This window comes from Bufo bufo, chromosome 1 (genome assembly GCF_905171765.1).
Source record: "Bufo bufo chromosome 1, aBufBuf1.1, whole genome shotgun sequence".
Lineage (NCBI taxonomy): Eukaryota > Metazoa > Chordata > Amphibia > Anura > Bufonidae > Bufo > Bufo bufo.
In genome coordinates this window covers 178,226,673-178,370,851 of record NC_053389.1, presented here as the reverse complement: position 1 = coordinate 178,370,851, position 144,179 = coordinate 178,226,673, and the positions used below count along the sequence as shown (strand labels likewise).

Sequence of the window (144,179 nt, the reverse complement as noted above, 5' to 3'; positions counted from 1 at the left end):
TGGCGTGCTGACAAAGCTTTTCTACATTTCGGCCGTGCTAACCCTCCCTTCTGAGGTGCTGGCGGTGCCCCAGCTGCGTTGGCGACTTCATCCTCCTCCTCTGCCTTCACCTTGTGCTTCCACTGAGCCCCCACTGTCAGGTGGGAATGCCATCAGCAGCGCGTCTACAAGCGTGCGCTCATACTCGCGCATCTTCCGATTACGCTCCAGTGACGGAATTAAGGATGGCACATTGTCCTTGTAGCGGGGATCCAGCAGGGTGGCCACCCAGTAATCAGCACTGGTTAGAATGTGGACAACCCGGCGGTCATTGCAAAGGCACTGTAGCATGTAGTTGCTCATGTGTGCCAGGCTGCCCAGAGGCAACGACAAGCTGTCCTCTGTGGGAGGTGTATCGTCTGTGTCCTCTGTATCCCCCCAGCCACACTCCAGTGATGCCCATAAGCTGCTTTGGGTGCCATCCTGCTGTGAACACGGTTCCTCCTCATCATCATCCTCATCCTCCAGAACTGTGTCCTGGCTGGACAGTTGTGTACCTGGCCTCTGTTGTTGCAGGAACCCACTCTCCGAGCCACTTGTAAATGACTGGCATGATAACCGTGGAAATGATCCCTCTTCCTCATCCGCTTCCTCCTGTGCCACATCCTCTTCCATCATCGCCCAAAGCGTTTTTTCAAGGAGACATAGAAGTGGGATAGTAACCCTGAGGATGGCGTCATCGGCACTGGCCATGTTGGTGGAGTACTCGAAACAGCGCAATACGGCACACACGTCCCGCATGGAAGCCCACTCGTTGGTGAAGTGTTGTTATTCCACAGAGCGACTCACCCGTGCGTGCTGCAGCTGAAACTCCACTATCGCCTGCTGCTGCTCGCACAGTCTCTCCAAGATGTGCAAGGTGGAGTTCCACCTTGTGGGTACGTCACATATGAGGCGGTGAGCGGGAAGGCCGAAGTTATGCTGCAGCGCAGACAAGCGAGCAGCAGCATAGTGAGAACACAGAAAGCGCGCACAGACGGCCCGCACTTTTTGCAGCAGCTCTGACATATCGGGGGAATTTTTCAGGAACCTCTGCACCACCAAATTCAGCACATGCCCCAGGCAAGGGATGTGCGTCAAACCGGCTAGGCCAAGAGCTGCTACAAGAAATAACCCGTTATCACATACCACCAGGCCGGGCTTGAGGCTCAGTGGCACCAACCACTCATCGGTCTGTTGTTCCATGCCCGTCCACAGCTCCTGTTTCAAAACAGCCTGCTGTCATTTCCCCCTGGCTTTGGTGAAGTTGATGCTGCAGGTGTTACGCTGACCGGATGAGGAGGCGGTAGAGGAGGAAGTGAAGTAGGAGGAGGCGTCAACAGGAGGCAACGAGAAACGTCCTGCAATCCTCAGTGGTGGAAGGACATGCGCCAAACTGCTATCTGCCTCAGGCCCAGCCGCCACTGCATTTACCCAGTGTGCTGTTAGGGAGATATAACGTCCCTGCCCGTGCTTACTGGACCTTGCCACAGATGGCATTGCGCAGTGCACACCTCATTTTGTCTGCCACTTGGTTGTGCAGGGCAGGGATGGCTCGCATGAAAAAGTAGTGAGGGCTGGGAACCATGTACTGTGGGACAGCCACCGCCATAAGGTTTTTAAAAGTCTCCATCGCCACCAGACTGAATGACAGCATTTCAAAGGCCAGGAATTTTTAAATGCTGGCATTCAGGGCCAGGGATCGCTGGTGGGTAGCGGAGTACTTCCTCTTTCTCTCCAGTGTTTGGGGGATGGACAGCTGAACGCTTCCATGGGACAGTGTGGAGATGCTTGGTGACGGGGGGTGGAGGTGGTGGTTTTGCTGCCACATCCTCTGTTTGCGGGGTGGCAGGTACCACTGTCACTTCAGAGGGGGGGAAGAGGCAAAGACTGCAGCAGAAGAGAGAGCAGGAGGAGCCTGAGATCTTTCGTGGTTTTTGAGGGGTGTACTCCACTGCAGCTCGTGCTTTGCATTTAGATGCCTGGTCATGCAGGTGGTGCTCAGGTTTAGAACATTTATGCCTCGCTTCAGGCCCTGATTGCACAGCGTGCAAACCACTCGCGTCTTGTCGTCAGCACATTGTCTGAAGAACTGCCACGCCAGGGAACTCCTTGGAGCTGGCTTTGGTGTGCTCAGTCCCTGGGTGCGGTGGGCAGTAGCAGGCATACTGGCTAGGGGATGGCCACTCTGCTTTTGCACCCTGCTCACTATTTTGCTGTGTGGCTGGCACTGTGTGACCACCACCTCTTCCTCCGAACTGCACATGTCACTCGCATAACCTTGATTCCATGTTGGGTCTAGGAACTCATCATCCTCCACATCTTCCACCCACTCCTCATCCCCGCCCTCCTTGCTGGTCTGCACACTGCATAAAGCCGCAGCAGTTGGCACCTGTGTTTCGTCATCTTCAGAGACATGCTGCGGTGGTTCTCCCATGTCCACATCCTGAAACATAAGTAGTTGGGCATCAGTGCATTCAATCTCTTCCACTTCTGGGGCAGGGCTAGGTGGATGGGCCACGGAAACCCTGCCAGCAGAGTCATCAAAAAGCATAAGAGACTGCTGCATGACTTGGGGCTCAGCCTGCTTTCCTGATTCGCAAGGGGGTGAGGTGAAAGACTGATGCCCATGGGCTGCAGGTGCAAACTCTGCGCTTTCAGCAGGGGACCGGGTGGGAGACAATGTGAAGGAAGTGGAGGCACTGTCAGCCACCCAATCTACTACCGCTTCTACTTGTTCTGGCCTCACCATTTGTACACCAGTATTCGGGCCTACAAAATAACGCTGAACGTTCTGTCGCCTAAGTGCACCTAATGAAGGTGTTTCACTTGTGCGTGTAGCTGGCACAGATTGACCACATCCTCTCCCTGCAACAGGAGCTCCACCAACAGCAGCAGCAACACGACCAGGGCCACGTCCCTTATTTGATGCTCTCCTTATTCTTTGAGGTCACCCACAGAACTAACAGACGATTAACTATATTAATTTCCCTGTCATGGATGCAGTGCAGGTGTACCTCACACAAACAATTGGTATATGTCACCCACCAATGTAACAGACAGATTAACTATATTACTTTCCCTGTCACATATGCAGTGCAGAGAAGTACTTGTAACGACCGGACACCCCAGTGGTGATGTGCGTGAGCGTACTAGTGATAAGGTGCCGAGGATAGTAGTATTCACGGTTAAGTTGTCCCTTGGGGCCGGCGTGCAGTGGATGGGAAGACAGCACGAAATCCTCTGGGGCACTCTCTTTTGCAGGGAACACCAGCCAGATGTTGGTTGAGGTGCCCATGATGGTAATTGGTGTTTAAGGTGCTGTGGTGGCTGGGCCCCTGGTTCATGACGCCAGGACCGCTAGGTGCAAATGTTGAGAATAGTTGTAATGATGATATAGAATAAGGAGACTAGAGCTTTTTAACGAACTCCCAGTACTTTACTGAAGCAGGTCCACAGGTCATCAATGTATGCAAAAGTCATTTACATCAAGGCAGCTTTTACAGGGATTCACATTAGTTCCCAGAAGTTGCATAAGGCATAGTCCTCTATGACAATCAGTCATTCTCTCTCTTATTTCTCCAGGTTGGAGGGATGAACTATCTCTGCTGTACTGTATAATCCTATACTTCTCTATCCTCTTCTAGGAATACTATATTCTGACAAATGGCCTTTTTGTCTTTAATTATGGTGGGTAACTTGTAGCTTAGAATCTCTCTACCTGATGCAAAGGAGGCTGGAGGCTGATAAACGACAGTTACCTTCCTTTGTCAATAGTCTCATTCCCTCTCTGAGTTGCTTGGTTCTTCTGTAATCTTTTCCCTTCTATGGCCTGGTACATGGAACTAAGTATGGAGTTTGGATGACTCTCCTAAATGGCTGCGGAGGTCAGACATTGCACACACTGACCTTCTTGCTCCTTCTGCTCTGTGCTGTGTAAAGGGCGGAGTTAACCCTTGGAGGCTTGTTAGAACCTCCCCCTTCCTATGCAACGTTATGAGAACACATTTACAAGCACAGTTTACATGAAACACAATCACAACATTAAGCAGTGTGTTTCAGGACACTGCATACTTCACACAAACAATTGGTATATGTCACGCACCGATGTAACAGACGGATTAACTTTTAGTGATGAGCGAGCATGCTTGGCCGAGTACCGGTTCGGCTCGAGCATCGCTATGCTCGGCACGTGGCGGTACTCGGCCGAATACCACGTGTGCTCGTCGCATTGCTCGAGTCTCCTTCCCGCTTGGCGCCTCCTAAACAGCCAATCAACATTCAGGTAAGTAATTCCCTTCAGTGTAATGCCATAGCCATGTTAGCTATTAGCCTTACACTGATTGGCTGGCCGGAACACGTGATACCAGTTTATATAGGAGCCGATGTCCCGCGCTCGGATCATTCAGCGTCAGGGAGAGCAGACAGTACGGAGGGACAGATAGCGTTTTGCGGGAAATTCACAGATTTATCTCCAAAAAAACTATTGAAAGACCAAACAGTCCTCTTAAGGACTACAGTGTGTGTTTGACAGCAGTGCAGCACCATTTTTCTTTTTACCAGGGGTTAAATTCAGCAGTATCAGGGACAGGCGTCTTCAGGAAGGGACAGATAGTGCAGGGCTGGAAAATAGCTTTTTTAAGAACCCAAAAGCTTTTAAAAGACAGAAATATTTGATATTAGTGAGATCTACAGTACGCCATCAGAAAGCAGTGTGTTTAGCAGACATTATTAAAAGGGGCTTATTCACTAGAGTGTGTCTGCAAGTGAGATCTACAGTATGCCATCAGAAAGCAGTTTTTTTTGGGTAGTTTGCAACCTGTGCCGTGCCAAAATGAGCCGGGGCATGAACACCAGCAACCTCACCACCACTAGCATGATCCGCCACATGGCATCCAAGCACCCTAATCAGTGGGTCGAACGCCTGGGCCCACAATCTGGGTCTGCAGGCCACCCCACTGCCTCCTCTTCCCCTGTGTTACGCTCTGCTGGCCAATCCCCTGTCGAAGGCACAGGGCTGGATGCCCCTTGCCCTGCACCTGGGCCTTCGCATGCACCATCAGCAACTACATCCACTTCCCTGTCCCAGCGCAGCGTCCAATTGATCCTTTCCCCAGGCATTTGAACGCAAGCGGAAATACCCCCCCACCCACTGTCCATAGCACTAAATGCGCAACTTTCAAAATTACTGGCCCTTGAAATGTTGCCATATAGGCTTGTGGAGACTGAGGCCTTCCGCAGCCTGATGTCGGCGGCCGTCCCTCGGTACGCAGTCCCCAGCTGCCACTATTTTTCACGGTGTGCCGTCCCCGCCTTACACCAGCATGTGTCCCAGAACATCACCCGTGCTCTGACCAACGCAGTTACTGGGAAGGTCCACTTGACCACGGACACATGGACAAGTGCTGGTGGCCAGGGACGCTACATTTCCCTCACCGCACACTGGGTGAATGTTGTGGAGGCCGGGATTGAGTCGTACCCTGGGATGGCACAGGTGCTACCCACGCCCAGGATTGCGGGCCCTATGTCCATCAGGGTCTCCGCCAGCAGCTATGTTACTGGCTCCAACCCCAACTTCTCCTCCTCCTCTTCCGCCGCTACCTCCACCACTTCTACCTCCACCATCAGTCGGTAGCTGGAAGCAGTGTAGCACTGCTGTGGGGAAATGTCAACAGGCCGTGCTGAAGCTGATCTGCCTAGGGGACAAACAGAGCTGTGGCAGGGTATAAGGGACCAGATCGATCTGTGGCTGTCACCACTCAACCTACAACCAGGTATGGTTGTGTCGGACAATGGCCGTAACTTGGTGGCGGCTTTGGAGCTCGGCAACCTGATGCACGTGCCATGCCTAGCGCACGTATTAAACTTAGTGGTTAAAACATACCCAAATTTGACAGAGCTACTAGTAAAGGCGTGCCGCGTGTGTGCCCATTTCCGCAGGTTGTCCACAGCTTCAACTGGTCTGTCAACGCTGCAGCAGCGCTTGGGGCTTCCAGCTCACCGACTGTTGTGCGACATGGGCATGAGCTGGAACTCTACGTTCTACATGTTGTCCAGGCTTTGTGAGCACCAGAGGGCAGTTGTGGAATACCAGCTGCAACATGGTCATCGCCTTTCGAGTCAACTTCCACTATTCACAAGCGAGGAGTGGGCATTAATAGCAGACCTCTGTGAGGTTTTAAGAAACTTTGATGAATCCACACAGATGTTTGGGATACAAAAAAAAAAAACAACAACCGGACGACAAGTCCGTAATCCAGTACTTATACAAGGATATAGGGATCCACGGGAAATACATCAAAATAACACAGCGGCAATATGTTACAAACAAGAAGGCAGTCCCGCGATACGTCATGTCATGTTTACTAGTACAGGAACAGGCAACCATTCACACACACACTCATTCAACCTGGAGTCCCAGTTCCCTAAACAGAAAATCAGGTAGTGCCCAGCGCACATAACCATAGGCCCCAAATCTGATCGAATCTATCAGGCGTTTCCCTCGCTGCATAAGTGAGTTTGTACATCTGTAGATCAGCATTTATCAGTTGGATCCAGGAACCAAGAGTAGGGTTCTTTGGTGGTTTCCAATTCAAAAGGATTATTTTCCTCCCATAGAACATGAGTAAACAGAGCAAATTCCTTCCATATTTAGTAGGACTATATAGTACTAAGTACTATTTCTGCCACCAAACCCAACAGACAAACTATAGGAGAATGTATCCCCGAAAGCCCCAACTTTGAGGAGATAAAATCGCAAATCTCACTCCAGTACCCCCGCACAACAGGACACGTCCATACCATGTGATATAAAGATCCTCTCGGCTCACCACATCTGGAACAAGAAGGGTCTGGGAGCTTACGCATATGATGCAGATGCACTGGAGTGAGATAAACCTTGTGTACCCACTTAAGTTGAATGAGCTGGTCACGAGCACTTATTACCGTGTTCTTCCAGACAGACGCCTCTAGATCTGGGATATCAACCTTCCAACGTTCAAAGGAGCGACAGAGCTGCGATTCTTGCATTCTCATAATTTCAACATAGAATGATGAGATAGGTTTATAAGGTTGTTTTAACCTAGCCACAGATTCAATGGGGCCACATTTCAAACACAAGGATAGGGATTTGAATTGGGCCTCACAGGCGTGTCTCAGCTGGAGGTACCGATAGAAACATGTATGGGGCAAATTGTATTCCCTACGAAGGCTCTCAAATGAACAGAAGACCCCATCCACATATAATTGAGTAAGGTACTTCACACCCTTTTGGGGCCAAAATTCATAATCAGAAAGATAGAACAATTCTTGCAACTGTCTGTTGCGCCACAAAGGTATATACGGGGACCAAGTATCACCTCCCACACTCTCAGTGTGCGTCACCACAAACTGCTTCCAAGCCATCACCACTGCAGCCATCGCTTCAGTGTAATGCAAGGCTGAGGCCACTCCCTCCCGATACACCAGATTGGCAAATGCCTCATAGGAACCCACCAGAGCCACCTCTAAGGCTAAGTTCACATGAACGTGTGTGATCTGTGGCCGTATTGCGGCCCGTAAATTGCGGGCCGCAATACACGGCCACAGTTCCATGTGAATTCCGCATCACGGATGCGGACCAATTCACTTCAATGGGTCCGCTAATCCGGAATCGCGGAACGGCCGCACGGGACGGGACCCCTCGGAAGCACTACGGAGTGCCTCCGTGGAGTTACGTCCCGTACTTCCGTTCCGCTAAAAGATAGAACAAGTCCTATCTTTTAGCGGAACGGGCGGATCGCGGACCCATTAAAGTGAATGGGTCCGCGATCCGATGCGGCTGACCTACGGCCGGCGATCGTGCATTACACGTTCGTGTGAACCCGGCCTAACACCACTGCAGGATTATTGGCATCCGCCCTAATCCACCAAGAGGCATACACGAATTGGGCCGCGATGTAGTATAAATACATATCTGGTAATCTCAAACCCCTTTGATTATATAAGGCTTTCAAAGATTTTCTAGCAATGCGAGGGGCCTGGTGCTTCCACAAAAACGGGGAAAGAATCTTATCTAGGGAATCAAAGTGGATATGAGGGATCTTCGTAGGAGCTGCTCTGTAAAGATATAGACGTTTCGGTAACAGCGCCATTTTTATCATATTTGCTCTACCTATTTATGTCAGTGGCAGATTTTCCCAACCTTCCAGTTTACGCGTAATATACTCCATGGTGGGCACTATATTAAGCCGATAAAACTGCCTGTGATCCCTGTGTATCCTAATCCCCAAATAGACAAAACATTCAACTACTCTCAAACATGACAAGGGTGTTATATCTTGGGGGTCCATTTCATCTATTAAGCAGAGACTAGATTTACTCCAATTAACCCTAAGGCCTGAGTATTTCCCAAAGCCATCTATGGTATCTAATAGAGCTTCCAAGGAAGGCCCAGTATCAGCTAGATATACCAGTAGGTCGTCGGCGTAAAGCGAGATCTTTTCCTGTATTCCCGCTATAGACCATCCCTCAATTAGACCCGATCCATTAACTAATTGGAGGCTCCATAACAAGGGCGAATAACATCGATGATAAGGGACACCCCTGTCTAGTACCTCTATGAAGGCCAAAGGGGCGCGACAGATACCCAATAACTCTAACCCGTGCCGTAGGGGCCCGGTATAGTAATTGTACCCACTTTATGAAGGATTGGGTGAAGCCCAGATAGCGCACATAAAGTTCCATTTAACCGAGTCAAATGCCTTTTCATTATCGAGGGAAGCAATCGCCCGGGAACCCGCGTTATCATGTGAGACCTGTAAATTGGTAAATAATCTTCTAAGATTAATGTCAGTAGTCTTACCCGGCATAAAACCAGATTGATTAGGATCAATCACTGACAAAATTACATCCCTGAGACGTCTAGCGAGGAGTTTAGCTAGGATTTTCGCATCTACATTCAAAAGGGAGATTGGTCTATAGGAGCTGCATTGGTATGGAGGTTTCCCTGGTTTGTAGATTACCACAATAGTCGCCTCCATGAATGATGGGGGCAAACTGTTGGACTCAAAGGCGTAGTTAAGGAGTTTCAACAACCGCTCACTTTGTTTGTCTATATCTGCCTTGTACCATTCTACCGGGAAACCATCCGGACCAGGAGACTTCCCCACCATCATGCTTTCTATCGCCGTCTTGACTTCCCCCACCTCAATGGGAGCGTCCAGAATAGATCTGTCTGAGTGGGAAAGAGGAGTAAGCTGGACCTTCTCCAGAAACTGGATATCACTAGCTGCGTAAAGGCGACTTAGAGGTATATAGGTCAGAATAATAACAGGGAAAACTGAATTCCCTCCGCATTAGTAATAAGAGTAACTACTGTCTGAGGATTTTCTGTCGCTAAATAAGCCAAAGCCCTCCCGTTTTTAACCCCTTCCGGGAACACCACTTGTTTCTGATACAATAGCTTCTTCTGAGTATACTGCTGTCCTCGCTCGGCTTTCCACCTTCCCAGGTTGGGTCAGTGACTTCTTTATCCACCACCTCCTCTTCCACTTCCTCACTCTCCTCATCCTCCTGACTTGTTGACCTAACCACAACCTCAGTAATTGATAACTGTGTCTCATCCTCTTCAACAACCTCTTGAGAAAGTAATTGCTGCTGACTTATTGGCAACTGTGTCTCATCATCATCCACCTCATTAAACAGTAAAAATAGTAAATATAAAAAAAAAAAAAAATAGAACATGTCCTATTCAAAATGGACAAAAATAGGCAATTTTAACTATAGGGCGGGGCATTTGGGATGGGAAAATGCACGCAGACTGCTTTCATATCTGCAGACCGAAAAATGCTTAAGGTCGCGCGCACGAAACCGTATATCTGTATAGTAGTGCTCTCTATGCAGTGCAAGGATTATACAGTTCATTTAGGGAACTAAGGAAATTAGACTGTGAGCTCCATTTGGGACAGGGACTGGTAAGAATAGTCCCAGTGCTGTTGGTGCTATATACAGTAGGTGATGGGAAATGAATACAAACTCTTTACAGCATTGCACTTGCTTTTGTATTTATAGGCAATGATCGCACTGCTACAGAGCCATTGATGTAACGAGTATACTACTACGACGATGATGCAGATGGCATAGTGCTGTTACTGAAGCTCATGCTCCTCTGGCAATGCAGTCTATTTTCAGTTCCATTTGCAAATAACACAGGTTTGATGTCATGAATCAGCTTTCCTATTTTTCTTCTTCTGGGAAGTATGAGTGAGGCTGAGGTATTAAAATAGAAATGGGACTTTATTGTAGCAGCTCAGTGAAGGAAGCCTTTGCAGTTTACCATTCTCTGCCATATGATTCCATCTGATAAATGTATTATTTAAAACTGAATGCAAATTACCATAAACAGGTTATCCAGGTTATGTAAAAAAATGGAAATAGGCATAATGTTAAAACAATAATATAATATACTGTATACTCATTAAATTAAACACCCTCCGCTCCAGCAGGGGTCTGCTCCTCCCAAAAACTGCATCCATGACATCATTTTCTTGGTTGCAGCAGTGACGTGCTCATATACCGCATGCAACCGGTGCAGCCAATCAGTGGGCTCAGTGGTATACGGCATAGGATCTCTCAGGCCAGTGATTGTATGCAGTGGCCATGTGCGGTATATGGGCACATTACTGCTGTAGTCACGTAAACAAAACCCAGCCAGAGCTGCTGAAACAAAAGCGGTTTGAACCAGTGAGAATATGTTATTTTATTGTTTTAACATCTTACTTGCCTTTGTCCATTTTTTTATACTTGGTTCTCAGGGAATGATGGCATTTTCGCAATTGTCAGCTGCCTGCCTCACTAAGCTGAGGATTCATACTTACCTGCTCCCCACCACTCCAGTCCTCTGCAGAGCCTCCGGTGTATCCACGTTCTGGTCCCCGCAGTGTTTACATTTGGTACCGCATGCGCATGGTCATATTCTCCTCTGCAGCCAATGACTGGCTTCAACGGTAACATGCACCATCTCTCTGGTCCCCAACGCTCCAATCCTTAATGGCCTGCAAAGCGCGTGGCTGCTAGCAGGCATCAGAGCGGTGGGGGACCAGCGTGGCGGCACAGGATCGTGTCATGCAGTCACATGAGGTAGTCAGGCATATCGTTAGTCTGCAACGCTAATCTTACCTCAGTGTTCACACAGTGGCAGACAGCAGCAAAACATTACAAGGTAGGTAATTAATTATAGGGGTCCTGAAGTGACTTCAAGAAGGCGGGTGCCTAGTAAACGAGGATACTGGCAGGCCTGCCCTGGTGTCTTGAAGTCAGCTCAGCCATCCAATCCATCTATAATAATAAACTGTTAAATAATCTATTCAGTTTTTTTTATATGGATGTTTAGGCTGGTTGAGATGTTGTATTCTACCTATCTATACCTAGTGCAGTCACTCTACTTTGCCATGTGGCAGGTGTGCAGAGGGTGGGGGACTAGTTGCCCACCTTGCTCGAGGCCCACCAGGGTATTTACCTGTACCCCTGAGGGCATATTTGCATGTATCTGTGTAGTGGGCCCCCAGTCCGGCACTGGAGAGGACTACAACTCCCAGCATGTCCATTCTGTTATTGTGGGATATCAGAAGACAATTCAGAGTGGGAGAATAAAAGGAGAGGACTACAACTTCCAAGGTTTCTCAGGCTCACCACTTCTCCACTGCTGAGACCCAGCCCCTCCTGCACTGATCACATGAAGGTGACGTCATCACAGGTCCTTCAGCTCTTGCACTGTAGCAGGTTATAGTGCCCGTCCTGCTGTGCTGTAGGGGCACCATGGTTGTCACTAGGGATGAGCGAATCGACTGTGGATGCTTTATCTGAAGTCGATTCGCATAAAACGTAATTTTAATACTGTACGGAACGGGCGCGTTCCAAGGTACCACTTGGAACTGAACCCGAGTTCGATAGAAAGGTTTTTTACAGTACAAATTAATTTCCGAAGTTATTACACGTAGTCTCGGGAGACTTTGCGAAATAATAACTTTGGCTCATGAGAGCCAATACATTCTAATACTGTACGGAGCGCCCGCTCCGTACAATATTAAAACAAGGTTTTATGTGATACGAAGTCGATACGCTCATCACCTTTGGTATCAGTGTGGATAGCTCTAATGTTAGCAATATGGAGACAGTGGCAGGCAGTTTGGGGGCACAGTGGCTTTCAATTATGGAGGTACAGTGGCTGGCAGTTATGGGGGCACTGGGGCTATCACCCCTAAAATCACTGTGGATAACACCTGTGGGGGTCAGTACTGCTGGGATTTCTTGGGGAACTATGGCTGCCAGTTACGGAGACAGCAGATGAAACTTATGGGGCATTGGTTCGCACTTGTATGGCATTGTCACTCACTATCTCTAATGGGTACACTGTGCATAGCACAAGGGGCCCACAAATGTGAGATCTGTAGTAGTGGTGTGGCTGGAAGTAATTATGGTTGGCAGTTATGAGGGCAATGCCAGACACTTGACTAAATGTATGGGGGGTCAGTCTGGCACTTATGGTAAAGGGGCACAATGAGGGCACTGGACTGGGACTTTTGTTGTTATTGCTGTACTGTGATGATACAGACATATGAAAGATCTGTTGCAATGTAAATCTTAGGCCTCATTTACCAAGGACTGTCTTTGTTGCCTGTATCAACCAATCAGAGCTCAGCTTCCATTTCTTTAACTGCTCTGGAAAAATAAAAGCTGCTTTCTCATTGGTTGCAATGGGCAATGAAGACAGTCTTACTGATAGATAGCGTTGATGAATAAGAACCCATTCCTGAAGAGGGAGATTCGCCTATGTTATTTATTGTATGTAATCCCCTAATATTACATACTGTATACAGTATAATACGCATTTATATATTTAGGCCAGGCATTGTTCTAATGTAGGTACAAAATGGGACATGTGGCTAAATTTGCAACTTTCTAACGTCATAAAACTTGTGTAGAAGATTGATCCATTCACCCCACAGCGTTCACCCAAATAGTCGTTGACCCTTGGCATCACTAGCGGCTGTTCTCATTCAGTGCAACAGTGCTGGGACTCCTCACACTGCTAAGAGTCCTAGCAATGCTCTGCTAACTTGATTATTTCATAATGAATTTCATTTTAATGGGACATTTATGGCATATACATAGGATGATACCCCTGGGGTGTACAGAGGCATGTGTGGCCACCCTTCACTTACCGTTATGGAACTTCAGAAAACAGCTGAGCACTGGTTTGGCAATTATTAGAGTCCCATAGTTGTAAAAGGAGAGGTGGCTGCACTTGTGCTGCTAGTTCTCCATTCACTGCTATGGGACATCTGAAAACAGGCGAGCACGCTCGGTATTTTTGGAACTATCATAGCAATGAATGGAGAGGACACCACGCATGCTCAATGTGCTCTCCTTTTACTTCGGACCCCTGTTCTGGACATATGAGCAGGTCTCATCGGACATTTATGGCACATTCTATCAATATATACCACATATGTCCCAGATGGGAGTACCCCTTTAACCTCCACCCTGGAAAATCATGCATACACCCCTGAAACCAAAGAACGCAAAATAAAGACACAGAATAAAGACACAGAACACAATAATTGGGTAATAACTGGCCAAATTGTTTATTTAACATTTTTCTAAAATGGCAAACCCCGACTCACGTAGAGTCACCCTCCAGCACTCAGGAGAGGAAAACACCCTGTGGAGGAAACCTCTAGGAAACCATGGCTGGAGGGCTACCCTTCCCTTGGGCTTAGAGGGTAATGCCAATATGTGGCTGCCACATAAATAGTAGGGGGGTGCAGCAGCCGGGCTGACCTGGTGGGCTATACGGATGTCCCTTTCCTCCCATTGGTAGATGGACTTCCTGAAAGAACCTCCAAATTTCGTCAAGTTGCGGTGGGCGGTCAAGGTCCTCAGGCCATCAAGTACGGCACCAAATATGGCCACTTTTTACAAGGGTTCTTCCCTTATGACACGCTTGCTTGTGATTTCACAGGTGTCTATGACTAATGCTGGTGGCAGTGTTCTGAACAGTTAACCCTTTAGTGACTGTCAATGTGCCTTACTGCAGAGGCCCTTAACCCATTCCTGACCGCACTTTGTCAATATACTCGAGTTTGGATAACCGCCATATATTTATAGTCCCCCAATGATCGCAGGGTTTCCTCCTTTGGGGGAGCATGTTTGCTCTGTTACTGACAGCCACTGGTCCAGGTGCTGACACAGAGTACCCGGACCATTGGCTCTTACTTAACCCCTTCCAGACTGCACCATGTAAATTAGCAGACTTACAGCATGGTGTGGTCAGTTTTATATGTGACCCTCTATCCTATGCTGGGACCGCACTTGAGTATGGCGCAGCCATGAAACAGACACTTTCATGCTGACTTTAGCAGGAGGTGCAGTGCTTAGCAGTTACAGTCACCAGGGCCGTCTTTACCGCAGGGCAAAAGGGGCAGCTGCCCTGGGCCCAGTTGCTCCTGGGGGGCCCAAGCAGCATTTTACTTGGATTTTACTTGGGCCCCCTATATTTTGTTGCCGCCGCCGCCCGCCGGCCATGTAACAGCACGGAGGCCATGTAACAGCACGGAGTCACTGTCCGGAGTGAGGAGGGGGCGGGGCCCGGGGCCGCTCTGCGCTCCGCTCTGCTGACTGGCCTGCCTGTCTCTTTAACAGAGCAGACCAGTGGCTGCTGGAGCGTGATGCAGCTGCCGCACAGGCAGAAAGAGGAAGGAGGCGGAGCCACAGCCAGCAGCCACAGCCAAAGCCAAGCAACTAACAGAACTTACAGGTATTTGGTGTGGTGGGGGGGGGGCTCATATAGGACAGGGGGACAGTGTGTGCTTTCCTGCCTGCTACTACATCAACCCCCCCCCCAGGGATTGTGGGGGTCATTAAGGGTTAGACTTGCTGCTGATGTTGAGTGTGCCAGTGTGTGTGTGTCCGTCCCTGTGTGTGTGTGTGTGTCTGTCCCTTTGTGTGTGTGTGTGTCCGTCCCTGTGTGTGTGTGTGTGTGTGTGTCCGTCCCTGTGTGTGTGTGTGTCCGTCCCTGTGTGTGTGTCCGTCCCTGTGTGTGTGTGTCCGTCCCTGTGTGTGTGTGTGTCCGTCCCTGTGTGTGTGTGTGTCCGTCCCTGTGTGTGTGTGTCCGTCCCTGTGTGTGTGTGTGTCCGTCCCTGTGTGTGTGTGTCTGTCCCTTTGTGTGTGTGTGTCCGTCCCTGTGTGTGTGTGTGTGTCCGTCCCTGTGTGTGTGTGTGTGTGTCCGTCCCTGTGTGTGTGTGTCCGTCCCTGTGTGTGTGTGTGTGTGTGTCCGTCCCTGTGTGTGTGTCCGTCCCTGTGTGTGTGTGTGTGTGTCCGTCCCTGTGTGTGTGTGTGTCCGTCCCTGTGTGTGTGTGTGTCCGTCCCTGTGTGTGTGTGTCCGTCCCTGTGTGTGTGTCCGTCCCTGTGTGTGTGTCCATCCCTGTGTGTGTGTGTCTGTCCCTTTGTGTGTGTGTGTGTGTCCGTCCCTGTGTGTGTGTCTGTCCCTTTGTGTGTGTGTGTCCGTCCCTGTGTGTGTGTGTGTCTGTCCCTTTGTGTGTGTGTGTGTCTGTCCCTTTGTGTGTGTGCGTGTGTCCGTCCCTGTGTGTGTGTCCATCCCTGTGTGTGTGTGTCTGTCCCTTTGTGTGTGTGTGTCCGTCCCTGTGTGTGTGTCTGTCCCTTTGTGTGTGTGTGTCTGTCCCTTTGTGTGTGTGTGTCCATCCCTGTGTGTGTGTGTCCGTCCCTGTGTGTGTCCGTCCCTGTGTGTGTCCGTCCGTGTGTGTCTGTCCCTTTGTGTGTGTCTGTCCCTTTGTGTGTGTCTGTCCCTTTGTGTGTGTCCGTCCCTTTGTGTGTGTGTCCGTCCCTTTGTGTGTGTGTCTGTCCCTTTGTGTGTGTCTGTCCCTTTGTGTGTGTCTATCCCTTTGTGAGTGTCTATCCCTTTGTGTGTGTCTGTCCCTGTGTGTATCACCATGCCCACGGTGTTCCTATGTCTTGACGCAGCTGCTTCAGAACGTTCTGTTCGGGGGAAGAGGAAGAAGATGGAAGAGGAGGCAGCGCCAGCATGGAGTCCGTGCGATAGACACAGGGAGGTACACTAAGGACGAAGGTAACACTTCCACATGATCTACACTAGTGTTATCTGTGGTTTTACATAGGACTGCAGGTAACACTACTACATTATTTAGCACTAGTGTTATCTGTGGTTTTACATAGGACTGCAGGTAACACTACCACAAGGTTAGCTCACACAGGGCGCCTGAACACCTAAGGCCGGCCCTGGCTGCGCACCCCAGCGCCAAGGGATGACATCACTGATGTAATATGCCTCTTATATGTGGAGAGCGGTGATGTCACAGATGTAATATATTACTTATAAGTGATATATTACATCAGTGACATCACCACTCTCCACACATAAGTAATATATTACATCAGTGACATCACTGCTGTCCACATATACCGGTAAGTAATACATTACATCAGTGACATCACCGCTCATCACATATATGTGGAGAGCGGTGATGTCACTGATGTAATATATCGCCTATATGTGGACAGCGGTGATGTCACTGATGTAATATAACATTATATGTGGAGAGCGGTGATGTCACTGATGTAAAATATCACTTATATGTGGAGAGCGGTGATGTCACTGATGTAATATATCATTATATGTGGAGAGTGTTCATGTCACTGATGCAATACAGCGCTCCAGATGGCGACCAAAATGGTCGCCAATGCGCCTTAAAATTTGCAGATGGCGACAAGACTTGTCATAGGCTACAGGCCTGAGGTCTATTTGGTAGTGAAATCCCAGCGCAGGCAGGCGTGATGATGTCATCACGCCCGCCTGTGCCAGGACGCGGTGAGGTGTGCGTGTCTGCGTTGCACGATCCCTCGCCGTACCAGCAGCTAGTGAGCGCCAGTGAAAGGAAACAGGTGAGTATAAGATTTTGGCTTTTTTTTAAGGTGTGGGAAGGCGGGATCCAGAGGGCCCAAGTAAATTCTTGCCCAGGGTCCAATCAATATTAAAGACGGCCCTGACAGTCACCTTTGAAAAAAAGACAATGCAGCAGCACCCTGCAAACCAGATAAAGTACAATAATGCCATAGTCACAAAAAATATTATAGTGCTAATGCTACGCCTATTTATAAAGGGAGATGGTTGTCAAATACATTTTGTACAAAACCATTTGAGCCCGTCTACCGCACGTCAAGGCGATGTCTGTAAGACGGGCCCTACTACTAAATAATACCTGTTATGTGCCATGATGGCCGCCATAAAGTTCAGAAAGTGTTGGATTCACAGGCATGCTGGGACCACTCTGCCTTTTACCATTTTTGGTGCCAAAATGGCCTCCATTACTTACAAGGGATGCAGGTTCCAACATGCATGCCGAGCCCACTCCATACCTTTCCTTGTGCCAGACAGCTTCCAATGAATGTAGTGAGAGTAGGCCACAGCTGCTGCATTGTCTTTTTTTTCTCTGTTTTCAGCCATGGCAGCGTGCACCTGCGCATTGGGAGGTGCTGACTAACCCCCTTTTCTTTGCAGATTTACAGTCACCTTTGGGCACAAAGCTTGATGGTTATATTGCTATTATAAGCTTGGTGGTTGCTATGGGCAATTAAACAGTCTATCAGGTAAACAACTTGATGGTGTCAGTATTTCACTGAGGCACACAGCCCTATAGTTACAAATCTCACCCTGAGAGCACTCGGTTGCAGTTTCTGACAACTCACACCAAAACGATATGACGGGGCACGTGGATCAGGGCTGTCTTGTCAGCGCTATACTATGGAGGTCATTAGACAGTCTCTTCCCTATTCCCAACTGTCATCTTTCCCTTTACATACCGCTTGCAGTCTTCTCTCCCTGGCTGAGCCTAGACATCTGACTGATTGTCAGCCACGTCCCGGATTGGTGCTGGGCCCCTTTACACATCAGACACAAGAAGACAAGTAAAGAGGACAGACATCATACATGACTACTGGGCTCCATCTGCACTCTCAGAGACTCCGGCTCAGGGCTCATGCACATGACCGTATGTATTCTGCTGTCCACAAAACACGAACCCGCAAAAAAAAATAGATGAAATCCGTGTGAAGTCCATGTTGCATCCATTATATTTTTGCAGATCCATTGTAACAATGCCTGTCCTTGTCTGCAAAACGGACAAGAATAGGGCATGTTCTATTTTTTTGCAGCAAGGACTTGCAGACATACGGAGACTGAATGCACACAGAGTCATTTCTGTTTATTTTTTGCGGACCCATTGAAGTGAATGATTCCACATATGGGCTGCGAAAAAAAAAAAGGAACGGACACAGAAAGAAAGTAGGGTCGTGTACATGAGCCCTTACACTGAAAGCATGGATGAAATAATTTCCGCTATGGGCCGTATGTCTTCATTTCCTGGGGGGTTGTCCAAGAGAAAATGATACATGCGCAACTATTGAAGTTGCTTATTGAAGTTGGACCCAGCTACTGTCTATACAGGGACCTTACACAATTTGGGGGAAATTCATTAACCCCTTAAGGACACAGCCTTATTACACCTTAGGACCAGGCCATTTTTTGCAAATCTGACCAGTGTCACTTTAAGTGCTGATAACTTTAAAACGCTTTGACTTATCCAGGCCGTTCTGAAATTGTTTTTTCGTCACATATTGTACTTCATGACACTGGTAAAATGAAGTAAAAAAAATTATTTTTTTTGCACCAAAAAATACCTAATTTAACAAAAATTTGGAAAAATTTGCAAATTTCAAAGTTTCAGTTTCTCTACTTCTGTAATACATAGTAATACCCCCAAAAATTGTGATGACTTTACATTCCCCATATGTCTACTTTATGTTTGAATTATTTTGGGAATGATATTTTATTTTTTGGGGATGTTATAAGGCTTAGAAGTGTAGAAGTAAATCTTGAAATTTTTCAGAAATTTACAAAAACTAAATTTTTAGGGACCAGTTCAGGTCTGAAGTCACTTTGCGAGGCTTACATAATAGAAACCACTCAAAAATGACCCCATCTAAGAAACTACACCCCTCAAGGTATTCAAAACTGATTTTACATAAGTTGTTAACCCTTTAGGTGTTGCACAAGAGTTATTGGCAAATGGGGATGAAATTCGAGAATTTCATTTTTTTGTCTAATTTTTCATTTTAACCCATTTTTTCCACTAACAAAGCAAGGGTTAACAGCCAAACAAGACTGTATCTTTATTGCCCTGACTCTGCCGTTTACAGAAACACCCAATATGTGGCCGTAAACTACTGTACGGCCACACAGCGGGGCGTAGAGTGAAAGGTGCGCTGTTTGGTTTTTGGAGGGCTGATTTTTATGGACTGGTTTATTTACACCATGTCCCATTTGAAGCCCCCTGATGCACCTCTAGAGTAGAAACTCCCTAAAAGTGACCCCATCTAAGAAACTACACCCCTCAAGGTATTCAAAACTGATTTTACATACGTCGTTAACCCTTTAGGTGTTGCACAAGAGTTATTGGCAAATGGGGATGAAATTTGAGAATTTCATTTTTTTGCCAAATTTTCCATTTTAACCCATTTTTTCCACTAACAAAGCAAGGGTTAACAGTCAAACAAGACTGTATCTTTATTGCCCTGACTCTGCCGTTTACAGAAACACCCCATATGTGGCCGTACACTACTGTACGGCCACACAGTGGGGCGTAAAGGGAAAGGAGAGCCGTTTGGTTTTTGGAGGGCTGATTTTTATGGACCGGTTTATTTATACCGTGTCCTGTTTCAACCCCCCTGATGCACCCCTGGAGTAGAAACTCCCTAAAAGTGACCCCATTTTGGAAACTACGGGATAAGGTGGCGGTTTTGTTGGGACTATTTTTAGGGTACATATGATCAGGTCATTTATCAATTTTAAGACCCAAGGCAACCTGTAAATGAGGGATGCAGTATGTGGGAAAAACGACCCGAGAATTTCGGAGACGGATCGGTGACCACTTAAATGATATTCGAAAGGGTGCAGATACTCCTATTGCACGTCACGTTGCCTCAGCTTATGACAGTGATTTGAATTCAATTCATTTTCAGGGGATTGAAGTAGTGAGGAGATCTGTGAGAGGTGGTGACTTTGATAAAAGAGTACTACAGAAGGAAGCACAATGGACCTTCCGACTACGGCCAGTGCGTCCCAAGGGGCTCAATGAATTTATTTATTTTGCCTGTTTTATTTGATATGCTCATAATAGACCCACTGTGAAGGGTGCTCTTTATAGATGGATATCTGGGAAGTGCTTCTGTGTAGTTTCGTCTAATCGATCAATTTGAATAAACACCAACCTGTATAGGGTTTATTGATTTATCTGAACATGTCCCCCCCCCTTTTTATTATATATACAATCTCTGACAGCCCTCCCACTGCCGTCTGGTTTGTGGGTGTAGGGGTGTCAGTATAATGTAATATAACATCATTCATTCCATGTATATTCACGTTTAGCAAGTTTGGATTCAGTATATGATGCCTACCTGCTTTGTTATTAATCGCCGATGTATTCCTGTTTATCTTCAGTGTTTTGACACTCAGTATGGTCGTCCCTGGAGTGGGCGGTTGTCATAGGGGCAGTGGTTTGCTATGCAACCGCATATCTAGCCCCTTGATTGGCCGCCTGGGGGATGAGCGCCGCCTTTGATGGGAGTGGCCTAAGTGACTTAATCAGCTGTTCCCGGCGCCCGCGTCACGGACATCCTAGCGCCGACGTTGCCGCCTCCACATGTGAGAGGGGCAGCGCTGTTTGTCTGTCAGTGTTGTCTGTCTAAGCCCCAGCTCCTGATGATTTACCTTAAGAAACGCGTTGAGCAGATAATGGGCGGTATATAGGCATATACAGACTGTAGCTGCTAGGTGTAGGGTGCTGTGCCGTCCCGGGCACTAAATTACCTTTGTGAGGGTGACATTACTGGGGGAGTCAATAGGAGGATTTGGGGGCTATTTAGAGGCTATGCAGTGTGAGCGTGCAATAACGCTTTCATTGAACACTGTACAGAGCATTTTTGCCCACTCCTCTCCCTGCAAAAAGTGGTGTCCCCTCTGTGCTCGGCTCCAAATTGGTGGATGCTCCGCAATTGATAGGGGTTTATCACCTTGCAAGCTTATTTCTGGCAGAGATATTCCCTTTATGTACCCCATACAAAGTGATAGGGGTGGGAGTATTTACTGGCCAGAATTAGTGCTAATTTTTGCATATATTGCTATACAAGGGATAACCCCTATTATCCATTAGTTTACATAGGAATTCACTCTCGTTCCAATTTTTTAAGGTGTACTAATAAAGTTCAACATTTTAAGTATACAAATACACAAACGTTCTGGTGTTCAGTGATAAGTATATATGATTCTTGGTTGCTCTATATTACATTTTTGTGAGGTAAGGTTACCAAAAATTAAAATTCTGAAATTTCATCTCCATTTGCCATTAACTGTTGAGAAACACCTAAAGGGTTAATAAAGTTTGTAACATCAGTTTTGAATACCTTGAGAGGTGTCGTTTCTTAGATGGGGTCACTTTTAGGGAGTTTCTACTCTAGGGGTGTATCAGGGGGGCTTCAAAAGGGACATGGTGTCAATAAAAAAGGCCATCAAAATCGGCCTTCCAGAAACCATGTTGGTCCTTTCCTTTTAGTGATACAGCAGTCTATGACCACAAATGTGGCGTTTCTGTAAACTGCAGTATCGGGGTAATAAATATTACGTTTTGTTTGGTTGTTAACCCTTGCTTTGTTACCGAAAAAAACGGATTGAAATGGAAAAGTGCCAAAAATAGCTGTTTTGGCACAGTTTTCTTGGGGTTTTTTTTTTGACCGTGTTAATCAGGGGGGTTAGGTCATGGGGTATTTTTATAGAGGAGATTCTTACGGACGCGGCAATACCTAATAAGTCAACTTTTTTACAATTATTTAGGTTTTAGACTATATTATCCTTTTTGATACAAAAAAAAAATTTTTGTATCTCTAAAGTCTGTCATTTATTTTTTTTAGCCGATTATCTTATGTAGGGGCTCATTTTTTGCGGGATGAGATGACGGTTTTATTGGCACTATTTTGGGGGCTATATGACTTTTTGATCGCTTGCTATTAAAATTTTTGTTATGAACCATGTTAATCTGGGGGGTTAGGTCATCGGGTATTTTTATAGAGGAGATTATTTCCGACGCGGCAATACCTAATTTGTATACTTTTTGTAAATTATTTTCGTTTTTACAATTTTTTTTGGTGTCTCATGTCTGAGAACCAGTTTTTTTATCCGATAGTCAGTGCTAAATTGGGATATAAATTTAGTACTCCATGGAAGTGTGGTACTCCCTGAAGCAACCGTCAATGCAGAGGCCCGGATGATCGGGGCACGTGTCGCACTGAGTAGTGGTGTCCTTCCGTATCCCCCTCCTGCGACACACTCTGCACTTTTTTTGGGTTCGTCCCTTCTTTCCAGTATGGGGGACCACACCTGGGAAGTGTTGGCCAGGGACGATCCGGGCGCCTCCAGTTCCCGAGGTACTCCGGCCTGCTCTTTCCCGGTCAGAAAAGATCAGGGCCTTGAGGACTGCCTCATAGAACTGAAGGAATGTCCCTGTGTTGCCAGCGCTCCGGGACAGCACAAAAGAGTTGTACAAGGCAACCTGCACCAAGTAGACCACAACTTTTTTGTACCATGCCCGGGTTTTGCGCATGGCGTTATATGGCTTGAGGACTTGATCAGAGAGATCAACTCCTCCCATATACCTATTGTAGTCGACGATACAATCGGGCTTGAGGACCGTTGCCGCGGTACCTCGCACAGGGACAGGGGTGATGCCGTTACCATGAATTGTGGACAGTACAAGGACATCCCTCTTGTCCTTATATCTGACCAGCAACAGGTTTTCACTGGTAAGGGCACGGGTCTCACCCCTGGGGATAGGTCCCTGGAGGGGTGTGCAGGGAGACCGCGGATACTAGTATAAAAGTTATCCACGTGCAAGTGGCAACCCTTATCTAACAGTGGGTGCATAAGGTCCCACACAAGTTTCCCGCTAACACTCAGAGTGGGGGGACATTCTGGGGGTTGAATACGGAAATCTCGCCCCTCGTACACACGAAACTTGTAAGTGTACCCTGAGGTACTCTCACAAAGTTTGTACAGCTTCACGCCATACCTCGCCCGCTTTGAGGGAACATACTGGCGAAAAATTAGTCTCCCCTTGAACGCAATGAGAGACTCATCAACCGCGACCTCCCTTCCAGGTACATAGGCCTGTACAAATTTGGCCCCAAAGTGATCGATGACCGGCCGTATCTTATACAGACGGTCATGGGCAGGATCACCTTGGGGGGGACATGCTGCATTATCTGAATAATGCAGGGATTTCCGGATGGCCTCAAACCGGGTACGTGTCATGGCTGTACTGTAAAGTGGGGTCTGGTAGAGGACGTCCCCACTCCAGTAATGCCTGACACTAGGTTTCTTGACTAGGCCCATGTGCAAAACGAGGCCCCAAAATGTCCTCATCTCGGCTGCACTGACTGGGGTCCAGCCACCGGGCCTAGCTAAAACGGAGCCCGGGTGTTGAGCAACGAACTGTTGGGCGTACAGGTTCGTCTGCTCCACCATTAGATTTACCAGTTGGTCACTGAAAAAAAGATTAAAAAAGTCAAATTCAGTGAAGCCCCCTGTGGAAATCTGGATTCCTGATTGGCCTACAAACTCAGGAATCACGGGCTCAAATCGCTCTGGGGTACACCAGACAGTTCACCGGCAGGGGGCTCCGGTGGATTTAACTGGTGGGCCGGAAAACTAGTACGAGCCCCAGAGCTGCTCGTACTAGGGTGGGCCACAGGGTCCCTAGAATGGCAGTCCCCTTGCTCCGCCTGGCGGCGTCTCCGCCGCCTTGGGGGCTCATCATCATCGCTAGATGATGAGGAGGACGCGGATGACAACAGGAAAGTAGGGTCATCCTCGTCCTCACTAGGACTCTCGGACTCAGAGGCAAGCTGGGCGTATGCCTCCTCATCCGGCGGGCCATAGGGGAGTGTGTGTCTGCGTGTGTGTGTGTGTGTGTGTGTGTGCGTTCGTGTAAATCTTTATTCAGTGTGCGTGTGTGTGGGGGCACGGGTGTTCACATACTTATCCCTAAAACTAACAGAAAAAAAAAAAGACGAAGTAAAAAAAAAGGGGAAAAATGTGAAAAAATAATAAATAAAAAATGTAAAACCGCTGATCAACCATCCGAAGTTGATCAGCGGTGGGGTGTGCGATGCGCTAACAGTGGCCGGACGCTAAGAGTGCCGGCCACAGTCTGCGTACGCACAGCTGGGGGGGGGGCAGGGGGGGGCAAGCGGCAGCACCCCTAGGGGGTCTAGGGTCACACAGCTGTGCTGTGGACCCCAGACAGCCTACTTAGGGTGATGCAAGAAAACTTTTTTTTTACCACTAACTTTCCCTTTATTTTCCCTGCCTAGCCCAACCTTTCCCTAGACTTTCCCTAGACTTTCCCTAATTACCTGCAGATAAGATGGGGGGTCCTGGGACACATATCGGGTCCTGGGGGCAAGTATGGGTGCTGGGGCACAGATGGGGTGATGCTCCACACGTGCAGGCAGCGCTCCTCTCTCCTCGGACTCCGGACACAAAAGGAGGAGGAGAGGAGCGCTGCTATCATTTGAATCTCCCGCCGGCCCGCCCTCCTACCAATCAGAGGCGATCCTGAGAGGTGATGTCACCATCACCTCTCAGGATCTAAGGATGGTGATTGGTGGGGTAAAATCACACCACCGATCACCATCCTGTTCTGGGTTATCGGGTCCTCGGAGACCTGAATAACCCGGAAACGCAACAAACCGCAGGTCTGAATTGACCTGCGGTTTGCTGCGATCGCCTACACGGGGGGGTCACAGGACCCCCTGGCGCATTTTCCCCAGGTGCCTGCTCAATGATTTGAGCAGGCACCGGGTTCCGATCACCGCCCGCCGCGCAGCGGTGATCGAAAATACACAGGGCGTACAGGTACGCCATGTGTCCTTAAGTACCAGGACATAAGGGCGTACCTGTACGCCCTGTGTCCAGAAGAGGTTAACCCCTTAAGAACCCTGCCATTTTTCACCCTAAGGACCAGGCCATTTTTAGCAAATCTGACATGTGTCACTTTATGTGGTAATAACTTTAAAACGCTTTTACTTATCCAGGCCATTCTGAGATTGTTTTCTCGTCACATATTGTACTTCATGACAGTGGTAAATTTGAGTCAAAATATTTCATTTTTGTTTATAAAAAAAGACTAAATTTACCGAACATTTGGAAAAAATTTCAATTTTCACTTTTTTGGCAGATTTTCCATTTTAATAAAAAAAACATTTGCAAACTGAAAACATTTGTTTCCGAAATACCGGATCCGTCTCTCTGGACGGATTTTTACAAACATTCTTAACCCTTTAGGTGTTCCACAAGAATTAAAGGAAAATGTAGATGAAATTTCTGAATTTCACTTTTTTGGCAGATTTTCCATTTTAATAAAAAAAAATCCAGCAACAGAGAAAGCCAAACAAAACTCAATATTTATTGCCCTGATTCTGTAGTTTACAGAAACACCCCATATCTGGTCGTAAACTGCTGTATGGTTACACGGCAGGGTGCAGAGGGAAAGGAACGCCATATGGTTTTTGGAAGGCAGATTTCACTGGGATAATTTTAAGTTAGTATATAGAGGAAACAGGAGGGTTGGAAAGTGGTGGGGTAACACTCAATACAACCTACTCCAATAACCCAAAGAGAGCGCCAGTGCACTAAAAGGTTTTAAGGTTCTAATCGTGGGGTTCGTGGTATTATACCCCAGTCTGAGCAGGATTTTTGACTGTAATAAAGAAAGTTGAAAAAAAGCCCTGACTGACTGGCTGCCTTCATCTTTTGAAACCTGAGAGGCAATCCAGGCTGGGGGGGTTCTTGGTTTACTGGTGTATTAGGCTTATCCGGTTAAACTACCCCCCTCGTGAAGTGAGTACCTGCTCAGAATATTTGTATACAGTTTATACATTTATCTTTTACCAAAACTTTTTATCTTTTACCATAATTTATACTGTTCCATATTGTTTTATAATGTTTATACTGTTTTTTATGGTACTCTAAGTGGCATCCCACCGTTTGCTCCCCACACCTACGGGCACTTATCCCCTAGGCACGAGCAAGCGATATATTCTCTCACAAGACTGGGGTATAATATCACGAACCCCACGATTCAAACCTTAAAACCTTTTAGTGCACTGGTGCTTTCTTTGGGTTATTGGAGTAGGTTGTATTGAGTGTTACCCCACCACTTTCCAACCCTCCTGTCTCCTCTATATACTGTCTTCACATGCAGACTACTCGTCCGCATGGTCAACCCTTGAGCAGCCTTTCCACTATTGTGATTCCACCGATCTTTCCGTCTCTCTCCTAAAAATATTTCTCTTCATCCTCTGGCTCCTCAAGTTTTTTCTGGTCTTCTGGATCTATCTTCTACAAGATCCGATTAACCCTCAACTCTCTTTCTGTTTCTATACATAATTTTAAGTTGCCATGTCACATTTGAATACCCCCTGATGCACCCCTCGAGTAGAAACTCCAAATAAGTGAACCCATTTTGAAACCTACACCCCTCAAGGTATTCAAAACTGATTTTACAAACTTTGGTTGGTTACCCTTTAGGTGTTCCACAAGAAATAAAGGAAAATGTAGATGAAATTTCAGAATTTAACTTTCTTGGCAGATTTTCCATTTTAATACATTTTTAACAGCCAAACAAAACTCAATATTTATTGCCCTGATTCTGTAGTTTACAGAAACACCCCATATGTGGTCATAAACTGCTGTACGGGCACATGCAGGGCGCAGAAGGAAAGGAACGCCATATGGTTTTTGGAGGGCAGATTTCACTGGGATAATTTTAAGTTGCAATGTCACATTTGAAGACCCCCTGATGCAACCCTAGAGTAGAAACTCCAAAAAAAGACCCCATTTTTGAAACTACAGAATAAGGTGGCAGTTTTATTGGTACTATTTTAGGGTACATATGATTTTTGGTTGCTCTATATTACACTTTTTGCGGGGCAAGGTAACAGAAAATAGCTGTTTTGGCACCGTTTTTATTTTTTGTAATTTACAATGTTCATCTGACAGGTTATATCATGTGGTATTTTTATAGAGAAGGTTGTTATAAACGCAACAATACCAAATATGTTTTTTTTGGGTTGTTTGTTTCAGTTTTACATAATAAAGCATTTTTGAAAAAAAAAAATTTTTGTGTCTCCGTATTCTAAAAGCCATAGTTTTGCTTATCTTTTTGGCGACTGTCTTATGTAGGGGCTCATTTTTTTCGGTATGAGATGAGTTTGATTGGTACTATTTTAGGGTACATATGACTTTTTGATCGCTTGGCATTACACTTTTTGGGATGTAAGGTGACAAAAAAAGGCTTTTTTGACACCGTTTTTATTATTTTTTTTCTACGGTGTTGACCTGAGAGATTAGGTCATGTGATATTTTTATACAGGAGGTTCTTACAGACGCGGCGATACCTAATATGTATACTTTTTATTTATTTAAGTTGAGGGTACTTTCACACTTGCATTTGAGGAATTCGGCAGGCAGTTCCGTTGCCGGAGCTGCCTGCCATATCCGGAAAAACATTTGCATACTGAAAACATTTGTTTCCGGATACGGATGCGGATCAGTTTGACAACTGCATTGAAATACCGGATCCGTCTCTCTGGAAAAACAGATCCGGTATTTATTATTTATTATTTTCAAGCATTTATTATTTTCAAGAAAGTACCCTTACACAATAACAGCATTTTTGAAACAAAAAAAAATCATGTTTTAGTGTCTCCATATTCTGAGAGCCATAGTTTTTTATTTTTTGAGCGATTGTCTTAGGTAGGGTCTCATTTTTTGCGGGATGAGATGACGGTTTGATTGGTATGATTTTGTGATATGTGATATTTTTATAGAGCAAGTTGTTGCGGACATGGCAATACCTAATATGTATACTTTGTTACATTTATTTAAGTTTTACACAATAATATCATTTTTGAAACAAAAAAATATAATGTTTTATGCCTCATGCACACAATCGTATGTGTTTTGCGGTCCGTATGGCATCATTTTTTTTGCGGATCCGTTATTTTTGCAGATCCATTGTAATAATGCCTATCCTTGTCCGCAAACTAAAAAAAAATAGGACATGCACAATTTTTTTGGCGGGGCTACAGAACAGACATACTGATGCGGACAGCACATGGTGTTCTGTCCGCATTTTTTGCGGACCCATTGAAATGAATGGGTCCACATCCTATCAGCAAAAAAAAACGGAACGGACAAGGAAACAGAATACAGTCGTGTGCATGAGGCCTTAGTGTCTCCAAAGTCTGAGAGCCATAGTTTTATTATTTTTTGGGCGATTGTCTTAGGTAGGGGCTCATTTTTTGTGGGATGAGGTGACAGTTAGATTGGTACTATTTTGAGGGGCATATGCCCTTTTAATCGCTTGGTGTTGCACTTTTTGTGATGTCAGGTGACAAAATATTATTTTTTTTTAGCACAGTTTTAATTTTTTATTTTTGACGGTGTTCACCTGAGGGGTTAGGTCATGTGATATTTTTATAGAGCCGTTCGATACGGATGCGGCGACACCTGGGGAAAACTTTATTTTTTTCACTTTTTTTTTTGTCCCACTCTGGGACTTCAACTTTTGGGGGTCTGATCATCTTTACAATGCATTGCAATACTTCTGTATTGTAATGCATTGGCTGTAAGTGTATTACCAGTGTAATACACTTACAGCCTGCTTGTCTGTGAGGTCCAGGGGGCTGGGTCTTACAGGCTGTCACGGAAGGCAGCCACGATGCCTAAGGAAGGCATCGGGCTGCCTTCCCTGCCATCGGGTCCCCGTCACAGCAACATGGGGACCCAATGGCCACCCCGCACCCAGCAGGATCCCGCACATGCCGCGGTCAGCGCTGACCACGACCGTGCAAGGGTTAATGCGCCGGCCACCAATGCCGGCGCATACAGCAGGGGTCCAGCTATCAGTGACTGCTTCTGCACCCGCCCAATCAGCCCGCCATACATGTACAGCGCTGGTCCTTAAGTCTCGTCCACCAGCGACGTACATGTACGGTCCTTATGGGGTTAAGAAAAAAAATCACAGAAAACATAAAATAATGCACTAATACAACAGATACAAGCATTATGCATGGATTAAGCCCTCATTCTGGTATGATAAAATCTGAGTTTCTCAGCCAATATATTTTATATAACACATCTGTGCCCGCTTACCAGCACCAAGGTGGTCTCAGTCAGGTGCGGGTAGGCGGGCACAGATGTGTTAGCCCTAATTCTCTTTTATCATACCAGAATGAGGTCTTAGTCCATATACCGTATAATGCTTGCATCTGTTGTGCATTATTTTCTGTTTTCTGTGATTTTTTCATAAATGTAGCCATGGACATCCGCATATTTACTTAGCATATCGTGCAGGATGTTTTTATCTTTGCTTTTTATCTTGTCTCTGTGATTTTTGGAAATAACCTCGGCCCCCCTGGTGTCATATATGCCACAATCATTAAGAGGTGCACATGTAGTGTCCCACTATGTAAATATGGGCACTACTCAAGGGTCAATTGGGTCACATTGTTCTCCACCTCCTGTGGAACATGGTCATTGTATTTTATATGACATTTTAATGTAATTGTCATGTTATTTATGCTATCTCCTGTGTACCAGGCCTGTTAGGGGTGTAGTTCCTCCTCCTAGGCAGTAGAGGGAGCTAGGGAACCCCCTAGTATAAATAGTCAGGTCCAGACCAGAGAGGGTGTGTAGTCAGGAGCCAAGGGTGACTTCAGCCAGAAAAGAGCTGAGAAGCAGTTTCTGACATGCAGCTAGATAGCCCAGGCTCCTAGCTTGCCACCAGGAGAAGAAGCAGCCTCCTGAGAAACTAAGTTCCTATAAAAGTACAGTGCAGAGTCAAGTTTATTCCAGCCAAAGAGAGAGCTGATGGGCAGAAGGATATATTTAAAGCAAGGAGACATATACGAGAGGAAGTTTTCCCTAACCAAGGATAAAGCCAGCAATAGGGCATACGGGCCTTGGAGAAAGACAGACAGGATCCTGAGGAAAAGTGCAGCCTGATCTATAAGTGTTTAACCCTCTGAGTATCTTGCAAAGAACATTGCCTGCCATTTGATGTAAAGCCTGCCTGTCACCACCTTTTACTTGTGGAACTGACCAAAGACTGTAAATAGTTGAATTGTTCAGTAAAAGGAAGTTTTGGTTCACTGCAACTTGTGTTCCTCAATTATTACTACAAGAAATCGGTGTGCCACCGTTACCGGTACTGGCGTCACAAACTTAAAGGGATCTTGCCACCGGCACATTAAACCTGCAACACCCAGGGCACCTCACCTACCACCTGGCCTGGTCCCTATACACAGAGAGTGCCCCAGAGGATCCATGTGCCAGCCTCTCCATCACTGCTGTACGCCTGCCCAGGGTATACAAAAACTGTGAGTACCAAGAGCAACCCTAGGTTTATTAACTACCACTGTGACCTCACATTCGCTCACCCTGCAGGGCTGCGTACTGCACACACCCCTTAATAATTGTGGTGCATATCACGCAATCTGTGAACCAGGACTGAAATCTACAGCGGTTAGGAGCTGGTGTAGATTTTAAGAATAATTTACCCCAATATTCTGGTGGAAATTATAAAAAAATGTGCTGCGCACCATCCAGTTTCTACCTGATATTGTGTTGAGCACAGTGTACCATAATCTGCAACTTTTTGACTCCAGACATTGTGGCCCGATAAGTCGTCTGTGGGATCATTTGTATGAGAGCAATGGCAAATAATTGACCAAATTTGGCAGGTCATGCCATACACATGTAGTTTCAGCTGATCAGGAACACATTTTTAACTTATATAGTGATTAAAGGGGTTGTCTGGACTAGGAGTTTACCAACCCAATCCTTGGAACCTATGTCTAGTTACAAAAAAATAAGAGATTTGTTTACAGGTCTGCTGTTCCTGCAAAGCAGTCCTGCTCCAGGCCACTTTGGGTCCCTGTCAGACTACAGTTAACTTGGTCCCATCTCTGCTGTGGCCAATCACTGGCTTCAGCGGTCATATGTACTCAAATGGCACGTCACTTGCACAAGAATGATGGTTCTGCAGATACTGTAGGTGAGTGGTTTTTTTTTTTTTTTTCCGATTGGGCACAGGTTCCAAGGATTGGATTGGTCATTTCCTAGGTCAGCCAACCCTTTTCAGTGATTTATCAATCTAAAACTAGAAAAGCTCTCTAAGTTTTGCTGTGATCATAATTGTACCCTCCATATTGTAAGAAATATAAAGACTTAAACTATATAGAGAAAAACAGAATATAATGGAGGGACCTATAAATAATATTTTTTGTACGTGTATATATTGGTGAGTTTTACAAGTGGCTCTTTATGTAAAGGGACTTGTCTGTTAATGCTGGTGACAGGAGTAGTTTTGCAGACGTTTTTGTTTCAACCAGTGGTAATAATATCTCTCTCTATTACAGGCCATGCCCTGCCAACAGCGTTCCTTATGGAATGTTGGACTGGAGTTTATAGACATCACACATATAAAATGCTGTCAGATGAAGTGTCTGGTAGGTGGGTGGGCAACGCTTTTACAGCAAGTACAAGTGTGATTTTAAGTGACTTGCTTTACTGGCGCTCATAAAAGCTGTAATGTCTTCTACAGGTGACACTCCTATTTTGATTAATATCAATAAGACATTGTTCTTTGTTTTTTCCACATACATTTTTTTTTACCTGACACTTTACAACTTCTATGTGAAAAAAAAATTTGAAATGTAGATTTTTTTCATACAAAAATTTGTACATAAATATCTCATCAGCGTGTCTGTGTCTGGCCTTACATGTGAGGAACCTGTACGGTCAGCTGCCCATGCTAAAAGATGGGCCTCACAGGGCCTAACTCTCGAGGCTTGTGACCACAATGAATCTTAATATTAACTCCTAACTGACCAACCTATTTTGGGCCTTTGTGACCAAGCAATATTTAAAGGGAGTCTGTCAACTAATCTGAGCATTTTAGACCGCTCAGATCAGATTATAGACTCTTTGACCCTTATTACAATGGTACCTTTCTTTTCTGTGTCCCTCGTTGAGATCATGAAAAAGACACTTTTTAAACGTATGCAAATGAGCTTCTGCAAGTGCCCAGGGGCGGCGTTACTGTCACAAGTGCCCAGGCCCCTCGGCAATGTGCCCAGAAAAACACACCTCTTTCAGCCCTCTTGACCACCCTTCTTTCCTATTATTACCTCCTCCTCTGCCTCCAGCCGGTAGAAGTCATGAGAGCAGTTGGCCCGCACCTGCGCACCACTCTGCCCATTATGGGCAGAAGAACAGCTTTTCATATTGCACATGCACCAGCCAACTTAACACAACTGAGCTGAGACTTGACGGCCCACTGTCCTCGTGACTTCCGCAGGCTGGAGGCAGAGGAGGAGGTAATAATAGGAAAAAGGGCGGGCCAGAGGGCTGAAAGAGGGGTGTTTTTCTGGGCACATCGCCGAGGGGCCTGGGCACTTGTAGCAGTAACGTTGCCCCTGGGCACTTGCAGAAGCTCATTTTCATACATTTAAAAAGTTTATTTTTCATGATCTCGATGAGGGACAAAGAAAAGAAAGGTACCATTGTAATGAGGGTAAAAGGGTCTATAACCTGATCTGAGGGGTCTTAAAATGCTCAGATTAGCTGACAGAATCCCTTTAAGTTTTTTTGTCACATTCCAAAAGCCAGAACATTTTATTTTTCAGCGGCATAGCCATTTCAGATCTTGTTTTTTGTGGGATAAGCTGTATTTTTTAATACCTTAACACATAATCACATACGTTAACCAGTAGTATGGAGCGGCTCACAAGCTGAACTCGCTCCGTACAAAGCAGGTGCTAGCTGTTTAATAAAGCAGACACCTGCCGGCAGAGATCGGGATTGGAGATGACTCAGATCCAGGTCATTTAACCCTCAGATACCGCTGTCAATAGCGACTGAAGCAACTGAGGGGTTACACAGATTAAGGGGGCTCCTTCTGTCGGAGCACCGGTGGCAAAATGGCTGGGCTCCAGTTGGTTACTACGGCAGCTTAGGACCTTGTAAAGCTGCATGGCTTTACAGGAAGACTGTCATTACCCCATAGGTTGCAATAGTAGTTTATTATAATACAAGTGATCAGAAGGTCACATGCCCAACAAAAATTACAGTGGAAAAAAATGTTTTTACAAATATAGAAAAAAGCACAAACAAATTTTAAAAAATCAAACCACCCCCATTCCCAATTTTATACAGTGCCTTGCAAAAGTATAGGACAAAATAACAGGAAAAGTCAATGTGCATAACTATTCACCCTCCTAAAGTCAATACTTGGTAGAGCCACCCACTCACAATCACAGCTCCAAGTCGCTTTGGGCTTGCCACATCTTACCACTGGGATTTTTGCCCATTCCTCCTTGCAAAACTGCTCCAGCTCCTTCAAGTTGGATGGTTTGCGCTTGTGAACAGCAATCTTTAAGTCTGACCACAGATTTTCTATTGGATTGAGAGTTTCCCCTTAAAGCACTCAAGTGTTGCTTAGGCAGTGTGTTTGGGGTCATTGTCCTGCTGGAAGGTGAACCTCCGTCCTAGCCTCAAATCAATCACAGAGTGGTACAGGTTTTGCTCAAGAATATCACTGTATTTAGCACCATCCATCTTTCCCTCAACCATGACCAGTTTCCCAGTCCCGGCTGCTGAAAAACATCCCCACAGCATGATGCTGCCACCACCATGTTTCACTGTGGGGATGGTGTTCTTTGGGTGATGTGATATGTTGGGTTTGCAACGTGCCATTTTGTTTTTAGCTGAAAGTAATGGCTTTCTTCTGGCCACTCTGCCATAAAGCCCAACTCTGTTGTGCCATGTTGTTTCCATTTGGTTATGATAGATTTTAATGGAGCTCTTGGGTGTCATCAAAGATTTGGATATTTTTTTATAACCTAACCCTGACTTGTACTTCTCAACAATATTGTCCCTTACTTGTTTGGAGAGTTCCTTGGTCTTCATGGCAGTGTTTGGTTAGTGATTCCTCTTGCTTAGGTGTTACAGCCTTTGGGGCCTTTCAAAAAAGGTGTGTATATGTAATGACTGAATTAACTAATGCCACCAAGGCAATGAGACCTATCTTGACCCAGGTATTAATTAAAACTTCACTTTTATTTATAGTGTACTAAAACCTACATCACAATAGGTAAATGAAAAAGGAGGGGGTAACTTTATTAGTTTTCTACGATTCAAAAAATCCTAAAGTTAAAATTACAGTCTCAACTTCACAGGACCGGACTTTGTAAATGAGAGGGACCAGGAGAGTGCACTATCTCCCACCCTCACACTGGTAGGTGACAGTGTCGCCGTCTGCAGGACTGATATTGGCTCAATACTGCTGCCCATTTCCCCTGAAGAAGCCAGTTTAACTGGCGAAACATGTCGGGGGGCAGTTTCTTTCTGTTTTAATGTGCGGTCTCTTTCCTCATAGTGTTTGAGCTGTGGCTGTCCGAATGGACTAGCACACTAGCACAGCTATCAATCAATCAAGTAGTTTTGACATATTGTTTACAGTGTAGCCGGAACTGTGGAGCTTTGGCTACTAGTTCAACTCTTAGCTGATTAGCTGTGTGTATGGGAGTCTTTTTTCTCCCGTTATAGAGGGCTGATGTCGCTTTAGTCCCCTCTGCTTCACACTGCCACGGATAGCAGTATTGAGCCAATATCAGTCCTGCAGACGGCGACACTGTCACCTACCAGTGTGAGGGTGGGCACTCTCCTGGTCCCTCTCATTTACAAAGTCCGGTCCTGTGAAGTTGAGACTGTAATTTTAACTTTAGGATTTTTTGAATCGTAGAAAACTAATAAAGTTACCCCCTCCTTTTTCATTTACCTATTGTGATGTAGGTTTTAGTACACTATAAATAAAAGGGAAGTTTTAATTAATACCTGGGTCAAGATAGGTCTCATTGCCTTGGTGGCATTAGTTAATTCAGTTATTAAATACCTTACCCAGATTCTGTCCTAAATTTACTTTTTATATGTAATGACAGATCATGTGACACTTAGATTGCACACAGGTAGACAGCATTTCACTAATTATGTGACTTCTGAAAGTAATTGGTTGCACCAGAGCTTTTTTTGGGCTTCCTAACAAAGGGAGTGAATACATACTGTGACACAGTGAGAGGTTTGGTCTGGGAAAACAGGTATTTTCCTCCCAGCATGTGCTGCTGGGCTGATTTACAGCCAGGTGAGGTCAAATACCGGATCGGATTTTAAATGCTGGTCCGGGTTTTGGCAGCACCTGGTTGTCCTTAAATAGGCAGCTGGGCTCAGAAGCCAAGTCTCTGTGTTTGGATCTGGGAGCCTTGTGTCTGGATGAAGGTTTGCTACCTTTTTGGTGTAAAAACAGGTTGGTGCTGCTATCAGCAAGGACTCTTTGAGGCAGAATTGTCGCATGGTGTGAATTACCACCAACACCGCAAGGTGACTTTTTGTTGAATATGACTGTTTGTTTTGTCACTTGCTTAAAGTGTTAATAAAACACTAAACTGTTTGATCCAAAGAACTTGTTGTTGCCTCTATACTGCGTCCGCTAATCCTGTCTACCAGAGCGAGTCCCCACAATATGCACATGACAATTTTCTGTTTTCTATTTCTAAACAATAGTTTTATTTATATATTTTTCTCATTTCACTTCACCAACTTAGACTATTTTGTTCTGATCCATCACATAAAATTCAGATTAACAAAACATTGAACTTAAGGCTGTAATGTTTCAAAATACGAAAAAAGTCAAGGCACTGTACATAAAAATAAACCAAAAAATTGGTATCACCCCATCCAAAACATTAACATAACAATATACAGAAAACTAATTAAAATAGGAGCTTTGCAGTTTTTTGGCTACTTTGCCCCCCACCCCCCAACTGGAAAAAAAATTAACAAAAAGTAATCAAAAGGTCTTATGTACCCCAAAATGGTACCAAATAAAACTGCAGCTATAATGACCTTATTTATCGCAAACAGTTAGCATCATAAAAAAACTTAAAAGGGATTGTCCCTGTCACTAAGCTATGCCAGAAATGTCAGATAGGTGCAGGTCTCACCTCTGCGTCACCAGCACAGGATATCTTCTCCAGTCACTGCTATGGGAGCATGCTTGTCTAATTTTGGAACTCTTAGGCCTCATGCACACGACCGCTGTTGTGTTCCGTTCTGCAAAATGGGGTTCCGTTGTTCCGTGATCCGTTTTTGTTTCCGTGTGTCTTCCTTTATTTTCGGAGGACCACCAGACATAAAGGAAAGTAAAAAAAAGTCTAAGACAGGTTTGCCATGCAAATGATAGGAAAAAAGCGGACGCGGATGACAATCTTGTGTGCCTCCGCGTTTTTTAGCGGTCCCATTGACTTGAATGGGTCCGCGAACCATTTTCCGCGAAAATAATAGGACAGGTTATATTTTTTTGACGGACTGGTACCACGGATCACCGAGGCGGATAGCAAACGGTGCATTAGCCGAGTTTTCAACGGACCCATTGAAAATCAATGGGTTCGCAGAAAATCGCGAAAAACGGCGCAACGGACACGGAATAAAACAACGGTCGTGTGCATGAGGCCTTATAGCGGTGAACGGGGGGACCCTGTTCTGGACATAGAAGCAGGCCTCAGAGGTGGGACCTGCACCAAGAGCAGGATCAGGTCCCCAACTGTCATTAGACATGCTAGACGGCTATGTGAATGGAAAAATAAAAAGTTATGGTTTCTGGAAGACATGGAGTAAAAAATGAACAGAAAAAAACGGAATATCGCTCTAGTAGGAAGGGGTTAAAGGGGTTTTCTCACTCCAGCAAATAGTATTTATCATATAGAGAACGTTAATACAAGCCACTTACTAATGTAATGTGATTGTTCATATTGCCTGAAATTAGAAAGTGATCCTGGTGTCTTCAGTTTCTCTTACATGGTAGGCTGATTTCAGTGTCTGCATTTTCTACATTGGTTTTGCTTTAAAGGGGTTGTCTCACTTCAGCAAATGGCATTTATTATGTAGCAGAAATTAATACAAGGCACTTACTAATGTATTGCGATTCTCCATATTGCCTCCTTTGCTGTCTGGATTCATTTTTTATCACATTATACACTGCTCGTTTCCATGGTTACGACCACCCTGCAATCCAGCAGCAGTGGCCGTACTTGCACACTATAGGTAAAAAGCATTAACCTATGAGCGGTGCCATGGTCCTGGCCACCAGAGAGGCCGGCGCTTTTTCCTATAGTGTGCAAGCACGACCACTACTGATTGGGTGCAGGGTGGTCGTAACCATGGAAATGAGCAGTGTATAATGTGATGAAAAAATGAATCCAGCCAGCAAAGGAGGCAATATGGAGAATCACAATACATTAGTAAGTGCCTTGTATTCATTTCTGCTACATAATAAATGTCATTTGCTGAAGTGAGACAGCCACTTTAAAGCAAAACTAATGTAGAAAATGCAGACACTGAAATCAGCCTACCATGTAAGAGAAACTGAAGACACCAGGATCACTTTCTAATTTCAGAAACACATAAGGACACGGGCATTGGAGTCAGACTATGACCACACACCATACCAGACACTGCTCATCTGTAGATAGCATTTACAAGGATGGCCAAAAATAGTTTAGCCAGTCAAATCTTATCACTATTGGCTAAAATGCTTATTTTGTGATCCGTATGGCAACGATGCTGGTTCTATTGTCAATATGTACGTAAGGCCTCATGCACACGACCGTTGTGTGTTTTGCGGTCCGCAAATTGCTGATCCGCAAAACACGGATGGCGTCCGTGTGCGTTCCGCAATTTACGGAACGGCACAGACAGCCATTGATATAACTGCCTATTCTTGTCTGCAAAACGGACAAGAATAGGACATGTTATTTTTTATTTGCGGACCGCGGAACAGAGCAACGGATGCGGACAGCACATGGAGTGCTGTCCGCATCTTTTGCGGCCCCATTGAAGTGAAGGGGTCCGCATCCAAGCCGTAAAAACTGCAGTTTGGGGAGTGGTCTGGCTGCCGAAGCTGATGGCCGCTTAGTGCCGGAGCTCCTGGATAGACGCCACTGAAAGCGACGATTCCGCAGCACAGCGCACTCCATCCTCCGCAAATTGAGCGGAAAAACGCTGCTAAAGCTCCAGGATATGACGGGGCGCAGAAAACGGGTGGTTAAACACCCGAAGCTCACAAAATTCTACTTCGGTAGAGAGGCCGGGGACTCACAAGATGGCGCCGGAGGCACAGCTCCCTCCTCACCTCGGCGCGCCGCATCTCCGGACAGCCCACAACGCCTGATCTCCACCGCTCCTATTCTGACCCTGCGCTGCTGAGAGACACAGATCAGAGTGATTTCTCTCCTCGAACAGCAGCAGCAGTGCAATCCTCGGCTCAGACCGACACCCAGGACCCGGTGAGTGGCACTTCTGCCTCCCATCCCCCCTCACCTGCACACTCTGCAGCCCTTTACCTGCCAACTGACGACGCCGAACCCTCAAACACCCGGCGGGCGTCGATAGATTATACTGCATTATACTCCACCCAGCAAGGGTCTCCGGGGGCTCCATCCCTGGTACTGCAAAGCCCTGCGTCATTTAACAAACATCAGGCTTCTGAGGCCTGGAAGGGAACTGCGCCATACAACAGTGCTGTGGGGGAAGGTGCAAGCACTTTAACGGAAGATGGAGAGTCACCTCTTTTACACTTACAAGTCTCTGACACGGCCCTAACGAATACGGTACCGCGAGATGTACTCGCAAGGATCCACTTTTTTTAAGATCATAGAACAGCTAATGTCTGCTGCCAGAAAAAATGGAGGCCTACCTGCTCCGTTCCATAAAGTTCTTCTACGGATCTGTCGGCACCCACTCTACGTATGAGGAGACTCCTATCACCGATCACGTCTGCTCTGCATAAAGCCCAAGTGCCTTACCGCTGGGGATTCCCGGTTCGTTTACTGATCCACTACAAGGGAGAATTCCACGTGGCGAAAACCTTAGAGGAAGGTCGCACACTGCTGAAAGGATGGAACATTCCTATCAGTGTCCCGGGAGATGACCAACGCTCTGCTCCAGCCAAAGTTCTCAAAGACTGGTCAAGAGTGCGCTGAATCTTATAGCTTTTAGTGGGTTCACCCCACTTTCAGGTGTCGTATGTTTTAATGGGTATTTTCCCTAACCTGTTTTGCTTTTAGGTTACAGACAAGACTTTTTTGCCCTACCACTTTATCAGAACGTGTCCTAACGGGCCTGGAACGTTCTGCTTCTGTTATTGTGAGTTACTGTTTTATTGTCTTCTCACCTTTTCGGGAAGATATGTATGTTGATGCCTATTTATTGCCTATACATTCTTATGTTGCCTATGCCTTGGAGATATGGATGCCCTCGCTGGGAGGCGCTCCATATCGTACTCTTACAATTTAACAAGCTAGTTATAGAATGCTTTTTATTCTGATATACAATGGTGATAACATTTGCCAGCTTAAATCCTAACAGATTGAATAGCCCAATGCGGAGGACATATTTGTGGAGAGAGGCTAAAGGATTGAACTGCGATGTGCTAAGTGTGCAGGAGACGCACTTGCGAGATGGTTTCCGGTTGCGACATGTGCATTACCCGCATATTTACCAGTCTCATTTTCAATCCAGGGGGGGTCATGCTTGCTATTAAAAACTCGGTGGCCTTTTCTCACATTGCTGACTATACGGACCCTCAGGGTCGGTTTCTTATGCTAATTTACACTTTGAATACCGAAATGTTCACGATTTTTTTATTAATGAAGCTAGTCCTCAAGAAACAGCAAGGAAAAATAGTGATTTGTGGAGATTTTAATCTGCCAGTTGATCCATCAATAGATACGTCATCTACATCACTGAGAAATGGCCCTTCTCTGGCCTCTGCTCTCTGGAAGGAGGAGCTTTATGATGTATGGCGCATCCACCATGCATCTGATAGAGACTACACCTTTCATTCTGGAGTACACAATATGTATTCTAGAATCGACATATTTCTTGTAGACAGAACGCTTCTCCCTCAGACTAGAGACTCCTCCCTAGAATTGATAAAATGGTCAGACCATGCCGCTATAACATTGGTGATTTCAGAAACCGTCAAATCTCCTCAATTGTACTTATGGAGGAGCAGTCCTACACTGTTAACTAATCCCCAATACGGAGCACGAATTGAATCGGACATAAGGGATTTTTTCAAGTTTAATGAATCTTCCCATACGGATCCGGTTGTTTTATGGAATGCACACAAGGCTTGCATTCGAGGATCATTTATTCAACAGGCTGCGATACGTAAGAAACGGATGGAGGCGGAAATGTCAGCCCTTTTGTCTCAGATACGAAATGCAGAGTCCAGGAATAAGAAGAACCCCACTCCCCCACTAGCGGAAGAACTTAGACGCTTTCGACAGGATTTAAAAAACGATATGCTCTTCTCTTACGAAAAAATGTTGAGGAAGTCCAAAGCTAGGTATTATTCCCAGGATAATAAAGCTGGGAAGCTTTTAGCCGCTAAATTTAAAGCCTGTCACATTAAAAGCCGCCTTCCACACCTTATACATCCTGCCTCTCAGGTGAAGCTGTGTTCCCCTCTAGACATAGCAAATGGGTTCCAAGCGTATTATTATGACCTCTATAATTAAAAAAATTCCCATCCTGCCCCGACAGAGCTAGGTGATATGGTAGACTCCTATTTGAATTCCCTACATCTACCTAAGCTAAACAGTACCCAACTTCAGACTCTCAACTCTTCTGTTTCCACGGAGGAAATAGAGGCGGTGATCGCGTCTCTTCCCGACGACAAGGCCCCTGGACCAGACGGGTACGCGAATCACTACTACAAACATTTTAAGACCTTATTGAGCCTGCACCTGAAAAACTTTTGTCAGGCAGCTATGGACTCTGGAGACTTACCATCCGAGAATCTGCAAGCCCTTATTATCACGCTCCCTAAGCCTGGGAAACCTCCTGACAGACCCCAGAACTTTAGGCCCATTTCCCTCCTAAATCAGGATGTAAAAATATACGCCAAATTATTAGCTATTAGAGTAGCAAAAATCCTCCCCTCTATCATACACGTAGACCAGGCTGGTTTTGTCCTGTCTCGACAGACTTATTTCAATACTAGACGTCTGTTAGGGGTGTTGCATCACGTGAAAGCCAGCGAGACCCCCATGCTGGCTTTGGCCTTGGACGCCGAGAAGGCGCTTGACAGGTTACGCTGGTCGTTCGCCTTCTCGGTGCTCCGGAGGTTGGGATTTAACGGTCCTATTCTTACTGCTATAGGGGCTTTATATAGTAATCCCACTGCAAAAACTTTTGTTAATGGGGCCCTGTCGGATTTATTTGCCCTTACGAACTGAACTAGGCAAGGTTGCCCCCTGTCGCCCCTTATATTTATTATAGCTATGGAACCATTGGCTCAAGCGATCAGACAAGACACAGCTATCTCTGGGGTAGTGAACGGAGGGCGGTTGCATACAATCTCTTTGTACGCAGACAACGTATTTTTATCTCTTACAAACCCAGAACAATCCTTAGCGGCGGTGATGGCCCAAATCTCCCGATATGGGGAACTTTCGTATTACCATCTGAACTCTGCTAAAATGCAAGCATTACTGATTTACATCCCAGAGAGTGTAGTAACGAACCTTCAAAAGGATCGGATGTTCGACTGGCAGCCTCGTAGTATTAAATATCTAGGTACAAATAAGACTGCATCCATGTCTCACCTTTATACCTTAAATTATGAATCGCTCCTCTTATCCACAGAAAAGGAACTTGCAGAATACGCTAAACACGGCGCCTCATGGCTTGGCAGGATAGCCTCAATCAAAATGTTCATCCTCCCAAAGTTTCTTTACTTATATCGCACCCTGCCCACATGCCTTCCGGAAAGCTTCTTTTCCAGAGCGCATGCTTTACTCTCTAGGTACACCTGGGGAAATAAGCACCCGAGGATTGCCCGTGCTATAATTACCGGAGAGCGACTTAAGGGCAGCTTAGCCTTGCCGGATCTGAAACTATATTATATAGCGACGTTGGTTTCTATGCTGAGGGGTTAGGTTGGGCCATCTTTGGACATACCTTGGGTACATTTAACTAATGGATACTCTTTATCAGAGTACTGCACCTTACTTTTTGGAACGTCCCTATGCCACGAGGTCTTAGCCCAACGGTTCAAGCATCTCTTGCTGCTTGGTCTAAGTACCATGCGTTGGTGGATGCAGACGAGCCCCCCACTCTTGCATCTATCCCCTTCTCACTGATTCAATCTCTGTTGCCCCATTCTGACCTGTCAACTTGGAGATCGAACTCCATTCAACGTGTAGGGGACCTAATGGAACAGGGAACACTGCAGCCGTTTCACTCTGTATGTGAAAAATACTCTCTCCCAGCGAGGGACTTTTATAAATACCTTCAGATCCGGCACCTGATCCAGGGTCTACACTTCACAGGGGTTAAAATGGATAGGCTAGCGAGAGTGTATATCATGGGCAATTCAAAGGGACTTAAGCCTTTATACAATGAAATTCTACACCCGTCCCAATTTAATCGATGCCACCCTATGATAGCTTAGGAGATGGATCTGGGTCAACCGTTTTCGGACGCAGAATGGACACGCGCTATCAGCAAGATACACAAACACTTGACATGTATATCGCATGTCGAGTCGGCGCTGAAGACGGTTCTCAGATGGTATTACACCCCTGACAGGCTGGCGAGGATGTATGCATCGACCTCTAACTGTTGTGCTGCAGGGGAACTTTATACCATGTGTTATAGCAGTGTCCTATTATACAAAGTTACTGGTCAGAGTGTCGTGAATTGCTGATTAGGACACTCCCCATTAAGATTAATTGGAATCCACAATTGGTATTGTTATTCATAGGGGTCGATCTCCTGCCATCCTCTTACAGGCAGTTTCTCTGCATATTTTGTACAACGGCAAAATTGGTGTTGCTGAGGAGATGGAAAAATCCAGATGTACCGCCTATTAGTGACTTGACCACCGCTCTCAATAACACATATACATATGAAAAGATTATCTCGATAGGGAAAGGCAGTTTCACCAAATTTCAGTCGCATTGGGCCTCCTGGGAGCGGTCCCCCTTATGCTCCTCCCCGTAACTTACTTTGTCCAGCTAAATAAAACCTGGATAGGCTATACCTTAGATATGGGACGCTAAGTAGTTATACACTGTGGGATCCGTTTATTTTCAGAGCTGGCATAGGCAGGCACCTCTTTGATGTGTAACACAGCTTTTCAGCAGGCAATAGTTCTATGTAAACTGTGTTCCTTTGTTGTTTTCTTTTTGTGCTTCTATGTTCTTTGAAGCACTGTTTGTAATATGTCTTATATTTGAAAATGGAAATAAAAACTATTGAAATGAAAACTGCAGTTCGGATGCGGACCAAAACAACGGTCGTGTGCATGAGGCCTAAGTCTGTGATTCACTTAAAGGAGTTAGTCCAACAGCTGGGACCCCCGTACTAGTAATGAATGCTTCAAGGTACTGCCATGTTGCACATATTTTCCCCTGTGGATTTTGCAGCAGATTTAAACCCAGGTCATTGTAAAAGGCAAAAATGCATTGTGGAGATCCACAGCATAAATTGACATGCTGTGGACATTTTGCACCTCTGGTAGTTTTAGGCCTCTTTCATACGGGCGTTCCGGATTTGCTCTGGATGCGTCACATGTGCATTGCGGGAAAACAGCGCGTGTAGGCACGCAATTGCAGTCAGTTTTGACTGCGATTGCGTTCTGATGTTCAGTTTTTTCCGCGCGAGTGCAATGCGTTTTACACGCGTGTGAATAAAAACTGAATGTGGTACCCAGACCCGAACCCGGACTTCTTCACTGAAGTTCGGGTTTGGGTTAGGTGTTCTATTCATTTTTCTATTTTCCCTTATAGCATGGTAATCAAGGGAAAATAATAGCATTCTTAATACAGAATTCTTACTAAAATGTGGCTTTAGGGGTTAAAAAAAAAAAAATAGCTCACCTTATCCAGTTGATCGCACAGCTGGCATCGTTTTCTTGCTTCTTCTTTTAGAACCTGCAAAAGGACCTTTGATGACGAAATCTTCTATCTTCATTCAGCAGGACCTGCACTGACGTCACCGCGCTCACCACATCAAAGGTCCTTTTGCAGGTCCTGAAAGAAGAAGAAAGAAGACGATGCAGGCTGCGCGAACAAGAGGGTGAGGTGAGTTAATTATTATTATTTTTTTAACCCCTAAAGCCACATTTTAGTAAGCATTCTGTGTTAAGAATGCTATTATTTTCCTTATAACCATGTTATAAGGGAAAATAATACAGTAAATTGACTTTTATCAATTCACTAACATCATCTCCTAGCAACCATGCGTGAAAATTGCATTGCATCCGCACTTGCTTGTGGATGCTTTGTGATTTTCACGCATCCCCATTCATTTCTATGGGGCCTGCGTTGCGTGAAAAATGCAGAATATGGAACATGCTGCGATTTTCACGCAACGCACAAGTGAGGTGTGAAAATCACCGCTCATCTGAACAGCCCCATTGAAGTGAATGGGTCCGGATTCAGTGTGGGTGCAATGCGTTCACCTCACGCATTGCACCCGCGCGGAATTCTCGCCCATGTGAAAGGGGCCTTAACATGCAAAAAAATTTAAATAAATTACAAAATGAAAAAACATACTAACAAACCAAACCCATATATTTTCTAAATGTAGACACCTGGCACATTGTCAAAATGTCACTCACCACTTTATACACACAACTTCATGCAACTTTGTGTAATGTTCCATAAAAATTGCATAGAAGTTGGTAAAAGTAACCCAAGTAGAAAGTTATATGGACCACACCACTCATGAGTTTCATGTGTCAACATTCAATGCTGCATGTGAGAAAAAAATTGAAAAAAAAACACAGAAATGCACCAACCAACTATTGTATGTAAGTACAGGGAATTACACTGAACAAAAATATAAATGCAACACTTTCGGTTTTGCTCCCATTTTGCATGAGCTGAATTCAAAGATCTCAAACATTTTCTACATACACTAAAGACCCATTACTCTCAAACATTGTTCACAAATCTGTCTAAAGCCGTGTTAAATGAGCACTTCTCCTTTGCCAAGATAATCCATCCCACCTCACAGGTGTGGCATATCAAGGTGCTGATTAGACAGCATGAATATTGCACAGGTGCGCCTTAGAGTGCCCACAATAAATATTTGAGAGTAATGGGTCTTTTGTGTATGTAGAAAATGTTTCAGATCTTTGAGATCAGCTCATGAAAAATGGGAGCAAAACCGAAAGTGTTGCGTTTTTTACACTGCCCGTCCAAAAAAAAAGTCGAGACCAAAAATATTTTGTTGGACTGCCTTTAGCTTTGATTACGGCACGCATTCGCTGTGGCATTGTTTCCACAAGCTTCTGCAATGTCACAAGATTTATTTCCATCCAGTGTTGCATTCATTTTTCACCAAGATCTTGCATTGATGATGGTAGAGTCTGACTGCTGTGCAAAGCCTTCTCCAGCACATCCCAAAGATTCTCAATGGGGTTAAGGTCTGGACATTGTGGTGGCCAATCCATGTGTGAAAATGATGTATCATGCTCCCTGAACCACTCTTTCACAATTTGAGCCCAATGAATCCTAGCATTGTCATCTTGGAATATGCCCGTGCCATCAGGGAAGAAAAAATCCATTGATGGAATAACCTGGTCATTCAGTATGTTCAGGTAGTCAGCTGACCTCATTCTTGGAGCACATACTGTTGCTTAACCTAAACCTGACCCACTGCAGCCACCCCAGATCATAGCACTGCCCCATAGGCTTGTACAGTAGGCACTAGGCATGATGGGTGCATCACTTCATCTGCCTTTCTTCTTACCCTGATGCGCCCATCACTCTGGAACAGGGTAAATCTGGACTCATCAGACCACATCACCTTCTTCCATTGCTCCAGAGTCCAATCTTTATGCCCCCTATTGTTCCTCCTAGCAAATTGAAGCCTTTTTTTTCTGGTTTGCCTCATTGATTAGTGGTTTTCTCACGGCTACACAGCTGTTCAGTCCCAATCCCTTGAGTTCCCTTCGCATTGTGCATGTGGAAATGCTCTTACTTTCACTATTAAACATAGCCCTGAGTTCTACTGTTGTTTTTCTTCGATTTGATTTCACCAAACGTTTAAGTGATCGCCGATCACGATCATTCAGGATTTTTTTCCCGCCACATTTCTTCCTCGAATACGATGGGTCCCCACTATCCTTCCAGTTTTTAATAATGCGTTGGACAGTTCTTAACCCAATTTTAGTCGTTTCTGCAATCTCCTTAGATGTTTTCTCTGCTTGATACATGCCAATGATTTGACCCTTCTCAAACAGACTAACATCTTTTCCACGACCACGAGATGTGTCTTTTGACATGGTTGTTTAAGAAATGAGAAGCAACTCATTGCACCAGTTGGGGTTAAATAACTTGTTGCCAACTGAAAAATAATCGCCCATGCAGGATTTATTATGCAATAGGAGGCTCATAACTATTTGCTTAGTTAAATCCAGGTGGCGGCTTTTTTTTTGGACAGGCAGTGTATTTTTGTTCAGTGTATATAGTACTAGAAAAAGTACTCGGTGCTGCCCAAGTATGAAGTGTTGGTCTTTCTGTTTGTGTATTTATTAGATTGTTTCAAGGGTGCCCAGAAGGCCAGTCAATGCCCTCTTTTTTATGGGGAAATTGCTAGTAGCTCTATAAACCCCAGCAGTTACACACTGTTTATTTTATTTTTAACTATACCCCATTACAGTGACCTTCGGAATCGTTTAAAGTGCCCCGCCCCCTTAACTGTGACCTCCACAGTGCCCTGACCCCCTGAACAGTGACCTCCATAGTGCCCCACCACCTTAACAGTGACATCCACAGCACTCCACCCTCTTAACAGTGACCTCCACAGTGCCCCACCCCCTTAACAGTGACCTCAACAGTGCCCCACCCCTTAACAGTGACCACCACAAGGCCCAACTCCCTTAACTGTGACCTCCACAGCTCCTCACCCCCTTAACTCTGACCTCCACAGCACCAAGCCCCCATTAACTGTGACCTATAACACTGAAGAAAAACGGCAGAGTTGTTATGGAAACCAGGTGTAAAACTGAGTGTGTGTGTGTGTATGTCAGTGAGGAGAAGACTGAGGGACCTACGAGATTCTATTGGCTAATAAGGGTCATGTGATTGTGTGTCAGTTAGGATATGTGAAGGACCTGTGAGCTTCTATTGGTTAATATGGGTCATGTGATGGTGCCATATTTGCATTTTTGGGAATGTCTCAAGAACAGTGCGTATTAGAGAGCTGAGACCTTTATGAAAACTTTCCCGACACCCGATGTACCTATATGCCTTTTTTTATTTATTAAAAATTATACATTTTGAAAAATATAATGCGTTAACTAAGGTCCCTTCAGATGGGTATAATATGGGTGCTTTTTTACTCCCATATTAAGGACTGAACACCTGAGCCTCCTGTAGTTCATCAGAAAATGAACTAGAGAGTCATATGTAATGTCAGGGAGTGCCACTACCACTCCTTTTGGTACCTTGCTATGTGCTAATTTATATAGCCTAGTTACCTCATGTCATCTTCTAATAATGTGCATATTTATTCCTGTAACTGTTGCATTGTATGTAATTTGCCTGGTTCACCAGCAGGTGGCAGCAAACGTGGCAGAGCTAGTTTCCTGGAGAGGAACCATCTAGTTCCATTCCAGCCATCTCTAGAGAGGTAGGAGTTTAGTTAGTCAGTGAGTCAGTGTCTAGTCCATCCTCCTTAGGGAGAGGTTGCGTGTTGGCTAGCAGAGCACTGCCTGCTCTGCTAGGCGCAGAGTCCGTGCCTCTGAAGTCTACATAGTTGCCTGTACCCACCTGGGCTGGCATTGCCCTCATCCAAGCTAAAGCTAGAGCTTGAGGTACTCAAAGCCAGGACAAGAAGTTCCTAGGATTAAAGATAAAGTAAGAGACAGACTACAGCTAAACTAAGTTCCAGCAGAAGAGGAAAATTCCTATATTATCCAGCCTAGCATAGCAGAGCCGAGAGAGTTGCCGCATAGCAGTGCTGAGATTGTTGCAGAAGTGTTTGCCTGCCAAAGTAAAACCGATACCTGCTGATGACCAAGATATCGTTTTTAAACTGTTTGAATTACCGTTTATGCCAAGTAAAGCTGTGTTCAATGTTACTACAAGTCTGGACTCCATTTATTCCACCATCTACACCATCCAAGTTCAACTACCCTTTTTGCACTGCTTCGGACTACACCACGTCTGGGATCCACAGATATACAGGTAGGAGCACCATGACAAGTGCATACAACATCTACAGAAACATTGTAGGCCACTCTACACCACTCTGGCAATCCTACCCTGGGTGCCACCAATACCATCTACAAAGGGGACTCCATGTTCACGTTGCTTAACTGCAACTGGTGTCACGTTTACTTGCTCTATAAGAGGGACATATTTCATAGAAACCTCCTAAAAGGCAAGGCCGTTGCAAATACCTCTGGTTCGGATGCACAGTGGGAGGTCCAGTTGCTGCATCTATGCATTCAGAGCTCATTGATTGATGGGTGAAGAGGGTTGATAACATGCAAAGAACATGTACAGTTACACAATGAGAGACAATCCCTGTGAAGGACATAACTGGTTGGGAGTAGAAGTTGCAAGTATACATAGCTAATGATCTTGGTCTTGTTTTAAAGCTGAGATTATCATCTGAAAAAAATCTTGACTAGAGTCTCTAGCTGTTGCACAGCCTGAGATCCAGCCATCAATAGAAAGGATGTACAAGATACATCCTTGGCTATTGAATGGTCATCCTGCAAGGACTAAAATCTGCACCCCAGCTAAATTTACGATGCAAATTTTCAAATATCTCAACCACATTTCTGATAATAACCTTCAGTGGCAAACCTGTGGCATTAATAGCATAGAGCTAGAATTCATGCACACAGTCGTACCCATATGGCACTGCAGGGAGGATGTATGGCACTGAAGGGTGTTGTCTGTATGGAGATAATCTCCCCTAGAAACTATGCCACAAATTTTCTCTGCTTAGTTTGTACTAAAGCTAATACCTTTGCATGTATTTGTATGCAATTAGAGGGATCTGTATGTACAGTAAATTCCCATACACTTGTATGGGCATCAAATTATGTTTTTATACAACTGACGATAGGTCACCAGTATCTTTGCGCTGCACAATCATTTTTAATAAAAGAGTTGTGCCATCAGGACAGCCCTGCTCATATCTCCTGTTATGTCCCTGGCATGTGCCAGTGCGAAGAGCTTGCCCTAAGAACACAGCTACTGCTCTAGCAGTTCTGTCATGTCTATTTAAATGGCCAGCATGGAATGCAATGTAACATAAGACTAGCCACAGCTTCTCATAGCAATAACAGCAGATTGCCGGGGGCGAAATAAGCCAGGTCATTTTTCAAAAGGGATTGTCTTCATGTGACACGACAGTCTCTTTCATATAAATGATATATGGGGACAAATAAGTAGTCATGTGACTTACATCAGGGGCGTACATAGAAATCATTGGGCCCCATAGCAAGAATCTAGATTGGGCCCCCATGATCCATTAATAGCCCCTCCCACTACCCGTTCCTGGCCAGTATATACAGCAGTGTACTGATAAGTGAGGTATGAGATCAGATAAATTACAGCTCGTACCTCACATATAAGTTCACTGCTGTATATACTATACTAGCTGAAGGACCCGGCTTTGCACGAGTATATTTAATCTATTTCATTTTATGTTTGTGTGTGTCGTTAAAATTTATCGACAGTATCCACTATAACAGCGTCACCTTTACTGTGACCTCCACAGCAGCCTGCCCCTAGGGTAGCCAGAGGTTCGGTTTTAGGCCGGACAGTCCAGCTTTCAGACTCCCTGTTCTCCGTCCGGAGCAGGGCCTGGTCGGAAGCAGTGATGTAGTTTTGAATGGCTCACTCTCAGACAGCAGCACTGTGCTGTCTGGGCATGAGCTGCAGGGAGAAAGTCACGCTCCCTCCCACCCCTGCAGCTGACAGAAGTTGATTTTTACCTTCATTTTTTCAATCCTCGTCAGCTGCAGAGTGGAAGGGGCATGGCCTAACCAGATCAGGGCGTGGCTTCGCGGGACCTGGGGGGTGACCTGAATGGCCACCGTACCTGCCCCCTGAACTGTGACCTCCACAGCACTCCGCTTCCTTAACAGTGTCATCCACAGCGCCCTGTACCCTTAAAGCTGACCTGCAGCAGTGAAGAAAAATGGCTGAGTTGTTATGGAAACCTGGTGTAAAACTGTGTGTATGTGGAGACTAAGGACATGCAAGCTTCTATTGGCTGATAAGGGACATGTGACCGTGTGTATGGCAGAAAGACCTGCAGGCTTCCATTGGCTAATGTATGTCATGTGATGTGCCATATTTGCATTTTTTGGGGGAATATCTCAGAAATGGTACGTGCTAGAGAGCTGATACCCGGTCTAAAACCTTCTCGGACACCTGATGTACCTGTGTGCCAAATTTCGCGATTGTAAATGCAAATGCATATTCCTTTAGCGGACATACATACACACACACACATACATACACTCATCTTTATATATTAGACTAGCAGATGGATCCGGCTTCGCACGGGTATATTTTATCTATTTTATTTCATGTTTGTGTGTGTCGTTAAAAGATATCAACAGTATCCACCATAACAGTGACATCTACAGTGCAGTATCTACAGTGACCTCCACAGCGACCTGCCCCCTTAACAGTAACATTCACAGCCCCCTCCCCTTTAACAGTGACCTTAACAGTGGCCTCCTCTTTATTAGTGATCTCCACAGTACCCGTCTCGTTAACAGTGATTTCCACAATAACCTGCCCCCTTAACAGTGACCTCTACAGAGCTCTGTTCCCTTAAAATGTGACCTCCACAACACCCTGCCCTCTTAACAGTGACCTCTACAGCACCCCGCCTCTTAACACTGACCTCCATAGCGGACCGTCCCCTTAACTGTGACCTCCACACTTCCCTGTTCCATTAACAGAGACCTCCACAGTGCTCGGCCCTTTTAACAGTGACCACCACAGCATCCCGCCCCCTTATCAGTGTCCTCCACAGCCCGCCCCTTTAACAGTGACCGCCACAGCATCCCACCCCCTTAACAGTGACCTCCACAGCAGCCTGCCCTTTATTAGTGACCTCCACAGTACCCCATCTCCTTAACAGTGATTTCCACAACACCCAGCTTCTACAGCAATCTGTCCCTTAACACTGACCTCCATAGCGGACCGTCCCCTTAACTGTGACCTCCACAGCAGCCTGCCCCTAGGGTGGCCAGAGGTCCGGTTTTGGGCCGGACAGTCCAGCTTTCAGACTCCCTGCACAGCTCACTCTCAGACAGCAGCACTGTGCAATCTGAGCATGAGCTGCAGGGAGAAAGTCACCCTCCCTCCCACCCTGCCGCTCACAGAAGTTGATTTATACCTTCATTTTTTTTTTTATCCCCGTCGGAAGCGGAGTGGGAGGGGGCGTGGCTTAGTGGGACCTGGGGGCGGGTTTTTAAGTTTGTCTTTTGAGTGTGGCCTGAATGGCCACCCTACCTGCCCCATAAACTGTAAACTCCACAGCACTCCGCTCCCTTAACAGTATCATCCACAGAGCCCTGCCCTTTAAAGCTGACCTGCAGCAGTGAAGAAAAATGGCTGAGTTGTTATGGAAGCCTGGTATAAAACTGTGTGTATTTGGAGGGCCTGCGAGCTTCTATTGGCTGATAAGGGACATGTAATCGTGTGTATGGCAGTTGGGATATGAAGAGAAAGACCTGCAGGATTCTATTGGCTAATGTAGGTCATGTGATGTGCCATATTTGCATTTTTAGGGAATATCTCAGGAATGGTAGGTCTTAGAGAGCTGATGTACCTGTGTGCCAAATTTTATGATTGCAAATGCGACGGTGCGGATTCCTTTAACGGACATACATGCATACATACACTCAGCTTTATATATTAGATATCTGTACACTGTATCTATTATAGCTTGTACCTCACATATCTGTACACTGCTGGGTATACTACATACCTGTGTCCACTGCATCTATTATACTGTATAAGGCTACTCTCACATCTCTGTTGTGCTGTCCGGTTTTGAGACCGCAGCGCAACGTGTACTATTTGTCCCTATTACTTGTCAGTGGGGACAAAACTGAACAAACTAGAACGGAGTGCACCAGAATGCATTCCATTGCAGTTTGTTGCGTTCCCATGCTAGACACAAGATCACTGCAAGCAACGTTTTTGTGAGAGGCATAAGAAACTGAAGAGCAGATGCTCCTATCTTACCTGGGAACTACACCATGCTCTGTGCAGTTACTTTACAAGATGTACAGGACCTGTGATAAAGAAGATGTCATCACAGGTCCTTACAGATGCTCCTATTTAACCTGGGAACTGCTCCATACTCAGTGCAGTTCCTTTACTACATATACAGGACCAATGATGATTATGTCATCACAGGTCCTGGCAGATGCTCCTATCTAACCTGGGAACTAAACATTTTTTTGTGCAGTTCCTTTACTAAATGTACAGGACCTATGGTGATGATGATGTCATCACAGGTCCAAGCAGATGCTCCTATCTAACCTGGGAACTAAACCATTCTTTGTGCAGTTCTTTTACTAGATGTACAGGACCTGTGATGACATCAACACAGGTCCTTTAGCTTTCTCCACTGATGATCACTATACTATACTGGAGCTGGACAGTAATGAGCAGCCCCTTTTCCCCACAGGTCCAATAGCAGTTGCGTGGTCTACCTCTACGCCACTGGCTTACATCAACATTATGTTCAACCAACTGATTTTTGTGTTATTCTTGCCATAAAAAAAATACAGAACATTTTAATACAAACTCTGATAGAGACACTGAACTGTATTTTGAGTCTAATCTGGAACATCCCCATTCATATTATTAATTTTTTGCATTTGTATATCTTGTATGCCTCCCTACCACGCCAGACCCACCTTGTTGGTACGCCATACAGCCTGTGACCACCACTGGCAGTGAGTTGTTGCAGGTGTGATGTAGTGCTGCTAGTCACAGACAGCACAAGCTGGATGAGGCCTGCATTGACTGGTGAGCTCTGTTCTTTGTAGGAATGGGGCTAGGTAAGTATTAAATTCTAACTGTGTGAGGGGCACAAAGAAACACAATTACTGTGTGAGGTTACAAAGGGACTGGGTGGTTTGGGCAAGCAGGCATAGAAATTGGACTGTATTAAAGGCATGGCTTTAAAACGTTCTCTGGGCTATTTATAAAAACAGTTATTTTTAATGCCTTATGGAAGGAAGATTATTAGGTTAATACTTAACCATCCCTTGCTCTGTCAATATCGCCATCCCCAGTGCGCTCACACAGGCATGTTCTAACTAGATGTGTGGACTTCTTTTCCTATACGGCTGTGTTTATTACTAGGTAGCTGAGCAGGAAAAGAAGGGCAGACATCCGGCCAGGACTCGGGCAGAGGAGCCCACAACCTGTATGAAGGCAGCAGATATGGCGGCATTAGAGGAGCAAAGGACTGGTAAGTATTGAAGTAAAGATCCTACATTAGAAATAACCCCTTTAATGTAAAAAAAACAAAAAAAACATTTGTCACCGTATGCACTGCTGCTGTTGTCCCTCTTTGCATTTTGTCAAAGTTGGAAAGTACAGTACAGACCAAAAGTTTGGACACACCTTCTCATTCAAAGAGTTTTCTTTATTTTCATGACTATGAAAATTGTAGATTCACACTGAAGGCATCAAAACTATGAATTAACACATGTGGAATTATATACATAACAAACAAGTGTGAAACAACTGAAAATATGTCATATTCTAGGTTCTTCAAAGTAGCCACCTTTTTATTTTAATTACTGCTTTGCACACTCTTGGCATTCTCTTGATGAGCTTCAAGAGGTAGTCCCCTGAAATGGTTTTCACTTCACAGGTGTGCCCTGTCAGGTTTAATAAGTGGGATTTCTTGCCTTATAAATGGGGTTGGGACCATCAGTTGCGTTGAGGAGAAGTCAGGTGGATACACAGCTGATAGTCCTACTGAATAGACTGTTAGAATTTGTATTATGGCAAGAAAAAAGCAGCTAAGTAAAGAAAAACTAGTGGTCCTCATTACTTTAAGAAATGAAGGTCAGTCAGTCAGCCGAAAAATTGGGAAAACTTTGAGAGTAAGGGCTATTTGACCATGAAGGAGAGTGATGGGGTGCTGACCCAGATGACCTGGCCTCCACAGTCACCGGACCTGAACCCAATCGAGATGGTTTGGGGTGAACTGGACCGCAGAGTGAAGGCAAAAGGGCCAACAAATGCTAAGCATCTCTGGGAACTCCTTCAAGACTGTTGGAAGACCATTTCAGGGGACTACCTCTTGAAGCTCATCAAGAGAATGCCAAGAGTGTGCAAAGCAGTAATCAAAGCAAATGGTGGCTACTTTGAAGAACCTAGAATATGACATATTTTCAGTTGTTTCACAATTGTTTGTTATGTATATAATTCCACATGTGTTAATTCATAGTTTTGATGCCTTCATAGTCATGAAAATAAAGAAAACTCTTTGAATGAGAAGGTGTGTCCAAACTTTTGGTCTGTACTGTATGTATCCTGTTTTTAAAATTGAGCCCATACCAGAGATAATAGTGTAAAGTTCACAGCTGCCAAATTTATAGAATCACTGGCAACCTAGACTTGGAAGTGTTGCAATATTTAAACTACATAATCTATAACAATATAAACTACATAGGTCGTTACCCTTTGAAATTAAATTATTAAATTAAATTATTAAATGATGATTTCATTTGGATGTTTTATTGTTTCCCATAGAATCTTTTCCTTGGTTGAACTTTGAACTTCAGCTTGGTAAACTCTGGATCAGTCATCACATTAGGGTTACATTGCTATGCAGTCATGGTAGATCGCTGTTCCAAGAACCCTAATGTGATGACTGATCCAGAGTTTACCAAGCTGAAGTTCAAACCACATGTGGCCACCTATCCACCATGGCATGAACAAAAGTGAAATTTGTTTATGCAAAATGTAATAGTACATAGAGTACTCATTTTGAAAATTTATACTCATATATCATTTAATTCAATCACTCAAAACAGATTGGTTCAGTAATATAAACACAAAAGTCATCTTCTAAGGCTACTTTCACACTAGCGTTCGGGGCTCCGCTTGTGAGCTCCGTTTGAAGGCTCTCACAAGTGGCCCCGAACTGATCCGTACTGCCCTAATGCATTCTGAGTGGATGCGGATCCGCTCAGAATGCATCAGTCTGGCGGCGTTCAGCCTCCGCTCCGCTCAGCAAGCGGACACCTGAACGCTGCTTGCAGCGTTCGGGTGTCCGCCTGGCCGTGTGAAGGCAAGCGGATCTGTCCAGACTTACAATGTAAGTCAATGGGGACGGATCCGTTTGAAGATGACACAATATGGCTCAATCTTTAAACGGATCCGTCCCCCATTGACTTTCAATGTAAAGTCTGGACGGATCCGTCTGAACTACTTTCACACTTAGAATTTTTTCTAAGCTATAATGCAGACGGATCCGTTCTGAACGGATCCAAACGTCTGCATTATAGGAGCGGATCCGTCTGTGCAGACAGCAGACGGATCTGCTCTGAATGCTAGTGTGAAAGTAGCCTAAAATTGCTTCAAAGTCCCCTATATAGGCAGAGCTAAGAAGCTTACTGCATACTACAACGCTTTATTTGGTTATGTTCACAGATGATGCAAATCCGTCATATATTTACTACAGCACAAATCCAATGCTGACACTAAGATTTCTGCCACGGATGTGCACGGAAGTATAAAGGGTCACTAACTTTTCAAAAAACTTTAATATGCCATATGCCAATATGCCACCCCCACCTGTCCCTAGAACAAGGTAAGAAAAGCATGCTCTGTCTCCTCACTGCATGAGATGCGCCTGTCTTGATTGTGTCCTTAGCAGCAAGAGGGCAATATGCATTTCTCTCTTCTCGTTTTAGGGATCGGTAGGGTCAGAGCGCTCAGACACCCACCAATCCAAACTTTGTATATGTCTCTATGACATATCAAAAGTTTTGTAAAAAAGTAAGTCGCCCATTAAAGGGATTCTGTCACCTCCCCTAACCGAAAATCCGATTTTAAAGCATTCATGTAGCACAGCTTACCTTGAATCGGCTGTGCTCTTTTATCTTCTAATCCGTCCAGTAGTTTTTGATAAAATCGACTTTTATGTTTATGTAAATTAGCCCTGAAGGTGCCCAGAGGGGCGTTATGTTAGCTTTAGTGTGCCCAGTACCGCCCCTCTTACGGTGCACAAAACGCCTTCCATCTGACTGCCCACAGCCTCTCATCCCTCTCCTCCCTCACGGCCGAACGTACTCTCGCGCAGGCGCAGTACCCACTGAGGGCTGCGCCAGTGCGATCTGCAGGAGACTGAGGGCAGGAGCTTCATCTTTGTCACTGGGCATGCGCCGAGCCCAGTGACGTCAGATGCTCGCTCTTCCCTCAGTCAGCCTGGTGAGGAAGCGCAGAGGATTGCCGATCGGCTGCTGCACCCTGCGTTTTTTTGTTCATATAATAATACCTATTTTCTCCAAAAAAAATAAGGATTTCTTTCCAGGAGGGAGGGTGGGGAAGGAAATCGCTGGCAGGCAGACAGGTTGGAGAAAACGCAGGGTGCATCAGCCGATCGGCAATCCTCTGCGCTTCCTCACCAGGCTGACTGAGGGAAGAGCGAGCATCTGATGTCACTGGGCTCGGCGCATGCCCAGTGACAAAGATGAAGCTCCTGCCCTCAGTCTCCTGCAGATCGCACTGGCGCAGCCCTCAGTGGGTACTGCGCCTGCGCGAGAGTACGTTCGGCCGTGAGGGAGGGGGAGGAGAGGGAGGAGAGGGATGAGAGGCTGTGGGCAGTCAGAAGGAAGGCGTTTTGTGCACCTTAAGAGGGGCTGTACTGGGCACACGAAAGCTAACATAACGCCCCTCTGGGCACCTTCAGGGCTAATTTACATAAACATAAAAGTCGATTTTATCAAAAAATACTGGACTGATTAGAAGATAAAAGAGCACAGCCGATTCAAGGTAAGCTGTGCTACATGAATGCTTTAAAATCGGATTTTCGGTAAGGGGAGGTGACAGAATCCCTTTAAAGGGATTGTCTGACTTATGGAAAAATGCCCCCTGAAGTAATCATTAGTGCTAAAATAATAAAAGAATGCATACTGACCCATTTCATCCCTGCCACTTGCCATGCTGCCGATCTGGTCCTCCACACCACTTCAGCTATGACGTCCTCTTCTTGGCTACATTGGTGACGTGTCCATATACCCTGGACACCACTGCAGCCAGTCACTGACCTCTGACGTATATATGGAACGTCTTTGTTGAAGTCAAACCTACACAGCCCATTTTGGGGACATGACATGGTAGAGACGTGGTCACATCATCTGCCTCCTCTGCAGTTCTTAGGTCAGGTGTCCAGAAATAAACGAACAGTTTGCTAACCCTGATCTGTTGTTCATACCAATTTTGGAAGCCAGAGATTCGCGTATGAAAATTACTAGGTGAATTTGAGGTTGGGGTAGGCAATCTGCTGGGAGTTGTAGTTTCAAAGTAGCTTTCTTATGCCAGCTTACAGGCACTTATTGTCACCACCACCCCTCCTATATGTAAACCCGATGTTCAAGCACTTTTACAAGTCCACTAAACTTGGCAACTGAGTAAAGTGTTTACAACTCCGATGGACAGCTGCCAGCGTGTCCCATGGCACTCCATACACATATTAATATTCTCTACAACCATGTGTGTAGTGAGACGCGAACACTAATGTGCTTGACCACAAGATACAGGGATCAAGTGGGGGAAGGGGAGTTATTCACATACCAAGCAGTAGTGGTGAATTGCGAGAAATGGTGTAGGCTGGACCGAGGGGCGGCTCTCATATTACCCATAGAAAAAGAGGCACTTTGGGAGAAATAAGTTACATATGAAGTAGTGTTAGGCAGTGTTGGCACACAGGGGGTTAAGTCCTGAACTGACCTGCTGGGAAGTCAGACAACTGCTGGGAACTCTTGAATTGTTGCCAAACCTTTTGTACTTGATGCTGAAGGGGGTGGAGAAAAGGGCTCGGCCTTCACTGATACAACATCTGTCTTATTTGCGAGGGGCAGAGTTGGGCAGGAAGGCTTCAAAGGGGTTATTTCCTTTGGCTCTTGTAGATATACAATAAATGCACAGGAAACCCTAAAGTTACAAAGTCACTAATACTCACAAATTCCAGCAGTTCATGTGCTGCTGCAAAAAAACATGAAATTATTGAAACATCTGTATAAAGAGCAAAACTGAGGCCAAGTTTGTACTCCAAGTTTTTAATTATAAAATCCCTCCCATACATTACACAGTTTCTGGGAACGATTCCTCTGGGGCCATCAATTAACTTGTGTTTAGAACGTTGAATGCTATCATTGTGGAATAATATAATAAAATGAAAAAAAAAAAAACAGCCTTTCCACTGTATAATCATTCATTTCTCCAGCATATTGCTCTATAGTAAAATTGTAATCAACATTACGAGAATATCCTTAAAAGACTGGTCAGATCTGATATAGTTCAGTGGTCTGTAACCTGTGGACCACCAGCAGTTGTAATGCTACAACTCCCGGAATGCCAGGGTGTTCTCGAAATGTAACAGCTGGAGGGCCACAGGTAGCAGAATATACATGTAGTGTATAGGAACCTAAAGGGAGTGAGAAAATGACTATTGTTTAAATCAGGGTTTTTTTTTTATGTTTGGTAATATTACTTTGTATTTTTTCATGTCCCGGTACAGTCACCTCTGCACAGGTCACACACCATGCCTCGAAAACTCTCCCACAACTCCATGAGGCCCCTGCTGGGTCTATGACCCATTGTAGGTGCTGCAAGGCACCTCTCTAAATGCTGCTAAGGCAAGATGGCCTCCCCCTTAATCATATTCAACAAACAGAATAAAAAATCTACAATCACTAAATAAAAACAGGTTAGAAAAAAAATATGTGTCACTCTGGCTTTAAATAGGTGACAGTTTTTGTTGGCGTTCTTTGCCACATTTTTTAGGCATGGAAGTCTATGGAAATATTATACACAGGACAAATAGGAAAACAAGAAGTACTGACTGTATTCTGCCACAGTCAATGGCCCAATGGTACCAGAATCACAATGCTGTCCTACATCATTCTCAGACACCATGAACCATGCCACCACTGGAAGGATAATGTTAATTAAAACGTAACTTTTATTAGTATCATTAAAAGATAACAAAAATGTGAACTAGTGAAGTAATTACGGTGATAAATCAATAACCAGAGCTGTAAGGCCCCTTGCACACGAACGATACGGATTAGGTCCAGATGCGTTCAGGGTGTGTTCAGAAAAACTCGCACCATTACGCAAGCAATTGCAGTCAGTTTTGTCTGCGATTGCGTTCAATGGTTAATTTTTTATCGCACGGGTGAAATGCGCATTGATGTGTTTTTCACGCACGTGATAAAAAACTAAATGTTTACAAACATCTCTTAGCAACCATCAGTGAAAAACGCATCGCATCCGCACTTGCTTGCGGATGCGATGCATTTTTCACGCAGCCCCATTCACTTCTATGGGGCCAGCGTTGCGTGAAAAACGCAGAATATAGAGCATGCTGAGATTTTCACACAAGACACAAGAGATGCATGAAAAACAACACTCATGTACACAGACCCATTGAAATGAATGGGTCTGGATTCCGTGTAGGCGCAATGCGTTCGCATGAGGTCTCTTTCCCACGGGCGTCGTGTGTGAGGGCCGAATAGGATGCGAGTGCGTCGCGGGAAAATTCGCTATTTTTCAGCGCAAGTGCAAAGCGTTTTAATGCGCTTTGCTCGTGCGTGAGAAAAATCGCCATGTTTGGTACCCAGACCTAAACCCGGACTTCTTCACAGAAATTCGGTTTTGGGTTAGATGTTGTGTAGATTTTATTATTTTTCCCTTATAACATGGTCCATCACCATGGTGATGGACCATGTGATGAGCGCAGTGATGTCACCAAAGGTCCTTTTCCTCCCAGGTTATCAAAGAAGAAGAAAGAAGAGAAGCTGGGCTGCGCAAACAAGTGGATGAGGTAAGTTTAACTATTTATTTTTTAACCCCTCCATCCCTAATTTACTTGTTATAACCATGTTATAAGGGAAAATAATAAAGATCGGGTCCCCATCCCGATCGTCTCCTAGCAACCATGCGTGAAAATCGCACCGCATCTTGCGATTTTCACGCAGCCCCATTCACTTCTATGGGGCCTGCATTGCGTGAAGAACGCACAATATAGAGCTTGCTGCGATTTTCATAGAAATGAATGGGTCTGGATTCAGTGCGGGTGCAATGCGTTCACATCACGCATTGCACCCGCGCAGAAAATTCGCCCGTGTGATCGCCATCCGTGTTTTGCGGATCCACAATTTGCAGACCGAAAAACACACCACGGTCATGTGCATGAGGCCTATAGAACATGCTGCATTTTTTACGCAAAGTAGAACTGTAAAAGTTGCTCATGTGAAAGGCGCCTAAGGCTTCATGCACACATCCATTGTTTGGCCATGCCCGTATTGCAGCCCGCAAACAGCGGGTCTGCAATATGCGGGCACCGGCCGTGTGCACTCCGCATCACGGATGTGTACCCATTCACTTGAATGGGTCCCCAATGCGGAAGGTGTGGAATGGAGGCACAGTTTTTCTCCGTACCTCCGCACCGCAAAAAAATAGAACTGCCACGGTCTTTCCCGTGACAAGGGTCAGAAGATCTAAGAGACTGGCTGCACGTGATGTGATCTGACAGCCTCTTTGGTTTCACTTGTTTCTGTGTTGTTGCTGGTTATGACCACACCTCTTGTCTCAGGTGTAGCTTAAGTGGTCATTCCCACTCCTCTATTTAGTCTGGTCTCACCCATCATGCTATGCGGTTGATAGCTCTTTCTGGTTGTGGATGTGCGGGTTTTTGGTTCTCCTCTGAGTTCCTGCTCATCTGCTTTCTTTGGAGTTAAGTGTCCTTTTCCCTATTTCGTGTTTGTTGTATTCCTCTGTCTTTTGGTATTGGGTCTGAGGGAGTCTTCTGTTCCTTCAACTGGGAAGGAACAGGTCGCCTTTTGTCCTTACACTATTTCCAGGGCCATTTAGGGTCAGATTAGGCTCTAGGTTCCTGCGTATGAGCATTCCTACCCTTGAGGTCTGTTCATACTGTTAGCAGTCAGGACTACCTTTCTCCTTTCCCTAGTTTCCAGGCCTGGTACCTATTCCTTTCCCACCTGTGTTTGGTGTGGAGGTGGCTCGGTGGTTAGCACTGGAGCCTTGCAGTGCTAGGTTTGAATTTGACCAATGACAATATCTGCCTGGAGTTTGTATGTTCTCCCTATGTTTGTGTGAGGTTCCTCCAGGTACTCCAGTTTCCTATATACAAACTACAAAAAATGGAGTGGTGTCCAAAGGCAGGAAGTGCTCAACCTCATATGCAGTTGTGCATCTATGCCCAGGGGAGCATATCCTGCACTTGTGGCCGGTTGCTAATGGCGAACCCCAGCAAAAATGCATACAGTGGAGGAAGCCCGCAGTGGACCACAAGTACCACAAAAAGACATCCTACGGATGCAAACAAACAAGTCTGACTAAACCCTCAAACTGGTGTTAAAATTGAGAATTTAGCCAATATATCCTTATATAAGGACATATCTGAGCCTGAGCACTGCACCAAAGTATCTTTAGTAGCTCGGGAACTAACACTAACCTACCTGTGCCATATGGGCAATACCAGGAGCCAGTGGGCAAATTACAGGAGCGTAAGGTCCGACTCATAGCAAACTCCCAGTTACCTCCAGCATGCAGCCATGCTTGCAATGCGGAGGAGGGAGGAGGCTGTGAGTCCCACCCAAGACTGGCTGATAAGACCCAGGCCTCATAGGTGCACCTAAATGTTGCCTGTGGATGAAAATCAGGCACATTTAAATATGGAGTTTATATACCTCCAAACATATCTATATACAAAGTACAAAAAATGGTGTGTCAAAAGGCATGGTGCTCGGGCTCAGATATGTCCTTCTTATAAGGATATATTGGCTAAATTCTCAATTTTAACACCAGTTTGAGGGTTTAGTCAGACTTGTTGTTTGCATCCACAGTAGTGCACCTTCCTTATTAATGTTTATTTCATATAGCTATTTACATCCACACATTTTTCTATCTTGTGTAGGATATCTTTTTGTGATACTTGTGGTCCGCTGCGGGCATCCTCCACTGTATGCATTTTTGCTGGGATCACCATTAGCAACGGGCCACAAGTGCAGGATCTGCTCCCCTGGGTATAGATGCACAACTGCATATGGGGTTGAGCACTTCCTGCCTTTTGACACCACAACATTTTTTGTAGTTTGTATATAGATATGTATGGAGTTATATAAACTCCATATTTAAATGTGCCTGATTTTCATCCACAGGCAACATTTAGGTGCACCTGTGAGTCCTGGGCCTTATCAGTCAGTCTTGGGTAGGACTCACAGCCTCCTCCCTCCTCCCACTGCAAGCATGGCTGCATGCTGGAGGTAATAGGGAGTTTGCTGTGGGTCGGACCTTGCGCCCCTGTAATTCACCCACTGGCTTCTTGTATTGCCCATACGGCATAGGTAGGTTAGCGTTAGGTCCCGAGCTACTAAAGATACCTTGGCACGGTGTTCGGGCTCGGGCTCAGATATATCCATCATATAAGGATATATTGGCTATTCTCAATTTTAACACCAGTTTGAGGGTTTAGTCAGACTTGTTTTTTTGCATCCACAGTACTGCACCTTCCTTACTGTTTATTACTCCAGTTTCCTCCCACCAGAGATGGACTGGCCATAGACCCTACAGGGAAATTTCCCGGTGGGCCAATGACCAGGGGCCCACCTGAGCCCTCTTCATGGCTGCCAGCAGGGTACATAACGATCTGATCCTCTCAGCATTAATTAATGCTAGAAGCTTCAGGTACTTATGCTCTTAGCCTGTGGCCAGTGGTGCCCTCCTGAATTCGACTGTATTGCCATCCTCAGGGCGTTGAGAGTCGAATAAAAACAGTTGGTGTTAGTGCAGCACTGTGGTATTTGGTTCTACAGGGACTGTATTTTGTGCTGCACTAAGATAATGATGGCCCCAACCTATTTCTGTTGTCCCTGCTTAATGCTATTGTCCCTACCTTCGGGCCCGGGTCCTTCTGATAGTATAAAATAAATAATTACGGAGCATTGCAGTGGTGAGCAGGTCTAATTACAAGTATGGTGTCCCAATTCACTTCTAAGGGACAACTCTGTCTGTTCAATACTACAGAGCCGTCACATAGAGGTGAACGGGGACGCCATACTTGTAATTACACCTGCACACCACTCTTATTGTTGCAATGAGCAGGTTAAACAGAGCAGAGGAGGCATCACTCATACGAGTGTTGCCTTCTCTTCAAACAGTTGATCGTCAGAGGTGCTGGGGGTCGGACCCCTGTCAATCTGATAATGAAAAGTGGACAACCCCTTTAATTACTGGATGTCTTGCTGAAAATAATCTTCAGTTGAGTTCTAAGGCCTCGATATTTATGAGCAGCAACTCCTCCCCTGACAATCCCACCACTGTTTGACAACTTTCTCTATACTGTGCATAGGCAGAAATTTTCCCATCGGCATCAGGTAGCCGCAACTTATATATCAAGGACTCCACCTCAGCTCGTGTATAGCAAGGACTCCACCTCAGCTCGTGTATAACAGGGACTCAACCTCAGCTCATGTACAGTACAGACCAAAAGTTTGGACACACCTTCTCATTCAAAGAGTTTTCTTTATTTTCATGACTATGAAGGCATCAAAACTATGAATTAACACATGTGGAATTATATACATAACAAACAAGTGTGAAACAACTGAAAATATGTCATATTCTAGGTTCTTCAAAGTAGCCACCTTTTGCTTTGATTACTGCTTTGCACACTCTTGGCATTCTCTTGATGAGCTTCAAGAGGTAGTCCCCTGAAATGGTCTTCCAACAGTCTTGAAGGAGTTCCCAGAGATGATTAGCACTTGTTGGCTCTTTTGCCTTCACTCTGCGGTCCAGCTCACCCCAAACCATCTCGATTGGGTTCAGGTCCGGTGACTGTGGAGGCCAGGTCATCTGGCGCAGCACCCCATCACTCTCCTTCATGGTCAAATAGCCCTTACTTTCAAAGTTTTCCCAATTTTTCGGCTGACTGACTGACCTTCATTTCTTAAAGTAATGATGGCCACTCGTTTTTCTTTACTTAGCTGCTTTTTTCTTGCCATAATACAAATTCTAAGTCTATTCAGTAGGACTATCAGCTGTGTATCCACCTGACTTCTCCTCAACGCCACTGATGATCCCAACCCCATTTATAAGGCAAGACATCCCACTTATTAAACCTGACAGGGCACACCTGTGAAGTGAAAACCATTTCAGGGGACTACCTCTTGAAGCTCATCAAGAGAATGCCAAGAGTGTGCAAAGCAGTAATCAAAGCAAAAGGTGGCTACTTTGAAGAACCTAGAATATGACATATTTTCAGTTGTTTCACACTTGTTTGTTATGTATATAATTCCACATATGTTAATTCATAGTTTTGATGCCTTCAGTGGGAATCTACGATTTTTATAGTCATGAAAATAAAGAAAACTCTTTGAATGAGAAGGTGTGTCCAAACTTTTGGTCTGTACTGTATAACAAGGACTTCACCGCATACACACATAATGGAGAGGACTACAGCTTTGGCTCCCATTGCAGCTCATGAACAGATTTTATGAACCATACCGCGGTAAATCCAGTAAGTGACACAGCGCTGCAATCAATTGTCCTTTGATGGCCTTGCCTCACTACTTATGACTGGTTGAGGAATTTCAGTGAGAGGCAAAGTATAGTATTTGTATATAGTAGGGCTGGCCAACCTGCGGCTCTCCAGCTGTTGTAAAACTACAACTCCCACCATGCCCTGCTGTAGGAAGACTGGTCATGCTGGGAGTTGTAGTTTTGCAACATCTGGAGAGCCTCAGGTTGGCCATACCTGGTATATAGCATACACAGATTTTTTACCTCCCAATCAACCAAACAACTGTGCAACCAGTAATTCACCTTGATAAAAGATCTTGTAGATTAAAGGGGTCAGTCATAAAAAATGATGCCTTTTAAGGACATTTCTGTATTCTCTTACAAGAAGCAGACAAGGTAAAGAATTGAAAAACTGATGATCCATTAGAAATAAGCTAAATCTATCTGCTACTGTTGAGTTTAATGAGTTTATTCACTTACGCACATGATGACACTATATGTGGTAATCAGGGACGATGTTCTTCTATACCCACAACGTGCCATACAGGATGAAGCAGCTCTATTGCTGGGAAGAGATGAGTGTCCAAACCACTCACCACGTCTGTTTCCTGAAAAGGCTTTTGTGGAGAAAATTTAGGAAATTGACAATACGCTTGGTAAACAAATTCTTAGGTCTATGTTTATGAACTAGCTATGGAGCAACTGTTTTTTTTTTCCGTATTCTTTTTGTAGAAGTGGACAATTGTAGGAGCATACACCAGAAGATGATATCCAGGTCCTAATTTTTCCTACAAATCTTATTCTGGTAACGTAACAGCGATTGACCACTCCTTGTAACCTTTACACCTTTGAATTATGTAGGGGAAAAAAGGTAAGAAACTATCACAAAAGCTAAATGGCAGTTCTGATGAGACACAGTGCACAGCCTCCACCTTTTATTTCTTCTTTGGCACATGTTCCTAGCAATGATTGCATATTATAATACTACAGTACAAAACTTGGCAGGTAACAAACCAGTACCAAAGTTTATTACTGTAACCCCCTCTGTTAATTCCAGTTATCCTTTAACAGCTGGCCCTATATGAGTCTTTCAGGGTGATATATGAATAGCTGCTCTCTGATATTATCTTTTCTTAGGAATCCCCTTCTTTAAAAATTAAACTTTACAGTACTCCACTGCCCAGCAGAATGGGGTGTAGTAGAGTCTTTGCATCAACACAAATTTATATATAATGGTATACTAAATACAGTAACCCTTCAATTAATGAGGTTATCCAACTGTTTGTAACTGATGGCTTACCCTCTCAATTAATGAGGTTATCCAACTGTTTGTAACTGATGGCTTACCCTCTTCAAGTGACTGGGGCTGACTGATGGTCGTGACTAGGAATGAGCGAATCGACTTCGGATGAGCTCCATAGAATATTAAAATGTATTGGCTCCGATAAGCCGAAGTTATTGCTTTGCGAAGTCTCAAGAGACTTCGCGCAATAACTTCATACGTTTATTTTTACTGTAAAAAACTATTTCCCGAACTCGGGTTCGGTTCCAAGTGGGATTCGCTCATCCCTAGTTGTGACGTCACTGGCCTAAGGTAAGCTGCGAGAAGGTTGTGGTGAGCAAAGGACTGCCGAGGTTCTCTCAAACAGCTGATCAGTGGGGGTCCTGGGTGTTGGACCCTCACCGATCAGATGCAGATAACCTATCCAGAGGACAGGTCATCAGTATCAAAGAGTGAGAAGACCCCTTCCCTTTAAGTTCTAAGGTGACCACTGGAAAAATTGTAACTTTAAACCATAACTCTATGAATCAAATTAGTAGTTGTTTTCCAAAGTCCCAAAATGTCACTCCAAGAAAAATAAATATATATTATAATAATAATAAATAAAAATAACCTATACTTTTAAAGCAAATCCTTATATATACAAGAAAGAGCTTGGGAGGCCTGAGAATCACACAAGCTAAAGACAGGAGCGTCTTCAAGGTTCTGTACCAGAGGTGTAACTACCATAGCGGCAAACCATGCGATTGCTATGGGGCCCAGGGCAAGAGGGGGCCCAGTCTTAGTTGGGATTATCTTCTTTTCTACTGGAGATGAAAACTTGGGCAGGACTCTACCCTCTAAAGGAACAACTTTTAGCAAATGAGGCAGTGGAAAAATGGCCGAAGGGTCACTGAAAAGGGTTTAGACAGAAACCCTTCTGTCCTGTGTGAGGGCCTGGTTTGATTATTGCTATGGGGCCCTTACTTCTCTATGTAATCCACTGTTCTGTACAGTACCCTGTGTACTAGAAAATAACATTGATCCACACTCACCTGGTAGCCCATGAGGCAGCTCCTCCTAGCACAGGTAAAGAGCAGCACAATACATGTAGTATTGCACTGTACGGTAAAGGTGCTACTAGACATGCCCACACAACATATTGTATTATGCACAACTTAAAGGATGTGAGACACACTTCTCTTCCTTATGTCATTTCATGTCCTTTAGGACCTTTTTTTGCGAACTCCAGGAGAATCTTAATGTTTCTTTTACTGAGAGGAGTGTTCTTTCTGGCCACTCTGCCATAAAGCGCAGATTGGTGGAGTGCTGCAGTAATAGTTGACCTTCTGGAAGTTTGTCCCATCTGCACACAGGATCTTTGGAGCTTAGCCAGATGATCATTGGGTTCTTAGTTATTTCTCTTACGAAGGCCCTTCTCCCCTGATTACACAGAGAAGTTTGGTGGGACAGCCAGCTCTAGGTTGTTCCAAAATTCTTCTATTTAAGAATTATGGAGGCCACTGTGCTCTTGGGCACTTTCAGTGCAGCAGATTTTTTTTAACACTTCTCCAGATCTGTGGCTCCACAAAATCCTGTCTCTGAGCTCTACATGCAGTTCTTTTCTCCTTGGCTTTGTTTTTGCTCTGATATGCATTGTTAGCCGTGAGAGCTTATGTAGACAGGAGTGTGCCTTTCCAGACCATGCCCACCACAAGTGATCTCCAATCAAGGTGTAGAAACATCTCAAAGATGATCAAGAGGCTCCCAGGGCTAAATTTCAAGTGTCATACCATTCAAGGGTCTGAATACTTATATCCATGTGGAATTTTAGTTTTTCTTTTTTAATATTTCTAAAATTCTGTTTTGACTTTGCCATTTTGGTGTATTGAGTGCAAATTTATTGTTGGAAAACGTAATTTTTTATTATTTTATCACAAAGCCGCAACATAACAAAATGTGAAAAAAGTGAAAGGGTTTGAAAACTTTCCGAATGCATTTTCCTTATTGAAAATCAATCTGATTTGGCCTGTGGCAAATGAGTGACTTTGGTGAAAACGTTCAGCGTGTGGACACGCCCCTTTATTTTAGGCCCCTACGTTTTTGTGGCACATCACACAACATACAGTTACAGTTCATGGAGGGCTGTATTTTGGGAGAAAGCAGTCCTTATTGAGCTGTGCGGGAGATTTGCCAGCTTTTCTGGGAAAGTTGGCAGGTTTCACTACAATAGTATTCAAAGCTAAGCATCATGTAACCAGAACATTACATATTTAACATATTCTTTCAGTGTGTGACGTAAGGAACAGCAACCTCCAGCACTCTAGACGTTATGGAACTACAGCTCCCAGAATGCACTTTTGCTTGACTGCTCTTAGAACCACCATAAAAGTGAATGGAGCATGCTGGAAGTTGTAGTTTCAGTAGCCGGATTTGTCCCTAAATACACGAGACAAGCTCAATAGAAAGCTTATGATCTCTGTCTTGAACCCGCCTCCTGCAGCAAGGAGAGAGCGCACGTTGTGTCAATCTCCTACTTCTAGTGATAGGCATCCTTTCATATTTTGCTATGACATATCAAAAGTTTTTCTTAACATTCAGGTACACTGTTAAGGGAATGTGTCATCAGAAAATGGCCTGCTGCTGTTTAAATCACTTTTTTATTTTTAACATTTTTACATAATTTTTGATAGTAATTTTTCATTTTCTATGTCACTTTTTATATTTAAACTAAAACCAAAAATCCTGCAGTTTTTTCACTGGCCACCATGTCTAATATTTGGAGTCACTTCTTGGTTGGTACAGATCACTTTACTGCAGTTAACTTATTCTAATCCTGCCTGTAATTATATCACCTCTGTGTACAGATAAGGCAGGATCCACTACTACAGTACTAATACTCCCCCAACAGGCCTTAGACAAAGCTTCCATGATAATAGCAATAGCAGCAGTGACACCTACTGGTTACAGTTAAGACGACGTTCACAGAAAATGCGAATGTAACTAATTCTTAAACCCCTTCAGGAAGCTGCCCCATTTTTCTAATCTGACCAGGGCCAGCTCCAGGTTCATGTGGGCCCTTGGGCGATAAAGTCTCAGTGGGCCCCCTTGTGGCATTTTGCACGGCGCTTACAGCAATGAAACTGCATGTATTATAGATTAAATACCTTACACAGAGCATGTTACAGAGCGGATATATGTGAATCAGTCCTTATGTGCCTACTTTTATTTTTTAGCCAGTGTTTCAGTCCCTCAGGTGAACTCGCAGATATGTGCCCCATCACAGTAGATATGCCAAGATATGCCCCCTTCATAGTAGATATGCCAAGATATGTGCCCCCTCACAGTACATATGCCAAGATATGTGCCCCCTCACAGTACATATGCCAAGATATGCCCCCTTCATATTACATATGCCAAGATATGTGCCCCCTCACAGTACATATGCCAAGATATGTGCCCCCTCACAGTACATATGCCAAGATATGTGCCCCCTTCAAGTAGATATCCCAAAATATGTGCCCCCTCACAGTTAATCTGCCAAGATGTGTGCCCACTTCACAGTAGATATGTCAAGATATGTGTCCTCTTACGGTGGATATGCCAGGATATGTGCCCAGTGCCTCCTTCACAGTGGTTATGCCCAGATGTGCCGCCTTCACAGGAAGTGAAAAAAATAAAAAAATAAAAATACTCCTCGCCTCAATCACCTGGCTTCTCCCATGATCTGCGTTCCCCATCAGCAGCAGCAGGATACTGTGACACATCGTGCTGCTGTGTAGGAGGAGCAGAGGCTGATTCCCAGCCTGCCCCGCTCCTTTTCCTACACAGCTCAGTAGGACAATGTGTGAGGATATCGTGTTGCTGCTGCTGTGGAGCGCTGGTCGCTCAATAGTGGAGCGGGGAGCGAATAGTACCCTGCTTCAGTGGCGTGCCTACGGTTTTTGGCAACCGGGGCAGGTCCTTTCCCTGGCACCCCCCCCCATACTTGTAAATTGTACCCCCTCACAGTAGTATTGCCCTCATTGTACAACCTTTACAGTAGTTTTGTACAGATGTGTGCCCCCCACCGTAGTTATGCCCACATTGTGCCCTCTTACAGTAGTTATGCCCTCTCTGTGCCCCTTTCGCAGTTGTAATGCCCTATCTGTGCCCCTTTCACAGTAATAATCCCCATTGTGCCCCTTCACAGTAATAATGCCCACTGTGCCCCCTTTAAAGTAATAATGCCCACTGTGCCCCCTTCATTGTAATAATGCCCTCTGGCTCGGTGCCCCCTCCATAGTAGAAATGCCCATTGTGCCCCCTTCACATTAGTAATGCCCTCTGTGCCCCTTCATAGTAATAAATTCCTCTGTGCCCCCTCCATAGTAATAAAGTCCTCTGTATTAAAAATAAAAAACACAGTAACTACTCACCTTGTCCCGTTCCTGAAGCTCACATACCTCGCGTCCCTGCAGGCACAGATCGCTCTGCAGCACTGTGGGCGGAGCTTATTTCCGGGCAGCAGGCTCCACCCACACAGGCTGGCAGCGCGATCTGTGCCTGCAAGCTGAATGGTGGAGCGGGGAGAAGTCTTCCTGCTTCACCATTCTGTGAGCCGCCGGCCTGAAGGAGGGGAGGAGCACATAGAGGTGAGTGACAGGACATCAGCTCCCTGCGCTCCAGCGATGATTGCTTCCATCTGTATTGATGGAAGCGCTTATTGCTTCTGGCCTCTGGCAGCTGTGCTGTGGGCCCCCGCAGGAGCTATGGGCCCCGGCACTTGCCTGGGTATGCCGGGTGTTGACGTCGGTCTTGAATCTGACGTTTCACTTTATGTAATAATAACTTTTACATATCAAAGCGGCTGAGATTTTTTTCTTGTCACACATCATACTTTGTGTTAGTGGCTAATTTGGGTGAATACGTTTTGTGCTTTTTGAAATCCTGACATTTTACAGATAATTTGGAAAAATTAGCAATTTTCATAACTTGAATCTTTATTCTTTTAAGGTTGCATTCACACAACCATATTTTTTGTGTGCTTCCGATACACATTTATTTGCGTATCGAATGTAGACCCATTCATTTCTATGGGGCCACAAAAAATGTGCACAGCACATGGATATCATAAGTATGCTGTCCGCATGCATACGGCTGAGCTGCAAATGAACAGTACATGTCCTATTCTTGTCAATTTTGCAGACAATAAGCTTTCTTTCAATGGGGCCCACAGAAAGTGCAGAATGTACATGGACCATATCCATATATTGCAGATTTGCGGACCACAAGGCAGATAAGTTCGTGTAAATCTACCCTCAGACAGACCACTCAAAATAGTCAATAATTAACATTTACCATGTGTCTAGGGCAGTGATGGTGAACCTTTTAGAGACCGAGTGCCCAAACTGCAACCCAAAACCCACTTATTTATCCCAAAACGGCAATTTACCCTGAATACTACAGTCCAATAGTATATCTTCCATGTACTTTATCATTTAGTTATAATAGCCTGCCTACATTCAGTGCGCTACCTGTGCCATTCATAGCTCACCCTGTGCTGATGAATGGCAGGAAAAGTCTAAGGCATATTGGTACACCACAGACTTTTTCCAGGGTGTGGGTGCCCACAGAGAGGGCTCCGAGTGCCGCCTCTGGCACCCGTGCCATAGGTTTGCCACCACTGGTCTAGGGCTTGTAAGTTTAGCAGCAATGTTCTAAATTTAAGAACATTTCAATAACCTATTTTTTTAGGGACCAATGCAGTTCTGAAGTGACTTTGAGGAGCCCATCCAAGACACACACCAAAAATTGTAATATGGGTTCCCCCAAGATCAGAAATAACCCATATGTAGCCATTATCTGTTGTCTGGAAATATGGCAGGACTTAGAAGGGAAGGGACCTCCTTAACAGTATTGAAGCACAGATTTTTCCAGAATATGCATTTGCAGAGTCTCTGACAGGGGTGTAGCTAAAGGCTCATGGGCCCTGGTGCAAGAGTTCAGCTTGGCCTCCCTTCCCTCAGTGCTTTGTGGCCAGGGGTAGGGAAGCACATAGCCTTTGTGCTGCCTGAGGCAAATATTTGAAATGGCAATTCTTGACCTAATCCCTCCCCCTCCAGCCAGAGGTGTAACTTGACCAGCATGCACTTTCTATAATACTGGTGTCTTCTTATGTGGCACAAGGGTCTTTTGGCCTGCTCAGGCTCCTGGGCCCGGTAGCAACTGCACCCCCTATAGCTACGCCCCTGATCCCTGAGGTACCACTGCAGCAGAAACCTTGAAAAGAGAATGCCATTTTGAAAACTACACCACCTAAGGTATTTAGTGCCTAAGGCACAGGAGGGTGTCATTTTTTACTCACTCATGTGCCCCGGCATGGTAACAGTTGGTAACAGTTTAACAGTATCCTGTACCTACTTATGTCTTTTTAAATTACACTTGCGTAAATGTTTTTTGTTCAAGTGCCATTCCTACTCAGTCCTCACCATTTATAAAAAAGAGAAATAGCATGTGCAGGGCCATCGGCCCCGACATGTTATAATTTACTACAGTTTTCTGGTGGAAACATGACTGAAATGTACGCCAGTTACGAGCTGGCGTAATTTCATTCTGGGAGCACAGACCGTCATGTCATAGATTAAGTAAGTCATAAATTAAAGGCTCCTGTTGAGCAAACGATATCAAGACCAAAGTAGTAAACTCCTGATTAAAGGGGTTCTCCAGGAATTAAGAAAATGAAAATACTGAAATGTTACTGTATCATAAATATATTCCAAAATACCTTTCATTAGGTATAATGGCTCGTTTTGTCCACGGAGCAATCATTGGGAGAAATAAAATGGCCGCTGTCCTATTAGTACACACAGAACCTGTCATAATCACACAGGAGTACAAGTTACTTCACAACACTGAGCTAAAGAGCTGCCTCATCCTCCTCTCTGCTCTGCTTTATCAGAGATTATGATTAGTGTTGAGCAAAGTCGCTTCGGTCAAAACTTTGCTTGAATGCTGTAAGGAGATCTTCTGGTGACTGAAGATATTTAACTACTGATCTTCTCACATCCAAGCAATGAAAACGCTCCTCTTTGGTATTTCTAGAAGTACAAAAGGAAGGAAGAATTATTTCCTGCTCTTTATGGAAAGTGGAGACCACTTTTGGTAAGAAAGCTGGGTCTAATTTTAAGATGATTCTGTCATCAAGAAGTTTTAGAAAGGGTTCTTTCATAGAGAGAGCCTGAATCTCCCCTATTCTACGAACTGTAGTAATGGCTACCAGGAAGGCTGTCTTCATGGTCAAATATTTTGGTGAGATATTATCTAAAGGTTCAAAAGGAGGTTCACAAAGGGAGTTTAGGACTATGGTAAGATCCCATGATGGAATCATTTGTCTTATCGTAGGTCTTAATCTGGAAACGGCTTCAAAAAACCTATTAACCCATCTATGTTCTGCTAACGGGAAATCTAGGTCAGCAGAAATGGCCGAAACTTGGACTTTTAAGGTACTAGGCCTCAACCCTAAATCAAACCCTTTTTGAAGGAAATCTAGGCTGTATGAAATGGTAGGTTAGGAACAGTCTGGGTGTCATGCTCTCGTCGAACTTCCTCAATACTGCTGGAATAAGAGGAATTTGTGGGAAGGCATAGGTGATGTCCATGTCCCCATTTGTGACATCGCGTCGACTGTTAGAGGATTGTCCCTTGGATTAAGAGTGTAGAAACAGCTTGTCTGTGTGTTTACTCTAGTCGCAAATAGGTCTATCTGAGGATGACCCCATCTGTAACATAATTCATGGAACACTTCTTTGTTTAGCATCCACTCTCCAGGATCAACTTTGTTCCTGCTTAGGAAATCTGCCATAGTGTTTTCCTTGCCCTTTAGATGTAGGGCTGAATTTGATAATACTTTGGACTGGGCGCAGAGAAAAATCTGATTTGACACCCTCTGCAACAAGGGGTTTCTGGTTTCCCCCTGGTGTTTGAGGTAACACACCGTAGTGATGTTGTCTCAGAATATCCTTAGGTGTTTCCCTTTTTCAATATTTTCGGCCTGTTTCAGAGTCTTCAGAACCGCCGTTAGTTCCTTTAAATTAGAAATATCCCAAATCCTAGCCAACAGTCTTTCTGTTTAGGGATTTCTGACTCTTGTCCCAACGAGATAGGATCAATTTCTGTAATGGTCTTGAATGAAAATGGGCCCAGGGAATCATGGGTATGCAGGATGTCATAATGCCCAGAATTCTCATTGCCTCTCTGATTGTGCAATTTATCTTCTTATTGAAGTGTTGGAACTTTATCACCAAGGTCTTTTGTTTGGGTATAGGCAGAAAGACATTTCTTCCACTGAATCTAGAAGGGTACCCAAGAAGATCTTCCTGGTTTCCAACCGTAGATCTGATTTGTCATCGTTCATAATCCACCCCAACTTTGTTAGCACCTGCAGGGTTATCTGAAGATGATCCTTCAAAGTCTTCTGAGATTGGGCTGTTAATAACAAATTGTCCAGATATGGCATTATAATTATTTTGCAGTGCCTTGGTGACCCATCACTTCTACCATAAGTTTGGTAAAAACCCTCGGAGCTGACGAAATTCCGAATGGCAGACATTGAAATTGGAAATGACGTATGTGGCTGTCCACCTTTATGGCAAATCTCAGATGCTTTTGGTAATGAGGATGAATAGGGATATGATAATATGCATCCTTCAGGTCTATTTGTGCACATGAATACTGCTGGGGCAATGAGTGAAGTGGCCGACCGAATGGATTCCATCTTGAACTTGCGATAGGAGATCCGCCTGTTCAGGAATTTTAAATTTATAACAGTCCTGAAAGACCCATTTGACTTCTTTTTTTTTTACTAGGAATAGTTTTGGAATAGTGACCCTCGAACTGTTGATGAGAGGGTACTGGAACAATGGCCTTCATCCTGCAAAGAGACTGAATATCCTGTAGAAGTTGAATCTGTAATGTCTGAGTGAGGATTGGTTATCTGAAATCTCTGGGGGAGGAGACTTGAATTCTTGTTTGTAACCATCCTCAATGGTTCAGATTACCCAGGGATTTCCTGTAATGGAAATCCATTCCTGACTGAAAAAACTAAGTCTTTCCCCCCCCCCCCCCCCCCCCCCACCCACAGGGATGGCGTCATTGTTTACCGGGAGTATTTGTGTTATTGGGGTTGAGAAGAAACCTTCTACCTCTTCCCCTTTTTGGGTAGCTCCATCTACCAGATTTTCCCTTCCCTCTACTCTTTGAGCATTGGGATTGTCTGTTTATCTTTTGAAAGGGCTGACTTTTCTTTGGCTTCTCTTCCGGAAATCCCTTTTTCTTGTCAGCAGCTCTTTCTAAAATGGTGTCCAGTATTGGTAGAAATACATAGGAACCGGAGAATGGTATTGTACATAACTTGTTCTTAGAAGCTATGTCGCTCGTCCAGGTCTTCAGCCATAAGGCCCTTTTAGCAGTATTTGATAGTGTTCCACTTCTCGCTGCAAAACTGATAGATTCCGCTTAGGCGTCCGCCATGAAAGCTGTAGCCATTTTTAGCAGAGGTAGAGATTCTAGAATTTGTTCTCTAGATGTCTTGAGCTTTAAATGGTTCTAATTGATTGAGCCATAATCCCATTGCTCTGGCAATATTAGTATTAATTGTTGCTGATGAAGATTCCCATACTCTTTTTAGGAGCCCATCAGATTTTTGGTCCATGGGATCTTTTAATTGGGACGAGTCTTCAAATGGGATGGTCGTCTTTTTTGCAACTAGAGCTACCTCAACTTCTATTTTTGGAACCTCTTCCCATAATTTAGTGTAATCAGGATTAAAGGGGAGACGACTTCAGAATTCCCGAGGAATAGAAAGTTTATTTTCTGCATCTTCCCATTCCTCTAGTATCATCTCTCTCAAGTTGGAATTAACCGGAAACAGCTTCTTTTTCTTTGACCTTAATCTGCCAAACATTTCGTCCTGAGTTGTTTAGGTTGCTGAACCTCCTCCACCTCCATGGTTTCCCTGAATTCTAGGTTTTTTGATACTAACAGTGAAACAGGTGGAGGAGGAATCAAACTTAAGACTGAAGCCTGTACTTCTTCTCTTATAATAGACCTCAAATCAGAGAGGAAGAACGGCTGTTCCTCCTTTAGAAGTTTGGCAATACAATCAGGGCATAATTGTTTTTTGTAGGATTCCTGTAGCTTTTTAGTACAGGAAACACATTTCCTTGTTTTTCTTTTAGGTTCTGTCTGGGATCTATGTCCCGGATCCTTTACTCTCTAGAAGCAAACAAGAGGGAACTCTCCCTTAGCACAAGTAAACCAAACAGACCAGGGTATGGGTAATAAACTTACATAACCCTGAGCAGGGGGATCGCCAGCCACCTCAGGCTTCGTAGATAATTGGACCTCCATCTGGAACAGCAGACAAGCTTTACTGCTTGCTGGTTCCTTTATATAGGTCTTACCTTAAGGGTCTGCCCCTCCTGCTGCCGCTGCGCTCCTCCTTCCTCAGGGGGACTCAAATCCCCTAGGGAAGAGTCAACCCCCCATGCGAGGCCCAACACCAGGCCTCCAGCATGGACCCTGGCAACACGATATCACTTCCTGTACACGTAGCCGCACCCAGAAGTGACGTCACCGCTCCCGCCCGCAAAGCCTAGGAGTGTGCGCTGCTGAGCCCAGAGCCCCCGGAGGGGAAGCGGCATCGGCGCCCAGATACTGTGGCCATGGAGGAAAGAAGTATACTGGGCAATGCTAGGGAACCTTGCATAGAGGTACTAGCAGGGCCTTGAGGAACTGGGAGGAATGGCCGGACACCACCCCACCCAGCTCCAGCCCTAGTAACTATGTGGGTACTTCCAATTCTTTTCTATCTTCCACCCTAAAGAGGGCCTCTCTTGCCAACTCCCTGTGGGCACAGGAAGAACACTGGAGAGCGGGGTGGGGAGGGGCCTTTTAAACTCTCTTGCTTCCTGTTCCTACATTGACCTATAAGGACAATGTGCTGTCATGGGGGGACGTCCTGGAAAACAGACAAGAATAGGACATGTTCTATCATTTGGGGAGTAGTCGCATTAACGCAAACAGCAAAAGCATGACATCCACATGCTATCCATATATTTTTTTTAGAACCCATAGAAATGTATAGGTCCGCATGCAGTCCTCAAAAAAATGCAGATTGGATTACTCTTACCGGTAATTGGATTTTCCTGAACCTACGACAGCACCATGAGAGAGAGGATCCACCCCCATAGACAGGAAACCTGAAGTACAAAAAGGCAGAGGCTCTCCTCCCCCTTTATGTCTTTCCAAGGATGAGAGGAACTCTGCCCATAATTATTAGCATCAATACTTCAAGCAAGATATCTTTTTTTTTTTTTTTTTTTATATGCGACACCCGTGAAAAATGTGAACCAACCACCAACACAAACAGGGAAGGGAAATAAGGGTGCTGTTGTGGGTTCAGGAAAATCCAGTTACCGGTAACAGTAATCTTCATTTTTCCCCTCACTCACGACAGCACCACGAGAGTGACTAACCAAGGAGACACTTAGGGTGGGGTGACAGCAGAAAGCACCTTAGTAGCAAAGTTCAAATCAGAAAAAGAGTCTAACTGTAACCGGTAATGTTTGAAGAAAGTAGTCAGAGAAGACCAGACTGCTGCCTTACAGATATCCTCAATAGAGACAGAAGCCCTCTCTGCCCAAGAGGTAGAAATTGCCCTTGTAGAATGGGCCCTAAGGCCTTCTGGAGGAGACTTCCCTGAAGATGAATAAGCCAAAGACACTGCTGACGTAATCCATCTAGCCAAAGTATTCTTAGATGCGGTGTTCTGCCAGATTCCTATACCTTGCTAGAACGCTATACCGGAAGTGACGCAGCCGCACAGGAATCAGCTGGAGGAGGGTGTGTGCGGCGCTGCACAAGCGCACATCCACTGGATTAGCAAAAAATCATTGCAGCGCCGCGGGAGGACTGCATGCGCGAAACCATACACCGCGCGTGCGCACTTAGGGGTAGGTAGATTTTTCAGCGCAAAATGTTCCATCAGATCTCCCTACCCCTGAGTGTGCACGCGCACACAAATCATCAGGAGCAGTTCATCCTTACCGCAGAGCTGAGTGCAGAATATTGAGGTCACCACATAGCAGAGCTGAGTGCGGGATTCCTGTGCGTCCGCGTCACTTCCGGTGCGGCTGCGTCACTTCCGGTATAGCATTCTGGCAAGGTATAGAAATCTGGCAGAACAGCGGCATGACCCTTACTTCTTCCCTGAAAGACAACAAACATCGAGGAAGATTTCCTCCAGTCTTTAGTTTTGGACAAGTACTGTATCAAACATCTCCTAACATCAAGACAATAATAAAAAGACTCTTCCTCTTCTGTAGTTGGTCTCTTATAAAAGGTTGGAAGGATAATCTCCTGAGACCTGTGAAACCTAGAAGCTACCTTAGGAAGGAACACCGGATCAGGTCAGATGATTACCCTATCCTCTAATATACTAGTATAAGGAGGATTGATAGAAATGCACTGGAGTTCACTAATCCTACGGGCAGCAGTTAAAGCTACTAAGAGGCAAACCTAAATGACAAACATCTGATAGAAATCTCTTCAATAGGTTCAAAGGGAGGTTTCGTTAAAGCCTTCAGAACTAAATTTAAATCCCAAGGAGCTACCCTGGGAGAGAAATTCAGGGAAGATCTAAAAAAAAAAGAAAATTGAAACCCATGGATTTCAAGACACATTCTCACCAAACAGGGCCTAGAGCGCCGAAACCTGAACTTTCAAGGTACTAGGTGACAAACCCAACTGCAAACCCTTCTGAAGGAATTCAAAATCTGGCAAACCAGAGCTGGGGAAGAGATGTTCCTGCAAAAGTCAGGAACCTTTTCCAGACCCTGGCATAAATAGTAATTGTAACTTTCTTTATACATTTTAAAAGGGTATTGACTACATCTGAAGAAAACCCCCTATTGGTCAGCAGGACCTTTTCAAATTCCACGTCGTCAGATGGAGGCCTTTTATCTTTGGATGAAAAACTGGCCCCTGAGACAGAAGGTCGCAGACTTCCGGAAGGACCCACGGGTCCATCACAAACAACTTTCTTAACCAGGTGAACCACATCCTTCTGGGCCAAAAGGGAGCTATCAAAATAACGCTCGCATCATCCTCCCTTATCTTTTGAAAAACCCTGGGAATTAAGGGAAATGGAGGGAAGGCAAAAGCCAGAGGGAAATTCCAACTGTGGAGGAAAGTATCCAGTCCACAGGGGAAGCCCACTGGAGACAGGGAAAATAATTTCTTAACTTTCTTGTTCTGACTTGTGGCAAAAAGGTATATTGAAGGGAGCCCCCAACTGTTTCCCTGTCGTCTTAACCAGCAGCACAAGTAGGGATTCCTCCCCTGTGAAGCCGGTCAGGACAGGCAGAATTTTTGTTGAAAGAAAATTACTGCCAATTATCAATAATTAATTAATTAAACCCACCCCTATATAGGGTTCCCCGCCCCGGCAGGAGGTGCTTTTTTTCTGTCCTGTGAGCTTAGGACAGGCGAGACTCCCAAGCTGGAGTCTCTTAAATTTGCTAAGTTACTGCCTTAGATACCTGCTGAGGTGCCCTTGGGCATCCCCCTTGGGTCCAGGCCCTTGTTCGTGTGGTGCCATCGGCATCTGGGATTTTCATTTTTCTCCGTAGCCTCCGTTGCTGGCGCTCCTGCTGCGTCCGGAAGTACGTCATCTGACGACTTACGGGTGGACGTGCGGCGATTGCGGCCATTGTTATTTCTATGGGGAAGCTCCAGAGCTTCTGGGTAGGTCCGCTCCTGTCCTCGATGTCTTAGGACGGGAGATAGAGGCTTCCGCTGCCGACCGCACTGGAGTTCTAATACTTCGGGCAGCCAGCGCTCTAGTGGCGTCCCGGAAGTGCGTCATCTGACGACTTCCGGTCGGGCGTGCAGCGTTTTTTAGCCGCTCAAGTTTTTTTCTCACCTCCTGTCCTCTTATGTGTCTGAGGACAGGAGACAGGGGCCAACTAGAGGTATTATATTAGATTTTTTAATACATTTCTGGAAGGGCCCCAGCTGAGTGAGGCCTTGCAGTCTGACCTCACTTCCGGGTAGGAGGTTAGCTCCGCCCTCTGGCTATTTAAGCCAGTCCGCCTAGCTCAGTGTGGCAGGGGTAAGGATTCTACTCCAGTCACATTCGGAGCTGCTCTCAGGTGGTCAGCCGAAATCCTGCTAGTGTGATACACTTGCGTCATCATGACATCTCCAGGTTCCGGACATGGGAAGTCCACTCAAAAACAGAGGCATCTTGCGTGCTCTAATTGTGGCACTCCATTGCTGGATTTATATGAATTCCACCGTTGCCCTGGGTGCCTCCCAGTACGGAGCCTACAGTCTGCGAGATGTTCTCCTGGATGAACGAGTTTATGGACACTTCAATTTCAGAGATAAAGAATGCGGTCTCTGGTAAGAGACCTAGACAGGCCTCTCCTGGTCCTGTCTCTATGTCCGAAGAGGTTATTTCGGTCGAGGATGTTTCCTCTTCTGAGGATGAAGGTTCGACTTTTATTTTTCCGGCCGAAAAGACTCAACGTCTACTACGCTCCATCAGGTCAAGGGACCAAGATGTTGAGCAAGGGGAAGCTCCAGAGTCCACTTCCAGGGGGCCAATGGCCTTTAAAGTGGATGAGTCTCTAAGGAAACTGATGAAGACAGAGTGGAAACACCCTGAAAAGGGTCCAGTTCTCCCTAAAAGATTCAAATTAATGTTTCCTTTGCAGGAAAGAGTCTGATCTTTGGATACCACCTCCGAAAGTCGATATGGCGATATCTAAACTTTCTAAGAGGACCCTTGTGCCATCCGATGATGGCAGTAATCTCCAGTACACCCTGGACAGACGAGCGGAATGCACCCTTAGGCGCAATTATGCCGCCACAGCTGCCTCAGCATCAGTTTCCATCGCTTCAAGCGAGGTAGCGAATTTTGTACGCGCTCGCTTCCTTCGGATTCAATCCGATTTAGAATCGGGGGTGGCCAGAAATGATGTCCTGGACCAATTCAAGACCCTCCTCCTTGGTGTTGATTTCTTATGTGACGCTGCACCCCAAAATCTTAAGTTAGCAGCCAAGACTATGGCTCTTTCTTCAGCCAGTAGACGCCCTCTTTGGCTCATACTGTGGGTGGCAGACAACACCTCAAAGTTTAATCTGTGTGGTCTCCCGTATGAGCCGGGAAGATTATTTGGGTCAGAGCTTGATCGATGATGATGGAGAGCTTGGCTGACAAGAAGGGGAGGTCCCTTCCACAATAGACCTTTCGAGGCCGAGGAAGAGGTAGAGGAGGGGGATATCAGAGTTTGTCCAGATCCCAGAGACGCCCTGAGAACCGCAGACACGGTAGAGGTCGCGGCCGTGGGAAGGACCGCAAGGCTTACCTATGACTCTCATCAGCCTTCCACAGGTCACCCTCCCCCACCCTCTCCAGTTCTGCTGCACGTGGCACTATCCCCCAACCCTCCTCCAGTCGGAGCACGTTTAAGTTTGTTCAGGAATTTTTGGCTTCAAGAAATTCCGGATCCCTGGGTTTTGGATGTAGTGACATCTGGTTACAAAATCGAGTTTATTTCCCAGCCTCAGGAGAAATTTATCCTGACAAAACCCCTTGCCTACGACAAGCAGCTAGTTTTGGAAGACTCTGTTCTCCAGTATGTCCAAAAGAGAGCTCTAGAGGAGGTCCCCCCCTCGCGAGCAGGGTCGAGGGGTATGTTCCACGTTTTTTCTTGTCCCAAAACCGTCGGGCGAGTGGCGGATGATTATCGCCCTACGCTTGTGCTGCTGGTTAGGACGACAGGGAGACGTTAATTTTTAACATAACTTTTTTTCCCTTAGTCCTAACAGCAGCACACAAATTTCCCACCCCATCTCAGTTATTAGTTCTACTTGCTAAAAAAAAAAAAAGCACCTCCTGCCGGGGCGGGGAACCCTATATAGGGGTGGGTTTAATTAAATAATTATTGATAATTAGCAGTAATTTTCTTTCAACAAAAATTCCACCTGTCCTGACTGGCTTCACAGGGGAGGAACTTGTGCTGCTGTTAGGACTAAGGGAAAACAAATTTACGTTAAAAATTAACGTTTGCAATCTTTTTGAAAATCTTTCGGCTTAGACTCCACTACCCTTGGGAAATCAAATAACGACTTAGAAAATCTGCCTGAACATTTTCTTTCCCCTTGATGTGAACCGCCGAAATGGATCTGCAATTCTGTTCGGCTAAACTGAGAATCTCGCCCGCCATTAGCATCAAACTCCTGTTCCTGGTACCTCCCTATTTGTTTATGTAGGAAACTACAGTCCTGTTGTCTGACATGACTCTGCGATGTCTGTTTGATACTATTGAGAGAACATCTAACTTCGCAAATTTCCCTGCCATTAGTTCATATTTGTGGAGGCTGACTTCAGATTGCCCCTCCATAGACCCTGAATGGACTGGTTCAGAATATGAGCCCCCCCCCCCAACTCCAAAGGCTTGCATCTGTTGTTAAACACAAAAGATCCTTCTTTCTCCAAGGTGCCCACTGAATCAGATTGTCTTTTATCAGCCACCATCTTAGATTTTCCAAAGTCTGATCTGATATTACTATCTTTGTCTCTAAGGATTCCCTTCCCCCCCATGCTGTCAGCAAGTCCCTGGAATGAAACTGCGCCCATACACAACAGTGGGAATACAAGAGGTCAGGCTTCCCAGAATCGACATAGCTCTCCTCAATGACATCTTTGGGTTTTTGGCTAAGTCCTGTATCTTTCCTCTTAATTTCACAATCTTCTCTGTCAAAAAACACTTCTGAATCTAGGAGTCACCCCAAAAAAATGCTGTGTAAAGGTTCTGGTCTTGATTTTTCCATTCAGAATCCATCCCATCTTCTCCACAGAATCTGAGACACCACCTGTACTGCTTTTCTGCAGGACTCTCGTTTTTATCCTACTATCAAAAAATCATCTAGATAAGGGATAAAAAAAATAATGTCACTATGATATGAGCCCCCATTTCTGATATCACCTTCGTGAACACCCTCGGTGCCATTGAAAGTCCAAAAGGAAGGGCCTGAAACTGTAGATGTCTAATGACTCCCCCTAACATTACCGCTACTTGGAGAAACTTTTGATAATCCTGATGAATAGGGAGATGAAAATAGGCATCTTTTAAGTCCAGTACTGCCATGAAGCAATTGGGAAAGAGCAGATTTATAGACGATCTTAGTCTCTATTTTGAATTTTTTTCAGCGCAAGAAACAGTTTAGCTTTTTTACATTTATAATTGTTCTGTAAGAACAGTCGGGTTTTCTCGCCAGAGAGAATAAAACCCTTCTCCCTCCTGTCCACTAGGAACTGGTATCAGAACTTCAACAACTCTAAAACCTCCCATTCTATAGAGTCGCTTCCCCCTCCAGTAGTCTGTCACCACAAACCTTAGGAAGGAAAGTCCATTCATTCTTTTACCTTTCACCTTACTTTGCAGTGGGCACAGACAAGCCAACCTGCATAGCCGCGCGCGCACACACGATGGCAGGGAAAGCAGAACCTTCGATTTCTGTTTGCACATTAGACATTTTGCCTCATCTGGTATATGAACAGTAGTTCTAACTTTGACTTTCTGCCAAAATATCACCTGATTACCTGTCTGGTAAAGTCAAAAAAGTTAGAACTACTGTTCATATACCAGATGAGGCAAAATTCTGGACACCCTTTTAACTGGTGTAATTTGCAGAATATTGACCTCGTTCAATGTGTGAGTATTAAAGGGGTTCTCTGCTTTTGCTATACTGATAATCTAGCCTCAGGATAGGTTATCAATATCAGATCAGTGGGGGCCAACTGCCAGCATCTGTGCCAATCAGCTGTTTCAACCAATGTTTTTCCTGAAATGGCAAATCCTACAGTGCTGTGAAGAATCACTGTCAGGATAGGTCATCAGTATCTGGATTGGTGGAGGTGCGACAACTGGGATCCCCGCCGATTAGCTGTGAGAAGGCAGAGGTGCTCCTGTGGGTGCCAATACTTCTCTCTGCTTTTCCTAGGCCAAGTGACACATCCATCTGTCACATTATATAGGACAGGGAACAGCAACCTTTGGCACTCCAGCTGCTGTGAAACTACAACTCCCAGCATGCAAACATGCTCAGCTGTTCACAACTCCCAAAGAAGTGAATTGAGCATTCTGAATGTTGTAGTTTCAGAACATCTGGAGTGCCAGAGGTTGCCGTTCCCTGGCCTAGGAGCAGCTCAGCCCAATTCAAGTGAATTGGGATGAGCCTGATACCAAGCACAGCTGCTATACAATGTATGGTGCTATACTTGGCAAGCTGCAAGAAGATTGCAGCGCTCACAGGAGCACCACTGCCTTGCCGAAACAGCTGATCAGTGGGTGTTGGATGCCCACCAATCAGGTACTGATGCCCTATGCAAAAGAAAGGGTCATCAGTTAAAAAACAAAATCCTGGAAAACCCTTTTAAGCATGTGCATCTGGAAAGTTTAGGAAACTGAACTTGCTTAAACAGGTCAAAACTTCCAGTGTGTTTGAGTAAATTCCAACAAGGCCCAATAGGTTTGATGGATGCAGTGTACAGACTTTAGTTTGGGTAGTGAGGAGACCGGACTTACAGGGTTCTCCAAAATTTTGATACTGATAATCAATATCAGATCAGATGCCCCACCAACCAGCTGTTTCATTGTACCTCCAGTGCCAAATCTACACATCTGCTCACTACAAAATAGACAGCTGTGTTGTTCCAGAGCTGGACTTAGAGGACCTTTCACCAATCCTGACATTGTGAATTAAGTATCATGACATATACAGCAGCGCCCAGGGATCTCACTGCACTTATCCCTGGGCGCTGCTCCGTTCTCCCGTTATGTCCTCCGGTATGTTTGGGGACTTGGTTATAGTAGGCGGAGTCTGCTGTAGCGCTGGCCAATCGCATGGCAGAGCTCAGCCTGGGAGAAAAACCTCCCAGACTGAGCTCTGATTAGCCAGCGCTACAGCAGACTCCACCTACTATAACAAAGTCCCCTAAGTCTCCGCCTACTATAACCAAGTCCCCGGACATACCGGGAGAACGGAGCGGCGCCCAGGGATAATAAGTGCAGTGAGATCCCTGGGCGCTGCTGTATTGGCAAGGTGTACTGACATTGTGAACTAAGTATGATACTTAGTTCACAATGTCAGGATCGGTGAAAGGTCCACTTTAAAAATGCAATTTTTAGATTCATTGCAGTATATGCGAGAAGCAATTACTGTTGCGATTTATCGGGGACTTGCCATGTGCCTATGGGAGGCCTACCAAACGCCCAAAGCTGCCACAAAGTTAACAGCTCCTCAATCTTAGCACCAAGAAGCCATTCAGTCCCCAGGAGTGCAGCTCTCCTGCGGAAAGACCTCCAGGTGTCTGCTGCATAAAATAGCAGGCACCAGGGGCTTAAAGGGGTATTCTGGTAAAATAACTAAATTTTTTTAAAAACTGCAAAACCCATAGATAACCAGAGTTTCAAGTTACCTTGGTACCACTTAGTACTCAGGTTCAGTTCCAAGTGGTAACTTGGAACCGAACCAGTTTGGGGAAAAAAATAAAAAATAAATTTCTGAAGTTATTGCACGAAGTCTCGCAAGACTTTGCAAAGCAATAACTTCAGCTCATCGGAGCCAATACATTCTAATACTGTACAGTATTAGAACGAAGTTTTATGCAAATAGACTTCGGATGTTTCATCTGAAGTAGATTCGCTCATACCTAGTAATGAGTTATTTATCAGTGCTTAACACAAGGGTAGGTTCAGTTTTGGGTTAAGGCTACCTTCACACCTGCATTAGGTGCGGATCCATCTGGTATCTGCACAGACAGATCCGCACCTATAATGCAAACGCTTGTATCCGTTCAGAACGGATCTGTTTGCATTATACTGAAAGTCAATGGGAGGCGGATCAGTTTTCAATTGCACCATATTGTGTCAGTGAAAACGGATCCGTCCCCATTGACTTATAATTTAAGTCAGGGCGGATCCGTTTGGCTCCTCGTCGTCAGAGCGGAATGGAGATTGAACGGAGGCAAACTGATACATTCTGAACGGATCCTTACCCATTCAGAATGCTTTGGGGCTGAACTGATCCATTTTGGGCTGCTTGTGAGAACCCTGAAACGGATCTCACAAGCGGACCCAGAAACGCCAGTGTGAAAGCAGCCTAAGGCAGATTTTCCAGCCAAAGGCAGAAGTGAATTCAAAAAGAATTACAAATAAATTAAATGTACAATTACACAAACTCAAAGGATTAAAAAAGGTCCCTTTCTCCACTATCAGTGATTTACCAAGAACCTCTGACATTTGAATCATTTATAGTTGGCCCAACTCGGTCACAGATCAGTCAATGAATTAAGAAAAAACAGGTTGTTAAACCAAGTTTATTTTACAACTCTTCACTACACATCCCAGATGGTGTTGGGAAGCCCAATTTACAGTTTAATCTTCCTCTTCATCATCTCCACCTCCGGCACCACCTTGTCCCTTCTTGGCATTCTTTCTCTTAACACGGCCAGGACGTCCACCACCGTATGGTGAGCGCAGAGAGAAGTCAATGTGCTTTTGGGAATCCAAGCGCACAATGAAAGATGGGATGTTGACCACTTGCTTGCGGACACTGTAGGAGAAACAGCATTAATTACTTCACCATATCAATGATCTGCTGACCTGTGAGCAATCTAATCCCTCATTTGCTGTGCAGTAATTGAGCCAGTCAACTTATCAAGGTAGTAGAGGCCAGTAAGGAAATGTGCCAAGCACGTTAAAGTCATCATGTAAAGTGACAAAGCTTTAGCTTCACATCGTCAACCAGCCGCAATTTATGGTTAAAGTTTGATTCATCTGTATCTACTCTGCGTTCAGCAAGTGTAGGGTTTACCATCATTTTGATTTTTGTTCTACTTGTGGTTTTAGCAACTAACCAGTCTCGCTACAAGGACTCTGAAGGCCACACATCTCTTGAATCATACCACTTGAAAATTACCTGTACTATAAGGAATGAAATGCCAGTATAAACTCGGGGCATACAAAAGAACCCTTCACAAGGTGTATGGCCAGGGCCAAAGTGACCTTGCCGAAATCAACGCTTCATGCCCAGAGTGCAGGAACCAGTTGGGTCTCCACCAGTAAGTGCTAGATGACAAGGTGTATGGACAGAGCCAAAGTGACCTTGCTGAGTCAAGTCTCCATTTCAAGGACTGTTCCATGTGCTAAGGCAAGACCAAAAGCATACTTTATGTAACATTCAGATAATAGGTCAACATAAGCGGGGATAAAATACTGGCAGACAATTAACTGCAGTCATTGCAAATCTGGGAACATGCACAAGCCAAGTTTCACTCTCCCATCCCCCTAAGGCTACATTCACACAAACGTGGTGTTTTGTGGATCCACACCTGTTCCGCTAAATTGCAGAACGGATGCGGACTCATTCATACGGTCATGTGAATGTAGCCTAAGGACTCTTACACAAACGTATTTTCTTTCCGTGTCACTTCCTTTTTTTTGCGGACCGTATGCGGAACCATTTACTTGAATGGGTCGACAAATAAAAAATTAAGTTATTCCGTGTGCATTCCATTTCCGTATGTCCATTACCACAAAATAATAGAACATGTCCTATGATTGCCCGCATTACAGACGAGAGTACTGTTCTATGAAGGGCCAGCTGTTTCGTTAGATACGGAATGCACACAGATGTCACTTTTTTGCAGACCGCAAAATACATATGGTCGTATGCAAGAGGCCTAACAGTGATTGATCAGCTATGGAAATGTGAATATTTGTCAGAATCTGATCTTTATAAGGCAAGTGAAGTGGATTCATGCAGATGAGTCTTTGCTGCAACTAAAAAAAAAAGTTAACTAGAATTAAATGCAAAAAAGATGTCTCATCATGGAAACATTAGGGCACAGTGACTTACCGGATGTGCCTCTGTCTGATCAATACACGAGCATGATGGATGGATTTGGCCAAACCCAACTTGAACACTTGGGTCTGAAGACGCCTCTCCAAGAAATCTTCAATTTTCAAGCCCAGAATGTAATCGAGCTTCATCTTCCCCTCATCCAACACACCAATGCGCACCAGACGCCTAAGCAGGGCATTACCTATTGGGGGAAAAATAAAAACCACTTAAAACCAAGTATTGGGGCAGAACCAAATTGTGGATAAACGCAAATGGATATCCCTCAAACAAGTTCTACACAGGTTAGGCTACTGTCACTCAAGTTTTTGTGCGACGGATCCGTTCAGATAATACACCCATCTGCATCCATTCAGAAAAGATCAGTTTGTATCATCTTTAACATAGCCAAGACGGATCCGTCTTGAACACCATTGAAAGTCAATGGAGGACGGATGCGTTTTCTATTAGGCCAGACTGTCATAGAAAACGGATCCGTCTCCATCGACTTACATTGTGTGCCATGACTGATCAGTTTGGCTCAGTTTCATCAGACGGACACCAAAACGCTGCAAGCAGAGTTTTGGTGTCCGTCTCCAAAGCTGGAGACTGAACTGATCCTTTTCCATTCAGAATGCATTAGAATGCAAACTTATCCGTTTTGGACCGCTTGTGAGAGCCCTGAACGGATCTCACAAATGGAAAGCCAAAACGAGAGTGTGAAAGTAGACCTAATCTACAACTTTAGACAGAATACAATGGAGAGGCTGAAGTGCTGTCACAGGGCCAGAGGCAGCAGGTTGTTAGTCACCAGGGTCCCTCCATATCTAACATACCTTCAAACAAACGCTTGGGATCTTTCTCATCCAGAGTCAGCAGTTCTCTGGCAGCTTTGCGAATCTTGGCAAGAGTGAATTTCACCCTCCACACCTCACGTTTGTTACGAAGCCCATATTCACCTAAGGGACAAAGTGCAGTGTATTTTTAAAAAAAGGCTTGACGCACGGCTCTTGAAGAACAAGTGGTTGATCATACTTACCAATGAGCTTTAACTCCTGGTCCAACCGCGACTTCTCAAAAGGACGTCGCGGGGTAACATATGTCTTTCGACACACCCAGCTTCTGGCAACGGGCATCCTGGGCTATTTGCCTGTCAAAGAAACCATACACTGGTCAGAAAATACAATGGACACAGCATGCATTGGCATGGCTCAACATCTATCCCAAACCATCCTTTCCAGCCAGTTCACAAGTGTGCGGTCTGGGAAATAGTCCATATGAAGCCCACATTTCATGGACAGACTGACCTTGATTGACTGAGTGATTTATGATGCTATAACCCAATGATGCTGTGAGGGGAGGATAGTAGACCTACAGTTGGGCTTGAACTCTAAACACCTTAGATCCCTACTGGTCAGCAGAGGCAGAGCCATGAAGGTCCAAGTGTGACAATCACACAAACCATATTTCCTGGACTACATATGCTCATGTGAAACTATCCTGATAGGGAGTCTTATCACGATCTTTGACTATAAACTGCAGAAATACATGAGTAGTCCTACACAAAAGGAGTCCAGATCACCATATTCCAACTGCCTCCTTCGATCTTCCACCATCAGCATTGCCAAGACTGCAGGACACGCTCGCAGGAGTCCAGACTATTTCCGTGCAGGTTTGAGTTCTGACAGTGAGGTAACAGGAGGGGCTATCTGGAGTCCTCATGTTCAGTACTACTGCCCAGAATCAGTGACAGATTCTCTTGATAGGATTATGCAGGTCCAAGATACTGACAGCCTACACTCAGAACATGCCCTCCATAACACTTTGGTGGTAGCCCGCCACCAAGCTTTTAAAGGGGGCCCTCAATCTTAACGATGGAAAGCTTAAACACAGTGGGGGTCACAAAGATTGCTACACCAGTTTTTGGCGTAAAAAGTCACAAGACTATTTAAACGTCCGAGCAACAATATTTTGAAGCTCATGCGCCTTCATGCTGCTCTTGACGCTGGCCAGGAACAAAGGACATCTGACATCTATTCCCATCAGGGAACAGGCTAGACTTCAAACTGGACTCAAGGACTGGTGGAGAATAAGTCTAATTTAAAAAGATGCACATCTGCCCAAATTATGTTCAGCCCCCAGCAGCATAGCAACCATCAAAGCTCCGCTTAAGGCTAGGTCTACATGATGACATTTGTCGCACGACAATTTTTATAATGATAGTCTATGGCGTCGAGATGGATTTTTCAGAGACTGTCACGTCGCAGCACACCATAGATTATAAAAATTGCCGCGCGTCAAGTGTTGCAGTGTAGTTGCAATTTATTGTCGTCGTGTAGACCTAGCCTAAGACACCGGGGTTAGGTAAAAGACCCTGATCAGTTCATATACACGGAGCCAATTACACAATCTGACAGATCTTTCAGATCTCACAAGCTACTCTGACAGCTCTGTTAAGTCCCTGGTCACACAGCCAAGTTCTGGATTGTCACTGAAGCCTACAGGGGAATCTGTATGGATGCATCAGCTCCATTGTAGCTAACAGTAACTTATCCGCAGCTTTCCTGCACAAAACCTGAAATCCAAAGCACCTTTTTCTATAGGCGTTTTTTCCCCCAGTGACTGATCAGATCACCCAGAATTAGGCAGGGAATCCAGTCTACACTGTGGGACTAGAACATCAGCCTGGTCCAAGTTCACACTACTAAGGTCTCATGCTTCTTGTAGGACAAATCGCTAGCAAACCGCCTAAAGCCCAAACTGCGCTGAAGTCCGCCGACATTTCAGATGCCCCTTGTCCACTAATGAGCAGTCACATACAGCACAGCGCACACGCGGCAGCAAGCCCAGCGCAAAGATGGCGGTGTAAGAAGAAAAGCACGCGGCCGGCTGACGATAACCAGAAGAACAACAGGACTACATGGAGAGAGGAGAACAGGGCGCTTGGTTATGTTTGTCGACAAAGATCAGTTGCTCGGGCGGCTCAAAAGAGCGCGTTCTCCCTCCACAGCTCAGCCTCACTCACCGGGCCGCTCGAGGAAAAGGAAGGACACGCCCGCTGCCGCCGCTTATATATAGCCGTGTAAACCACGCCCCATTTGGTCAGTCATCTCCCTGCGTCGGGGCGTAGCTTCAGCTGTTGGTTCTGTCGCCGGGGAAAGGGAACGTCCTCCATTTTTATGGTTAGAAAGAATAGGGATCACTAGTTCTCGTGTAAGGAGATGTAGAAGTCATGGGGGTTATGAATACGTCATCAGGGATAGGTTTTCAGGTGAGGTAAATAGAGATATTCATTTCAGAAACTGTCTGCAACAAGTTGTTAAATTAGTAGTGTAAGGCCTCTTTCACACGGGCGTTGCGGATTAGGTCCGGATGCGTTCAGTGAAACTCGCACCATTTTGCAAGCAAGTTCTGTCAGTTTTGTCTGCAATTGCGTTCAGTTTTTTCTACGCGAGTGCAATGCGTTTTGATGCGTTTTTCACGCGCGTGATAGAAAACTGAATGTTTACAAACAACATCTCTCAGCAACCATCAGTGAAAAACGCATCGCACCCGCACTTGCTTGCGGATGCAATGAGTTTTTCACTGAAGCCCCATTCACTTCTATGGCCTCTTTCACACGGGCGTCGCGTGTGAGGGCCGGATAGGGTGCAGCTTCGTCGTGGCAAAATGTGTGATTTTTCCGCGTGAATGCAGAAACGTTTTAATGCGTTTTTCACGCGCGTGAGAAAAATCGGCATGTTTGGTACCCAGACCCAAACCCGGACTTCTTCACAGAAGTCCAGGCTTGGGATCGATGTTGTGTAGATTTTATTATTTTCCCTTATAACATGGTTATAAGGGAAAATAACAGCATTCTGAATACAGAATGCATAGTACAATAGGGCTGGAGGGGTTAAAAAATAAATAAATAATTAAACTCACCTCATCCACTTGTTCGCGCAGCCCGGCTTCTCTTCTGTCTTCTTCTTTGATGACCTGGGAGGAAAAGGACATTTGGTGATGGACCATGTGATGAGCGCAGTGACATCACCAAAGGTCCTTTTCTCCCAGTTCCTCAAAGAAGAAAGAAGAGAAGCCGGGCTGCGCGAACAAGTGGATGAGGCGAGTTTAATCATTTTATTTTCATTTTTTAACCTCTCCAGCCCTATTTTACTATGCATTCTGTATTCAGAATGCTATTATCTTCCCTTATAACCATGTTATAAGGGGAAATAATAATGATCAGGTCCCCATCCCGATCGTCTCCTAGCAACCATGCGTGAAAATCACACCGCATCCGCAATTGCTTGCGGATGCTTGCAATTTTCACGCAACCCCATTCACTTCTATGGGGCCTGCGTTGCTTTAAAAACGCACAATATAGAGCATGCTGCGATTTTCACGCAACGCACAAGTGATGCGTGAAAATCACCGCTCGTGTGCACAGCCCTATAGAAATGAATGGGTCTGGATTCAGTGCGGGTGCAATGTGTTCACCTCACGCATCGCATCCGCGCGGAATACTCGCCCGTGTGAAAGGGGCCCAAGTGCTTCTGAGTAGTGTTGAGCGAACTTGTGTTTTAAGCTCGAAGTCTAAAGTTCGGGTTATCGAAGAATCACGTTATGAATTTTCGCTACCACGGACCATAATTTAGAATCCATAACGCGATTCTTCGATAACCCGAACTTTAGACGCCGAACTTAAAACACAAGTTCGCTCAACACTAACTTCCGAGCTGTGCCTCCGCTCTGCCAAAAATAGGTGAAGTCCTATCTTTGGTCGTATGTTGTGGATTGCGGAACCATTCAAGTCAACGGGTCCGTGTCCACACCACAACCGTTGACCGGCCGTTTACCTTCCACAATATGGGCACTGAGCCCTGTGTGAATAAGGCCTTAGGGATGTTGGGGTGGTGGACGTAGGTTGTGATCACATGCCTCTGGGAATTCTCCTGGGAGCCCATACATTCTACTCACAGAAGCCATAACCTGCAGCCAGGATCCGCATGTGTTACTAGCATGCTGGAGATTTCAAAATCCGCACGGCAGGTCGATCTCCACATGGAAAACATATGCAAAGTGCACATTCAATGTGTGCATTCATACATCGCTGTTTTAGTACAGACGCATGCTCTATTTTATGTATAGATAGTGAATGGGCACTCTGATAGATGGAGTCACATATAGAATAGAATCAATAACACATTTATTTAAATCACACAATGTTATATCACTATTAGTGTTGGCTATAAAAATCCTGACATAAATAAAAAGCAGAAAATCGACATATGCATATGTATAAAAAATGGAAATAAAATGTTATCAATACAATGTAAGTAGTTGATGTCGGATCCGGAAATAAAAAATGGGCATTATTAGCACATTATAAAATCTGGCAAATGTTAGCGCATTATAATATCAACACAATTGTTATATAAACTCTGTTGAAAAAAGACCTCTGGTATGTTGAGACAATGAATGTTAATGTTCATACAAAAAGGGATCCAAAATTCCTTAAAAAGTGGATATAAGGTGATAGTACTATCGTTGTACAAGCTCACATTTGTTTGTCACAGACAATGATGATAATTCTTTCTTGTTTCACAGTAATATATGTCTGTCGATGATATCACATGAATGATTACACACAGATGGTTTGTAAATAATGATATTTGATATTTCCAAGATAGATCTTAGTTCTTGATAAATAACAGCAGGTAGTTGTTACATAGATTTTGGTAAGCTCTCGGTATGAGCAGCTATTACTCACAGTTAGCAGCCTCGGTTCGTGGCGTCCCACGTGCTGTCCTTATATGGTGAGCTTACCTGCTGTTAAAGATTTTTCTTACGGTTTGTGTACCGAATCTTTAATGTTTCTGCTGGAACATGGCTGTGTAAAGCTATAACACACGCGGTCCCGATATTTCGGCTGATTGTATAGTCAGCGAGATTCCTTTTGGCGTTCCACGTGTCTCCAAGTCTGTGGAGCCTCAGTGTTTGCTGAGATAACGGCTGTATGCCGGTTGTTTTCAGAGTGGCAAACTCGGGATTCCGCCAGTGGATCTCTTTGGTGAAGCGCTTCACTTGTGGACCATCTGATTGATGTTGTCCGACATATGACCAAAGAGATCCACTGGCGGAATCCCGAGTTTGCCACTCTGAAAACAACCGGCATACAGCCGTTATCTCAGCAAACACTGAGGCTCCACAGACTTGGAGACACGTGGAACGCCAAAAGGAATCTCGCTGACTATACAATCAGCCGAAATATCGGGACCGCGTGTGTTATAGCTTTACACAGCCATGTTCCAGCAGAAACATTAAAGATTCGGTACACAAACCGTAAGAAAAATCTTTAACAGCAGGTAAGCTCACCATATAAGGACAGCACGTGGGACGCCACGAACCGAGGCTGCTAACTGTGAGCAATAGCTGCTCATACCGAGAGCTTACCAAAATCTATGTAACAACTACCTGCTGTTATTTATCAAGAACTAAGATCTATCTTGGAAATATCAAATATCATTATTTACAAACCATCTGTGTGTAATCATTCATGTGATATCATCGACAGACATATATTACTGTGAAACAAGAAAGAATTATCATCATTGTCTGTGACAAACAAATGTGAGCTTGTACAACGATAGTACTATCACCTTATATCCACTTTTTAAGGAATTTTGGATCCCTTTTTGTATGAACATTAACATTCATTGTCTCAACATACCAGAGGTCTTTTTTCAACAGAGTTTATATAACAATTGTGTTGATATTATAATGCGCTAACATTTGCCAGATTTTATAATGTGCTAATAATGCCCATTTTTTATTTCTGGATCCGACATCAACTACTTACATTGTATTGATAACATTTTATTTCCATTTTTTATACATATGCATATGTCGATTTTCTGCTTTTTATTTATGTCAGGATTTTTATAGCCAACACTAATAGTGATATAACATTGTGTGATTTAAATAAATGTGTTATTGATTCTATTCTATATGTGACTCCATCTATCAGAGTGCCCATTCACTATCTATACATTTGTTTAACTTGGTGAGTAGGGTGTCGCACTAGTTTGGAGCACCTATACATCACCATCACAGGGGTGAGCCGTCCTATACTTTTGTTCTAATATTTGCATGCTCTATTTTGTCTGTGTTCATGGATCCATCCCACCCATTATAGTCTGTGGGTCCGTAAAAAATACGGATGGTATCCAAGTTTCATCTGTGTTTCACAGACCATTAGGGCTCATGCACACGATCATATTTTTTGTCCTTTTTTTTGCAGCCCACATGCAGAATCGCTCACTCCTTGTGTATTCCGTATCCTATGAAATGTATTTTCTGCTGTGCGGTGTCTGTGAAACATGGATGACACAGGGAGACTTTTTTTCTGCAGTAGATGCGACATTTTACACAAAACACCACCACATAAGCCGGCTTAATTGTCATTTCTGCCGATAAGAGGATGATAATGAGGCGTAATATGAGCCAATTTGATAGCCCCGCCCATTTTGACATTTATAAGCAATTTCTGGCGTGATGCATTCTTTAGGGTGAAAATGGCGCAAATCAAAACACCATTCTTTGTGGCGCATTTTACGCCATCATTCTGGTGCAACATGCTTAGTAAATCTTCCCCCAATGAGATCTTCCAAATCTCATGTACATGGTGCTGATTTTGGAAGAACAGGAATTGACCTGCAGTGCGGCTTTTAAAATCCGCCGCACGTCAATTGTTTGTGTGGCTCCGTGGCTGATGTATTGTGGTTTTTCCCCATGGACTTCAATAGGGTTGTTAGAATATATGCACACGGTGCATATTACATGCAGATTTTCATGTGGAAAATACACAGCATAAGGCTACATGCACACGACCGTATGTGTTTTGTGGTCCGCAAAAAAAAACTGATCACATCCGTTATGCCATCCATTTTTTTTTGCGGATCCATTGTAACAATGCCTACAACGGACAAGAATAGGACATGTTATATTTTTTTTGCGGGGCTACGAAACGGACATGCGGATAGCACACCGCGTGCTGTCCGCATTTTTTGTGGAACCATTAAATTTAATGGGTCCGCATCCTATCCGCAAAAAAACGGAACGAACACGGAAACAAAATACGTTCATGTGCATGAGGCCTAAGGGCGCTGATTTTGGAGCTTCAAAAAAACACCTCAAAACAGTCTCCCGTTCATTTTTTTTTTTACACGTGTACAAAACGAAGCAGCATGAACTATCCTGGGGCAAAATCAGAGCTAAAACTCCCAGTTTTTATCGCACGGGTGAAATGCGATTTAATGCGTTTTGCACGTGCGCAGTAAAAAAAACTGAAGTTATAAAAACAACATCTCTTAGCAACCATCCGTGAAAAACGCATTTTCACGCAGCCCCATTCACTTCTATGGGGCCAGCGTTGCGTAAAAAATGGCAGAATATAGAACATACTGCGATTCTCACGCAACACACAAGTGATGCGTGAAAACGAACGCACATGTACACAGCCCCATTGAAATGAAAGAGTCCGGATTCCGTGCGCATTACACCCGCGCAGGATACTCGCTCGTGTGAAAGGGGCCTAAATCGCATTGAGCGTGCCCGATAAAAACTGAACAACTGAACGCAATCGCAGACAAAACTGAATGACTTTGTTTGCGAAATCGCGCATTTTTCACTGAACGCATTCGCAGCGCATCCGGACCTAATCCACATACGCAGTTTTCTGGCACAGATCCACCTCAAAAACCTCAAGCTGAAAATGCTTTGTAATGAAGTGAACACCTATTGGTTAAAAAAAAAGTTGGCGCCAAAAAAAGCGTCAAATACTGCATGGTTTTTCATGCTGAAAATAAAAAACGCATGGATTCCGCGCTGATTTTTTAACCCCTTAGTGACCAGCCTGTTTTGGGCCTTACTGACCAATTGTTTTTCTTCCTTTTTTCATCGTCACATTCCAAGAGCTATAACTTTTTTATTTTTCCGTCTATATAGCTTTACGAGGGCTTGTTTTTTGTCAGACAAGTTGTAGTTTTTAAAGGCGCCATTTTGGTGCACACATAACTTTCTGATTAACTTTTATTAACTCTTTCTGGGAGAGAGATGGGAAAAACAGCAATATTGCCACTGCCACATTATAAATTTTATGGCATTCATTTTTCGGTATAAATAACATAATATCTTTATTCTCTGGGTCAATACGATTACAATGATACTAAATACATATAGTTTTTTTTACGTTTTACTTGCAATTTGCGGTCCGCAGCACGGGCCCGGCCAGCACACGGTCGTGTACATGAGCTCTAGGTCTGTTTTACATAGTCAATATTTGGTCAGTATTTGTAAGGCTACTTTCACATCTGCGCTTTCCCTTTCCGCTGTTGAGATCCGATAGGTTTTGTCCCCATTCATTGTCAATGGAGACAGAACTGAAGGGAACGGAGTGCACCAGAATGGGTAACGTTCCATTTCATGCGCCGATGCGCTCCCTTGCCCTGCGCTAGATCGCGCAGGGCAAGGGCTCTTTTGTTTATCATAATACACTGCCGGGCGGCAGTGTGTTCGGTGACGTCACCGGCTCTGATGGGCGTGCTTTAGCCGTTTTACTGGCTAGGGCATCGCTAAATCCCGCCCATCAGTGCCGGTGATGTCACCGGGCTTCCTGGCATCCCCATGGAGAGTCCGGTACGTCACCGGATCTCCAAAAAATGCCTTTGCCCTGCGCAATTTAGTGCCAGGCAAAGGAGAGCATCGGAGCATGAACTCCTCCGATGCTCAAGTCAGGGGGGCTGCCTGGGTGAAAATGGGGATATGTCCGGGTTCAGCTCTGAACCGGGACAACCCCTTTAAATCAGAGCAGAAAAAAAACCTCAGATACGGAACAACGGATCCGTGGAAAACGGATTGCAAAACAACAACGGTTGTGTGCATGAGCCCTTATATCTTATCTCTGTGTAGGCTTCACCATGGGTTTTGGCTCACAATAAGGGCTCATTCAGACGGATTGCATTCTGCATTTTTGTGAACCCATAGACTTCAATGGGGCCACATCCTGATCTTCACTGACAAGTTTGTGGAGCCGTAGAACAGAAGAAAAGGGCCCCATAGAAGTGAATATGTCTGCATCTAAACCGCAAAAAAACGGATCCACATCTGAATGAGCCCTAACTGATGGAAATAACTGATCAAAGAACTGAAATGTGAACTCAGCCTTAGGGCTCGTTCACACAAACGTATTTTGCGTTCCGTATACGGGCCATTTTCTGCGTTCCGCATATGGTCTGTATACGGAACCATTCATTTCAATGGGTCCGCAAATGTTGTTCCGTTCCGTGGCAAAAATTATGAGTCCTGTCCTATTCTTGGCCATTTTGCAGACAAGAATAGGCATTTCTATAATGGACCTTCTGTTCCGTTCCGCAAATTGCAGAAGGCACACGGGCGGCATCCGTTTTTTGCGGTTCCGTAATTAGCGGAAGGCAAAAAACAGCACGGTCATGTGAACGAGTTCAGCCTCATGCACACGACCGTATGTAGATTGTGGTCCGCAAAAAACGGATCCACAAAAAATACGGATGACGTCCGTGTGCATTCTGTATTTTGCAGAACTGGCCCCTGATAGAACAGTAATATCCTCTTTCATAATGCGGACAATAATAGGACATTTTTTTGCAGGACGGAAATACGGACATACGGAATGCACATGGAGTAACTTCCATCTTTTTTTTGCGGACCTATTGAAATTAATGGTTTCATATATGGTCCGCAAAAAAAACGGAACGGACACGGAAAAAAAATACGTTCGTGTGGCTGAGGCCTTAGGCATCTTAGGAAATCCGGAAACGGAATGCACACGGAGTAGCTTCTGTTTTTTTTTTGCGGACCCATTGAAATGAATGTTTCCGTATACGGTTCGCAAAAAAAAAACCTGAAGGGTTCGTGTGCAAGAGGCCTTACAGTAAAACCAAGTGCGTTTTTGAACCACGTGGTCACAATCATTTTAGGGAATTACTATGTACCATGAAGTCAATAGCCAAACTAATAGGGGGTGAGCACTAAAGGGGCCTAGGGCAGCATAGAGCCGAAATACAAGCTGCCCAGGCTGCACTACTGAGAAGAGGAAGAGTTAGTGGTGCCATGGGGGCCCCAGACATTGCTTGGCTTGGGGCCTCAGAGACAGGGTTTCCACATGATCCATTCATCCCTGAGGGTAGAGAAACTCCACAAGGGAAGCCCAAATCAAACGCTAACAGAACATATAGTGAGGTCTAATTCTCTGCCAGACTATTCCAATGGTTGGATATTTGATGAGAACCTCCCTGCCCATCTATGAGCTTTACACGGCAAAGTCCTGCGGTGACAGTCAGGGAGCCGTACAAGTCCCAGCCACATGTACTTTGCTCTTCCCACTGTAGTTACTAGTGTAAAATCAGCTGCGGCGCTGAAAGAGTTAAGAGACACACAAAAGAGTTAAGGGACGCACAACCCATGTCTCCCGCCCCTTAGAACTTGAGTGATGGACGGTCAGCCAATCACCACACGGCGTCGCCAAGCATCTTCCAATCGCCGCTGAGGATGTGAGGTGGGGCTGATGAGGTCACCAGGAAGCGGCACATCCCATGCAGAGACGGGGTGGTTGGCGGTGACAGTGTGTCGTTTCCCTGTTGTTCCCTCCGCTGTGTAATGAATGGTTCCTCGTTAAACAATCCGAGCCCACAGCCCTACGCTTTCTAAGGTAAGGTGAGCGCAGCACCGGACACGTTTGTGTAGTGTCACAGGTGAAGGCATGCTACAGCGAGCAGTAATGGGCTCTGCCGCTGGCTATAGGGGGACAGAGCAGCCCTGCTGGAGACCACCGCTCCCCCTCATTACAATATTTCAATCAATGTATTATCATCATTATAAAGTTTAATGATATGTATGATGTGTAGTTATTAACTCTGTATAAAGTATCCTTTATGTATGGGGCAGGTTTACTGGTGCCACAGACACGCCATTTAGTCCACTTTATTGCAAGGCCAGTATCGCGGGGGCGTGCCACTTTTCCAGATCATAGTAAAATGCCTGCAGTTATACGCATGTAAGAACGTGACATTATACGACTTCGTGCGAGGCAGAAAACAAGCGCGGTATTGCGCTATACTGCGCGTCAGCCTATGGGATCGCATATGTACAGGTGATGTCTTATGTTCTGCATGACGTAATTCGGAGGGGGCTACACGACGGTACTGCCTGGGACACCTGGCACACGACTAAAGACGGTTGTGCAGCCATAGAATGTAATGGGGGTCGCGCAGCAGTGTTGGATTTTTTTAAATCCTGGGAGTCCTGATGAGACCCCATACAGTTCGGTGGCTGTGATGCTACACTGTGGTCATGTGACGGGGGCCGTGGCCAAGATCACCGCTTAGCCCCAGCCCAAAGGGATATTCCCCTGCAGATATTTATGGGACCTGCTCCTTTGTCGAGAACTGACTCTGACCACTAATCCATCTGATGAGATGGTCGCTGCCACATCCAGGCGGAGAATTGACGGAGGGGTGGAAGTAGAACGCTTGCTCTGTGTTTCTGGAATAAAGCGGGCAGAGCCGCGCACCGCCCACCTCTCCAATGTGCCTCCATCTTCATGAGGCGGTTGGGATCAGCCATCCCCAGCAGTCCCATCGAATTAAATGGAGACCATTCAAATGGGGGAGCACGGGGCTCCCATTCTCATTATTAGCAGGGGCCCCACCGATTACTTCCCCTATAAGTGTTTACCATGAGACAACGCTTATAACGGAACGGTCCAGGAACATCTGATACTGTGATATGCGGGGCCCGAGGGGGTGGAGCATGACACTGCCGACTAATTGTGGACAAGAATAGGACATGTTCTATTTTTTTTCCTGAGCCGCGGACCGGAAGATCGGGGGCGCGCTCCGGAAATGCAAATGCTGAGAGTACATAGTGTGGTCTCCGCATCCATTCCGTCCCCATAGAGAATGAATGGGTTCGCACCTGCGGACCCATTATTACGGACATGTGAATGGAGGCTTAGCAGAGCAGTGCTGGTACAGGCAGAGGAGTGATGTGCCATGGAGCTCCTACCTGTACGGCTGCAGGAGAATCCGTACTCCAGCCATGAGCTTCCGGTGCCTATTTCGCTTGGGGGGGGGGGGGGGGAACAATTAAAGCATATTAGGCTTTTTTCACACTGCTGTTAGTGGTTTTGGAAGGCTGTTCTGGCAGAGAGCTCTCTGGATCCGGCATTGGTAGATGTTACCGGAATGCCCGCCGGCCTCATTGACTATAATGGGGTATGGGGGAGATTCAGCCTCTATCTGGCAAATATGCTGGGATTTGGCTGGACAAAAACCGCTGTGTGAAGCTGCGATGCCTGGTCCTGAAATCAGCACAGTGAAGATATCAGAGCGGTCGTCTGCAGGGCCTGGCATGGGAGCAGTGTCTGTCAATCTGTCTGGGAAAGGCAGAGGTAAAGCGGTTCTCCAAGGAGCTAGGCCAGCCCCTCAGTGCTCCAAGCACCTCATCTACATGTAATTAAAGGTTCGAATTTCTCTGCATCAGTAATACCAATGCAAAAAGGGCTTATTTTAGTCACAATGATCAACCCTACCAGGCAGTATCCCGGGTTTAATAGGGTTGAACATGATGACAAATGCTCTTTCATTTTCAGTGGTACAGACAAATATTCTAAAAAAAAACAAAAAAAAAAAACAAACCCTTGTTTTCTATTAATATTGGGGTTGAAAAACTCCTTGACAGCACTGTCCCTTTAAATTTAGTGAAAGAAGAGAAGGTAGAGTTGCTCATAGCAACCGATATGCTTCTCTATAATATGTGATTGCTGTGTTGGCGTTGCTGGAAATTTGCATTTATGTTACCATACCAACTGATGAATCAGGCAGGCTGTCAAAATAAATGCATCTGCCAAGGAGACTTATAAAAATACGCTAGATTATGGTAATAGAAAGGTAAAAAAGGTCTAAGTAAAAGTAGGTAAAATATTTTATAAAAAATCAAAGCCAGTATCATCTAATGTGAAAATCAGACATGGTTATCTGGGTCTGCACCGCCTGTGGCCCCCGGCTTCCCTTTTCCATCTGTGTACTGAAATCAATCTTCAAATCCCCGAATGAAAAGTGTTTGATGAACTCTGATCAGATTGATTGGGTCTGACTGCGCAGTGTCGGGTGGCAGCGCCTACACGGGCCTGCGCAGTGTCGGGTGGCAGCGCCTACACGGGCCTGCGCAGTGTCGGGTGGCAGCGCCTACACGGGCCTGCGCAGTGTCGGGTGGCAGCGCCTACACGGGCCTGCGCAGTGTCGGGTGGTAGCGCCTACACGGGCCTGCGCAGTGTCGGGTGGCAGCGCCTACACGGGACTGCGTGAAGGAAGCATTTTCCTTCTGACCAGGCAAGGAGCATCATTGTTGCCTGGTGACTAACATACTGAATTCTATTCTTTCAGTAAAGCTTCCATTACAGGGGTTCTGCTGCTTATCCTCTGGACAGATCATCGGCATCTGATCGTCGGGGGTCTGACACCCAGGACCCCCCACCGATCAGCTGTTTGAGAAGGCAGCCGCGCTGGCAGTAGCACCGCGGCCTTCTCGTTGTTTCCCACAGGACCAGTGACATCACGGCTAATATCACTGGCCTGGGCGCAGCTCAGCCCCATTCACTTCAATAAATAGACCATCGGTAAGAAAAATCTGCAGAACCCCTTTAAGTGCAGTTAGAATGTGCCATCCTTTCGGCCTTATGCAAAGGACCATATCCGTTGTTCAGACCGCAAATCACGGATCTGCAAAGCTCTGATCCCAGCCGCGTTCGGTGCGGCCCAAACATACGGTGGTGTGCATGAGGCCTTACCTTACCATCCTGTGCTCCAGGCCAGTGTCTATGAAGGGGTTTCGTATTAAATGTCTACAAGTCTGGTATGGCGTGATGTTTTTTGTTGCGATGTCCTTGACTTCTCATTCGCACTTCCTTTGCAGGAGGGTGACCATGTCCCCTGACGAGATCACCTACCTTGCCGTGCTGCTGTTTTCTGTAATAATAGGATTTCCCTTCAAGCATGCAAGTAAGTTCACGCGTAATTCTCCGCTAACACAAAGATCTACACTTAATAGGACGTCAAATTTATTGCATACGAAAAGGGAAGAGATCTGTAGAAAACCGCTTTGCTAATGTCTCCCTAGGGGTACGCTTTGTATTACGGAGACGCATTTCCTGGAGTATAAGATACTGACGCTGAGATACTGAAATACAAATCCCTGTTTTATACGGGAAAACTATCTCCGGAGATAATCTGCCATGTAATCTAGAGGAGCCTTCTCTTCCCGTATAATCCCTACAGTGGCAGAGTAAAGCATCTACAATTTATACAACCAAGTCCTTAAAATACTCCTATTTACAGTCGGGTGGCACCTTCACTGCATATTACATTGGGAAATATGTTTGATGCAAGGAGGCTTCAGGATTAGCAGAAATGTTGGGGTGGCTTTCTACATTTTTGGCTTTTTACATTTTCAGGTCCACATGTGAAGCAGTGGGGTGGCGCAGCGGTGGGATTGCTGGTGACGCTGGGGACCTGTAACATCCACATCCTGCATTCCATTATCACTATCCTTGGGACATGGCTTATCACAAAAATATCACCCAGGTACGGCGACTATATTGCCGGCAGTTTGCTCTCATTTTCCTGTAATATTGTAAGTTACAAAAGAGAAAAATGTAGATTGGCTCGCGTCCATGCAGAGACAGTGCTCGGGATCAGGGCTGGCAACCCAACACCGGTACGAGGAAAAAACGTAGGTTATTCCTGTGAGCGCTGCTCACCAAGCGCAGCACTGTACATCGTATAGCGGCTGTGCTTGGGTTCGCGCTCAGCCCATTTACTTGAATGGGGCTCAGCTGCACCTAGGCCACGTGACACATGAACGTATCCTCACTGGCCGAGGGAAAGCTGGGAGACAGCCCCAGCACTACTGCAAGCACCAGTGCCTTCTCAAACAGCTGACCCCCGCCAGTCAGATACTGATCCCCAGAGGATAGGTCATCAGTATTTAAAGGGGTTCTGCAGTTTGTTTAAACCGATGATCTATCCTCTGGCTAGATCATCAGCATCTGATCGGCGGGGATCCGACACCCGGGACCCCCGCTGATCAGCTGTTTGAGAAGGCAGCGGTGCTTCTAGAGCGCCGCAGCCTTCTCACTGTTTACCACAGGCCCAGTGACGTCACGACTAGTATCAACTGGCCTGGGCGGGGCTAAGCTCCATTCAAGTGAACAGAACTTAGCCCCGCCCAGGCCAGTTGATACTAGTCGTGATGTCACTGGGCCTGCGGTAAACAGTGAGAAAGCTGCAGCGCTCCTGTCGGACCCCCACCGATCATCAGTTTAACAAACTGCAGAACCCCTTTAGGTCTCAGAAAACCCCCTTAACTTGTTATTATTATTGTAAGAGAAGATAAAGGGACAGTTTAATCAAAAAGTGACATCCTTTGATAGTTTGGCAGCGTTTAATCTTGATCTTGCTGCAGATATCTGGTGGTGAGAGAGGCCACACGGCAGAGCGTTCCAAATAAAGTATCTTATAGTAAAATTGTATATTATGTAGGCAGAGGATTTAAGGGGGTTGTCCATGATTAGAAAAACATGGCTACTAGAAACAATGCTACTACTGTCCATGGACTGAGCTGCAATACCACACACAACCCTCGGACAGGTGTGGCGCTGTTCTTGGACTAAAAGCAGACCTGTTTTTCTGATTCTGGGTTACCCCTTTAATGGCAGGCCTGCTGCCTGAGATAAGACACAGTAAGAACAATGTGGACAGCATACACAGACCAAAGTGTGTGGGGGATGGGTCCAGTCGATGATGCCCATATTAAATTCAGAACTGTCCTAAAGTTGTTGTTTTTTTAACCCTGATGTGAATGACCCCTTTCTAGTTTGAAGCTCCTGCTTTCCTACTCCCCGGGGATCAGTTGTTGTTGCTGGGTAAGCTGTGCTTAGGGGGGATATAGTATGACATAGGTCTTACTCTTCAGGTGGATGGGCAGCCATGGAATATATGGTCACGGTGAGTCCGCCAGGCTTATAGAGAGGGGTCTCAATGGTGCCCTGATACAGCATATGGGAAGCAGTTAATCAGTTGGGACATACCTTTTTACTGGAATATGGGAAGTTAGTTCTAGATGGAAGTAGAAAATGAAGCATCAGTAGCACTTAGTTCTTTAATAGCACCTCTGTAAGGTACTTTCACACTAGCGTTATTCTTTTCCGGCATTGAGTTTCGTCCTAGGGGCTCTGTACTGGAAAAGAACTGATCAGTTTTATCCTAATGCATTGTGAATGGAGAGGAATCCGTTCAGGATGCATCAGGATGTCTTCAGCTCAGTCTTTTTGCCTTTTCAGGACGGAGATAATACCGCAGCATGCTGCGTTTTTATCTGCGTCCAGAATTCCAGAACACTTGCCGGAATGCTGGAACCGGCATTTATTTTCCCATTGACGTGCATTATTGCTGGATCCGGCCTCGAGTGTTCCGGCAAAACGGATCTGTTTTTGCGGTCTGCGCATTCCGTGAAAAATGTGAAATAAATAAATGCCGGATCTGTTTTTCCGGATGACACCGTAGAGACGGATCCGGCATTTCAATGCATTTGTCAGACGGATCAGGATCCTGATCCGTCTGACAAATGCCATCAGTTTGCATGCATTTTGACGGATCCGGCAGGCAGACGTACCCTTAAAGGGCTTCTGTCAGCCCACTAAACCGTTTTTTTTTTGTTTACTAATAATCCCTACACTGGGAGCTCTGCATACATAAGTTAAATAATCATTTTTGTTCAGTAGAATTTGATAAAAAGCAATTTTTAAAATATGCAAATTACCTTGCTACCAGCAAGTAGGGCGGCTACTTGCTGGTAGCAGCCGCATCCTCCGACCCTAATGACGCCCCCTCCGCATTGTGATTGACAGGGCCAGGGAACGGAATCGTTCTCTGCTGGCCCTGCCTGTTAGCATTCAAAATCTGGCGCCTGCGCTGCGGCCGTACGTATCTTCAATCTGCGCAGGCGCACTGAGAGGCGGCCACTCCATCCTCAATGCGCCTGCGCCGGGTGTAGATGTGACGTCATCGGCGCATTGAGGATGGAGCGGCCGAGCGAGTGGCCGCCTCTCAGTGCGCCTGCGCAGATTGAAGATACGTACGGCCGCAGCGCAGGCGCCAGATTTTGAATGCTAACAGGCAGGGCCAGCAGAGAACGATTCCGTTCCCTGGCCCTGTCAATCACAATGCGGAGGGGGCGTCATTAGGGTCGGAGGATGCGGCTGCCACTAGCAAGTAGCCGCCCTACTTGCTGGTAGCAAGGTAATTTACATATTATAAAAATAGCTTTTTATCAAATTCTACTGAACAAAAATGATTATTTAACTTATGTATGAAGAGATCGCAGTGTAGGGATTATTATTAAACAAAAAAACAATAAACGGTTTAGTGGGCTGACAGAAGCCCTTTAATGTAAGTTGATTGTAGTTCAGGCTAAAGATGAAAACTGAGCTAAAGTGTTTTTTGTTTGTTTTTTAACCTAACCTGATATATTGTATCAAATGATGAAGCTTTTCATCTGTAACTTTTACTCCCTGTCAGATCCTGTCACTTCCTCGCACTGGGCTGGACCTTCAGCTACCTGCTCTTCTTCCGAACAGCGACTTATTTTGACCTTCCAGCACCCACCCCCTTCACTAATGCCGTGCAGTTACTTTTAACACTGAAGGTGAGTTCACACCGCCCCTCCGACTGTGCGCAGCAATCACTTCTGTGACAAAGCATAACGGGTGCACTACCTGTGGCCCAGGGGCCACGTGCAGCCCCCCACGCCATTCTGTGCAGCCCTCAAACATCTTTTTGCGGTCTGTGCTTGTCCGTGTATGCTCATGTGCATTGTCCATGTTAGGCTTAGTTCACACGAACGTTTTTTTTGCGGGTGTACAGGCCGTTTTTTTGTGTTCCGTATACGGAACCATTCATTTCAATGGTTCCGCAAAAAAAACGGAATGTGTTCCGTATGCATTCCGTTTCCGTTTTTCCGTTCCGTTGAAAGATAGAACATGTCCTATATTTGGCCGCAAATCACGTTCCGTGGCTCCATTAAAGTCAATGGGTCCGCAAAAAAACCGGAACACATACGGAAATGCATCCGTATGTTTTCCGTTTCCGTTCCGTTTTTTCTGAACCATCTATTGAAAATGTTATGGCCAGCCCAATTTTTTCGATGTAATTACTGTATACAGTACATGGCATACGGAAAAACGGAAAGGAAACGGAAACACAACGAAACTCAAAAACGGAATAACGGATCCGTGAAAAACGGACTGCAAAAAACTATAAAAGCCATACGTTCGTGTGAACTAGGCCTTAGGGTGGCATGTAAAGGGACAACAGTGTGCCGGTACGTACTAATGGGGAATCTCAGGGATCCCATCTATTGGTCTCCTGACCCCTATCTGGCAGATGAGGTGGGCATCCATGTGCACAATATTTATTGTAGTTTTATGGGAGTAGTGAAATACTTTAATGATCTCCCTAAAAATAAAATAATGTTTTTTTTAAATATATGGACCCGAAAATGACTTAAAAAAATACTTGTTCAACAAAATTCAAGGTCTCATATAGCTAAATTGAAGGGAAAAAAATAATAATAAAAAAGTTTTGACAGCTGGAAAACAAAGGTGGAAAAATAATACTGACCCTTAAATGGAATGTGTTATTAGAAAATGACCTATTGTTTAAATCACATTTTTATGTTGCTTGCAAACTATAGAAAAAAGCACTGTCCTATGCATGCTCCCACTGTCCCGGCCAGCGCCTTTTCCTATGGTGTGCAAGCACGACCACCACTGATGGATTGCAGGGTGGTCTGTAACCATGGAAACGAGCAGTGTATAATGTGATGGAAAAATGAATCCAGCCAGGAAAGGAGGCAATATGGACAATCACAATACATTAGTAAGTGCCTTGTATTAACTTTATCTACATGATAAATGTCACTTGCTGAAGCGACACAACCCCTTTAAGTCACTTTAGTTGTGCGCCAACTATATTTACTTCAGACATCATTTCAAAGTCTACAATAAAAAGGGACATTTTTCAGGATTTTTTTTTCAATTTTAATGTGGCTGTTGGGGGTGGTGGTGGGTTAGGGTACTTTCACACTTGCCTTTTTCTTTGGCCTCATGCACACGACCGTATTTTTTTGCGGTCCGCAAAACGGGGTTCCGTTTTCCCGTGATCCGTGACCGTTTTTTCGTCCGTGGGTCTTCCTTGATTTTTGGAGGATCCACGGACATGAAAAAAAAGTCGTTTTGGTGTCCGCCTGGCCGTGCGGAGCCAAACGGATCCGTCCTGAATTACAATGCAAGTCAATGGGGACGGATCCGTTTGACGTTGACACAATATGGTGCCATTTCAAACGGATCCGTCCCCATTGACTTTCAATGTAAAGTCAGGAGTTAATATACCATAGGATCGGAGTTTTCTCCAATCCGATGGTATATTTTAACTTGAAGCGTCCCCATCACCATGGGAACGCCTCTATGTTAGAATATACTGTCGGATATGAGTTAGATCGTGAAACCTCATTTCCGACAGTATATTCTAACACAGAGGCGTTCCCATGGTGATGGGGACGCTTCTAGTTAGAATATACTACAAACTGTGTATATGACTGCCCCCTGCTGCCTAGCAGCATCCGATCTCTTACAGGGGGCCGTGATCAGCACAATTAACCCCTCAAGTGCCGCACCTGAAGGGGTTAATTGTACTACCATATCCCCCTGTAAGAGATCAGGGCTGACAGGCAGCAGGGGGCAGACCCCCCCCCCCCCATCCCCAGTTTGAATATCATTGGTGGCCAGTGCGGCCCCCCCCCCCTTCCTCCCTCTATTGTAATAAATCGTTGGTGGCACAGTGTGCGCCCCCCCGCCCCCCCCCCTTCCTCCCTCTATTGTAATAAATCGTTGGTGGCACAGTGTGCGCCCCCCCCCCCCTTCCTCCCTCTATTGTAAAAAATCGTTGGTGGCACAGTGTGCGCCCCCCATCGGCCCCCCCCTCCCTCTATAGCATTAACAACATTGGTGGCCAGTGTGCGGCCTCCCATCTCCCCCCCCCCCCGATCATTGGTGGCAGCGGGTTACTAGCAATAGTACAATAGTTAAAGATTCATACTTACCTGTGAGCTCGATGTTCGTGTCCGGCCGGGAGCTCCTCCTACTGGTAAGTGACAGTTCATTTAGCAATGCGCCGCACAGACCCTGTCACTTACCAGTAGGTGGAGCTCCCGGCCGGACACGAACATCGCAGCAGCCACCAGCAGCAGGTAAGTATGAATCTTCTACTATTGTACTATTGCTAAGTAACCATGGCAACCAGGACTGTAGTAGCGTCCCGGTTGCCATGGTTACCGATCGGAGCCCCAGCGATTAAACTGGGACTCCGATCGGAACTCCGCTGCCACCAATGATGGGGGGGGGGGGGAGATGGGAGGCCGCACACTGGCCACCAATGTTGCTAATGCTGTAGAGGGAGGGGGGGCCGATGGGGGGCGCACACTGTGCCACCAACGAATTATTACAATAGAGGGAGGGAGGGGGGGGGGCGCACACTGTGCCACCAACGAATTATTACAATAGAGGGAGGGGGGGGGGAGGCCGCACTGGCCATCAATGATATTCAAACTGGGGAGGGGGGGGGGGAGGTCTGCCCCCTGCTGCCTGGCAGCCCTGATCTTTTACAGGGGGATATGATAGTACAATTAACCCTTTCAGGTGCCGCACCTGAAGGGGTTAATTGTGCTGATCACGGCCCCCTGTAAGAGATCGGGTGCTGCCAGGCAGCAGGGGGCAGTCTTTTACACAGTTTGTAGTGTATTCTAACTAGAAGCGTCCCCATCACCATGGGAACGCTTCTGTGTTAGAATATACTGTCGGTTCTGAGTTTTCACGAAGTGAAAACTCAGCTTTGAAAAAGCTTTTATGCAGACGGATCTTCGGATCCGTCTGTATAAAAACTAACCTACGGCCACGGATCACGGACACGGATGCCAATCTTGTGTGCATCCGTGTTCTTTCACGGACCCATTGACTTGAATGGGTCCGTGAACCGTTGGCCGTGAAAAAAATAGGACAGGTCATATTTTTTTCACGGCCAGGAAACACGGCTCACGGATGCGGCTGCCAAACGGTGCATTTTCCGATTTTTCCACGGACCCATTGAAAGTCAATGGGTCCGCGAAAAAAAACGGAAAACGGCACAACGGCCACGGGTGCACACAACGGTCGTGTGCATGAGGCCTTTTCCGGCATAGAGTTCCGTCCTAGGGGCTCTATACTGGAAAATAGCTGATCAGTTTTTTCCCCATGCATTCTGAATGGAGAGCAATCCGTTCAGGATGTTTTCAGTTCAGTCTTTTTGACTGATCAGGACAAAGATAAAACCGCAGCATGCTACAGTTTTATCTCCGGCCCAAAAAAAACTGAAGACTTGCCTGAATGGCGTTTTTTTTCCATAGGAATGTATTAATGCTGGATCCGGCCTGCGCACGTGCAGACTGAAAAAAAGGTGAAAAAAATAAATGCTGGATCCGTTTTTCCAGATGACACTGGAAAGATGGATCCGGCTTTTTAATGCATTTTTCTGACTGATCAGGATCCTGATCAGTGTTACAAATGCCATCAGTTGGCATACGTTTTGTCGGATCTGGCAGGCAGTTCCGGCGACGGAACTGCTTGCCGGATCACTCTGCCGCAAGTGTGAAAGTAGCCTTAACCCTTAAAGGGGTTATCCAATTTCACAAACAGCCCCCCATGTGCTGGGCCCCTCAGAGGGAATATACTTACCCCGCTCCCTGCGCCTTTCCCGGTCCCCACACCGCTGCTGCTGCTTCTCCCTGTACACCCAATGAAAACATCCGGTGTCAGGGGGGGAGCAGCCAATGGCAAACGGGGACGAGCCTCCCTAGCATCATCCGCTAGGGAGGGAGGCTTGTCCCCGTCCCCGCCTGCCACTTTGTATAGCTGCTTTAGTTGTTTCTGGACTTGCAGAACTAACATGAGTGGAGCAATGTGGTCACCATCTGAGTAAAAGCAGACTTTTTTATGCAGATCTGCTGCATCCTTGTTGAGAAATTCATTTTTTATTGTTAATGCAAGTAAGGGTTTCCGCACACTGATGGGCAGTAACTCCTTGGAGCACCTTAGCTTGTGCAGCAATGGCCACTCCCACCTCCCCTTGATTGAAAGGGTCAAACATCATCAAAAAAATCTTTTAAAAAACCACAGATATTTCATGAGAACTGTGTGATGCTTCATTTCTCTTGTGGTGGTGCTGCAGGAGAACTAAACGTTGTTTGCCACAGTCTTCCTGATTGATGGTAGTCCCAGCAGCAAGCTACTTAGTAATTAGTTTATCCTTGGGGGTTTCTCCTGGTAAAAAGCATGGTCCAATACAGGCAGCCTGTTTAAGAAAAAGATCTATCATTACAGTTCTCTCTGTGTAGCTTATAAGGGTGTGTTCAAAAAGTCCCTGGTGACTGGGTGTCATTTCTAACGCTGATTACACCTACTCATGAATGCTTAGAACTGCCCTGGCTCTGCTCCCGCAATCCCTGATCACGGTTTTGTCTGCAGTATAATAACATTGTTAGACAATGCCGTTATTAAAGACACACTGGCAGATATTGTAAAGAAAACACAGTCTAATATATTTAATAAATGGTTGTTTTGCATAAATCAATAGTACAGGTACTGAATATAAAATGTTTTATAATATATCTTAGCAGAGTCAAATGCTTTGTTCTCCATCTAGCAGCTCATTCTTCCTCCTCTCTCCATAGACCTCTATGGCCGCATGTTTGCCTCTCACCCTTTAAAGGGCTTCTGTCACCCCACTAAACTAATTTTTTTTTTTTGTGTACTTATAATCCCTACCCTGTGATATATCTATACATTATGTATTATTAATCATTTTCGTTCAGTAGATATGTCAAAAAAAGTACTTTTATAATATGCTAATTACCTGTCTACCAGCAAGTAGGGCATCCAAAAAACCGCCCCCTCCTCCTGTTGATTGACAGGGCCAGCCGCGATCCCTCAGTGCGCTTGCGCCGATAATGTCTTCTCTTTCGGTGACGTCATCGGCGCAGGCGCACTGAGGGAGTGCAGAGGAGGCGAGCCTCCTTATCTCAGAGCGCATGCGCCGAATCAACACAGGCGCACGATTTTTGAAATGCTGACAGGGCCAGTCGGAGGAGGAGATCGCGGCTGGCCCTGTCAATCAACAGGACGAGGGGGCGTTTTTTTGCGGCTGCTACCAGCAAGTAGACGGGTAATTAGCATATTATAAAAGTACGTTTTTTTTACATATCTACTGAACGAAAATGATTAATAACATAATGTATAGATATATCGCAGTATAGGAATTATAAGTACACAAAAAAAAATAAAAAATGAGTTTAGTGAGGTGACAGAAGTCCTTTAATTAAGCCTTTTTTTTTGTCTGTCTCTCCCAGTACCGCTCACTCATCCTCCTCTATCCAGTCTTCTACGGGCAGCATGTAATCTGATCCTTCAGTGAGCTGACAGCCATCTTGTCTCTTAAGACGCATTTAGCAGAGAATGTTAGCTTTGGGTGATATAACCATTTTACTCTGCTAGGATATATCCTCGCTTCACCACTTTAATCACATGAAGGAGGCAGGGGGCCATGTTCCTGTGATTGTTGTTTGTTACTTCCCTCTCTGCACCCAGTAAAATAAATTTTGCATCGAATGGTGAGTGCCGCTTATTCATTTCTACTCTTGGGAGTGTCCAGATGAGTGTTTTATCCATTTTTTTATTTTTTTTTGCTAAACACGAAGTGTGGCTTGGAGGAAATGGTTGTGTGTAAAACTTTTGCAGTAAATTAAACCAACAAAAAAGTGGTGAAAACTTAGACAAAAGTGTCTAGCCATGCACCAGATATATCATGCAGCATAAGCCACTGTGATAAATTTGAAGCATCTTTAAATTTTGTGGCCTGAAACTGGCCATACACTTTAGATTGGTTGATGGTTGAACAGTCACCTGGTGAACGATTGTTTCACAGACACAGCCATACACATTTTAGTCCATATTGGCCGTAAAGGCTGCCATACACATTCTATAGCTCTCTCCCGACTTCCCTTCTACACATCCATGTTCAACCTGATGGTGTATTTAAAGGGCAAAGGGTTAAAAGCTGCTGTCGGACACTGGGATCGGGGGAAAAATATTCACTACACCCAATCTTTCCCTTACGCCCATGACAGGACCCTTGAGAGACAGCCTCATTTCAGGACAGGAAACTTTCGTGGAGAGCACTTAAGGAGGACAGTTTCCTGTCCTATGGATAGGACGTTTTGTGGAGAGCTGAATTTGGCTGCAGGAGCCCCGCAGGCACTTTGTTTCAGGGGTTACCTGGAGCGGCGTAAGTCTCTAGGAGCTGCCTGCTAAGTCTGGGGTTCATCCCTCTGGGTCCTGGATTTTCATCGGGCCGGTGTTCCTGGGCAGTCTCAGCATAACCGGGAGGGGATGCTGACACGCCGGATCCTCCTAGAATTGTTCAGGAGGTCCGGGGCCTTTACTCTGCCTTCCTCCCTGTCTCGAAGCTTACAAAGGCAGGGAGGGCAGGGTTTGAGTTATTCGCATGCCCTGCGAGCGAAGAAGTTGTAACACACAACTTCCGGTATTTGGAACGCACGCGGTGTGCGTTCCGGAAGTAAGAAGAGAATCTCCTACTTAGGCCGCATGGGTGCACTGGCAGGGACCCGACCTCTGGGTATTTAAACCCTTCAGCACCGGTCAGAGGGAGCCCATCCAGCCATCGATCCTCAGTGGATTCTTCTTGTGAAACTCTCAATCCTGGTCCACTATCATGGATGATGAGAGTACCCAGCGCTCTGAAGTCCAGGAGAGTCATGATTCTAGACCGAATATCAAAGAGGGCCCCAGGAAAGCTACTACTAAATCCAAAGGGAGGGAATGTGCTGTGTGAAAGAAAAAGCTCGCTCCTTCTTGGTCTGTTACTTTGTCAGCATTGCATGAACAAAGTCGTAGAAGAGGAATCCCCATCTTTACTTCAGAGTATCGAAGATATTGTCAAATCTGAAGTTTCTGATTCAATGAAAATGTTTAAGAAATGTATCCCTTCCTCAGCCTCAGACTACATGCACACAAACGTTGTTTGTTTCCGTGTCCGTTCCGGTTAGGATGCGGACCTATTCATTTCAATGGGTCCGCAAAAAATGCGGACAGCACACCGTGTGCTGTCCACCTCAGTATGTTCTTTTCATAGCTCCGCAAAAAAAATTGTGCATGTCCTATTTTTTTCTAGTTTGCGGGCAAGTATAGGCATTTTTACAATGATCCGCAAAAAAAAGGATGCCATACGGATGTCATCCATTTTTTTTTTTTTTTTTTGCGGACCTCAAAACGCATACGGTCGTGTGCATGTAGCCTCAGGCAAACAAGGTTATGCTAGTATAATATCTGATTCAGATGAGAATGAACAGGGAAAAATCCTGGAAAATTCAAGCTCATCTTCAGGTGAAGACGGCACGAATAGACCTCTATTTTCCCCTGAAGACACGGAATCCCTGCTGAAAGCCATAAGAGCTACTATGAAAGTAGATGTACCTAGAGAGCCAAAGTCTGACCATAATGTTTGGTGACCTGGGGCACAAAAAATCAAGAGTGTTTCCTTTAAATGAAAACATAAAATACTTAATTCAGAGGGAATGGAATAAGCCTAACAAGAATTTTTTTATTCCTAAGATGTCAAAAGAAAATACCCCTTTGAGGGTGAGTCCTCCTGTTTGGATAGGCCTCCTAAACTAGACGCCAAAATGTCCAAAAAGTCGGCCTTACCTTTTGAGGATCTTGGTACTCTAAAGGATCTTATGGACAGGCGTGCAGAGCTATACCTTTAGAAAAGCGTGGGAAGCCTCAACCCAAGCATTTAAACCTAATATTGCTATTACCTCTACTGCCAGATCATTAAAATTATGGCTACAAGAGCTGGAGTCCCATATTCGGGATAAAACCCCTAGGGACCAATTACTAGAAGTGTCTCCTAGCATCATTAAAGCAGTGGACTTCATTTCCGATGCTTTAAAGTTAAGTGCCAGGTCAGCTGCCCTATCCAATTCGGCGATAAGAGCTGTTTGGCTTAAAGGATGGTCAGGTGACACAGGTTCAAAGAATAGACTTTGCTCTATCCTATGTCAAGGAGATTATCTCTTTGGGCCTGTATTGGATGACCTTTTAGAAAAGGCTTCTAATAACAAAAAGCGTTTCCCAGTTTCCAGACCTCCAAAAAGACAGCAGTTTATTCGCGGGAACAAAAAAATCTTACAATACAGACAGAAGGCAGAATTTTCAACAAGAAAATAAAAATAGAAGAAATAAAGGATTCCTCTTTAACCCCTTCAACCCCAGGCCTGTTTTCACCTTCCTGCCCAAGCCATGGGGCGTGTCACTTTATGTGGTAATAACTTTAAAACGCTTTTACTTATCCAGGCCATTCTGAGATTGTTTTCTCGTCACATATCGTACTTTCATGGTAAAAATGAGTAAAAAAGAAATCATTTTTATTTATAAAAAAAATACCAAATTTATAGTAATACCTCCAAAAATAGTTAATACTTTACATTCCCCATATGTCTACTTCATGTTTGGATCATTTTGAATATGACATTTTATTTTTTGGGGACCTTAGAAGTTTGGAAGCAAATCTTGAAATTTTTCGGAAAATTTCCAAAACCCACCTTTTAAGGACCAGTTCGGGTCTGAAGTCACTTTGTGAGGCTTACACAATAGAAACCACCCAAACATGACCCTATTTTAGAAACTACAGCCCTCCAAGGTATACAAAACTGAACTGGTTTTTAGATGCCATGTCCCATTTGAAGCCCCCCTGATGCACCCCTACAGTAGAAACTAAAAAAAGTGACCACATTTTGGAAACTACGGGATAAGGTGCCAGTTTTGTTTGTACTATTTTGGGGTACATATGATTTTTAATTGCTCTATATTAAATTTTTTGTGTGAGGCAAGGTAACCAAAAAATTTATGTTTTGGCACCGTTTTTATTTTTAACAGGTTACATCATGCGCTATTTTTATAGAGCATGTTACGGACGCAATGATATCAAATATGTCTACTTTCTATGATGTTTGTTTTTCATAATAAAGCATTTTTGAAAAAAAAATAGGTTTTTGTATCTCCATTTTCTGAACGCCCTATTTTTTATTTTTTTTTCTGCCGATCGTCTTGTGCAGGAGCTGTTTTTTTGCAGGAAGAGTTGACGTTTTTATTGGTACCAATTACCGGTACATATGATTTTTTTTGATCATTCATTATTACACTTTATGGGGCAAGGTGACCATTGGTTGTTTTGGCGCAATTTTTATTTATTTTTACAGCGTTTAGGTCATGTGACTTTTTTTATAGAGCAGATCGTTACGACATGGCAATACCTAATAGGTCTACTTTTTCTTATTTATTTAGGTTTTACACAATAATAGCATTATTTTAGTGTATCCATAGTCTGAGAGCCATGGCTTTTTTTATTTTTTGACCGATTCTTTTAGGTAGGGTCTAATTTTTTGCGGGATGAGATGACGGTCTGATTGGTACTATTTTGTGGGACATACGCCTTTTTGATCACTTGGGTTTTTTTTTTTTTTTTTTCTTTCACCGTTTTTATATATATTTATTTTTCTATGGTGTTTATCAGACGGTGGATCTTGTGATATACCGTATTTTTCGCTTTATAAGACGCACCTGATGATAAGACGCACCTAGATTTTTGAGGAGGAAAATAAGAAAAAAAAATTTTTAACCAAAAGGTGTGCTTTTGGAGGGGTTTTGAACTAATGGTGTGCTTTTGGAGGGGTTTTGAACTAATGGTGGTCTGTGGGTGACGCACTGTTATGGGGGGACCTGTGGGTGACGCACTGTTATGGGGGGACCTGTGGGTGACGCACTGTTATGGGGGGACCTGTGGGTGACGCACTGTTATGGGGGGACCTGTGGGTGACGCACTGTTATGGGGGGACCTGTGGATGACACACTGTTATGGGGGGACCTGTGGGTGACGCACTACTACGGGGGATGTAGCATCATATATAGCATCTTATGTAATGGGGGTCACTATTCACACAGGGACAATATACTGTGACACATCTGATACTGTGACCAGCATAAGATGATCTTATGCTGGTCACAGTATCATGTGTCACAGTATATTGTCCCTGTGTGAATAGTGACCCCCATTACACCACAGGGCACACAGTAGACTTTATATGTAAAATCTTTTAATGGCTCTGCTTTCTTCTATACCAGTACTCACTATAAAAGCAGCAGTCCGGCCAGCACGTGACGTCACTCACTCAGTCAGTCACGCTCCTGCCAGCTTCATTAATGAAGTGGGAGGAGCATGACCGAGTGAGTGACGTCACGCGCCGGCAGGACCGCTGCTTTCATAGTGAGTACTGGTATAGAAGAAAGCAGAGTGTAATGAAGCCGTTTTCATATGTAAAGTCTATAATCTTCAAGCAGTGTCTCTGCTTTAAACTAGGGCAATCCTCTGTAGTGCAACTCACTATGAAAGCGGCAGGCAGAGCGGCAGCGTAACCTCGCGATTCTCACTCATTAATGCTCCTCCCACTTCCTTCCCATGAATGAGTGAGAATCGCGAGGTTACGCTGCCGCTCTGCCTGCCGCTTTCATAGTGAGTTGCACTACAGAGGATTGCCCTAGTTTAAAGCAGAGACACTGCTTGAAGATTATAGACTTTACATGTGATAATTACCGTGAGCGGGGTCCGATGTATTACAGTACAGTGACTGCATCGGGCCCCGCCGCGAGTGTTGCCAGCCTCCGTCCCCTCCTCCCACCCCTCTGATACATCGCGGCTTGCGATGTATCAGCGTGACCAAAGTAAACATGGCAGTGTTCGCTTTATAAGACGCACTGCCATTTTCCCCCCACTTTTGGGGGGGAAAAAGTGCGTCTTATAAAGCGAAAAATACGGTATTTATAGAGTCGGTCATTACGGACGTGGCGATACCTAATATGTGTGGGGGTTTTTTTCTTTCTATTTTTTATTATAAAATAAGGGGAAAGGGGCGTGTTTTGTTATTATTTTTTTTACTTCATTTTCTTTATTACTTTTATGAATTTTATTAAAAACACTTCTTTTTTATTTTTTTTTTTTTTATTTTATTTTTTTACTTCTGATCACTTTTGGGGGTCTGATCCCCTCTGCAATACATTACAATACATCTTGGATTGTAATGCATTGCCTGTTATTGTATGACGGGTGCCTGAGGCTGGATCTCCTCGGCACCCGTAGAAGACAGTTCCCGATGCTGTGCAAGGCATTGGGCAGCCTCTGCACGGCATCGGGCTGCCTTGTCAAGCATCTGGTCCCCGCCACAGCAGCGCAGGGACTCGTTGCGCTCACTCACCCGACACAAACCCCTTCTATGTCGCGGTCAGCGCGGACTGCGGCATAGGAGGGGTTAATCCGCGGGCATCTGCATTTACAGCGATGCCGGCGGATACAGCAGGGGCCCGGCTACCAGGGACTGCCGGGCCCCTGCAGTGATCGCGCGCACCTCTCCGGTGCCTGCTCGATCACCATGACGTACTATTACGTCAAATTGCGGGAACGCAGTGGTTCCCATGACGTAGTAGTACGTCATGGGTCGGGAAGGGGTTAACTCACAGTCTGCCTCTAGACCCAAGGACAATCAACAATGACTGTTTCTGTCAAGTGGGGGGAAAGACTTTCTCTATTTTTTTTGGGCATGAAAAGAGATCTTGTTATGCCCGTGGATTTTAGGCATCATAAAAAACGGTTTTTTTCTGGAGTTTGCCTCCCCTCCCCTCACTGGAAAGATTGCAAATCTCACTTTCAATTCTGCAAGAAACCTGACTTTAAGACAATAAATCTTTTCTCTAATAGAAAAAAAGTGTCCTGTTTCAGATTCGGAAAGGGGCAGGGGGTTTTATTCTTTTTTTCTGGTACCCAAACCGGACGGGTCATGCAGGATGATCATAAATCTAAGGGATCTAAATCATTTCCTGAAATACAAAAAATTCTGAATGGAGTCTGTCCAGTCCACAATAAAGCATCTCTACAAAGACTGCGTCATGGCCACCTTTAGACATAAAATACGCCTATTATCACATTCCAATTCATGCAGATTTCCAAAAATATCCGTTTGGTATATCTCAGGCCCCCAGACTGTTTGCAAAATTAATGGCCGAGGTTATGGCCCACATAAGAGAAAGAGACATCCTGGTGATCCCTTATTTGGACGACCTCCTGTTAGTGGCAGAATCCGAAGATCTCCTAACCGCTCATATTCTGAAAGTAATAAGAATCTTAACAAAACTAGGATGGCAGATAAACTGGGGGAAATCAAATCTGATACCTTTCCAAAGATGGATGTTTCTGAGTCTAATCCTGGATTCAGTGAACCTTTTGTTTAATTCTTCCTCAACACAAAGTATCACGAATAAGAGAAGACGTGTGGTCCCTTGTAACTTCAAAGAATCGAACCATCAGACACGTCGTTTCTTATTTAAACAGGCAGGGAGGAGCCAAATCAAAAAGCCTTATGTCCTTAACCGCAGACATTTTTTTTTTTTTTTCTTTTTTTTTTTTTAACGTTCCCTTCGTCAACGCTGTATATTTTAAAGGGAGCAGAGAACAAGGTGGCAGACTTTTTAAGCAGAAACCAGTTAGATCAAGGAGAGTGGTGCTTAAACCAAGAAGTCTTCAGCCAGATAATTCAACTTTGGGGTCCTCCTCAAATAGACCTTTTTGCGACCAGACAGAACAAGAAATGCAACCTTTTTCTTTTCTCTAAATTCTGAAGATTCTCCGGCAGGGATAGATGCATTCTCTCTTCCGTGGCCGAATCAGCTCCTGTACGTCTTTCCGCCTCTTAAGGCTCCTTCCGAAGGTACTACAGAAGCTGAGGCAGGAACGGACGAAGCTTATTCTAATCACCCCATTTTGGCCAAGGAGGACCTGGTTCACTTGGTTGAGGAAGCTTTCCCTGACAGATCCCTGGATTCTGCCGGACAGGCAGGATCTGTTGTTTCAAGGCCCTATCCTCCATTCGGGAGTGAGCAGTCTTCATCTAGCAGCATGGTATTAGAGGGGGAAATCTTAGAATGCAGGGAATTGTCTAAAGAAGTTATATCATGCAGAAAAGAAGTAACCTCCACCATTTATTTCAGAATATGGAAGACTTTCCTAAACTTCTGTAAAATCCCGGTTGATCCCTCGAGTTCTCCTCCCATGCCGAAAATTTTAGATCTTTTGCAAAAGGGTCTGGATAAAAACTTAACTTAAGACCGAGTACTCTCAAGGTGCAGGTCTCTGCCTACTTTGATTTCCCTATTGCCAATCATCCATGGATAAGGAGATTCTTTAGAGCCATTAGTAGGATTAAGCCTGCGATTAGATCCTCAGTCCCCCCCCTTGAGACCTTAATCTAGTTTTATCTAGATTATTGAAGCCTCCTTTTGAGCCCTTGCAGGATTTACCTATTAAAATGTTATCTTTCAAAGCTGCCTTTTTGGTAGCGATTTACCTCGGCCATGCGTGTTGGTGAGATTTTGGCCTTCTCTGCCGTTTCTCCTTATACTAACATCCTGGAAGACAGGGTACTTATTAAGCCAGATCCCTCCTTCTTTTTTTTTTTTTTTTTTACCTAAAGTGGTCTCTGTTTCATAGGACCCAAAACATTGTTCTTCCTTCCTTGTGTCAGGACCCAAAGAATGAGAAAGAGAGGAGGCTCCACTGTCTAGACGTCCAAAGATGCCTATCAGAATATTTGAGGGTTACTAGTCAATGGAGAAAATCCTCTAGGCTTTTTATACAGTTTTGTGGTAAAAACAGGGGTGATAAAGTTTTTTCTAGAACACTGTCTAGATGGATAGTAGTGGCCATCTCCTTAGCTTATTCTTCAGCAAGGGAATCCCCTCCTTTCAGATTTGGTGCTCACTCTACCAGATCCATTTCTACTACTTGGGCAGAGAGGGCTGATGCATCTCTAGAGCAAATTTGTAGGGCTGCTACCTGGAAGTCTGTGTACTTTCTTTCTCCACTACAGATTAGATTTAGACTCTATGGAGCAGTTTTTCTTTTGGCAGAAAAGTTTTGCAGGCAGTGGTCCCACCCTAGGGTTCTGTCATGGGCATAAGGGAAATTTAAGATTACGTACCGGTAATCGCTTTTCTATGAGCCCAAAAAAAAAGGATAAGAGTGGATGTGTTTTAGGACAAGTTCTCGCAATTAATTGGTGGTATGGGGGAGGTATCTCTCCTTAAGTATCTCTCCCCTGGAAGGAGGTGGTCTCTCAAGGATGCTGTCATGGGCTCATGGAACAGTGATTACTGGTAAGTAATCTTAAATTTCTCTCCCCAGACATCTCTCAGGGGAAGGTTGGGAGCTCCCTACACACATTAGACTGTCTGCTCAACCTGCCATTTTCTGTGGGTTCAGCTGACAATGCACTAAAGTCTATGGGGCCTTTACAGTTCCTACTCTGCACACATGTTTATTCAAACTGAGTGATGGACAAAAGATCTTTCTGGGAATTAATTCTTTAGGCCGACTATTGGTCAAAAATTTCAAATACGGCCAACTTCTTTTCAGACGACGATGGTCTATATTAAGTCGTCAAAAATGATTTGTTCTTTGTTAAATTTCACCCAATAAACCATCGTTCTGGTTAAAATCTGTTTTCAGCAACTTTAGACCAATGTGAAAGGCCACTATCTGGATATTAGACAGGGTTAGTACATCTGCTCCACTGCAGTAATATTCTGTCAGCCATGTTGCAGAACACATTTCTGAGGAAATGTTTAAATTTAAAGAAAAAGCACCAAAGGGCTGATGGTTAAAGGAACCACATGGTGGTTACACATATCACGGGGTATATTCTTTATGTTTTGCTTAAGAATATCACTTCTCATGAAAGGCACAGGGTTATAAAGTAAAGCATCTTCATGGTGATCAGAGGAGTGAATATTATCGCCTGCGGAAACCTTTAGATCTGAAATGGTTCTTATCACAGAACATTTGCTGCTTTCACATTACCTGCCTCTACTGTACGTACAACCAGAAGGAAAGGGGATACGTAACAACATGTAACTATACTCTGACTGGAAGAGAGCCAGGTCAAAGTCTCTTCTATCGGACAAGGTAACCAGAGATTACAGCAATCATTCGCTACTAATATCTGTGCAGGAATAATGCCTTTGACACGAGTGGTACCTGTCTTCATCAGGCCTGAAACAAGAGATCCCCTGCATAGGAGACCACTAGCTTTATTCTTAAAGAGGACCTGTCACCTCTCCTGACATGTCTGTTTTAATGGCTCCATGCATTCCCCATGTGATAACAATTCTGGAACATCTATTCTTATGGCTCCATGTTGTGCCGTTCCTTTATTATTTCAACTAGAAGTTATGAATGAATTGCCAGCAGTCTGCAATAAGGGTACAGAGGGGTGGTAGCAAGTTGGTGGTGTGTATTATATATCCCATTGGTTGGGGTTCATGATTTAAAGGGATTGTGCAAGAATGGGGTGGTGCCCCCCTCCCCAATTCGTCCGGTCCCGTAAAGAAGCCATGTCCATTGTTTTAATAGGATTATTTTTTATTTGTGAAAAAACACTTTTCTACACCCCGTCTATTTCAGTGGGCTCCACAGCGTAAGATCAGAGAACTGTGGATAGAGGATAATTTGTTATAACCGGAATACCCATTTAATGTTGGCAATATCTTTTCATGTGTGCATATTTCCCAACTATTTTCCCAATCCCAAAACATATCGCGACACTGGATAAGGAGGCAGTCTCTACCTTGTTGTCTAGCTTGGGAAAAATCTGCAGGAAAAGCAATCTAGTAATGATACTGACATCTGTAGAATTGTGGCGGTTTGGGAATCCCTAATATGGTGGCTCAATTGAAGTTTCTTCAGGATTTTTCTGCGAATAATATTGTAGTAAATATGAATAGAGCATTAAATGGGAATAATGTGCTACAATTTTTAGAATCTGGACAATTTGATAAACCTAATTTTAAATTAGTGACTATAACCCCTACTTTTTCTCCCCCATACACTGAATACAGGTGAAACTCGAAAAATTAGAATATCGTGCAAAGTTTATTTATTTCAGTAATGCAACTTAAAAGGTGAAACTAACATTTTTATATATATATATATATATATATATATATATATTAGACTCATTACATGCAAAGCGAGATATTTCAAGCCTTTTATTTGCTATACCGTATTTTTTACCCCATAAGACGCACTCCCCCACCCCCCCCCCCAAAAGTGCGTCTTATGGGGCGAATGCTGCAGCATCGCAGACTGCGATGTATCAGCTGGAGGGAGGAGGGGCCGGTGTCATGCAAATGCGGCGGGGTGGTGCGGTCACTGTACTCCAGCCCCGCCGCTCACTCACTGCTTTATTGCTTAAACACTTTATAATAATAGCTTTAAATGACGTTCCGATCCCCAGCCCCATCTGTACTACCGTACTTACTAAATGTCCTGTAGCAGGCAGAGCACGGCGGGCGGCCGGCCAGAACTCGCTGACGTCACGTGCCTGCGCCGCCTACTTCATTCATAAAGTAGGCGGCACAGGCATGTCACTTGACATCAGTGAGTTCCGCCCGCCCGCCGTGCTCTGCCTGCTACAGGACATTTAGTAAGTACGGTAGTACAGATGGGGCTGGGGATCGGAACGTCAATTAAAGCTATTATTATAAAATGTTTAGGCATTAACCACCTCAGCCCCTATAGCTTAAACACCCTTAAAGACCAGGCCACTTTTTACACTTCTGACCTACCCTACTTTCACCGTTTATTGCTCGGTCATGCAACTTACCACCCAAATGAATTTTACCTCCTTTTCTTCTCACTAATAGAGCTTTCATTTGGTGGTATTTCATTAATCGAAATTGAACGATTTTTTTGCAAAAAAATGTCATTTTTCAGTTGTAAAATTTTGCAAAAAAAACGACATCCATATATAAATTTTGCTCTAAATTTATTGTTCTACATGTCTTTGATAAAAAAAAAATGTTTGGGTAAAAAAAAATGGTTTGGGTAAAAGTTATAGCGTTTACAAACTATGGTACAAAAATGTGAATTTCCGCTTTTTGAAGCAGCTCTGACTTTGTGAGCACCTGTCATGTTTCCTGAGGTTCTACAATGCCCAGACAGTACAAACACCCCACAAATGACCCCATTTTGGAAAGTAGACACCCTAAGGTATTCGCTGATGGGCATAGTGAGTTCATAGAACTTTTTATTTTTTGTCACAAGTTAGTGGAAAATGATGATTTTTTTTTTTTTTTACAAAGTCTCATATTCCACTAACTTGTGACAAAAAATAAAAAGTTCTATGAACTCACTATGCCCATCAGCGAATACCTTTGGGTGTCTTCTTTCCAAAATGGGGTCACTTGTGGGGTAGTTATACTGTCCTGGCATTCTAGAGGCCCAAATGTGTGGTAAGAAGTTTGAAATCAAAATGTGTAAAAAAAAATGCCCTGTGAAATCCGAAAGGTGCTCTTTGGAATGTGGGCCCCTTTGCCCACCTAGGCTGTAAAAAAGTGTCACACATGTGTATATCTTGGTCAAATGCCAACTTTGTATAAACAAAATGGGAAAAGTTGTCTTTTGCCAAGATATTTCTCTCACCCAGCATGGGTATATGTAAAATGACACCCCAAAACACATTCCCCAACTTCTCCTGAGTACGGCGATACCACATGTGTGACACTTTTTTGCAGCCTAGGTGGGCAAAGGGGCCCAAATTCCTTTTAGGAGGGCATTTTTAGACATTTGGATACCAGACTTCTTCTCACGCTTTGGGGCCCCTAAAATGCCAGGGCAGTATAAATACCCCACATGTGACCCCATTTTGGAAAGAAGACACCCCAAGGTATTCAATGAGGGGCATGGCGAGTTCATATAAAAAAAAAATCTTTGCCACAAGTTAGCGGAAATTAATTATTTTTTTTTTTTCTCAGTTTCCCTTTCCGCTAACTTGGGACAAAAATTTCAATCTTTCATGGACTCAATATGCCCCTCAGTGAATACCTTGGGGTGTCTTCTTTCCAAAATGGTGTTATTTGTGGGGTGTTTGTACTGCCATGGCATTTGAGGGTCTCCGCAATCATTACATGTATGCCCAGCATTAGGAGTTTCTGCTATTCTCCTTATATTGAGCATACGGGTAATGAGATTTTTTTTTTCCGTTCAGCCTCTGGGCTGAAAGAAAAAAATGAACGGCACAGATTTCTTCATTCGCATCGATCAATGTGGATGAAAAAATCTCTGCCAAAAAAAGAAAAAGGAGGGGAAAGGCGTCTGCCAGGACATAGGAGCTCCGCCCAACATCCATACCCACTTAGCTTGTATGCCCTGGCAAACCAGATTTCTCCATTCACATCAATCGATGTGGATGAATAAATCCTTGCCCGGATTTTTTTTTTTTATATATACAAAGTGTTTGCCAAAGTATATGAATACCGCCACCTCCTCAGCTCATATGCCTCGGCAAACGTATCTTTTACTGCAGAGGAGAAATCTCATCTTGCAGCGCCGCATACACCGACTTGCGTGTAATCTGACAGCAGCGCAATGCTTCTGTCAGAATGCACATCAGTGCTGCAGCTAGTCGATCGGTTGGTCCACCTGGAAGGTAAAAAAAAACAAAACAAAAAAGAAAAAACCAGGCCGCAACGCAATAAATTTATTAACTTTTGAACAGAACATATAAACTTTTTTTAACTTTTTTAACTGAACGTTAACTTTTTTACTTACCGGTAATTTTTTTTTTGTTTAGTTTTTTTTTACCTTTATAGAACAAACCTCTCCTTCCTCATGGGACAATGTGCAAAGCGCAAATCGCCCAAAGATGTGGCGAAGTACGTTATGCACTTTATCCCAGGTGAAAGGAGAGGTTTGCAGCAGCTGTGAGTAAAAAGGCCCTAATAGCCCTGTGTGCCTGTCCTGTGAGATGCAATCCCTATGCTAAGTGTACCTGGGTGTGGTACTTCCGGAAACACTCTCCAAAGCATAGGGCAGGGTGGTCAGGACAGTCAGGACAGAAATAGCGGGTGTCACGCCTTATTCCACTCCTGCTACAGACACGACATCTTTTTCGGGGTGACGTTTGGGTTGAGGTACCAGGAACGACACTGGGGAAATGTTGCTCGTGTAGACGGCTAACTACACTGGTGGATGGGGCCACGGAACCTTCTGGATACAGGAGGTTCTCGATGATCTTTTCCTGGAATTTGAGGAAGGATCCTGTTCTCCCAGCCTTACTGTAGAGAACAAAACTATTGTACAGAGCCAATTGAATTAAATATACAGACACCTTCTTATAGCGTCTGGTGCGTCGGGAAACTAAATACGGAGACAACATCTGGTCATTGAAGTCCACCCCTCCCATGAGCAAATTATAGTCGTGGACTGAGAGGGGCTTTTCAATGACACTGGTTGCTCGCTCAATTTGTATTGTCGTGTCTGTGTGAATGGAGGAGAGCATGTAAACGTCACGCTTGTCTCTCCATTTCACCGCGAGCAGTTCTTTGTTACACAAGGCAGCCCTCTCCCCCCTTGCAAGACGGGTGGTAACGAGCCGTTGGGGGAAGCCCACGCGACTAGTTCGCGCGGTGCCACAGGCGCAAATCTGTTCTAGAAACAAATGCCTAAAGAGGGCCACACTTGTGTAGAAATTGTCCACATAAAGATGGTACCCCTTGCCAAATAAGGGTGACACCAAGTCCCAGACTGTCTTCCCACTGCTCCCCAGGTAGTCAGGGCAACCGACCGGCTCCAGGGTCTGATCTTTTCCCTCATAGATCCGAAATTTGTGGGTATAGCCTGTGGCCCTTTCACAGTGCTTATACAATTTGACCCCATACCGGGCACGCTTGCTTGGGATGTATTGTTTGAAGCCAAGGCGCCCGGTAAAATGTATTAGGGACTCGTCTACGCAGATGTTTTGCTCGGGGGTATACAAATCTGCAAATTTCTGGTTGAAGTGGTCTATGAGGGGCCGAATTTTGTGGAGCTGGTCAAAAGCTGGGTGGCCTCTGGGACGGGAGGTGGTGTTGTCGCTAAAATGCAGAGAACATGGGCATGTGATGGGCAGAGAACATGGGCATGGGCCCTGGACATAGCAGCAGAGAACATGGGCATGTGATGAATCGGGTTCGTGGACCAATATGACCGCAATTCATGCTTTTTAGTTAGACCCATGTTGAGGAGAAGGCCCAGAAAAATTTTAATTTCGGAAACTTGGACTGGTTTCCACCGGAAAGGCTGGGCATAATAGCTTCCCGGGTTGGCGGATATAAATTGTGTGGCATACCGGTTTGTCTCTGCCACGACTAAGTCCAAGAGCTCCGCAGTCAAGAACAGCTCAAAAAATCCCAGGGCCGAACCGATCTGAGCCGTCTCAACCCGAACTCCAGACTGGGCGGTGAAAGGGGGAACTAATGATGCGGCTGAAGTTGGTGACTGCCAATCAGGGTTTGCCAGCACCTCAGGGATTCTAGGGGCTCTACGGGCCTGTCTGTGCGGTGGCTGCGACGGGGTAACTACTGCACGTGCCACCGTACCAGCTTCAACTGCCCTTCTGGTGCTCGCCACTTCACCATGTTGTACGGCAGTGCTGGTACTAGGTCCAGGGAGGGCTGCGCTGCTGGTGTATGCCTCACCACGTGATCCGACAGCGCCAGCCCCACTCTGCTGCTCTTGAAGCGGATCCTGCGCAACCTGTGGTCTAGCGACACGGGGCCGGGTACGCCTGGTTCTATCAGGGACCTCCACCTCCTCGTCCGAACTTTGGGTCAGAGAGCCACTGCTTTCTACAGGTTCATATTCTGACCCGCTAGATTCGTCAGATGAGGGCTCCCATTCCTCATCCGACTGGGTCAGAATCCTGTAGGCCTCTTCAGAAGAATACCCCCTGTTTGCCATTTGGACTACTAAATTTAGGGGTATTCCCTGAGACTACCCAAGAAAAAAAGCAAGCCTGTCTTACAAAGGGGAGGCTAGCGAAGTACCGGAGGCCGCTGCGGTTGATAAAAAAATATCAAAACTGATTTTTTTTTTTTTATCGCCGCAGTGCTTGTAAAGTGAATGTGCAGTGATCAAAAAAATATATATTTTTTGTCACTGCGGTGGGGCGGGCGTGGGTGAACGCACGTGTGGGCGACCGATCAGGCTTGATCGGGCAAACACTGCGTTTTGGGTGGAGGGCGAACTAAAGTGACACTAATACTATTATAGATCTGACCGTGATCAGTTTTGATCACTTACAGATACTATAAAAGTACAAATGCTGATTAGCGATACGCTAATCAGCGAATCAGTGACTGCGGTGCGGTGGGCTGGGCGGTAACTCACGCTAACTACCTAACCAAGGGGCCTAAACTATCCCTAAAACCTAACAGTCAATACTAGTGGAAAAAAAAGTGACAGTTTACACTGATCACTTTTTGTCTTTCACTAAGTGATTGACAGGGGCGATCAAAGGGGTGATTAAAGTGTTAATTGGGGTGCAGGGGGTGATCTGGGGCTAAAGTGTGGTGTTGGTGCTACTCACTGTGAAGCCTGCTCCTCTGCTGGATCCAACCGACGAAAAGGACCAGCAGAGGAGCAGACAAGCCATATAACAGATCATATTTACTAATATGATCTGTTATATGGCTTGTGATTCGTTTTTTTGAAAATCGCCAGCCTGCCAGCCAATGATCGTTGCTGGCAGGCTGGTGACGAAATTGTCCTTTAACTTTTGCCGGCCCGCGATGCGCGGGCCGGCTTTGAGCGGAATCTCGCGTCTCGCGAGATGACGCGTATATGCGTGACTCTGCGCAGCGCTGACGCCTCCGGAACGCGATCCTGCGTTAGGCGGTACGGAGGCGGTTAAGGAAGTGAGTGAGCGGTGGGGCCGGAGTACAGTGAGCGCACCGGCCCTGCCGCATTTGCATGACACCGGCCCCTCCTCCCCCCCCTCCCACAGGTTTAGCTATGGTATATTAGGGCATCTGTGGATGCCACTATTATGCGGTGGGGAATATGTGGATGGCACTGTTATGGGGTGGGGGATCTGTGGGTGACACATATATAGCAGTGCCATCCACAGATCACCCCCCCATAGCAGTGCCATCCACAGATCACCCCCCCATAACAGTGCCATCCTCAGATCCCCCTCCATAACAGTGCCATCCACAGATCCCCCTCCATAACAGTGCCATCCACAGATCCCCCCCCCCTCCATAACAGTGCCATCCACAGATTTCCCCCCCTCCATAACAGTGCCAACCACAGATTCTCCCCCCCCCCCATAACAGTGCCATCCACAGATTCCCCCCCCATAACAGTGCCATCCACAGATTTCCCCCCCCCATAACAGTGCCATCCACAGATTCCCCCCCCCCCCCCCCCCATAACAGTGCCATCCACAGATTCCCCCCCCCCCCCCATAACAGTGCCATCCACAGATCCCTCCCATAACAGTGCCATCCACAGATCAACCCCCCCCCATAACAGTGCCATCCACAGATCCCCCCCATAACAGTGCCATCCACAGATGGGCATGCGCAGCCGCCCTCCATTCATTTTCTATAGTGCTGGCAAAAAACTTCTATGGGGAGCCAGCTTGGTGGTGACCGGACCGGAGTCCTCCAGCCACCACCTTGCAGGGCTCCGTTCTCAATATAGGTGCAGGTCCCAGCGGTGGAACCCGCACCTATAAGACAATGGGGGCATATCCTAGAGATATGCCTCCATTGTTCATGAGGAGACAACCCCTTTAATAAACTTTCCACAATTAAAGGCTTGATATCTATGATTTATGTGGCCATATCTAAGTTCAATCCCACTTCTTCCCATTCTTTCTTGCAAGAGAAATGGGAAAGGGATGGAATTTGTTATCCTGAGGATGCTGGGCATAGATGATTTTTTTTTTTTTTTTTTTTAATCTGTTAAATATTTACCTAAGAGTGATTATAGAATGACCCAGTTCTAGATTAGGCTACTTTCAAACTAGCATTTTTGCGGATCCATCATGGATCTGCAAAAACGCTTCTGTTACAATAATACAACCGCATGCATCCGTTATGAACAGATCCGGTTGTATTATGTCCTATATAGCCATGACGGATCCATCATGAACATTATTGAATGTCAATGGGGGACGGATCAGTTTTCTATTGTGTCAGAGAAAACTGATCCGTCCCCATTGACTTACCTTGTGTGCCAGGACGGCAGCGTTGTGGTGTCCGCCTCCAGAGCGGAATGGAGACGGAGGCAAACTGATGCATTCTGAGCGGATCCTTTTCCATTCAGAATGCATTCGGGCAAAACTGATCGGTTTTGGACCGCTTCTGAGAGCCCTGAACGGATCTCACAAACGGAAAGCCAAAACGCCAGTGTGAAAGTTGTCTTATATATAAGGTTTATTTTACTCCTGTCAGACTTAATAAAATAAATATGAGAGATTCAGTTAAATGCCCAAAGTGTGAGGTGGCAGGGGTGATTGGATACACTTGATGCGGCGTTGCCCCAAGTAGGTTAGACACTGGCAAGAGTTCCTCGACAGTATTGCCCTTGGAATCTACAGTGTATAGAATTAGGAACATTTTTAATAAATGGATTGGTTTATGAAAACCATGGCTTAAAGACTTAGATATTGCAGATGGAAGGAAGTTAAAGGGGTTGTCTCACTATTTATTATTTATCATGTAGAGGAAGTTAATACAAGGCACTTACTAATGTATTGTTATTATCCATATTGCTTCCTTTGCTGACTGGATTCATTTTCCATCACATTATACACTGCTCGTTTCCATGGTTATGACCACCCTGCAATTCATCAGAGGTGGTCGTTCTTGCACACTACAGGAAAAATCTCCGCCCTCTCTGGTGGTCGGGTCTGTGCGAGCGTGCATAGGCCAGTGCTTTTTCCTTGCAGTTAAGTTAGTCTTTGTCAAAAATCACTACATGTCTATAATATAATTGCACTTAAATGACAGACGTTCCATGAGAACGGGTATGGGTCATACCTAGGTGAAGAGTGAATGTATGTTGTGCCTGGTATGTCTTATTGTGGCATGTGACACAATGAAGCTATATACCAATACTTTAAACCATGAAGGACCCGTACATGTACGGCGCTGGTGGACGTGACTTAAGGACCAGCTCCGTACATGTACGGCAGGCTGATTGGGCGGGTGCAGGAGCTGCACCCGCCCAATCAGCGACAGGGGTCCGGCAGTCACTGATAGCCGGAACCCTGCTGTATGCGCCGACATCGGTGAAAACACAGATGCCGGCGCATTAACCCTCACACTGCCGCGGTCAGCGCTGACCGCGGCACGTGCGGGATCCTATCGGGTCCACGTCACAGCAGTGTGGCTGCCTTGCATGACAGCCTGTGAGATCCAGTCCCCTGGTTCTCACAGGCAGGAAGCTGTAAGTGTATTACACTGTGTAATACACTTACAGACAATGTATTACAATACAGATGTATTGTAATGCATTGTAAAGGGGATCAGACCCCCAAAAGTTGAAGTCCCAGAGTGGGACAAAAAATAAAGTGAAAAGAAAGAAGTTAAAAAAAATAACGTTATACAAAAAAATTAAGTTTCAAGTAAAAAAAAAAAAAAGCGTCCTTTTTCCAAAATAAAGTAAAAAAAAAATAGGTAGAAAATAGGGAAAAAAAATAAAAGTAGACATATTGGGTATCGCATCGTCTGTATCGACCAGCTTTATAAAAATACCACATGACCTCAGGTGAGCACCGTCAAAAAAATAAACTGTGCTAAAAAAATAATAATTTTTTTGTCACCTTACATCACAAAAAGTGTAATAGCAAGCGATCAAAAAGTCATATGCACCTCAAAATAGTGCCAATGAAACCGTCATCTCATCCCGCAAAAATTATACCCTACCTAAGACAATCACATACAAAATAAAAAAAACTATGGCTCTCAGACTATGGAGACACTAAACATGATTTTTTTGGTTTCAAAAATATTATTGTGTAAAACTTACAGTGCTGCCCATAATTATTCATACCCCTGGCAAATTTTGACTTAGTTACTTTTATTCAACCAGCAAGTAATGAGGCACACAAAAGCTCGCTTGGCCTTTGCAAAAGCTCATCTGGACAAAGAAGAAGACTTCTGGTCTTCTGTGTTATGGTCAAATGAAACAAAAATTTAATTGTTTGGTCACAATGATGTTTCCTTCATTTGGCGTAAAAAAGGAGAAGCCTTCAACCCAAAGAACACCATCCCCACTGTCAAACATGGTGGTGGGAACCTAGTGCTTCGGTGGTGTTTTTCAGCCAATGGACCAGGGAACCTAAACACAGTAAACGGCACCATGAAAAAAGAGCAATACATGAGGATTCTCAATGACGACATCAGGCAGTCTGCAGAGAACCTTGGCCTTGGGCACCAGTGGACATTTCAGCATGACAATGACCCAAAACACACAGCAAAAGTGGTGAAGAAATGGTTAGCAGACAACATTAACGTTTTGGAGTGGCCCAGCCAGAGTCCAGACTTGAATCCAATTGAGAATCTGTGAAGGGAGCTAAAGATCAGGGTGATGGCAAGAAGACCCTCCAACCTGAAAGATTTGGAGCCCATTGCTAAAGATGAATGGGCAAAAATACCTGTGGAGACATGCAAAAAGCTGGTCTGCAAATATAAGAAGGGTTTGATTGCTGTAATAGCCAATAAAGGCTTTTCTATTGATTTATTGAGAAGGGTATGAATAATTTTGGACTAGACACTTTTTGCTCAAATGTAAAAAAAGGCTAAGAAATGTTTTTTTTCCCACAATAATGCCTCTTGTACATCGTCTTATTATCTTTTGGGAGACACCTATGTCATTTCCCATCAAAAAATTACTTGCTGGTTAAATAAAAGTAACTTTAAGTCAAAATTTGCCAGGGGTATGAATAATTATGGGCAGCACTGTAAATAAATAAAAAAAGTATACATATTAGGTATCGCCGCGTCCGTAAGAATCTGCTGTATAAAAATATCACATGATCTAAGCCCTCAGGTGAACATCGTAAAAAATGTAAATAAAAAAAAAAAGTGTCAAAGCCATTTTTTGTCACAAAAAGTGTAATACCAAGCGATCAAAAAGTCATATGCACCATAAAATAGTACCAATCAAACCGTCATCTCATACTGAAAAAAATTTGCCCCTACATAAGACAATTGCCCAAAAAATATAAATAAACTATGGCTTTAAAAATATAGACACTAAAATTTTTTTTAAAAAAAATGCTTTATCATGTAAAATTGTCATATTTGGTATTGTCGCATCCGCAACAACCTGCTCTATAAAAAAAACACATGATCTAAACTGTCAGATGAACATTGTAAATAACAAAATAAAAACTGTGCCAAAAACAGCTATTTTTTTTGTTACCTTGCCTCACAAAAAGTGTAATATAGAGCAACCAAAAATAATTTGTACCCTAAAATAGTACTAACAAAACTGCCACCTTATCCCATAGTTTCCAAAATGGGGTCTTTTTTTGGAGTTTCTACTCTAGGGGTGCATCAGAGGGTCTTCAAATGTGACATCGCAACTTAAAATTATCCCAGTGAAATCTGCCTTCCAAAAACCATATGGCGTTCCTTTCCTTCTGCGCCCTGCCGTGTGCCTGTACAGCAGTTTACGACCACATATGGGGTGTTTCTGTAAACTAATGAATCGGGGTAATAAATATTGAGTTTTATTTGGCTGTTAACCCTTGCTTTTGTTAGCGGAAAAAATGGATTAAAATCGAAAATCTGCCAAAAAGTGAAATTCTGAAATTTCATCTACATTTTCCTTTAATTCTTGTAGAACACCTAAAGGTATAAAGTTTGTAAAATCCGTTTTGAATACCTTGAGGGGTGTAGTTTCTAAAATGGGGCCATTTATAGGTGGTTTCTATTATGTAAGCCCCACAAAGTGACTTCAGACCTGAACTGGTCCTTAGAAATTGGGTTTTGGAAATTTTCAGAAAAATTCCAAGATTTGCTTCTAAACTTCTAAGCCTTCTAACGTCCCAAAAAAAGAAAATGTCATTTACAAAATGATCCAAACATGAAGTAGACATGGGAAATGTAAAGTAATAACTATTTTAGGAGGTATCACTATCTGTTTTAAAAGCAGATAAATTGAAATTTTGAAAATTGCAAATCTTTCCAAATTTGTGGTAAATTTGGATTTTTTTTTTATTAATAAAAATTAAATATTTTGACTCAAATTTACCACTGTCATGAAGTACAATATGTGACGAGAAAACGATCTCAGAATGGCTTGGATAAGTTAAAGCGTTTTAAAGTTATCCCCACATAAAGTGACAGGTGTCAGATTTGCAAAAAATGGCCTGGTCCTTAAGGTGAAAAATTGCAGGGTCCTGAAGGGGTTAATCTGACTTTTTGCTTGTGTTTTTATTTTCCAGCTTGTGAGCTTTGCAAATGAGGTGCAAGAATTTAACAGAGTCAAGAAACAAGAAGTGTCATCATTTTCCAGTCAGTCATCTGTCAACATGATTCCCAAGATCCCAAGTCTGATTGAGGTTTTCTTGTACAGTTATTGCTACATCGGACTCATGACTGGTAATACTTGAAGGAATCGGATGTAGTCACAGTTATAGTGTCAGTGCAGCGGGTCACAGTAGTGCATACATCTTGTTAAAGTGGTATAGCTGAGCGTGGCATGCAATGCCTTTCTCTTTTTTAAAACTTTATGCTGCTGCCTTGTGTTAAAAAAAAATATAAGTTTTCCCCATTATTCTGCACCCAGTACCCCATAATAAGAAAGTGGAAACAGGAAAAACGGATATTGCATTGACATAGGTATTCAGACCCTTTACTCAGTACTTAGTTGAAACACCCCTGGCAGTGATTACAGCCTCTAGTCTTCTTGAGTATGATGCCACAAGGTTTTCACTCCTGGATTGGAAATTTTCTGCCATTCTTCTCTGCAGATCCTCTTAAACTCTGTCAGGTTGGATGGGAAATGTCGGTGGACTGCCATTTTCTGGTCTCTCCAGAGATGTTCGTTTGGTTTTAAGTCAGGGCTCTGGCTGGGCCACTCAGTGACTTGCACAGAGTTGTCCCTAAGCTACTCCTGTGTTGTCTTGGCTGTGTGCTTAGTCTCATTGTCTTGTTGGAAGGTGATGCTTGGGCCATGTCTGAGAACCATGGTACTCTGGGCCAGGTTTTTATTAAGAGTATCTCAATACTTTGCTCCATGCAGCTTTCCCTCTACCCTGATCAGTCTTCCTGTCCCAACCACTGAAACCCACCCCACCCCACCCCACAACATGATGCTGCCACCACCATGCTTCACTGTATGGTATTGGGCAGGTGATGAGCTGTGCCTGTTTTTTCCAGACGTGATTCTTAGAATTGAGGCTAGAAAGTTCAATCTTCGTTTCATCAGACAAGAAAGTCTTGTTTCCCACAGTCTGAGTCCTATAGGTGCTTTTTTTGTAAACTCCAGATGGGCTTTCCCTTGTTTTTTACTGAGGAGAGGCTTCTTTCTGGTCACTCTGTCAAACTCCAGAATGTAAAAGAAATGTTGTGGAGTCGCACTCACCAGAACTCGTGGTCATCCGGAATGCAGCAGCCTGCCTGGAGTCCTAGATCCATCAGGGCTCTTGAACATACAGTCCAATGAATAAGGATGGAGGCAGCATGTCCGGTACAAAAAAGTCCCTTTATTGGGAGCCGCTTAAGTGAACAAAACGTGCATAAGGTAGTTGCGTTTCGGCTATCACATAGCCTTTATCAAACACCATGTGTACTCCAAAAGATCCTGTTTAAAAACCCTAAACCACCTTTTTAAACAGGATCTTTTGGAGTACACATGGTGTTTGATAAAGGCTATGTGATAGCCGAAACGTAACTACCTTTTGCACCTTTTGTTCACTTAAGCGGCTCCCAATAAAGGGACTTTTTTGTACCGGACATGCTGCCTCCATCCTTATTCATTGGACTATAAACTCCAGAATGGTCACCCCTCTTACCAAGGCCCTTTTTTCCCTGATTACTTAGTTTAGAGGGGCAGCCAGCTCTAGAAAGAGTTCCATTTAAGTATGTGTTCCATTTAAGGGTACTTTCACACTTGCGTTGTTGGATTCCGGCAGGCAGTTCCATCACCGGAACTGCCTGCCGGATCCGGCAATCTGTATGCAAAGGGTTACCATTTGTAGACTGATCCGGATGTGGCTCCGTCTAACAAATGCCATGCAATACCAGATCCGTCTCTCCGGTTGTCATCCGGAAAAACGGATCAGGTATTTCTTTTTCGCATTTTTAAAGATGTGCGCATGCGCAGACGGGAAAACTGGATCCGGCAAGTGTTCCGGAATTTTGGACGGAGAAAATACTGCAACATGCTGCAGTATTTTCTCCGTCCAAAAACCGTACAGTGAGTGACTGAACTGAAGACATCCTGATGCACACTGAACAGATTGCTCTCCATTCAGAATGCATTAGGATAAAACTGATCAGTTTTTTTCCGGTATTGAGCCCCTACTGACGGAACTCAATACCGGAAAAGTTTAACGCAAGTGTGAAAGTACCGTAAGAATTATGGAGGGCACTGTGCTCTTGGGAACATTCAGGACTGGCCTTCACACAATCTTGTCTCTAAACTCTATAGGCAGTTCTTCCCTCCTCATGGCTTAATCTTTACTCTGATATGCATTATCAGCTGTGAGATTTAAATAGACAGGACTGTGTATTTCCAAATCATGTCTAATAAACTGAATTTACCTCAGGTGACTCCAGTCAAGATGCAGAAACTACTCAAACATGATCAAGAGAAATGGGAGGCCCTCCAGAGCTACATTTCAAGTCCTAGAAAATGATCTGAATATGTTAATGCAGAATTTTAGTTTTTTCTTTAACCCACAGATGACCCAACGCAGTACATGTACGGTAAAAGTAGTCTGTTTAAATATGGCACCTGCCTGCGAGTGCAGCCATCCCCATAGATGCCAGATTTGAAACAGCAAATGCCCGGGGCTAATGTCTGCAATTGGCGATAACACAGATCCCAGAAAAACCCTTCAAAAGCCATTGGTCAAATGTGACCTTGGCATCTGAAGGCTGAAAACCTGGAAGCGTTGTGCTTCTGGGCCTGGAACGTCTCCCCCCAAGCGGCGATCTGGGGAGCCACGTGTTAGTTCTGATGCGCTGGGTCACTCTGAAGAAACTCATTGTATGAGACCTGTAATTCCTATGGAGGCCTGCAGGTGGCAGGACTCAGGATAACAGCCCACTAGGCTTACAATGCAGTACTAATACACTGCAATGTAAGATAAGAGACCTGAAGATTGCATATTCTAGTCTGTTATAAAGAATTTTTAAAAAGTAAAAAAAAAAATATGTATCCTTTCCCCAGTATTAAAATAAGAATAAACAATAAAAAAAACTAAACATCGTACTTATCTCAGCATCCCAAAATGCCAGAAGTATTAAATATCTATGTATTTATCCTGTATGATGAATGCCGGAAAACAGGAAAAAAAATTATTTTCCAAAGTTACATTTTATTTTTTATTTTTTTCAGTACTAAAACACAAGAAAAACTATATAAATCTAGTATTGCTGTAATCGTACTGACCCAAAGATTGAAGGGCACAGGTCAGTTTTACCACATAGGGAATGTCGTAAAAACATAACCCATAAAACTGTTAAGGAATTGCATTGGAACCATGAAACCTGCAGTCTAACCATGCAGTTGATCATGTTGTGAGTAGACTGTGTTATCTGTTCTCTAGGCCCCTTCTACAGATTTAAGACCTACCACGACTGGCTGCACCAAATTGGTTCTCAAGATATTCCGACCTGGAAGCCCATGTTGATGCGGTTGAAGCCGGCCCCTGTGTTTGGTGTTCTGTTTCTCATTGTTTCACACTACTTCCCTCTGGAATACGTGAAGAAAGAGGAGTTCTACGAGTGCTCCTTCCTGTATCGCCTCTTCTACATGGTCCCCATCTTCTTTGTGTTCCGCATGCGCTTTTATGTGGCCTGGATATTTGCAGAGTGTGGTTGTATCTCTGCCGCCTTTGGTGCCTACCCTGTTGCAGCCAAGTCTCGCTCTGGTGCGGGACCAACCGTAGAATATGCGCTACTAGAGAGGTAAGCTTCCAGTGCAATTCATGGCACTCTTGCTCAACACTAAGGGGGTCATTTATTAAGACAGGCGTTTTAGACGCTGGTCTTAAAAACCCCTATAGCTGGCGGTGGATCTGCTGAAGTTATGAAGAGGCGCCGGCCTCTACATAACTTTGGCGTATCCAACGCCAGTCTAAATGTAAGCCAACTTCCTTGCTGGCTTACATTTAGACTATTTTCTACACCTACAAACGCAAAAACACAAATGCAACATTTTCTACACCTAAAACAGATGTAAAAATGATGAATGAGACAGGTCTGCCCCAAAAAGTCACAGATTGCGGAGCAACTAACCTTTGAGCCGCAATCTGCACCAGAAATGAGCCTAATATAGGCGTATTTATGGATAGTAAATGACCCCCTAACTATACAACAATATGTTACCCTTATAGAGACGCTGATGGAACAAAGGTGAACGTCGAGTATGACTATGAGACCATCAAGAACATTGACTGCTATGGAGCAGATTTCTGTGTGAAGGTGAAAGACGGGATGCGCTGCTGGAACATGAGTGTGCAGTGGTGGCTGGCACAGTACATATACAAGAATTCACCCTTCAAGTCCCTTGTGTTTGGGTAAGTTCATTGCACTAGATTGTCCATTGTCAACTATGGCAGGAAAATGAGCCATCACTAAGCCATCAGTTTAGGGCACCATATCTGTGTTATTTTGCTGGGTTCCTTAGGGTGCTCGCACACGGCACTGTTTTGACATGCAGTTAGGATGCAGTTTTTTTATTAAATGATTTCCACTATACAGAACACTAAACTCATGTCAGAACTGCACTCAGGGCCGGCGCCACCCATAAGCAAAGTACGCCACCGCGTAGAGCGCACTCTTGCTGGGGGCGCCGGCGCCGCTCTGGCCAGGTTTAGCATTAGGACCTTTTTATCCAGCCCGCAGCACCGCCTCCTAGCTAATTAATTCACTTCACTTGTCGCTGAGGTAAATGCAGAGAAGCGGCGTAATCTCGCACAGGCGCACTAGATACAGTAGCCTGCGCCCGGGCCGTGCGGACTACTGGCAAAAGCATCGTCGAGCGAAGTGCGCATGCGCCGTTTTCCAGCACATCTCGGTCTGCCAGTAGTCCGCACGGCCCGGGCGCAGACTACTGTATCCAGTGCGCCTGTGCGAGATTACGGCGCTTCTCTGCATTTACCTCAGCGACAAGTGAAAAGAATTAATTAACTAGGAGGCGGTGCTGGGCGGGGAGGGGATCTGTGGATGACACTTATTGGGATCTGTGTATGTGACACTTGTGCGGATCTGTGGGTGACACTTAGGGGGATAAATGGATGACACTTAGGGGGATCTGTGGATGTGACACTTATGGGGATCTGTGGATGTGACACTTATGGGGATCTGTGGATGTGACACTTATGGGGATCTGTGGATGTGACATTTAGGGGGATCTGTGGATGTGACACTTAGGGGGATAAATGGATGACACTTAGGGGGATCTGTGGATGTGACACTTATGGGGATCTGTGGATGTGACACTTATGGGGATCTGTGGATGTGACACTTATGGGGATCTGTGGATGTGACACTTTTATGGGGATCTGTGGATGTGACACTTGTGGGGATCTGTGGATGTGACACTTGTGGGGATCTGTGGATGTGACACTTTTATGGGGATCTGTGGATGTGACACTTGTGGGGATCTGTGGATGTGACACTTGTGGGGATCTGTGGATGTGACACTTGTGGGGATCTGTGGATGTGACACTTGTGGGGATCTGTGGATGTGACACTTGTGGGGATCTGTGGATGTGACACTTGTGGGGATCTGTGGATGTGACACTTGTGGGGATCTGTGGATGTGACACTTGTGGGATCTGTGGGTGACATGGTATGTAGCTGGAGGTAGAAAACGTGGCCTTACCACAATGAAGGGTACAGTCTGTATAAATAGGTGGGTGACAAAAAAGGGGCGGGTCAAAGGGCGTGGTCAATAGGCAGAGTTGAGGGGGGGGGGGGGGCGGCAAAATTAGCTTTTGCCTAGGGTGGCAAAAATCCTTGCACCAGTCCTGACTGCACTGTGTGCCAGCACCCTTACTGAAGTTCTTGGCTTTTAACCCTGTCCCACAAATAGGCATACAAGTACTAACTGTGGTGTTTTTACCACCATAAGACCTAACGGTATGCCAAGGAGCTGTGTCATGCCATCACTAGTGGGTGCTGGCTGTAATATACAGCTGATATCCTACTTCAACAAGTTAACTAAAATCACCTTTAACCCCTTAGATGCCATGGTCAGTAGGGAACAAGGTATCTTAAGGGATCCTTCTCCCTCTGTCAGTACCCTGCAACACTATCGTGGGGTGCTCTTGGGGCCCCTCGGCCTGCCAGAGGCATCTGCATATTAAAGGGGTTGTCCGGGTTCAGAGCTGAACCCGGACATACCCCTATTTTCACTCAGGCAGCCCCCCTGAGGCTAGCATCAGAGCATCTCATGCTCCGATGCGCTCCCTTGCCCTGCGCTAAATCGCGCAGGGCACGGGCTCTTTTGTTTATCATAACACACTGCTGGGCAGAAGCTTCCGCCCGGCAGTGTGTTCGGTGATGTCACCGGCTCTGATGGGCGTGCTTTAGCGCTGCCCTAGCCGTTTTACTGGCTAGGGCAGCGCTTAATCCCGCCCATCAGTGCTTCCTGGCAGCCACATGGAGAGTCCGGTACATCACCGGATCTCCAAAAAATGCTTTTGCCCTTGCGCGATTTAGCACAGGGCAAAGGAGAGCATCGGAGCATGAACTGCTCCGATGCTCATGTCAGGGGGGCTGCCTGGGTGAAAATGTAGGAATGTCCGGGTTCAGCTCTGAACTCGGACTACCCCTTTAATAGTTTTCCTGTCAGTGTAACAGGTCAAAGCGATCAAACATTCACTGCTTCTAGATGCTGGCAAGTTGCTGAAATGGACATGCCAGGAGAGCTGACAGTTCCTCATTAAAATCTCTGTTCAGCCATTTCTCTCCTGTATATCTGAATATGAGAAAGTAGTATCACATACATTACAGCTCGCCCAGCTTTTCTTGCTCTTTTCACAAGAAGATTCATCATGTACATACATTTTGATAATTGACACATGCACAATGTTTAAATGAGTCCATCGAGCCCAGGGACGGGCAGTTAAAGTGAGAATTTCTCCCTTTACCTTCTCGTTATCTGCCCATCCCAGTTTTCTAGATAAAGGGCATATAACAAACAAGTCCATGTCCTGGTGAAATACTTCTATCTGATATTTTTAGGAGGTTTGTCTGGCGAAAATCTAACTGAAATAAGTACATTATAAGGCTGCGTACAAATCAAAAATGTGGAACAAAATAGAGCAGCATGCTGTGATAATTTGTCCAGTAAAATGCCGGGTCACATGAGGGAAACCGGACAGACTCCTTTATGGTCAGTGGCATCTGTTAGGCACCCTTCGTGTCCATCATGTGAGTGATCCGGCGCTCTTTTGATGTGAACACTTTATCTAGTGAAAAGTAACTCTATATAACTAAATAGGTTTCCCCGGTGATCAGGACAGATAATCAATATCTGATCAGCAGGGTCGGACATCCCGCATCCCCACTGCTCAGCTGTTTGAAGACGCCGCAGCGCTCCAGTAAGCACCGTGGCCGCTTGCTAAGCCAGTGATGTCACGTGCATTGTCACATGGCCCAGGTGCATCTCAGTCCCATTCAAGTGAATGGGGTTGAGCTGTAATACCAAGCACAGCCGCTATCCAGTGGATGGTGCAGGGAGGCAGCTGATCATCGGGGGTGGTTAGTGTCAAACCCCCAACGATCAGATATTGATGACCTGTCCTGAGCACATTTCATCAATAAAAGACCCCAAAAAACTACTTTACACAAATGACTTCTGTTAGCAAAGGCTAATTTTATCTTTTGTCCCATTAACAGGAGTGCCTGGACCATGTTAGTCAGCGCCTACTGGCACGGGATTCATCCTGGGTATTACCTGAGTTTCCTGACCATACCCTTGTGTCTGGCATCAGAGACCTCCATGGACGTTGGCCTGAGACGTCGCCTGTCTGATTCTGGCAAGCTAGTGTTCGACTGGGTGCACTGGTTCCTTAAAATGAGGGCCTATGACTACATGTGCATGGGTTTTGTCCTGCTCACCTTCTCTGACACGGTCCGCTATTGGCACTCCATTTATTTTGCCATCCATGTGGTGGCTGTTTTCTTCTTGATTGTTGGCAAGCTGCTGGCCATGGCCACTCCTCGAGCTCCCAGGAGCAGCAAAGAAGGAAAGGAAGAGATTAAGAAGGAAAAATGATTGAACGTCTTGTGCCCGGATGTCTCTGCAAGCCATAGAATATCTGTGCTTGTGCTAGACTGGATGTCCTGATTGAACAAGTCCTATGCTTCAGGTACCAGACTGTGAAAGACTTTATTTACTGCACATATTGGGAGTTGCAGTCTCTCAGTAGTACGTCAGCGTCCCTGTCTTCACCCGAACTATGTGCTTCCTTGAAGGACCACAGGGTGGTTATTACACTTCACACTTATCATTTATTTACAGCTTTTTTATGTTTCAGCCACATAAGTTGTGATCAAATGCGTGTTTGTGTCACAATGCCTCTTATCATTGCCATATACTCATCCTCACGTGTTTGTCTTTAGTTCCCCCTACTGGTAGGACCATGAATTGCTGGAAATAAGAAATTAGTTGACCATGGTCTTCTACAGCTGCAAAAAAAACCTTTGTGGGGTAACCTTTTTTTGTAATCCAATAGGAATTATTATAATTAAAATAATTACATTTTCAGTAAGGGCGACACAAATGGAGAATTTATCATAAAGTTAAGGCCTCATGCACACGAACATTATCCATTTTGTGGTCCACAAACCGCCGATATACAAAATAAGGGTATTCTCTGTCTGCCATCTGCACTTTTTGTGAACTGATTGACTGTAATGGGTCCATGGACCGCAAATTGACAACTAGGTGTCACCAGGTTGAGGGGTGTCACTGCGCACGCTCACACTGTCCAATCAGTGCTGACATAATCAGACTGTAGGGGACACACTCCTTTGAACAGGCAAAATAGTAACACCCAGTTGGCAGTTTATTCATAGATTTCCCGGAGAAGTAACAGAAGAACAGCACAATGCAGAGTTCAATTGTTATATTTCCACATAATTGTTTTTTATCGCACATATTAGAATTTCGGCAGGTCCTCTAAGGCTCTGCACAGCTGCAGCACACACTGCTGTTCTTGCCAGCAAAATGATGAAACATAATAATGATAACCAGAGAGTTAGGCATGATAAGAAGGCTGGTTGCTGGAACATATGCCATTCTACTGGAGAAGTTGCTGGCACCTACACATGTATGATAACATAGTATTACAGTATTTTTTGGACTATAAGACTCACATAGTTAACAGTCAGGGTCCTCCAGCATTGCCAGACCTCCCTAACTGCCTGCTTAATGATCCAATAGAGCACTCATACAGTGTTTTGCTGGAT

The 144,179-nt window shown here is 45.0% G+C and overlaps 2 protein-coding genes across 3 annotated transcripts; one reads left to right on the top strand and one right to left on the bottom strand.

Moving 5' to 3' along the window:
• Positions 1 to 86,806: 86,806 nt before the first annotated feature.
• On the bottom strand, positions 86,807 to 89,525 carry RPS9 (ribosomal protein S9). The gene is made up of 4 exons (XM_040432746.1): positions 89,382 to 89,525; positions 89,179 to 89,301; positions 88,361 to 88,547; positions 86,807 to 87,055 (listed from the first exon to the last, which is right to left on the bottom strand). The coding sequence occupies exons 1-4, from the start codon at positions 89,476 to 89,478 to the stop codon at positions 86,878 to 86,880; spliced, it is 585 nt and encodes a 194-aa protein (XP_040288680.1). The 5' UTR covers positions 89,479 to 89,525; the 3' UTR covers positions 86,807 to 86,877.
• A 10,417-nt stretch (positions 89,526 to 99,942) lies between these two features.
• On the top strand, positions 99,943 to 143,502 carry MBOAT7 (membrane bound O-acyltransferase domain containing 7). 2 transcript variants are annotated; one of them, XM_040432727.1, is made up of 10 exons: positions 99,943 to 100,070; positions 101,464 to 101,469; positions 103,072 to 103,078; positions 103,334 to 103,419; positions 103,872 to 104,001; positions 106,996 to 107,122; positions 134,969 to 135,125; positions 138,302 to 138,662; positions 139,091 to 139,273; positions 142,605 to 143,502. In XM_040432727.1, coding segments are annotated over exons 3-10 (1,425 nt in total). In that variant the 5' UTR covers positions 99,943 to 100,070; positions 101,464 to 101,469; positions 103,072 to 103,076; the 3' UTR covers positions 142,984 to 143,502. The 2 variants fall into 2 exon arrangements, with proteins under 2 accessions (XP_040288661.1, XP_040288670.1); XM_040432736.1 differs by lacking the exons at positions 101,464 to 101,469; positions 103,072 to 103,078 and having other exon boundaries at positions 99,949 to 100,070.
• Positions 143,503 to 144,179: the final 677 nt, after the last annotated feature.

What these genes read in the sequence shown, in the direction of transcription:
- MBOAT7 (XM_040432727.1), top strand. An exon ending in ATCACAAAAATATCACCCAG is followed by an intron (nt 104,002 to 106,995) that starts GTACGGCGACTA and finishes ACTCCCTGTCAG; the next exon opens with ATCCTGTCACTTCCTCGCAC. An exon ending in CTACATCGGACTCATGACTG is followed by an intron (nt 135,126 to 138,301) that starts GTAATACTTGAA and finishes TCTGTTCTCTAG; the next exon opens with GCCCCTTCTACAGATTTAAG.
- RPS9 (XM_040432746.1), bottom strand. Translation starts at nt 89,478, where the DNA reads ATGCCCGTTGCCAGAAGCTGGGTGTGTCGAAAGACATATGTTACCCCG. An exon ending in TCCCAAGCGTTTGTTTGAAG is followed by an intron (nt 88,548 to 89,178) that starts GTATGTTAGATA and finishes TTCCCCCAATAG; the next exon opens with GTAATGCCCTGCTTAGGCGT. An exon ending in ATCAGACAGAGGCACATCCG is followed by an intron (nt 87,056 to 88,360) that starts GTAAGTCACTGT and finishes TTTCTCCTACAG; the next exon opens with TGTCCGCAAGCAAGTGGTCA.